Here is a 115,350-nt window from a genome sequence, read left to right as displayed (position 1 = left end):
CAATAAAAAGCCAAGTGCAGTGAGGCAGTGTTACGATAGTAATAATGCCTAGTAGTAATACACCCACGAAAGTTCATACAAACACTGTACAAGTTTTTCCCTTTGGCAAAATGTATTGTCAAATATCAGAAGTCAGCCATTGTACTTCCTGACTGTAATGTAGTTGACAACTATGAAGAAACTTTATTATCTGGCGTTTCATTGAAGATATTCTAGCTGCATTATCTCAGTGATCTTGACTGTGTGTCTCTCATTTCTCCCATGACCCAGAACCACTCAAGGTCAAACAAGGTCAAACGGTGACTCCATGTTGTCCCTAGTTGTGAGCATTGATACGTGCTCTGCAAGGACCTGCCGATCGGCTCAAGTGGCTGGGCAGCGCTCCAGCTACCACAAATAAACCACAGCTGATAATTCAATTTCACTTTCATCACAGCAACACCAGTTTTGGCACTGAAGGCATTTTCAGTGCGTGTCTGTCTGAGTTCAGACAATTTTAAGAGAATTAAATTGAACAACTTCCAATAACTTCAATCGGCTTTAGACAGGAAGTGACTGGAAATAAGTTCAGTGGAATGCAAAAACTGTACTGACAGCATCATTACTATATAATATACACATGTGGCTTACAGCTGAGTGCAGAGAAGATTTGAAGGAACTTACTGGGCGTGACGATGAAACCGCTGAGGTTGGTCCACTCCATCATTGTTGTCGATGGGTTTCAGGCTATTACCTGAGGAGCTGTGAAAGTACATAAGGCGGAATTAACATTTTAATAATTCATTTTTAATTAATTTGAATATTTCATTGGTAATTTAATGAATAGATAATGTATAAGTCCTTGGAAAGTGATTCCAGTGTTTCCATTCCCCTCTTCATTGGCTTTTTTTTTTTACTGTCAGGGTTATAAATATGTATATTTATAAACAAGTTATTGGTGTTACTCTTTGAGTTTTGATATATGATTGATGATCAATTGAGTTTGAGAATAACTCCAAAGAGTAAAGCAGCAAGTCGATGGAAGTGGAAGGAAGTGACATCAATGTCCTCTGGCTTGTGGTTTGCTATGAATTATTAAATGTTATTTTCTTCATGTTTGACTTCCCGCAAAGAAGAGTACGTGTCTTTTCATATTTATGATTTTGAATTCCAATGGCACATAATTGGCTTCCTTTTTCCATTTTGGACCGTTGTTTTCAAATGAATTCACCAGGAATATTACCAACACCAAAAGACAGATACTTACTAGATAACAAAGCGACTGTATAAAGTGGAGCGAAACCATACTGTACTTGGCCCACAGGTCAGGTATATAAGGTCATGAATATTACATTCAAAAACCTTCTTGGTGTATCAAACTTTCCCTTCCAGTTGCATTTTCAATTTCAAGATTATATGTAGAAATAAGCAGCATAATCTCTTTCAGTGACTTGTATCATACTTAGCCACGTCACTAGCCATAATGCTTTTTTTTTTTATTTAATGAATTTCACTTTAAATAGAATTTTATTTGATGGCAACTATATGGATATAAAGCTCTTATGGGCCACATAAAGTTACTCGGAGCTCTGGATTTTGCCTTGAGTTGAATGCGTCCCCTACAGTCCAGACACACCACATATGGAGCTGCTCCTATGACCATATCATTTTAATACATTAGAAATAGGGTTGGTCCGATCGATTGGTCACCGATCCTGAATGTCATGAGTGCACGATGGTTCCAAAATTCGGGTGTAATAAATATTAATGATCACTTTGTATTTCATCATAAACTTGAAACTGTCAATGAATATTGAGCTCAGAGTCCACAAAAATGCAGCCAACTAAATGAATAATTTTGGAGGGGAAACTGCGTTTTTCAAAAGGTTCTAATTCTCAACTTTGTTCGCCTCAGTGGACGGGCTGATGATTTTACTTGGCATCCATCTCGTTGGACGCCCTTCCAGTCTCAGCAGCCTCTAGTCTTGGAGAGACTGAAATATTGGAGGAAGCCCAAAAATAAACCTTTAATGCCATGTTTCAAATCTGAATCCGATGATTAACAGCGCAAGGTAGCAGCAGGGTCCCCTTGTTAATATTTAATAAATGATTTATATGGTTAGCTGCGGAGGTCTAATTATTATTCTTGACACTGTGACTTTAATTTCCACTTCCTCTGCGCTCTCTGCTGTCTCACCATCTGTCCCGTCGGCCGCTGCCAGCGCTGAGTCTGACTGTGTGTCTTCTTCTGTGTGCACAGCGATCAGCAGTCGCTTTCTGGCCTGTGAGCTTGAATCAGAGCACAGCACGGTTTCCCGGCCATGACCAGCAAGTGTCAGTGTGATGGACGGGATCATACAAGCAGCAGGTCAGGCTGGCCATGTGAGGCCTTTGACTTCCTCGCCCAGTGGCTTGGCTCATTCTGGGGCCACACTGTGCGGTCAGCTAAACCCATCTGGATGTCGGCAAACTTTTTATTTTAAGATGACAAGGGCAAATAAACAAAGAGTATGAACAGTATATCCTCTCTTCTCAGAAAAGAAACTAAAAAGTGACCAACAAAATTTCAATTCAACAAACAGGAAGAGGCTTATGAGAGCAGCCACCACAAAAATACACCAGCCAATGGCTTCAAATATGGTGCATTGGCTTCACAGCAAACACCTCAAAAGTCGTAGTCTGACTTTAAACTACATTACACATTTATTACATAGGAAGTACATATGCAAAAAATAGCACTCATTGCTCATATAAAATTTATTAAACATGATTTAGTTTCCCTCTTCAACCCTGTGAAGCTAGGATTAGCATTAGCAACCTGGGGAAGCTCATTTATTATGGATCAGTATCATGTAATTTTGAGATAGTGTTACATTGTTTTGTTATATTGTTAGAATATTTGGTGATAAGTGCTTGGAAAATTAATTAGAAGAGACACATTTGGTGGTGATGAACTTGACAGTTAAAGTGGCTTCAGATGGTTTGAAGTGTTTCTATTAATCTCTGGCCTTGGTTTCATCTTCATAATCTTCTGCTTCATCGCAGTGGAGTTGTGCTCGTGTTTTATGACAATAATGAGAAGTGTCAAGAAATAACATTATATGTTCTAAAAATAACACACAAAAAAATATGTATATATATATATATTAATAATTTAATTATATGGAAGAACCCAAGTGCAGTGAGGCAGTATTACAATAAACTAGTAATAATGTCAACAACAAAAGTATTGTGAAATACCATGATAAATATCGCAAAATAAATGTTGCAAAATATTGTGATAAAACAAGGATCATGACATGAAATGATATGGAACAGATCCAAAATACTTCTGCCCTGCTGGCACCTGTGGGCGTCTGTAGAAAACAACTCAGAGGAGGAATAACTTTCAGTTTCAGATGTTCACCAGAAGTTAAATAGTTGTTGCCTCCCAGGTCACTTGTTCCCATGGTAATTTGGCAGGTCAGAGTTAATTATATAAACTGCCTGTGTGGCTTATGATTATGGTATATTAACTTTTGTTACCACTTATTTCATCGCATTTGGGTTCAATAAGAACCAACACCTCAGTGGTTGTAATATATCAGTAGTCACAGGGCCACTAGAGCCCTGTGTGTTTTAAAAAGACATGTTACTTAAAAATAACTGAGTGTATTCCACAGGAATAATTGATGTGAAATTACAGAAACATCCTCATGTTCTCCATGACACCCATCTTTTAGCCTACAGTTCCATTATTGAGAGTCGTGTGAGCAGCACATAAAACGCAGCAGCGGTGGGAGCAGTTTATAAACCAAGATGTAACAGATACTTTGAGATAGTTCCAGCATGAAACATTATTCTCTAGATTTATTACATCAATTTAGTATAAATAAACATCTTACTATCAGGTTCCTTCACCTCACTGTCGGTGTGAGTCGGGCATGTTTGTTTTACCAACTCATGTAGCCTCCAAGATATTTTTCCCTCCAGTGCGTCGGAGAGTTTATCAACATGGATCAGTGTGATTTGTGTGTTTTTCCTCGGTCGCTCAAGGCGGCCCACATTTGCATAATGCAGTCAATTATATCAGTCTTTCGAGGCACAGAGTGACGTTTTTAGAATTCTGCTAATAAGTATTGATTGCTTTCATTCGAAGGAGCAGGTTTGTGTTTGATCACTGAAAACATGTTGGCGCACACACACACACATATTCCCAAAGGGGAAATGATGATGGCTTGTGAGCCTGAAAACTCTCACGCTACTGATGGGCTCCACACATTGGTGCGTCACTATGGCAGTTCCTTGTCTCTCACACCAAGCCAACATGGCAATTTTAAATAAATAATATTTAAAAAGAGCTGGCTTAAATCTCCATGCTGTCACTCTACTCAGAGTGATAAGAGCTGTATAACTAGAGGTGTGAACTTGTACTCAGAGAGTGAAGGGCAGAAGCTGCAGAATGGGGAGTACATGAAAGAAAGAAGGGCCAAATGTGGGGATGAAAGCGAAAGAATGCCCAGATGTAAAGAAAAATGTAAAGGTAAAGGAGACTGAAGGTCTGCACTCAGATGGAGAAGTCAGAAGGTGAGATGAATGGCAGAGGTGTGAGAGTGATGGGCCCTTCCGTCTTCATGACCTGCAGCAGTCTCATCTTTAACTTCAAAACCTATAACAAGTGAAGACGTGAGGCTTTTCAGAACACACGCACCAGTGTGCTGCAGGCCTTCATTTCCTCCCGCAGTTGTCATCTCCTTTAATCCACCGCGCATAAAGATGATAAACATTTACCCAGAATGTATGTTTATTGCCTCCTGAATCATCGGCGGACACAAGGTTTCACCGCGCATATTTGATGTATGACAGCAGCGCGAGCCAGGAACCACGTCAGAAGCTTGTTTTAATCCACAATGGTGTTCCGTCTTCTTTTCCGGCGGGTCAGAAGAAAGATGTAAATCAATGGCAGTTAAAAAAGGGACTGGTGCGTGAGGTCAAGTGTTTCACTGAGCACCGGCAGCAGGAACAATGGTGTGAAAGTGACGGCCGTGAATGGATGATGCCATTAGAACAATGACAGAGTGAGATTTAAAGAGGAAGTGTGATATAGCCGCAGCTGACAAATGCAATATTAATGTCTTTTATTATTACGCTAACACACATCAGTCATAATATATTACTCATAGAGGGAAAACATGACTAGCGAAATGTTTTGTGCCTGTTTTGATCTAAGTAATAAAAGTTCTGTGAAAAAAGATTGAAAAAGAAAAAACAATTCAATAAGAATGATATAAACTGATTTCCACTTATTAGCATAAGCACTTTTCTTTGTGCTAGGTATGATTTTTATTTTTGATTTGTTGTCAGTAATAAGTTGTTTTCAATCTTTGCAAATGACAAACTTTCCCCAGTCCATTTTGGACTTCAGAGTTTTTAGTACAGCCACTTCAACAATTCACATTTCGCATTTCAGGAACTCATTTCCTTCTACACTTTATTTTATTGTTGGAGAACCTCCCACAATATATAAAGAACTGGAAGAGCTTTAAAACAAGAGGCATCTAGTGTAAGTGAATATCACCCTCCATCCCCACTCACAGCCCTAGAAGTACGGAAATATACAGTCCAGGAGGACTGCAACTTTCCCACTTCGAATGTCATCACTTTCAATGTCATCACCGTGCATTTTTTTACATTTTAATTTGCCATCCAGGGAAGGGATTTTTTTGAAGTCTCAGGTGAGCGTGCGCTGCTGCTGTCCAGGGTCCTGAAAACTCATAACGTGTGGTGCTCTGGAGAGAAAAGGGGAGCCTTCCACTCTTGTGTGTGGTTTCTTTCTGTGAAAAGATTTGCAAGATTATATGTGTCTGTCTGTGGGAACTGAATAATGAAGGACTTATCTCAGGAGCGCCTATCAAAACATGTACAACTAAGTGTTTTGCTGTTTGAGTGCTGTTGGTTACATCACTTTATCAGATCACTTGTTCTTCGGTTCACTTTATGCTTTTATTGAGCTGCTGAGATGTTGCTTTACAATAACAAACTGAACATTTATTCTGCCATTTTAGTTGTCACACAAGGCTAATCCCTTTAACAGTCCTTGCTGCTGTGGCTACCATATTGTTAGGAATTTGTGTTGTAGGTATTTGTCTAAGAAATTAATATCGTGTCCAGGATTGAAATGTTTCGAACCCATGAAACAATGATGTTGCACTTCTGTTTACAGTGATAGCAATGTAAACTGCACCACAGAGCCACCTGTTGTCCTGGAGGTGTAACTGTGCAGCTGTAGTCACTTATGTTGTCAAACTAGTGGATGAAGAAACTACCAACGTAGAAGTATATGAGTAGTTTTTTTTTCCCGGTAATGGAATGTAGCTTACCTTTAAAAGAGCTGTCATAGGAAACATTTTTTTTGTAGACAATAAAGTTGACGTTTAGGTGTTCCATTGGAAATAAAACCAGAATAATAGACCATTAACTGACTATTCAGGCAAGCACCAATTTAAAAATGTATTTATTAAGGTTTTACTGAATTTCACTGAGGTGTAAAGAGAGCAGATGAAATGAACCGACGATGGATAGCCTGTGATAAAAGCCTTATTATTCTCACCAAGTTTGTCTGTCAAGTTTGTCTTGTGTTCATTTAAAAGTAGAGTTTCTCAAAATAATTAAAATTTTATATTTTTAATATTGACTCTTATAAAGATAATGTTAAGTTGGCAAGTGTGCTACTTCAGATGTCGGCCAGTCTCTAATAAAAATTTTTGAAAGCTAGTATTTTGCATTCGTGTTCATGAAAATGCAAATATTTCCCTCACCACAAGTCAATATTTTTAGACTGTCTGTGTGTGCATGTGTGTCTCAGCCCCTTCTGAGTCGCCCTACATACACACCGGTCCAGTCCAATGTTAACGCCAGCTGTTGTCGCTAACTCTAATTATAGCCTGTGCCGGGCAGGCTCCCACGGCACGGCTGGGGGTCAGGTTACTCCTTCCCAGTGCTCCTCCTCACACACATACCCATCCGCCCACTTCTTAAAACTAGGTCTCAGTTTGTGACAGGGCTTAAAACCCCTCTTGAGGCTGGACTAGATATTTATTCACTTATTTACTGTTGCTGTTGACCTCTCTTTGGTGAGGCGGGAACTTGCGAGAAGGAGTCGCCCCAGGGGGAGTGGCATGTCATAACAGGAAATTATCAGTCAGGGTGAAGAATTCTAACTCAATCTATTTAACTTTGCACTGGTATTTACAAGTACACGACACACTCCATAGAATATATATATCATCATTTTTTTAAAACTGATCATACAATTCTCTCTTTCTTCTTTTAATTTGTCCTTGCAGAAAAAAAATACTTCCATAACAACTCGCTGGCCATTGAAAAAGAAGTCGCTGTTTAAAAAAAACGTGGAAACGGACTGAATTATTATGGAAGTGATGAAACCACAAGATAAACAATGTGTATTTTATCATTTTAGTGAATATTTTTAACCGCTTGTTTGACATCTTTAGCATACAAATATACTTCAGTGTGCACGCTCAGGGTTTCAGAAAGTTGACCATATACTGTATTTAACTGTCTCATATGGAGTCTCCAAATAAACAGTGGAGTTTTCAAAAGGGTCGCCTCCGATCCTTCCCACCACGTCACTTGTATCTCTGACTTTATTTCAGTTCTTAACCCTCCGCCCGCCCACTGACTCTCAACTCCACCTAGCCCTCCTAAATTTAGACCAACAGAGAGGGCCGGTGTGGCTCCAAATGGGTGACCCTGTCTGCTCCTCGCTGAAACTCTGACTCTGGAATTTCTGGGAAACAAAAAATACTTTTTGACAGCCACTTGTCCAAGATCGATCACGGCACTCCAGCTATTAGAATCTTTCCTATCGGGCTTGTATTCATTGACACCGCTGTGATCCTGCTTTGTGCTTTTACAGAGCAATTTCTGCGTGTGGATTCTGGAGCTTCCCCTCTATCATCCTTTCTCACAACCAACAGGGGACAGAAAGGATTAAACAAAGGGGCTACATGCTTGTTTCTATGGTAACACTCCACTTCCAGCGTCTTTGAACAGCTGAAGGTTATCGCCGCACATCAAGCAAAGGTAGTGTTGAAATTATTTTTTTTTCCTGTGGCTGAACTTTAGAATAACGATCTTCTGTGATGTTCCGGCGGCAAGTTTAAACACGCCCCCGAACGCCTTCATTGTTCTGACCGTCATTAAAACAGTCATTAGATTTCTGCTGACAGTGAGGTGCCAGCAATTTACTGTACAGGTGGGAAAGAGCCATCGTGATAATGACTTTCTCTATTTTGAACTACAGTCGTCAGCTTCAAATTTCAGTTTGTTTTTTTTTTTTTTTTATACATGTCTAAGTTTATGTTGCTGTTTTGAGGCATTGATGTTCACTGAGCTACATATTTTGGGAAGAACAGGTGAACTCTTTCCCTGCGGCTATTAGAACGTTTACGCATTTCTTCGTCAATATTGAAGTTGAAGAGCTTGTGAGGGACCCTTTAATTGTTGATGGGCTCATGAGGCTTCATGATACAGTGTCCTCCTGACTGCAGCCCACTAGATGGCACTCTCTGCTTTAAAATTCAAGGACAAAGAATCCTTAGCTTTCAAGTAAACTTTGGAGGAAAATGTGAGTGTAGATTGCTGATAAATGTTTATCAATATACTTGCTCCTGCAGTGCGACTCATGTCTTTATCTTAATCTAACTTTGAGGGTCTTAAATGGAAGTGTTTGTTTCTGATTTACTGATAATAATACTGGAATAAACTGTCCTATATGGCTGTTGAATTTGTATTTGCGTAAAGATTTGAAAGATTCTCATATTTTCCATCCTATTTGAGTGCCACCAAATGTTTTATTGGCCATTAAGCGAAGGCGGACTGACAGTTTCTCAGTTATTGAACCTGTTATTGTGAAGTTTTCTCTAAAAACAAGAGTCTGCATGTAAAGTCTCGCTGTAATCTGAAATGAAATGATGTGTGTTTGTTAGTGTAAATGTGCTATCATGAGTTTGGCAGCAGCTGAGATGAAATGTCATCAGACTTTGAAATAGATCAGCCACACATCCATTTCGTTTCAGTCCTTTTGCTGCCCTCTGTCAGTATTTATCATCAGTATCAGTCGTTATCATGGGAAGTAGAGTGAAGTCAGAAGACAATTGCTCATGCAACATGACCACCTTCACCATAGCAACAATGGAATGGAGCAACAAAAAACTATAAAAAGAAAATAAAAAAATGTTGAAAACTAGTAAGATGCTTCAGGACAAACAAAACTAAATAAATTAATGTCCACAGAAAGATGCAGATGTTTTGCAGCAAAAATAAATATTCATGAGTGTCTAGATTTGTAACCTTTATCGAAGTTTGACAATAGCAATGAAAAAAAAATAAATAAATAAAAATACAGAATGGAACTACTTTCTCTTTTCCTCTAATATTTCTTGAAATCTTTATTTTGACCTGTGAAGGTCTGTTTGGTTGTGTCACTCAAATGAGTGTTTAATTGCTTCAAGAGATTGACAGTATATAAGGTCAAACAGTCTGACTCACACTCACACAGATTTGGTCAAAGATTTAGCCTTTGACGTCACCTTCTTATTCTTCTCCCACGTCCTTCTAATTCCATCCATTCCGTTGTTGTGGAGGAGGCTGGCAGCAGCTGCTCTGCGTGTGTGTGTGTGTGTGTGTGCGCGTGTGTGTGTGCGTCAGCTCAGCAGTTCTGAACAACAGGTGGGTTGGGTCATCTGCTTTTGAAAAGACGAACGCTGTCAGGAGAAAATGTGACAGTGACTCACACATTTAAAGGAATAGATCAGAATCACAGCTGTACAGTGTTCTGAGTCTGGTGGAAGGCCAATCATCATAACCCTTTTGTGCTCGGTTTGCTGGGAATCGTTTGAACTGAGTCACCCACCTCCTCTCATTGTAATGTCCTGACTGTTTTACCGGCTGTGGATCAATAATGGCTGTCGGCTGAACTTCACAAGAGCTGTGCTCTGCTTACATATGCTGCACACAGACAGGTTCCATTCACCGTCTCTAACAGACAACATTGCATTCTCAAAATTGGGTGCGTGTCTTCTGAATTCAGTAAATCATGAACAAGAATAAGGTGTTGATGATCTATCAATGAAAAGATTACATGGTCACATTCTTTCTATACACTATAGATCTATGTTGATGCATCAATTCATCCATCACTCTGCTGTGCTGTGCATTGAGCTCCTTCCTTAACACTCACAGCAAAGAAGCCGGTCAAATGCACAACTTCGAGTTGTTTTAAAAAGATCTGCCTGGTAATTCCCCAAACTAGAATAAAATAAATATTACTATCAAAACAGTAAATAAAAATAAATATATCATAATATATTTTGTCATGTTGCTCACCCTTTTCTGGAGACATTTACAACTAATGCTTTTTCTGCATTTGTTTCTGCAAATCACATGCTACAATAGCCAAGTGTCAGTAGTAACAATTATTCACAAATTCAAAGGGATTTCAATGAAGCACAATTGAGCTTTGCCCGAGGTTCCTTTGGAAGTGAGGCTCAAGTGCACCAACGAAGTGCACCATGACTGAGAAACAGTTGAAAAATACTGCCTAGAATCAGTTAAATCGCAGTTATTCATTCAATATAATGTATATTGTTAAGGTATTTGCACTACAAATAATTATGTATGAAGTTAGTTTGTTTTTTAAATAAAGGTATAGTATGAAACAAACAGAACTTGGGAGAACATAAACACCAAGAAACTTGTGGAAATCCCAGCTCACATTGGCAATGTCATTATTGTCTGACGCAGGTGTAGTTTTAGTCCTTTGAACCAGGACCTTTAATAAACACACCGTGTGTTACTCCCTCCTTAAACAGGCGAGTTATTTGCCAGCATTCATGAGTCTGTCCATTAGTCAGACAGCAAAGATCATATATTAAATATAGTTCCAGGAAATGTTGATATCTGGACTGGCAATATACGTTTAAATGCCAGTGGTGGTTTCCCTGCCCACTCTGTAGCACCATCTTGCTCGACTTTCTTGGTTGGATTTGATTTCAAAATACTAAAAAGCTGGTATCAAATTATGCAGAAAAAATACACGGTTTTTCATGATCTATCTCGACTCTGAATACATGGGATAGAATGTGGTTTCGAACAAAGGGATAAATCATGAGTCATTGAAAACAACCTGCAGCAGATCCTTACCCACAATTCCTCACTGAGGCACATGTCCACACTTTTGTGGCGCTTGCTATTTTACCCCAGTATTGTGAAGAACCCTGTTTATGTTTACGATCCGGCTGATAAACTGTACTTTTATCTGGTGTTGAATTACCTTCACAAGTTGAAAGCACACACACCTGGCAGCATAAATACCATTGGCAACATATTTTACTTTACATTTGCAGATAAACCATGTGAGGTCCAGGGCAAGGGAGAACAAATGACTAGAGGTCTCCCATCGCTTCGTAATGAACAGACTGCAACATAATCACGACACACCCTCCCGCCGCCGTACAACAATGACAACTTACTGCAGAGAACACATTTGTCTTCTCGGGGAGATTTTTCTAAGTGAGAGGGGATGTAATCTGCACATCACCTCAGGAAATCTACCGCCTGTCTCTTGCTCTGGCTCATCTCAGCTCCTCATGTCTCTTATTCTCACGGCGCCATGAACAAACGCGTGATTCACGACGACTATGTGCAACACACACAGTGGCTGTGTGTTTTAATCAAAGGACTGGCAACATGAATATCGGCTATCGTCGGGAGAGCAGAGCTTCATAACAAACGTGCCTTGCTCTAAGTTCAAACGTTATTAGATAGTGCCGCGTTCCAAAAAAAAAAAAAAAACCTAACCAAAGCTGGACTGAAAAGAAACATAGATTTTTTGAGGAGTTCGGTCATCCGGGAGGAGCTCGGGGTGGAGCCGCTGCTCCTCCACATCGAGAGGAACCAGCTGAGGTGGCTCGGGCATCTGATCCGGATGCCCCCTGGACGCCTCCCTGGAGAGGTGTTCCGGGCATGTCCTACCAGGAGGAGACCCCGGGGAAGACCCAGGACTCGCTGGAGAGATTATGTCTCCGGTCTGGCCTGGGAACGCCTCGGGATCCCCCGGGAGGAGCTGGAGGAGGTTTGTGCGGACCGGGAAGTTTGGGCTTCCCTGCTCCGAATGCTGCCTCCGCGACCCGACCCCGGATAAGCGGCAGAAGAAGGTGAAGGTGAAGATTTTTTGCAATATATAATATGGATATAGCGCTGGGTTATCACTGAAATTATGGAGGTGTCAGCATGAACAAAATTACCTACAGAATGTCACCTTCTAATCATGAAAGGAAAGCGGGAAAACAAACACACGATCGAAGCACAGACTTAAAGTTACAAGGATGAGATGTCAGAAAAGCGGGTAAGTAAGGTGTTAACCCACTACACTGCATCACTGTGACAAAAAGAGCCAGGAGGCAAAGCTCTCTGTTTAAGATTCAAGGATGTGAGATGTAAGTCGCTGGCATATCACGAAGAGATAAACTGCCGAGCTCAGCAATCTAGAAGAGACTTGGCAGCAAATTCAGGTAAAACAGAGCCCGCTGAGGCGGCTTGGGCACCGTTGGGTTTTCAACTGATTTCCTCTCTTTGAGACGCTAAGATCCTTCCTTAGAAATTAGAATGCACGGTGTGTGGTGTGGGTGAGGCTGGGCACTGCCCAAAATTGTCCTAAGAGGTGCCATAACATGATGGGAGACAGATGGAGGACTGCTAAAGTGACTTGTGGTCCAGATGTTCATGATGGATCGGGGGTGAAGAAGTGAAAACATAGCTGCGCTGGGCACCAGTCGAGTGGGAATATTTGACAGCTATTTAACTGCCTCTCATATTCAGTGGTTTATTCACCAGGTAGAAGTGGAATTTGATTCCGGAGATTCCTCTATCAAAGTTTGCATCTCACTTTTTGTTGTTCTGTCCTGCAGGTACTTTCACAGCAATGAGCAGCCAGAACAGCAGCAAAGGGGCAGCACCTCCGCCTCCATCCAGCCAGCGGACGTTCTTGGACGATGTCATCCTGACGTTCAGCTCGCCGATGGCATGGCTTTTGGTGCTTGCTCTGATCCTAACATGGTCTGGAGTGGCCATCGTTCTGTTTGACCTGCTAGACTACAAAACCCTCGCAGGTAAAACCAACGGTGCATCACATTGTATCATGAATATTCTGTATTTCGAATCTTAAAATTTGTCAGCATTACACTTTACTTCCCTCCCGCTCATTCATCTGATCATCCTCACACAGTCATATTTAATATCTTCATTCCAAGATCATTTTGAAGTTTCAAAAGTGGACATCCTTTCGCACAATCATTTTTCAAAAATGTCTGTCAAGTTTGAAGTCTCCTGCAAAGTTATTTATTTGAGACAAGATCTGGCCGTGTCAGAAGTCACACTCTTTCTACACTGTGAAACACAAGAACATGACTTTTACCTCACGGTTTTTGGTTAAAACTAAAGTCAGAGCAGCGTTTTGGGGTTTTTAAATTATTCGAGAACTTTTGTAATGGATTATAATTTTGAGATTAGGTTTTTCAAATTTTGATTTTAAGCAGTTATTTCATGATAAAAATTGCAAAAAGAAAGAAATATGGTGGCTCACTGTGATGAAAATAATTTTGGTTTACCAATATTGAAGCGCAGTGGAAGATAAATGGATACTAAAAATATATATAAATAAAAATAAACATTGAAACACGCTTTTTTTTTATTTTATTAAACATCTAGTAGTGACATAAAAAAAAATCAGACTTCGCTTGACAGACGTTTTGAAAATGATGCTGAGGAGAAAAGATGCGTTCACTGAGACCAGAACATTTTCATATAACGTTCGCTCACCATCTGATGATGCATGCAGCAGATGAAGTAGCACAGCTGCGTACATCAGGCGATTCCTCCTCATTTTACCTGGAATGGACTCACAGATTGAGAATTGATAGAAAGGCCACTGATGCCACCATGCGTATTGAAACAAACCAGAACTGGATTCAGACTAAAACACCTCAGAGTCAGAGTCCGACATCAGCAGAAGATCATTTAAAATCTATAGCTTCCTCCTAGAGACGTTTTCATCAGAAATATCTTTCAGCTCCTGATGAAATGGTCTCGAGTGATCAAATTACATTTTCCCAGATCACATTTTAATTACTCCATTGTCAAAAGATAACCAAGATTGGATTTTCATGAAACGGCAGCCACGTCGCGACTTAATTAAAGCAAATGGAGCCGTCTCTGAACACGCTGTGCGTTTATTCAAATATGATCGTGAAGAGAACAGCCTCGCCGGAAAATGACACCTGAGCTATATATATAATTTATATATTAAATACTTCATGTTTTAATACACAAATGAATGAAATTCAACTTATTAAGCTATTTCTTAAATTATTACACACAGAAAACACACACACATATATATATATATATATATATATATATATATATTTTTTTTTTTTTTTTTTTTTTTTTAAATAGCTGTGCACAAGACTTCAAAACAATAAAAAATAAAAAAAAATCAGATGGTTTGATATAAAATTTAAGGAACTGCCCTTCCTAATAAAACTAGGTTATAAATCTATATACACTGACAATACACAAGCAATATGGAGCAGATTTAAAACCAAAAATGTGGAGTGATTTCACTTACTATAAACGAATATTCAATAATATAACACTTTGCACACTGTAATTTCATATTAAAATATACAGTATGTGTCTCCTTTGCTCAGGTGTTAAGTTGTATGTGCAGTTTTCTTAACTGCACTCAGGGGTCTTTTTAAAGCATCGCCTCAGTACACATGATATTCTCATGTGACCTTTCTATCAGTTCCACAAACACCTATCCTGTCACTTCCACCATGATTGCCAACACACATCCTCACATCCTCCGACTAGCCCTGACTAGTTGGCTCTCATCCACATCTTTAACTCCTTCTCCTCCTCCTCCTCCTCCTCCACCCCCATCCCCTCACCTGTTCTCCATCCTCATGCTGTCACCTGCCATCTCATCTCAAGAGTACACATCATACTGTGACGACCCGGTTTGTTTATCACCCGGTAATACAGCAACAATAAATATTTGGACTGTTTTGGCTGCATGAACTAACCAGCAGTGACACTAGCGGCAGCGTGACTTCCAGTCACCTTGTTATCCTTCAATTCTGAGAGAGTACAGCGGAGACTCCACTAATAATAAGAGAATTAAAATGTTGAAAACAATGACAGACAGGTGGGAAAAGTAACTGAATATTTCAGACCTGTTGTGGTTTTATTGGCGCTCAGTGCTCTCCGAATACTTGTTCAGTCAGTTCAAGTCAGATTCCAGACGTTGAAGATGAAAAACACAACATAGCTCTTGAATGGATGAATATTTTTAACTAGTTTTACTTTTTAATCGTGACGAAAATATGATTACTTAATAGAAGGAAGACAAAAAACACATAGAGGAACTTAACACTTTGAACTACAAAGTCAACGCTTCAAAAAATGTCTCAAGGAATCCAGCAAGACTCCTCTGGCAATGTTCTCCAGCGAGACTCCTCTGGCGAAAACCCACTAAATATGGAGCATCCTAATCCCATTCTAAACCAAGGGCCAGAGATCGAGTCAAGACCAAGACCAAACTGAATGCAGAATATAGAAGCATAAATCAGTCTTACAGTAGCAGACAGTTGTTTCTTACTATGAAGGACAGGTCGTCATTTTTCAAAATAAATCATGAATTGACGCCTTCATTGAAACATGTATTTCTTGTATTTATTAAGTTCCTGCCATCGTTGGTCTTGGTCTCGACTACATTGCTATCAATGATAATAAAATAATAACAATGTGTTTGCTATTCATGAAAGCTAATACAGTCTCCTGCTCTTTCAGAATAAGAGTCTGCATTTCTAGTGGTAAAAAGTGTGTTTTTAAAAGCGCAGGATTTTGCTGTCTGTTAAAGTCAAACCTGATCTGAGTGAATGATGGTGACGCACAACTTTTGAAATTCAACTCACTTCCTGTGGAAATTGAACGGCTGGACTGAGAGGGAATCAGTCACGTAGCAATTGAATGTGTGGCACTCATCTTGTGAGTTGTTAAATGCAGAATATCAAAACTTTAAACACGTTCGACGCACGGTTGACTTCCTAGTTCCTGGATGAAAGAAATGAAACCAGGAAGAGGCCCTGTGGAACACCACATTTAATAGCCTTGCTTATTGAGATGAATGGGATGACATGAATGCGCCTCATAAACAGGATTTTCGCAAATGAACCTGAGGATATGTCATTTAAAATTCGCTGTTTTGCGAAACAGTCACCAACCTGGACCACTTCACTTCCACTTCAGCAGCCACCACTGGAGCACAGATCTTGTTAGGACACCTGAGAAATGATAGATCAGTTTTTATCACTATCTAAGAGCCATAGACTGTGAAGGAGAAAACATTTTTAGGAGAATAAAACCACTCGTGAGTGTCTAATTGCTCAACCTACCTTAAAACCTACATGTTCTTGACCGAAAAAAAAAAAAAAAATCACAATATGCAATTGCATTAAAAGCCAGTCCATCCAACGGTGCGTTCGCTGACTCATAACTGTAACACATGAGCTTGTTTGCCTTCAACATTAGATCATTTGTGACATCCTGTACGTTTACGATCTTGACATCGTCCTTGAGTGAGATTTATGGCTGTATTTTCCATTAGAAGGATCAATAAGAGGAGGAATCTGGTGCTGGGCTGCGTGGAGGGAGAATACCTGCCACCGTGCTGTGATGGAAATGCCGCATTTATAATCAGAACTCTTTTCTCCCACGATGACATTTCAATAAAAGCCAGTGTGCGAGTGCAGAGGAAGACTTTGGAGACAGTAACAAAGACTTCTTTATTTTCCCTGAGTGGAAATGTTGTGTGTGGGTGTGTGTATTTGGCGACACAAAAAGTGCCTGCACTTGGATGTACACTGTTTACAAAATAATTGACAGGAGATTCATAAGATCGCGAAGCAAGCTTCTACAGATGATCAAATATGTTTCCCGATATCATGCCTATGAGTCTATTCAGGTGATGAGAGGGATGAGAGATGTCGGAGGCAGCTTACATGCGCGCAATGCACAATGGATGTGAAAGCGTTGACAAATTCAGGGTAATAAGATGCTAAAATCACATGGAAATATTTGCACAAATTCATGCTTTAACACCTCAACAAGTGATAACTGTAGCTCTCTCCTCTCAGAGAGAAACACACACAGTGTTCTTCATGTTGGAAATGCTGTTTACCAATGTGTCCACCAGGGGGAGCAGCCCAGAGTCAAAAGCTTATCACAAGACAAACTCTAAAACCAACATGGCGACTGTGGAGCAAGTGTTGCTAAGGTGTCTCTTGCACAAAAGAAGAGGCAGTGTTGTAAAAGCTTTTTTTTTTACTTTTACCATAACTCCACAGTGGCCATTGACCTACTTTTTCTTAACATACTTGAGACACAGGGGAGGTCACTTTGGAGGTGCGGGAAACCAGCGACTACATTGGGTGCGAACCTTCACACCGACCTTCCCTCACTTCTGACCTTGAGATACTTAAACTCCTCTTCCCCCTGGGCGGAATCTCATCTCCAACCACAACCAGTCAATCCATTTCTGACTAAGAACCATGGTCATGGACGTAGAGGAGCTGATGCTCTCAGTTAAACCTGCGTGTTTGACTGTTAGATGTGCTATCCTCCAAAAAGATGATTTATTTCCAGGAAACATGTCAAGAAGGCGATGCCAAACACACGTAGCTGCAAGGAATGTTCACTTCCAAGCAGACAGACATATGCAAAACACCGGCTCCACTACGACGCGGCTACGATCACAGTTTGTTCAGCAGTGTACAAGAGCTGAGAAGCAGGTACTAGAGTAAAACTGGCATCTGGGCTGACAGAGTCAGCAAAACATTTGGCTCCTCATCAGCACCGGCTCTCATCCTTCATAGAGTCGACAGCTTCATATAAAATGGAAGCACTTTTGCGGCTGAATAATGAAAACCTCTGGGAGATTCAGCACCAGTTAGATACCCACGAAATTTGACCGATGCATCAAGGTATGAAGTGAAGGAGGGAATGTGCCAGTAGAATCCAAAGCAAATGGAAACAATTTACTTTCTACAGACAATTTTCTGGAAGTAGCTGCGGTAAGAGATATGAAATGGCAACATTGCCTCAGCTGCAGTGAATGGCTTTGGTTGTGGATTAAATCCAGCACAGGGGCCGAAACAACACAACAGTTTTCGGGAGTCCTTAAATAGCCAGGCAAGGACCCGCCATTACATTTCCCAGCAAATTTATAAAGACAAGCAATTCCTGAAGCAATTTTACAGGACATCCATCACTTGTCCTCAATTTATCCCGACACGTTTGTAGCTAATTGGATTTTGTTGCGTGAATGTATTGTCGGGGAATTTTGAATTGAGGCCCATGGCTGGGGATTTATATGACTGTAATTTGATTTTTTTTCATCAGAGTCAGAACCTTGAAAATATTGTCCGAATGGTTTCAGCCCGACATAATGAGGGCTGCTTCGAATCGGAAAGTATTAGTTGTATAACGTCAGACCTTCTGTATGAACCTGGAAAAAATATGTGAAGTTAATCGGAAAAAAGGGTGGAAAGAGAAATGATGTTTAGATGAATGGATGAAGAGATGAAGCTGCTTGTTAAGCTCACGATGAATGAATTAAATTGATGCATATGTTGCGTGAATATTTTTGTACGGATGGTGGATGATGAAACAGAATGGATTGGTTAAAATGAAGGATGAAAGTGATGGGTGAACAGTAGCAAGGTTGGGTCACTTGGATGGATGGATGTGTGATGTGACACCCAGATGGATGAGATGGTTGGATGAATGACTCCATGAAACCCACTGTAAACAGCAAGCATGATGGATTCTTTGCGTCGCATGTTTTGCTGTGTTTGCAACATAAATGAGTGTTTAACATGCTTTGAACTGACAGCATCTTAATAAACGCCTCTAGTGCGCTCAAGTGGGCGTCGTTGTTGCTCTTCTCCTCATCCTGCTCACATGCAGCTATACAGTGCAATTCAATCAAGCTGCCGGCATTAACATCTCCTCCCCCACCAGGTCTTCCTCCTCCTGCTGCGATCGCCAAGAGGGGACTGAAGCCTCGAGGCAAGCGCCAGAACAATGTCTCACTTTCTGTTTTTGCAGCTGAAGTAGTATGTTGTGAATAGAAATGCTCAGACTCCCGCTGTGACTCAACTTAACCTCACTGTCGACATAATTGAGGCACAGCAGAACGTTCATGCTAGTGTGCCGTTCAGCAGCAGCAGACACTGTTTGTTAAGAAGGCTAAACACAGATTTCAATAGCAGCTAAAACCAGCTTTCATTACACACCGACCACAACTGTAATTCACAAGCACAAACAAACCTGATCAGGAACTTTATTTTGCCTTTAGCTGCTGTCCGATCCATGAGGCAGAACCTTTCAGGCGCCAAGAGTGATGTCACAGCCCAGGACAGCACTGATTGGTTGGAGATGATTTGGGCCTTTGTTGCAAGTTTGGTGGCTCCTGAGGATGAGGAGGAAGGTATTCACCAGCTAACTGAATCCTTCACATGTAAGATAACAGCTTATCTCGCCAAACACCAGAAAACATGTGTATGACCTCTGTAAAAATGTCTGCTTCTGTTTCCTGTTGTGAATGAGACTCCAGCAGGTTTGTGAGTCCCGCATAGGCAAGTCAGAAACTATGCTTGTGATTGAGTTTTATATTAATTTGCAGGGATACGCAGCTTGGTTTGGCAACGACCCCTGGTAACTTCTGAATTCTTCGAGTGAAGAGTAAAGGTGGTCTAATTCTTGAGTTTTCTGAGTATGTCACCCCTATCAGAGTGACTCAAACAACGCAAGTTGGTGACCAAAGCAAGTCAGAGAGACCTTCAGAAACACTGAAAGTTGTTGTATCAAAGAGTGCTTTCCCGTTGCTCAGAGGTGAAATTCTGCATTGACACACAATGGCGGCAAAAAGGTTTGCTGTAAACACACAAGGCTGAACAGGAAAGACTCTGTAGACTTCATTAGCTGAAATCCTGACATCGAGCCAAAGGGAGTCTTAGGTCCGATTGATGAAGCGAAGTGGGTCAAAGTCTTCAATAAAGAAGTTTTTCACTCATTGTCTGCAATGGTAGCTATGCCATGGTTGTTTATGTCGCCACACTAAACCGAGACAATTGATAGTGTCCTTGAGTGCATTCTACTTACGCTGATGTTTATTGCTGCATATATTTCTCAGATTGATCTCCTGCTGGGATTCATTAGCACCTTGTTTTCTACTCTTTCCGACAGCTTTTCACTCGGAGGAGCTCTGAGGGAAGGTGGGTGGAGAGGATGGCGATAAGGAGGATGAGAGGGAGAGGGAGCGAGCGCTCCGTGTGGGGGAAGAGAAGAAGAAAGGAGACGTGAGAGGAGGATGTACAGTAAATCACAGCAGCTGTTGCTACCCAGAACTGATGATTAAAAGCCACAAACCAAACCCCCAAAATAGGTCTTTGTGTGTCCATGTTTATAATTTCAAGTATTGTAACCATAGTAACAGAGGTCACGAAACCCATTTAAAGCTTTTTGTGCTGGCCATTTTCCGAAAATTAAAGCTTTGCAGTGAATAATATTCATTGTGTTTGTGTTTTTGTTCCTCATAAGTGAGAGCTAAAGTGCACAACAACTTAGGCAGCTGTGGGAGTGGAGGAGAATGGTAACAGCAGTATAAATACTGAGATTTACATCAAAAGGAAAGACCTGGTATCGTGCTATATATGACTTTAGTGATCATATCATAGGATAAATAAACACATTCCTCAAAGAGCATAAATCTACAAACACTTGACTTTCCAAAATAGTTCATCCTAAATCATGGTCTAATACAAAAGTCAAGTTTCAAGGGTGGACTCCAACTTCGAGGTATGGACCAGGGGTGGGCAATTAAATCTCTTATAATGTACTGCGCAAATGTGAGGTACCAAAAGGTTAAAAAAAAATCATATTAAATGGCATTTAAATGGCATTTCTAAACATGGCGAGGAAGTGTATTTAAACACTTAATTAGGTATTTTGTTTTTTTTTTTAAAGATTATTTGTTTTTTAAACATATTTTATGTGTTTTTTTTTGCAGGAAAAGACACTGTTGTGATGAGCATTGTGTTGCGCACCCGGATCGTCACCAGGGCGTTGTAGTGTTTAAATGAATGTCCCTGCAATACGGAACAAACACAGACAAAGCCAGGTGCAGCCACTTCGCTCGCATTTTTTTAATCTGGCAAGGATTGGCTCAAAGCCGCCCACACCGTCGCCTCCCCACTGTGGCAGACCTGTGCACTTGCAACTCACTGCCTTGTCCCTGTATGTTCCCCTGACCCACAATGCTGCTGTTCTAGCTAATCCATGAAATCGAGTGCATTAACAAACACCACAGTAAAAAAAACATGTATGCACATATGAATACATGTACATACACATACATGCCCATATAGGGAGGTGACCTTTAAACAGCGAATATCTCTACAATTGCTTTAAACAATTTGAATTTAAAAAATAACAAAGAGGAGGGGAAAATAAAATACTGCAAGAATGTAAAAGTTGTATTTAGAATTAATTTCATGAAGGCCACATAGGTACAGGCAAAGGGCCTCTTGTGGCCTCCAGGCCGCACGTTGCCCACCACTGACAACAGTGGGTGCAGTTGACGTAAAACTGTGATCGCAAATGCCAATGTGTTTTGTTTCTTCCAGCAACTAGTTTAAGATCGAGTCATTCTCTCTCAGGTAATCATATGTTTAAGATTCATGGAAGCTTATGGTATCGAATCCAATAACAATAAATCATCCTCTCTTTCTCCAGCAGCTCAAGAGCACATTAATTCAACACCAGTATTCAGTTTGCAACATGTATTTTCATGTCAATATTGTTGTGGAATTAACTCCAATAAACAGGTCGCAGATTAAACATCAAAAGAATTATAATAATGATTCATTCGCGAGTAACGTATCTGTCCACATTGTTTGTTTTTCTAAGACAATTATTGTTCCCTGCAATGAAAGCATTTATGTCGCATGACCACATGCTAATCAGCAGAGTTAATATTTCATTCTCAGGGGTTGGATTTAATAAACGTTGTGGGTAAATAAGCGTAATGGCATTATCCTGGAATTAAAATGACAATAATGGATTTCTGACGTTTTTATTGCTTGAATGGAGTCTAATCACATTGTGTGGTGTTGCATAACATCTCATGGATGAGCGTGTGTGGAATTCAAACGATTCTCTGGCGACAAACAGCAGTGCATCTTATGACTGCTTTTGTCCGGACTAAACTGTCCTGGAGGTGACGATTGAACATAGAGGCTGCACTCATTCATAGATGCAAACACAAAACCTTTGGGAGGAAGCAAAGTTTTGAAGCGAGTTATGTTTAAGTTTTCATCATGTGGGAAGATATTATGTTGCCATGTTACATGAAGGAGATCATGTGTCCAAAATGGGGTACAGTGGTACCTTGGTTTTCGAATGTCTCAGACATCGAACAAATCCGAGTTCGTACAAAAATTTCGCGATTTTTTGAAAACCAAAATCCAGAACTCGAACGCCCCCAAAAAAAGCCGGAAAAAACATAATGTGCGCGGACCAATCAGCTGACCCACGATGCGCTTTGTTATTGTTTATAATGCAGCCTCTGTATGGAGACATGTTCCGTTAGCTACATTTACTGACTGTTTTTCTTCATATTGAGGTGTAAATCCTTTCCCGTCTCTGCACTGGACCGTGGTACAGTGTCACAGGGGAGGTGCCCCTCGTCTCGAGGGTTTGATGTCCTGTTGTGGGCTGGAGCTGGGACAGGGATGAGGCGAGTCTCGGACAGAGCGTGACTTGGTTTATGACTTTTTTCACAGCCAAACTGCACAGAACCCCACATTCAGAGCTGGACAAGCACCGGGAACGCATTATTTCTTTTTCCATTAATTGTGATGGAAAAATCGATTCAGATTTCGAACAAATCGCTTCTCGAACGGCCGTCTGGAACAGATTGTGGTCGAGAACCGAGGTAGCACTGTATTTTATTTGTATATTTGTGGATTTTATTCTGGTCGGAATAGCAATATTGTTCGCAATATTGGCCAGAACAAAAGTCACATAGAATAAACCCTACCACATGAGTTGAAATTCTAACTCTCAAGCACAAATGTAATGCTCTCTTAATACAATAATGAATGTATTAGATTAAAAAAAAAAAAGAAAAGAAAATGCAACAAGAGGCCTGAAAGCTCGGCTGTGGAAAGTTGGTGTTGGGACAGGTGACCATAAGGAGATGTAAAATAAATAATATAAGACAAAACATTCATTCAGTTGCTTAATTCTCTGAAGGCTCGGAGTCCTCCGGGTGGTTCCACCTCTTCCCCTTCATCTTGTGTCACCCATTTTTTCTTCTATTGTAGTCTTGTTCACTTGTTCACACCTGTCTCCTGTCCAGTCATTTCACACAGCCCCCCCCATCTTATCTTGTTGCTATCCTGCCAGCAGCTTTACTACCGTATGTGATAAAAGGTGAACAAGGCAACATCAGAGTTTGAGAGCGACAGCGATGAGATTTTTTCTCCCCCAATGCTTCATTTATCAGCCTGAAAACCAAGGTTTTATACCCACATTAGTGATTTCAAGATTCGCTACACACGAGCATAAATGCTATTCATTTTCATCAACAAATAAATGTGATGGAAACGGCACTGTTTCAGCGGTTTATCTTTGAATAATTGACAAAAACACACTCCAGCAAAAAACATGAATAATGTATCTCTGATACCTCCAGCTTCAGGGAGAAGCTTTTAAACATAATTTGTTGCTTTAATTTATTTACAAAACCCAGCAACCTCTACCCCCGGGCTAGGTGAGCGAGCCGGCGCACGCATGGACGCACACTCACACACATTAATGACATGTATCGTTATGTTTTCTGCAAATTTAATTCGAAAGATAAATACGTGCGATTACACATTCATGAAGAAAGTTGTGAAAAATTCAGTGAAGGTGTTGCTGGAACAGATGTGGCAGGCAGCTGGCGGTCTCCCGCAGGAACCTGCATTGCCAAAAATGAAAGTTTTATATGTTATAATTCAAGTCTAGCGTCATGTTTTTGGCTCAATATTTAATATATATATATATATATATATATATATATATATATATATAGCTTCTCTTCCGCAGCAGCCGTGTTAGCCAAAGCAGGGAAACTGAATCAAGTTGCACCTGAAATTATAACAACTTTTGAGTATTTTCTGATACAACACTGAACAACTTCCTCGCCATGTTTTACATTTACAAGGATTTGAGTGCCAGCAGGTCCACCAAGCCATCACGGCGCTCTTCACTGGTGATGATGCCAAACGTCCGGTGTGTTTGCAGACGGTGTTGACAACACTGTGGATCATCACCCATGCTGATTTCTTATCCACAATAAGCCGCTTACGGCCCATGTGTCCTCATATTGCCGGCAACTTATGAGACCAATATTTACACACACTCATGCTGGCGTAGACGTGCTGAATTTGAAATTTGGGGAATCAGTGGGAATATTTTAGAAACACAACCATGACTCAGTTGAGTTATGCACACACACTAGGTGTAAGACTATACATTCACACTTGAATTGTTCCTTTTCATCCTTAATTGATGCTCCCTCTACTGAACATTATGACCTTCTATTCGACCTGAAATATTGACTACACAAAAGGACTTTCAATGCTTGCTCTCATGTATAATACAGTACAAGAAACATGATTCTGTCTGCTTTCCTGCTGTCTGAGTTGGGTCATAGGTTGCTGCAAATTGTCGACATTGAAGTTAGATTTCCTGCTATAACCAGTATATGGGCTCCAATGTCACTGGTGACAGCCAAATTATTCACCTACGTATTGAATCAGCCGTCCAACACTGACAGACTTATCACAGACAGAGTGAAGAATTACTGAGCTCCTCACCAGTAGATCATGTCTCAAGATCAGGTACCAACCTTTGCTTCCCCCTTCTTGTTCTGAAGATGGTTTTGTTTGTCATTTTGTTTTAGTTGGCACCATTTTACTTTGTTCTGACTGTGTGTTTGTTTTCTGACAAGTGCAAGTCAAATGTCATATGTTTTCTGTTTGGTTTATTCCCTTCATCACCCCGGCCATGTTGCACACCTCTCTTCCCCTGGTTATTGAACTGAGTTGCTTCTATAAATTGTATATTTAAAAAATTCCATTGTACGCAGGGTGTGTTACCATTACTTACTTACGTTACTGTTACTGCTACTATGACTAAACTAATGTTTGTCCATCAAGACATTTTGCGGGTTTTGCGCCCCTTTTTGGTCGAGTTTGTCGCCTCCTTCCTGAAATAAAACATTAAATAATTTCTCATTTCAATGCTGTTGTAGCTGTGATAAGCAGTGATAGGCTGGTGAGGCTTCATGAAACAGTGTCCTCCTTTCTCGTGCCAAACTCTCTGCTGAATGCTAGTGTAGGATTTGAACGACTATTTAAATTAAACCTCACATCACTTTTAAAACAAGAGCACCACCAACTGAGCTCTGAAAATGTAGACACTGTTTCATGAAGCCTCATGAGTCCATCACATGTGCTTAACATGGGTGTGATCAATCAGACATCTGCACAGGTATTATGGTGGTTCGGGTTATTCCTATAATTGTCCAAAGTAAATTCATTTCTATTACTTCCGGCCATGTGACTGGCTAACAAAAATGCGCTGTCTACTTCTAGTCATTAATCTTAAAGCTAGGTTATTGGCTTGTGGCTTAGTGCTTCAATTTAACGCATTTTACCGTGAGCCAAGTTTTTAGTCATGAAATTTGTTTTTTATTTGTATGTTTAAATACATGAAGTCTATTAATGTATATTGACACCTGGTTGGACGGCACTAATCTACAAAATTTTTCTCCAAAGAAACTCCATGTTTTACCTGGCTCTTCGAATAGTCTCTTTGCAAAATACAATAAGGTGTAATTAACAAGAAAATGTATAGTTTTCTATAAGATTTTAAGAAGGGAGGATAAAAACTTTGCTTCAGAACAAAGGGCACTCTTCTAATACAGGGAAAGGTGCTGGTGCTTGTACATCACAAAGGATCTTTCTGGTGAAAAATACAACAAACTCTCCTGGCTTTTATCTGACTCTTTGCTAATTTTCAGTTTTTTCTATTTCCTCCATTTTGTCAACCAGCAGATCCCTGGAGCTCCATGTGTTGATGATCTCATTTAAAAATGATGAGCAACACTATGAGTGTTCAACATCAAACGCCAGCGATTCGGTGGAATCTGACAAACTGGAAGAAATGTAGTTCTGCAGAGGAAGCCTTGAGGATTTAAAGTGATGTATGCCCACGCTGAGTTCCAACCTGATTCTTCTTCATGATCTAAGTCCTACTGCGAGTTTAACATGCAACAAATCCCCGTTTTTTTTTTTAATGAATTGAAACATTTATATACCACTTGATCTTGACATTACGTTGAAGCATATTGAAGCACTAAAAGTGGATTATCCCAAAAACAGATTTGAAGCGTCACAGACAGACGTCCCAGTGACCCGGCAAAAAGGCAGTTGATACACATCTTTCTAATCTAATAAGAAACCAAACCACCACTGACACCCATGATCAAGCCTAAAAATGAATGGATCATAAACATGTCACGATAACTGTACATGCTTATTTCAATGGAATCTTTTTGTGTAAGTTTGTCTTTTTCAGTCACAGTTGTGAGAAGTAATCTAGCTTCTCCATGCTGCTGCGATCAAAGAAAATGCAATTCCATCTCCATCACACACACACACACCACAAGAGATTCACAACAAACCACAGGGTGCTTTCTGACATGCGTGCAGACGCACCAACAAATGGGTCACTCACACGCACATTGTACACAGTTACAATACACACACCCAGAGTTTTCTCTGAGAAGATCGGCACCTGCTGAGAACATGGCACAGAATGTGGACCAACAGATTTTTGTGTGATGTAAGTTAGAAAGCATTTGTTTCTTTTATATTTATTTTACAAACTCAGTGCTCATTTAGCTGAACATCTTTGAGGTTGCAATGTGGTCTTTTCTCTTTACAGAAATAGAGTGTGTGTATCACAGAGGAGACCCAAGACCCTCATGAGGGACTATATTTCTAATCTGACCCAGTAAAATGATTGGGAGTTGCTGAGGAAAGTCGTCTCGATTCAGTGACTCCAAATAATTGTTTAATTCGAATTAATCTAGATATTTTTAAAACTAGAAAAGACTTAGAGAGCGCAAACCTCCACCACAGTCTTCCAGTGACAAAGTATCCTTTAAAAAGATAGCGTTCCAGATCACTCTTGCTTATTTCTTGTCACATTTCACATATCTCCTCAACTTAAAATAACTTTCCAAGTTGTTTTGAACACAGACAAACCAATACCATTGAAAACATAACCTCCTCAGGGGAGTTAACCGATTGATGCCTCTTAAAAACACAGTGAAGTATAATTGGACCCCTTAAAACACAATTTCCTACGGTTTTATGTACATAGCAATAACTATGGTAATAAAATCAATCCTTTTTCCATTGTTTAATCAATGGAGAATGTTTTTATTTGTATAAATACTCATCATTTCCCTGGTACTCCAGCGTCTGGCCTGCTCCTGTGATTTGGCAAGACGTCACATATGGACGTAAACACACCCAGGGACACTCCCGAGGCCTCAATTAACCTCTGTGTGTTTGCGGACTGGAGTGCCAGAAGGAAACCCACACAAGCCAGGAAGGAGAACTCACACAAAGACAGGAACCAGGTTCGCCTCAAGCCCGATTTGAACCTGAGACCTTATTGAGGCTCTGACTCTCCATCACGACTCCCCCAATTATCATGAGTTTTTCTGATTTGTTTTCACTGAGATGGAACCTGAAGTGAAATCCAGTGGTGTGTTTCTGACCTAATCTCAATCTCTCAAAACGGCCTTTTCCTCCTCTCTTTTTTTTAATCTCCACTGAAGCTATATTATAAGGTTTTGCAGCCTCTGGACTCAAACTGTGATGGGTTTGTGATTATAGCCAAATAAAAATCGGATCATGAGGCAAACTTGTGTTTTTTGCAAAGTTACCCACACATCGGAGTCAACAGACAGACAGCTTCAGTGCTGCATGTTTGTTCTGATGGGTTTATGTTATAGTTAAACAGCTTTCAGGGCAACATGACACACATTTGCTGCAGCAGGTTTGCAGTCCACTGATCAGCCATCCTCCCCTCCCTCACGTGGATTCTCACCAGCCCTCTTTTCATGCCCTTATGCTCATCCCTCCTGCAACATCCCTGCTGGATTGACTCCCAATGCACTCCTTGCTCCCTTACATGCAGCCCTCTCCTCACACACACACGTGCTGCAGTGCCCACTCTGGCTCCACCGAGCTGCGCAGAATACCAAACTCTGTCGTTCAACCCTCCAGGATGCAGTCTAGTGGCGCACGTCTGACTGTGATCTGCATTCTGTCGCAAGCTGCCACTTAGCTTTGCTCTCCCTGCGGCAGCCTGGTTATCGCCTCCCCTCCACCCTCTTCCACCGCCCTCTCTTTCCTTCAAACCTGCAAGAACTTCCCCTCCATCACCGCAACAAGAACATTCAAGCAGTCTTAAACATAAAAGTATGAAACCAAGCCCAGAGAAAAAAAACATCACCAGACAGTTCCTTCTCAGCAATTTGAGGTCACCAATACCCACTTTTTTATTATTTATTTTTTTCATTTTTTTTTCACAGAGGGAAAAATATTGCTCTGCCGTAGTCTACTCAGAGCTGGAGATTTTGCTTTGTTTTTTCAAGTATACTTAACATATAAATGAGAAGGTCTTCAGTACAGCAGTAGCTGCTGCTTGGTGGCTGATGGGGACCTGAATTATAGGATGATGAGTCACCAGTGAATGAGCATTCAAACCAGGAAGCGCAGGGAGTGATGCTCACATTGACCAACAGCTGGTTGCGGCTTCACCGATGCAACCACAAATGTGGAACACTGAGACTGACTGGGAATGCTGTGTCGACATTGATGACCAAGCATGACACTGGTGATGAAAGTATACAGAAGAGGAAGCACAGGAAGTCATGAATAAACATAGGAGGGAGTCTGTACTATTGCGAGGAATTAGAAAAGGAGTTTCAATCTAAGAATGACCAGGAATACACTGATCTGGCCAGTGAAGATGGTCACTTCAGTAACTCGACAATTTTTCCTGAAGTGCAGAATGAAGCTCAGAACAAAAACATACTTAAGCATGTTGAAATACATTCAGTTTCATTGACCTTTTTGTTGACCAAAAGATGAGGTGGGAAGCTGAGCCGGACAGTGGGATAATAAAACAAACTCCCTCAATCTTTAGATGCAGATTTGTACACTTAAATATGTATAAAAGGAGGAGGTTAAAAAAGTTTACTTCGCAAGAAAATTACAGAGGGAGCAAAATTGCAAAACCTGAATTGAAAATTAGTCCTTGTTCCTTTCCTTTGAAAGAGAAATGGTGCAGACTTCCAGCTTAGTTTTTTTTTTTTTTTTTTTCCTTCTAAATCACTGGTGATGGGCCTTAAAATAGTCTGAGTAATGTCACAAAAGCCATCCTTTTTCAGCGAACAGTGCCGCCTTCTAAGAAGCAGAAAGCCTTGCAGCATAAATTGAAGAGTGGAAACAAGGTCCTGCTCTGTTTTCGGCTAATACATAATAATAAATTAAAGAGGTAGTGCAATAATTCAGAGGAATTCTGCCAATCTGGCTTTCTAATAAAGCTGTCACATTTGCATCCGCTGACTTACACCCACGATCGTTTTGAATTAATTCCTGTCACTTCCCTTTCTGATTCATGACTGCCGAGTAACGGGGGGAGGCGTCTGTCACTGCGAGGAAAGTGTGTGTACAGCCCTGACTTTTAGTCTAACAAGTCGTCTAAATGAGGTGTAATCTCATTCAGTAATAACACAGCGTGTTGAGAGGATGAAGGAAGGAGGCAACACGAGTCACATCATTATCTTTTCGCTGCAGATTGCTTTGTTTTCAGTTCGTGCTGTAATTTAAATGCATCCAGAGTTATGATCTCTGCGTCGTCACACTGTGTCACGTCTTGTGATTTCCCCTGTTAGGGCACCAGTGTTGGTGCACAGTTATCACAAAAATAATCATTTTCTGCTGTGTTGTGGAAGAAATTACAATGTAATCTGTTATTTGCGTAAGTGCAGTGAGGGCAGAATCTTTATTCAGAGCTCAAGTTTTGATGATCACTGCGATTCCTTCACGTTATCTCAAACAATGACATGCATAAAACATTCTGCTCAATCTGCATGTTTGTCTTGTTTGTGCTGATTTAATGAACAAGAAATCGATTTTTATTTTAACTGCTGTTTTTTCTCCATTCCTGGGACTCCTACCTTCTGAGACGTGTCGAATGTAGACAGCTTTTTCTTAGTAAAATGTGATCTTGTTTGCTGTTTCAATAGTCATGTACATCAAAACAAATATAGAGTATACCATTATGAATTACTTCGTAAACTAAAAGAACCATCTATCTGTTTGTTTATTCACTCTAAAACATTTTAATTTGACTCTGTCAGGTTTCACTGGTTATAGATGCTGTAGTAAAGTGAGTCGGATTGGATTCAACAAATCCATTCATTTATTTTTATTCACTTTTCCAGCAAAGCGAATGGTTGCACGTTTTCTGTACTTTTAAGTCATCTGACTCTGTCCAGCCTTAAACAGTAAAATGTTTAAATGTTTACATATACTTTTACTTTTAAACATTATTAAACCGTCAACAAACCACGAAATGATGTAATGATTGGTGCAAACACCCTCAAGTTCACTCCAACCAGACATGGATTTTTCTATTTAGAGAGTCTTTTAACAATCTATGTCTGTGGGGTTGGTTTTCTCCACGGTTATTGTAAGAGTGGTATTGCGACGTTGTCCACGGGGACAGCAGTTAAACAGAGCTGAAAGGAGTTGCCCGATAAATGTGATTCGTTATTGAGCACTGCCCCCTACTGCTTCTTCGGTGCTGGTGACAGGTGACATTTTTATAACGCTATGTTATAAATCACAAAGTGATTTTTTTCTCTTATGGCTGTCCTTTATTGTTGAAGTTATTGTTTATCTTGTACGGTAAAATACTTAACATGACTTAGCATAACGTACCAAACAAGTCTCTGGACTTTTAAACACTAATATATATATATATATATATATATATATATATATATATATATATATATATATATATATATATATATATATATATATATATATATATATATATATATATATATATATATATATATATATATATATATATATATATATATATATATATCGCTTTTTTCGTTACTTGAGGTGATTATTTCTCAGTTTTCATGGAATTAATTTAGTGAGCTTGATTTTAATGCAACTACTCATTGAATGTAGCATTTTTTTTTCTCGTCGAGTTGTATTAAATACGTGCTTAGATATTTCATATATGCATTTAACGTGCACTGCAGCTTTTATTTTGAAAATGGAACTTCACACTTGAAAGTATATCATAGCCGGAAGTGACGCTCTGTTTACAAACTGTGACTTCCGTTCGGCATTCTTCCGAAGGGACGAGTGTAAACAAATGCTGTTTTTTGTATTTCTGCTTGATTAGACTTCAAGCAACGCATGTGTCGTCTTACTTTGTACAAAGGGAAATTCACAATTTTCGTTTTTTTTCCATCATGCGATGTATTGTTCAGCTAACTCGTAGGTAGACGAACGGACTCATCATGGTTGAGTCATTTCCACAGGTGTTTACACTCAGGTTCAAGGCTCGCATGTATCAGCATAGTGCGCGTCTCACACATGTTTAAGAATACGTGAGGCTTATTTAAGTGTCATGCGCCTCAGTCGTGCTTTATTGGGGTTAAGCTCAGCGTGTGCAAAAAGTTTCACAGGTCAACTTGCTGTTTATCGCCCGCAAATCCAATGTGCCACTTTCGTTCGGGACTATAATCTGCTAAAGTCATCATCACATCAAGTCCAACATCAGGTAAATGGATTAATGTTTGTATTTACATTGGGCTCTGCATGCAAATATAATGTATTCAGTGTCTGACTTCCAATATTTTGCTGCATAACTTGTGCTGTCATACTGTTCTTTTGCAGACAAACGGACTTTCTTGTCTGTCCTATTTAGCTGGAAGTGCGATGGAATCTGCAAATGTGTCTATTGCATTAAATAATAATGATGAAGATGATGAGGGTGATGGTCTCACGAGTGAGAATGTGGGAAAGTGTGACACAACGACTACGCAAGCAATGGATACAGTCCTCAAAGCAATAATGCATGAAGAGACCAACGATTCTAAGATTAGTAAGTGAAATACCCGAGATCTTTTGTGTGTGTCTGTGTGTTTTTAGTACGTGTTGGAAGTTGTAGAAATGGTTGGGACCATGTTATTTTAAATGCAGCATTAGTAACAAATCTCCATGTAGTCATGTCAATATTGAATATGTTTGGATGTGTCTCCAACCCTCCCTGTTTGTATACGTATTAATCGTGTAATTTTCTTAAACTCTGCCAGAAACAAATCAGAAAGCTGCAACGAGGAAGATGAAGCAGCAGAAGAGGAAGATGATTAAGAAGAAGGAAATGTCAGATAAGTCATTTGAAGATTTGAATGCAGAGCTTCCGTTTGCTCTCACAAGCCCCACGTCATGGTCTAAGTTGGGATGTACGAAACATATTCACTCTTCCTGTATCTTCTAAATAGATACTAAACACTGTTACTCAATATAGGCAGCAACTAGCAATGTATTCATCATGGCTCGTACAATTACATACAAGTATGTTCCTGATAGCTTTTGTATTTACTTTAAGAAATCATTTGAGGTAAAATAATAGAATGAACACTATCAGTCAGTCAATGAAAACCCCCTCATATCTGCCACTTCTTATTTTGCTTCCGCTATCTGTCAGACCTTTGTTTCAAATGTTTCAAATTCTTTCAACCCATTATTCACTGTATTTTTATATGATCTTTGTTTTAAGTCTAAAATTATTTTCTCACCCATCTGTATTGCTATTGAAGGAAATATTAAATCATGAGAAATATATATATCAAATCATGGATACGCCTGCTGTACTGTCTCATTCTCTGATTGTCTTAACTCCTCCAAAGTTCCCGATCAAATTTCAACTGAGAAGAAACGAAAACGAAAGAGAGGAGAGAGTGGAGCACGGGTGGACAGTGAGGAAGATCGAGAAATGAAGAAGAAAAAGGAGATTCAGCGTCCAAACTATTTTGTCTCCATCCCTATCATCAATCCACAGGTGACGTTCTTTACCAATGTAACTATTAATACGATGCTATGTAATACCTAAATACATTCTGAAATAATTCATCTCTAAAAGCAGACTTTAATTAAAACAGAATTTTTTTTTTTGATGTAGTTGCTTCATTCATTTGGTGTCAACATCATGCCGTTCATGATGACCTTAAATTTTACGCAGGAAAGATAAGTTGCCCGACACTGACGTCAGCTCTTAAGATGTGGTACGATCTACAAACCACGGAGCGTCATGTGCTGCTCAAAACCAATATTGCTTTCACCACAGTCATTGTTGCTGCAGATAGTTTCTATTGACACTGTTTTCTCACGTTTGATATCTTTTTCAGATCACTAGTTTATTTATTTCATTTCAGGATATCTTTTTTCGATCATTTTTTACACACATGAATAGTGTGCAACACGTTTGCAATATTTTAGTATTTAGTAAACAATTTCTGACGTTAACATTTGCTATACTTAGCCAAATACATTAAGAACTCTGCAAATTAATAACATTAATGTAGATACCTTCAAATTTTTTACAAAAGAAGAAGACATACATTTATTTAATGACTTGTGAACAAGAGTATATGTGATCTGTGATTGATATGAACATTTAATCTAGCGATAAATAAAAACAAGACAATGACATATATATAATTAAAATTACTGTAACTCCTCTGACATAATATTAATCGCAAAAATGTGTAATTTTTTTAAATTGCTGTTTTCGCCACAGACATTAAATTTTGGAAGAGTAAACAGTTGTTGCTCTCTTTTTATAGAGATTTAATTTCATAGAATTTCGATATTTGAAACAAAGGGTTAAGTTATCGAAAAAAAAAAACTTTTTCTCGCTCGCCAGCAGCAGATGGGCCATATTTTATGAGTTAGAAAAAGCACACAATACACTGATATTATAGTTAAATGAAGTGATTTAAAACATTTGGAAGTGGTCGGCAGTGTTTTGTATTTTCAGCTGGAATACTCAGGTGACAATATACAGCTTTAAGTGCCCAGTCAAAGTTAAAGATTCCACTGTCTCATGCGTCTTTAGTCACCCCCAATGAACTCCAACTTTATTTACCTCTTGTGCACTCCAGCTAATCTGCTTCAGTCTCATCACTTATCACAGGGTAAAAGCACATTTGTCTCATCACAGATCAAATCAACCGTGACGGAAGTGCAGGAGGCGATGCTTCAGCTAGAGCCCCGATTGGTCAAAGCCATGATTCCTGTCCCGACTCTGCACATCACTCTTTTAGTAACTCATCTGTCCAATCAGGAGCAAGTGGAGCGGTGAGTGACTGACAACCTTGACACGCCTGTCTGTATATATATATATATATATATATATATATATATATATATATATATATATATATATATATATATATATATATATATATATATATATTCTGGAAACATCAATCAATGAAAATGGATTTTGGAGTCAGTATTACATTGTGAATATGTCGCAATATTGATTCAAGTAATTTCCGTTTCTGCCCACTTGCAGACAAATATGCTTTCATATCTCTCTATGGTCTATAGTCACTGTGGAGTTCAGTGTTTGTGAATGTTTAGCTGACTATTAAGACACAACATACAAAAAAACAATTTTGCTACTGAAATTGACAGCTTTTGCATTTCGCATGTCATGTTTTTCCACTATGTATTATTTTTATTGATACTGCGTTGCCCTCTGGGATTTCAGACAACGGGTCCAATGAAGTCTGTTCACTCGTTGCTCTTGCTAATGCACTGGTTAGCATGCTGCGTCCATCTAATTCACTACTAAAGGAAATGATAGATCACTAGTGAGCAGTTCAGCTGCTGGTTCACCAGTAGCTTTCAGGAGCTCTTGAGTGAATAGTTTTTCTCATGTGAAATCAGGCACAGCTACCTGATAGCATGACATTAGTGACAAAAATAACAATGTAAACTTGAAGGAAATTTATTACATGTACCACAATGACAGACCGACAACTATTACTGCCAAAAATGAGTGGTAACGCCTCCTATTTCATGTCAATATTTTAGTCCACTTTAAAGTGGCCACAAATTGTTTTTGTGTAGCGAATACACAGCGAACATCAATTACATTTGTGGTGTGCCGGATGATTCCCACAGCCAACGTTGCGTTGTTCATCGTGTATATTTGACATTAATTGAAAAGCCATTGCAGCATTGCAACTCAAAAACCCAGCTCTGGGATATAATTCCATCCACGTCGCGTGACGCCAGATGACCTTGTGACCACTGGAGTGGAAGATTTGGACATTAGTAATCACTAGATTCTGTCATTATGTAATATGAGAGGGAGAAAAAGAGAGGATTAAGTTGTTAGTGTGTGTGTGTGTGTGCTTGCGCGCATATTTATGTTTGTTTTCCCTCCGCCAGGGCAGCCAGCGTGTTGGCTGAAATCGAGCCCTCATTGGTGGAGCTGCTGGGTGGGCGGGATCTAGTGCTGCCCTTCTCTGGCATCAGTCATTTCAGGAAGGAGGTGGTGTTTGTTGGCCTGGCCCCGGGACAGCACAGACACACTCTGGACAGCCTGGCAGGTCAGTGATGTTCATCAGCTCGTATTGATTTGTCTTTGGAGTGCGATTGTTACACCTAGAAACTGGACTTTTCAAAACGCTGTGGGACTTTGTGATGGCTATTGGAACAGCTGGATGCTCGTCGTCTTTCTCCAGATGTGGTATAACTTTACCATAAGGCGTTAGAATAAAGGGTGTGTCTCTTATTATATTTATATATACATTAATGTATTGCTGGTTTATGGTACTCAAGCTAATTTGAGCTATGGTTAAATAAAGTGTCTGACTGCAGCGATTTATTAATCATACTAACCTATGTTGATGCATCCAAGTGCATCAACATAGGTTAGTTAGTTTATTCTGTATTCTATGAATACAGAATAAATGACATAATATCTGATTTTTACTATATATATATATATATATATATATATATATATAATTTTTTTCCTTACAGTTTTATTTCTGATTATGACTTTGTGCCTTAGGCATCGACACTTAAGCCAGTGTTTGTAAGCAGATTCTGTAATACAGTGGTTTTGCAACATACGCACGCGGAAGCAGAAAATAAGCTCATTCATTTAATGTCCACTCTGGTATCACTCCAAAATTAGTTCCATCTGAAAGATGGACTCTTTGCCTCTACACAGTGGAAGTCCTGGCCCAGCACATGAGTCAGAGCTGTGGAGTAGTTGGAGAAAGATGTGTTTAGTTTATAATGGTCAATGAAAGAAATGAAAGTCTTTATTGTGGTTTGATAAATGTATTATAATTTAATCGAGCACTTCACTGTTCTCCATCCCCTGCATTGCTGTGTTATTTAGAGCAATTCCACACCTTATAGATTTTAATGATGTGATTACATAAAAGAAGCAGAGAGGTTAATGCTGGAACCTCTCAGTGGGAGCCAGCCTGGAGCCATTCTGAATCACAGCCCAAAAAGCACACATCATTTTTTTGTGTATTTTGTCTCCTGTGATATTCTGCTGCCGCGTACTCTTAACAACACACAATAATGTTTTTACATTTTTTGTTTCTTCATTCGTTCTTCATTCATCATTTTCAGGAGAAAATGATATCTATTTATATAATTTTTCTATATTTTTTATATATATTTATATATATACCCACTGCTACTATATGTGGCTGCTTTGCACTACCCTATAATTCTCAGTAATATAGCTGTAAAAATGCTTGCTTCACCAATGAAAAAAAAAGGATGCTTAATGATCCTAACTGGAAATCCTTGGCGATGATTCAAATCTCTAAATCTTTGGATTTGGCTCGTCCTCTCAACAGTTAGTTTGGACCGAAGAAGGTAGCACTATTGTGCGTCTGCTGGATGATGCGGCACAAATCCCCCTTGTCAGTCATCATGAAAACATTCACATTTTTTTCATGAATCCTAAAATAACATTCATTTCAATGGAAGGCAACATCCAAGATCTATTTGATCTGGAGGAGCGTGTTTCCTAGAATTGGTTTTTTTTATTTGAGCAATAATCTTAATATCAGAGCACAGTCTCCATCGAACTATATTACTACATTAAAAATTCAAATGTCATCGTTTTAAAGACAAACTATTGTATTTGTGTCATATCAACTGGAAACCCTCTGAAGTGGCACAAGTTGATGTGGTCCAGTTGCTGACGTTTACATGATTGGAGGAGAAAACTCAATAAAATGAGCCACACAAACATGTTCTTTAACAGCCTCATTTGGAGGCAACAAGGACAGAATGTTTTTTGTGTTGCTCATAAACATGCACAGAAATTATTCATAGCCTTCCTGGTAGGTCGTGCAGTTTCACTTAAGTAGCATTGATGCCTTCATTTAAATGTCATTTAAAGAAGGAGCAGTGACGACTGTGCTGGACTTCAAATTCTATAAATTAAAAAAAAAAAGCCTGACTGAACCTAAGACTGTCCTGTGCAGTGAACCTGTGTCCTTCCTGTTTGTATCTTCTCCCAAGTCACTCTGATTTCCTCCCATTTGGAAAAAGCATGCAGAGGTGAATTTGAGGTTGAAGACTCCTCGGTCTTTGTGGGTTGACTGGTTGTCTGCCTTCCTTTGCTCTGTGGCGGACTGGAAACATTTTTCGGGATGTCCCATGTCTTAGATCCCAAACTGATGGGATAAATATACATTTTTAATAATTCATTTACACACTAAAAATGTGTCAGATTTTGAGAGTACAAACTGAATATTCAACTGAATATTTTTTTGTCTTGTTTTGTCTTGTTTTTGGCGCAACTGAGTCAGAAACCACATCCGTTTTGCCATCTTATCAAAATTAAAAATGCCTGGTGGATTTGTTTTTAATTATCATCTGAATGTTGAAGGAAATGGTATAAGTCAGTTGTGTAAAATCAACTGTGTTCATGTACAGCAGCGAAGATGTCTTTGCACATCATTGAACCCTTCAGCAGCACTCAGACGGGAAGCTTGCCTCTTCTGTCCTCATGTCTGCTCTCTACACCTCTTTCATCGATTATATACTCGCCTTTCTCTCTCAGCCGATCTCCTGCTCTAAAAATACCCCAGTTGTTTCCCTCTTTAACCTCTTCAGTTCTTGTTATTTCTTAATGTCCTTGCTGTCTGTCTTGTCTTGGTCCATGCGTCTAATCATCTGTCTCCATCACAAATGGTTCATTCTATATGTGTTGAGAAAACTGAAGCTATTATTAATGAGTTTTTAATGTTTTTTTTTTCGTACATAAGGATACATGCATGTTTAAATCCAGGACTGAGTGACTCTATGTACAAGAGATTGATGATGATTGTTGCATCATCTGACAAGTTCTTGGTCTAAATGATGAATTGTTTTGGCTTAATATAGCATGGTATTCTGAGATAATTGTATCATGATATTACAACAAAAGTTCTCCATGTAAACTAAGAAGGAATTTAAGGAAGCGCATTCAGTTTTTGCTAGTCCATTTCTCATCTTCCATACAACCTCTTTTGGACACCGGAGCTCGAGGAAGCCCTCTGATATTGCCTGCTTTAGTGACTGGTCGATGTTGCGGCCTTGGTTGGAATGAATTGAGCGCGTGTTAGAGGCATTTAGTTAAAAATTGAGGTGATGACGGAGAAGCAGAAAATAGTCTAACCTGTACTCAGCAATGATTGAAGAAGAATTTCAAGAGACTCTCAATCAACATCAGCTACCTTGCCATAAGGCTCACCGTGCTCTTCACTGAAATGCTGAGGGGAAGAAGTGGCAGTTGGTGATGATTTTAGTTGAGCCTGCATGTCCTAAATGTCCTCCGCTCTTTATTTTTTTAAACATGATGTGCAGGGTTCTCATGTCTCACTCGTGAGTCTAGCTTATTATGTTGGTGTTTCAGGTTTGCTGCGCAGCAGTTTCGAACATCACGGCCTTCTGCGGGGGGATGAACGCGGGTTCGAACCTCACCTCACCATTATGAAGCTCTCCAGAGCCTCCAAGCTCAAATCTCAGGTAACAACACTGAACAACAATTTTGTGTTGAAAAATACAAGTTGTAATCTGGGATGCAGTTATTTTTAACTGAAGATGACAACAATTGCAGGGGAAAATGTGTTTTTCATGACACCTGATGACTTCTTTTCCTCCCTGGTGCCTCCTAGACGACATTCTTTGTCTGCTTATCTGTTTGTTTGCCACTGTACTGACAGCTTTTGTTCACATAGGGACTGAAGCGTGTGGATCCTGCCCTTTACTCCAACTACACAAACCGGTATGAACTTTAATGTCAACATTGATGAATAATTAGTCATTATAGTTGTAGGATTGTTTGATTCTTTATGTCATGTATCTTTAATATTTGCTAGTTTTTTTGGTGATCAAACCGTGGAGAGGTTGGATCTTTGTTCCATGTTGAAGAAGAAGCAGCCGGATGGATACTACCATACTGAGACGTCGCTGCCTCTCGGTAAGTGCTTTCATACAATGCTCATATTACACCTATTGAATGAGTTACTGGTATTAGATTTCACATAGAATTCGGTTTAAATCTTGCCACATGCACTTGACCTCTCACACACACTTTTTTACCTAAAATGTGATGCCATTCTTTGTGCAATAAAGCACAATGTTGTCGCGGAAGTTACTCGTCTTTCATACGTCCATGCAATGCACCAAACTTGCCACCAGAGTGTGCTGTTCTCTTACAAACAGCTCGACGTGTGATAGGGTCTGAGCTTGAGTCCTTCATTGGTACAATGCATGTCTATTTATTCAGTTATTTTCTTCTCCTCATTCCTGTATTGGTGTCACGGGACACTGGATCTGGATCATATCCCAGCTATTTCAGGTGAGAGAAAAGAAAAGATGGAACAGAGTGTATCACTGTGACCCATAGGTAGAACCCAAGTGTGTGTAAATGAAGCACTCTTGTGGTTAAAGTATCTTTACAGAACTGCCCTTCTTTTTGTGCTGATCCTGAGCACACACATGGTTGAAAGTCTGAAGAGCCCTTGTCCCAGAGTCACCCCACCAGACCTTTTCCCAAATGCGGTAATGAAACGGATGAGAAATATTTTCACCGAACTATCTGCTGATGTGCCGCTGTAATAGCGTTTCCATTGAAAATTTGATGAGCAGCTATTTCTCTGCTTTCACTCGCAGCACAGAGGGACAGGGTATCATCCTTTTTGGAATTGATTTGTAATGAACAGCCGGCAGTTTATAATCTATACAACTGATCTTGATGAATGAAACGGAGATCAGGTGTGGAATATTAAGTTCGTATTGATCCTGTAAAAAGCCTTTTATGCATAGTTTTTTCCCCCCTGTGTGCTGCAGACCATTAACTCTGTTTCCTACCACAGGACTTGAACCGCTGCCAGAAAAGCATAATCTGCATAATATAAAGTGAAAGCTTGAGGCTCTTAACAGTCTACCAAGAGGATTTATCTCTGAGAAAACAGCATTTTAGTGCTGTGTTTGTTGAATTTGATGTTCCCACGATTAAAACTTCTTGTGAAGATTTAATGGCACTTCCACACTAGAGCGAAGTCCTTGGTGTTTACAGACCACACAGGGATCAGAGGAGGCTGATTTATTTGCTCACTTCCTCAGTTCTGTGTTGGTAATTATGCTGTAAAGACACTATTTTGTTTTCAATTTCAGACAAACCGTGTTTTAAAAGAGCCTTAGAGGTTGAGAGTCGCTTTCTGGCCAGCAGATCTATACATGCTTTGTTTGTAGAGTCTCATTTAGGGAAGCCAATTTCACAGCACTTTGTCGTGAGTTGTATTTTTTACAAGTTTATTTGGTGTCATGGACAGCGTTTTTTGTTGTTTTATGTTGTGCTCTGTGAAGATGTCATGATGAATATATGCAGCTTTAATAAACACACTATCGGAGGGTTGCTGCCATGCACCCCAGTTGACAACTTATAGAACTCGTTCAAATGGGATCTCTGGTGAAAAACTCCATTGAATCATATGTGGCACTTTGCGTCAACCATTTAGCATCCTCTGTAAATTTTGTTAAGCTGCCAATCTGTCCATTTCAATACCATTTTCTAGAACAGTGGTTTTTAAATGGGGGTGCATAGAAATAGGGGCACACTTAGGGTGCAGAACGGTGCCAGACCGGTGAGAAGGTTTTTAAAGATGGAATGCAGACTGTAAATGGGGCACTTTGACTTCTGTTTCCAAATAATGTCACCAAACTCCTTCACTGGATGATCAATGTTGTGATGTCCGAAAAGACGCCTTCTTAGTTATGAGGATATGCCTGTAATGTTTATTGGTTAGGGCACAACTCATGGCCCGGGGGCCAAATTAGGCCCAGCAGGTCATTTCTGCTCTTCCAAGCAGAGGTCTGAAATGTTGAACTTACTCGAACAACTTCCAAAAATGGACATATTGATGCTAATGAATGGGGAATATTTCATGATAGTTGTTTACATTTGTCGGAGAAAAATGGGTTCTGGTTCCAGGTGATGGGTGATAGGCTGCTCCATTAATTTTGTGTTGTTTCATTGGACATGTTGTGCCCTTGTGTGTTTGAGGTGACAGTATTTATGTGATGATCGGTGCTGCAGTCTGCCTGAGAGCTGAGCACATACAAATTAATCCACAGCCTGGGAAACAGTGTTCAATTTTACAGATTATTTTTGATTAATAAGGGAACATCTTTAGGAGAGACCCAATTTTCGGGGACTACTACTCAAGCTGTGGCGGTGAAGTGACTGTGGATGAATGATGATTCTGTCTAAGGATGCGCTAGAGAGGGAGAGAGAGACCTCATTGGTGCTCCGTTCTTGTGATCAATCGTTGGTCAATTTTGGCTTAATGTGTTGCCTACATTCCCCCAAATCATAGTTTGCTCATGTCAGTGTTCAGTCTTCAGGCGCACTTCCACATGTTGACATAGACTTGATAGATTGGGAGTCCTAAAATCCCACTTGTGTGCTGCCCCACTAATTACTGTGTGTGTTGCCAGTATGTGTCTCCTGTCACCATGTTTTTGTAGATCACTGTGACGGGCAGAACTTCCCCTGAGAAGTAACATTTTCAGGTTGTTTTTGACAGCGTAACGCTCCATGTGTCTCAATAATGTGAAACATTGAATGTTCAATATTGAATTACTGATTTCATCTGAAGCTTTTGCCTCTAAATAGAACTTAATCTACACAACAAGAAGGGGAGGATATTTATATCAGAGGCTTTTGAGAGGAGAGCATTTTTCCCTGTGCAGACTGATGAATATTAAGCAGCCACATGGAGATTCATCAACATGAAAAACACTGTTGCTGTAAAACCAGCCAGAACACAGAAGCCATAAATCTGAATAGATTCTGTTGTTGTGAGTAATGGTTAGTTGGCAGCAAATCTTTTCCCAGAGGATCCTAATTATTGTGCCCACACACTGTAGTATATCGGTCACCACTGCAGAGCAGGGCAATTCATCCTCCCAAGGAGGTACTTGAAGACGTGGTATGATGGCAGAGGGGAGATATGTATAATCTTAAAAAAGGTTAGTGAAGCGATCATAAGAAAGTAGGTAGACAAGCGGAAAGAGCAATATTATAATTTGATAAATACATTGAAATTTGTACAACATTATAACATATTTATATATTGTAGCACCAGGTAATTTAAAAAAGACACTATGGTGTATTGGTAAATATAAATGGGAGCGATAAAACTGTATTTTCTTATCAGTCTTATCATTTATGTCTCTAGTCTTATTATTATCATCACTATCATTATAAATATTTCAGGGGTGATGGTCAATTTTTTCCACCATTAAAAAAAGATTGGAAGCTTGCGTGTGTCCTCGTGTGTTCTGGATCAGTGCAACGAGTGCTGCCTCAGTGCATGATCCCAGACGCACTGTACAAACATCAGCCGATAATGTATGTAAACTTCCTGTTTCCAGCCTGTTCAGATAATCTCAAGTTTCTCTGGCTACTATCTGGCTCCATAGACAGTACATGGTAATCCTATAAATCCACAGGACAATGTAATCCCAGCCATTCCCATGAGTTTGGTGTGTTTATATCTTTGTGAGAACCGTTTTTTAATTAAAATCGTGAAGACATTTTTATGGAACATATACAAATATAATTAATATGTAATTAGAATTCATCCTCCGTCTATAAAATTATATATACATTTTACTCTTCTTACTGTTTTCCTCCCTCGCCTCTAGTTCTGTCTCCATTTTTACAGCTGCACTGTTAATCACCGCTAATCTTGAATGTGCCTGGGGCAGTTGTAAAGAGGATTATTTTTTTTTATCTGTTTATTTTCTGCCACTTTTTCGTGGTTGTGGAGGGGTGAGGCTATCTCAGCCAGTGGAGGCGACGGGTGGGGGACACTCTGGACTGGTGGCCATTTCACCACAAAGTGCATAGGGTATCGGCCCAGCTCTCCAGTTTCATCCCATGAGGATTTATTCACTAGTGTTAAGTCTTCAGTGTAACCAGTAATGTGATGGAATAATTCATCAAAAAGCCCCTCCCACTTTGTCGAAGGAAGCTTTGAAACAAGGCGGGTGTCTTTATCTACAAAGAGCCGCCTGTTAACATTTACATTTTCCAATCTTGGCTAACCTGCGTCTTTCTTTTCTGAAGTGACTATGTATTATTCATGTAGATGTGTACTATATTGCTCCCATGAAATTGCCTGGAAGTGGCTGTGATTAAAAAATTCATGATATTTGTGCCGTTTCAGCGTGAGTACAAATAAACATTTGGTCTTTTAATTGTACTTTGATATATGTGTAGTTCTAAATGTCACACGAACATGACTCACAAAAACATCTCAAAAGCATGCTGCAACAAAAAGACAGAGAAGACCATAACCATGTTCAGTAAATGCTTTGAGCTTGCTTTGTAGATACCATGAAGAAAGCTCCTCACAAATGTATTGAGACGTGCATGTTAGTCCGATTCATCTCGATCTTGCCGCATGCTGTGATGTTTAAAGTTAGGAAGACACTCATCAATGCTGTATGAGTATTCAGTCGGATCCACTTCCACCTACTGAACCACACTTTATCATACATTCATACATAAATATAGCTCATCCATATGGACCATGCTTGAAGGAGGCTGGTGTCTCTTTGTTATTTTGGAGCTGAAAAATGTGGTCTAAGCCAGCGCTTGGTACTTGCCAGGGACAATTGCCAGATGATTAATTTGGTTATTTGTATGCACGTTAGATAATTTCTCTCTTTGAGATGTAATTGCTTCGGGAATTTTTACACCCCATCAAAGACCTGCCAGTGCTGCAATGTGGAACAATGTAAAAATACAGTTAATTGCTCCTTTTGCTGTGGCTGTTTTCTGAGATTGGATCGAGGTATTAGATTCAGTTTGTCAGGTTTAGTATGCCTCAGTACGTCAGTTAAAATACTGTTGATGGAAGGATCTGGTGTGTGTTGTGGCGACTCAAGATCAGCAGGAAGGGAGGCAGACAGTGTAAATAAAGTAGGTGAGTCTTATGGTGTTCAATGTTGGGCACGGTGTGATAAAATAAAATAAAAAAAACATTATTCATAACTAAAATACTTGTCTGAAGTATTACATCTGGAAGGTACCTCAATGCCTGAGGCACCTTTTAGATTTAAAAAAAGAAAGCATGAAGTATTAATCTTCGCTTCTCGTGTGATTTAGATTTCACTAGTCCCATTATTCAGTCAGCTGTGTATAGTCTTGCTGGCCTCATTTTTCAGTGATGAATAGGTCTGGATGTACACAAGAACACAAATTAATCTGCACACAAGCGCACAAAACGGAAGAAAGAAATGAAGGAGAGGATGATGAATTGTGTGTTTGCAGGAACAGTGCAGCCAGTCCCTGGTGCTTCTTTCATGGGGCACCTATGAACCTCATCTAGGTCAAGGTCACCAGCTCAGTCAGATTAGTCACAATCTGATCTGTTGAGTTTCGTTGTTGCGTATGCTTAGTAACACCTTTGTTTAGTTGGTAGACATGCCTAGTGAACACCAATAGAAAGTGCCATCATAGATTCATTACAGTAAAGAGAAGTACTGCATTTCAAGCCAGACCTGCGACTGAGCAGAAGCACATATAGATCAATAATCATCTGTGAATGAAGCACAAAGATGTCTGCAAAAATAACATCACAGAAGTAGAAAAAATAGGATCAGATATTATTATTAGAATCGTTGTTAATATTGTATCATCATTTTAAATGACAAGACATTGACTACATAAAAAATATGTAGTGAATTTCTACTTTACATCAGATTTTTATTTCCTTCTCCATGGGCTGCCAGCAGCACCGTTCAACAATGTGGCCACAGATGTCATATCCATTGTGTTTTCCATGCCAGCATTCTCTAGTGAAGTGATGAATGCTGGCACTAACACAGCAGCCATAATCATGGTTTCTGGGATTGGCAGTGAAGCGAGAAGTTGTTCTGTCCCCATCTGCCTACGAGATGTCCTTAACGTCCATCATACATCACATTTCTTGTCAATGTTTTTACTTGGAAATGTATTTATTGGGAGAGAATCTAAGCAAAGTCTTTGTCTGTATGTAAAATGAGCCTTTAGACTTGTGGAATAGGTTCAGATTTAAGAAAAGTGTAAATGTTACAGAAATGCTGTACCTGTGAAGGTGCTTTTCTTTGTTCCACTACTGCACACAGACTGAGAGCCAGTTTGTTGCTCAGCCTGTCATTGTGTGTTCAGTGCATTGCAGTCTTTCACACTTCCACACCCCTTAGGGAAAAAACATCCTCTTCACACACAGGTCTGTTCTGTCCGGAACACAGCGTTACATTTCCACCATAACAGGAATTCTCCTCTTCCTGCCATATCTTTTCTGAGGCTTCTGAAAGGGGTCAGCCCTTAAGGCAGTCATTCATGCAGTATGGGGAACATTGGGGGTCCTATGGTCTCCCTGTTACGGATAACACATTCTAGTTGAGAGACCATTCCAATGACTTGTGTGAAAGAAACATGTTGCCCACCGCTCCCAATTTATGGGTCCCGGTCTACTAACACCCATGGTCACAATCTCAGTGTGGTGAAGAAAAAAAGATACAAGCACCAAAATTGATTTTGTCTATGGGATAGATAGAAGCTCCACCAACTGGAAGGTTGAAGTAGAACTGCTTACCTTCTTTCTGGTGAGTCTACGGGTAGGAGGTTCCAGCACAGACACAACACCTGATGGAGAGATAATAGCTCTTGCTAAACAGATGAGCATCCCCTCAAATAGTTGTCAGATGTTTTCTTGGAACAGGCAAGTCCAGGTTTCTTTTCTTCCACTGTTTTTGTGCTATATATATATATATATATAGTCCTAATGGTGCTGACCTCCACAACTGCTCACAGATATGATTTTTTATATTATTGATCTGATTGTGTGCTATGTTTCAGTAACGCCTTGTGAAATGAGTGGTCGCAGCGTTTTTCTAGTTAGTCACAGCACATAGAAGCATGCCACCTTATGACCATAGAAAAAGACCACTGTGACAGGCCTGTTCACCGACAATAGGCAGAACAAACGGTGTGGACGAGTAAATAAAATGCACACAGCTCATCCATTATCATCCCAGTAACAACGTGTGCATTTATTGAAGCGAGGAAGAAAATCGCTGACACAGCTAGTAGACGTGATGACAAAAAAAGGAGCTCTGTTTCTGGTTGAACTAATCGATTGTGTACAATAAACCACAATGTGTGCTGGTGGGTTCAACTCTTATACTCATTCAAATAGTGAGACACTTTAAATTCTCACTCTATTAATTTGCATTCAAGCCTGAGAAACTGCACTTTTACAACTAACATGAGCAAAACGACTTTTATGATGTTTCCTGGAGTCCTATTTTGGAGTCCTATTTCAACTTTTTATGTATTTTTTCTTTTAATAATGGAAGTAATGAACATAAAAAATATAAAAAAAATATGTATGGAAAGCAATAGCTTGAGTACTTCAGTGTATATATATATATATATATATATATATATATATATAATCCTAATGCCGCAGGTGAGCCTTGCTGACCTCCACAACTGCTCACCGATATGTAGGGGATGGAGGATGATGTCTGCCTCGCTGGAAGTCTACAATCATCTCTTTTGTTTTCCTAACAATGATGCACAGGTTTTTTTTTCCTCTGCACCAGCACACCCGATGTGCCACCTACTCTCTCTATTCAGAATCATTGTTGTTGATCCATCCCATCACTGCTGTGTCATCTCCAATCAGTGACAGCTGGAGTTCTTTCCGTAGAGGTTGCGTGCCAGCAGGGTGAACTGGAGGGGGCTCCGCTCACAACTGAGGAGAGCAAGTACCAGGGGTGATGGCAAAGGTTGCTACATTGTCATCTCTGATCACCTCTTTAGACTTGATGCAAGATTTCCTCATAAAACTTAAACAAGTGCCAGAGCATTTCTGATTCTGATAGCAAATTTAAAGTAAGGGCAACAGATCCCCTTGAAAAGAGCCTGTGTTGTAACTGCTTTGATCTTTTCTTGGTTGCTCTTTGGTAGCACACCATAGTAACAACTGTCATGAAGATGAATCTTAGGGGCTGAAGTGAGAATTAGCAGTCTGCAGAAAAAGCAGAGAGGCTTTGGCTCAATATATGGACGTGGAGCATAGAAGTCTGGCCAGAAAGAAAGTGGAAGGACATGTGGAGGAGAGACTGAGAGGATAATGTAAAGGGCGCAGCAGATAAACAATGTTAAATGAATATGGAAAGAGGAATAAATGAGGGGGAAGGAGAGTGGCCTAGCTCAGGCAGAAGTAATAAATAGAGGAGATGGAGAGGATCAGCAGAGCAGACAGGATTGCCAGACGGATGACGAGGGAAAATTGAGTCTGAGTGAAGGTGGCATTAAACAGTGAAGAGAGTCAAAGATTGATTGGGGGTAGGGGTGTTTAGTGGCTTACATCCAGACGATGGCAGAAGGGATAAAAGAACACAGTGGCCAGTAGAGGAAGATTGGATTTGACCTTTGAAAATGGAAGGTAGCGTGTGTTCTGTGTCCGAAATTACGCAAAGCCAACTGAGGCTAAAGTCTTTTGTTTTTAGTTAAGGTGCTCATTATTTAGCTTTGCATAAATATATTCAGAACACTGCTATTTTGACTACCAAGAGGGAGGATTACTGAGTATGTGATGTCTTTGGAGCATCAAACTCAAGGTGGCATAATCGTCCTCTCTCCATTGAGAGGAGTCCGTTGAGATGGTCTCATCTCATGAGGATGCCTCCTGGACGTCTCCCTTTGGTGGTGTTTCAGGCACGGCCGGCTGAGAGGGGTCTTGAGGGGTCGACCCAGGACCAGGTGGAGGGATTCAATCTCTACACTGGCCTGGGAGTGTCTCGGGATCCCCCAGTTGGAGCTGGTGGATGTTTGCCGAGGCCTTCTGAAGCTGCTGCCCCCGCGACCCGGCAACTGATAAACAGATGAGGATGGATGGTTGAGAAGGTACTCAGGGTTCTTCCAGTGCTAACGTTTGGGGCTGAATTTGTCAACATGCTGTCAAGAGTGCTTTTTAAGGTAGAACCATTTAGGATGTACAATAGTCACCATTACGTTCCCCATCTCCCTCCCCCGGTGTAGAGTCAGGGAAGCTAGAACTCCACTGGCTTTTTATAGAATTTCTGGATAGATGTAAATGAGGAAGAGTAGAAGTCATTCGATTTTGTTGGCATTTCCTAATTCCATCTGTATTTAAATAAGTTTTCAGTGTTTTTTCCTTCAAGTTCTTGCTAAACACCGAACCGCTAGACATTACAGCCGACAATGGAGTTACTAAACTTAGACCTGGTTCCTGTTCAAGTAGTGGTTTAGACACTGTGCTTTCATACAGGTATGAGTTTGAATCCCAGCAAGGAATTTCTTATTTGTCGCAAGCCAACGCAATTCTTGTGGCTTGGAAGTTGTTTTATTGATCTGATTGTGTGCTATGTTTCAGTAATGAGTGGTCACAGCGTTTTTCTAGTTACAGTCACAGCACATAGAAGCATGCCACCTTATGACCATAGAAAGAGACCACTGTGACAGGCCTGTTCGCCGGCAATAGGCAGAACAAACGGTGTGGACGAGTAAATAAAATGCACACAGCTCGTCCATTATCATCCCAGTAACAACGTGTGCATTTATTGAAGCGAGGAAGAAAATCGCTGACACAGCTAGTACACGTGATGACAAAAAAAGGAGCTCTGTTTCTTGTTCATCTAATCGATTGTGTACAATAAACCACAATGTGTGCTGGTGGGTTGAACTCTTATGCTCATTCAATTAATGTGACGCATTAAATCCTCACTCTATTCATTTGCATTCAAGCCTGAGAAACTGCACTTTTACAACTAACATGAGCAAAACGACTTTTATGATGTTTCCTGGAGTCCTATTTTGGAGTCCTATTTCAACTTTTTCATGTATTTTTTTATTTTAATAATGGAAGTAATGAAAGGTATTGTGTATAACATAAAAAAATATGTATGGAAAGCAATAGCTTGAGTACTTTAGTGCGTGCAGAAGAGCAGTTCCTGGTGGCATTTCAAGAGAATAATTGCATATCCAGGGGTTTCATAAGTGCTGCTGGTTTAAAATAAATAAACATGACATTTAGCATGTGTGGTAGAGGTGAGCTTATATAAAGGATGAGTATTCCATTTAAATATCAAAGGTAGTAGGGGAATGACCTGCGAATTCACAAGTCTGCTTGTGTGTCATGTGGGTCGAGATGTGTCACTAGCTGTAAAAGCTTTCATCATTGTGTGCCATGTGTTTTTCATAAACCATTAAAGAAGGGAACTCGTATTTTCTCATCTTACCTTGTCTTATTTAAACATACGTTTGGCGCACCCAAAGCTCTAGTCTTGGCTCTGGCTTATCTCTCCCAGTCCAGTCAAACAGAAGCACAATCCTGGCTGGTTCAATGTATACACCAATGAAACAAAGAACACGGTTCCCTTCTGAATCACAGTCATGGCTTTGCAAAGCAGATGAATGCCAGGATTCAGCAGTACAAACTACTAATGACCCATTCCGGCTGTGTGTAGTCAGGGCAGCAATTCACCGTGCAATGCTGGCTCTAGTGCTGCCACCTTTGACCTGGATGTGCATTAACTCAGTGTCTGTAAACACAACGTTTACTCAAAATGGAACAAAACATGAGGGAGAAAAACACCCATTTTCTGCCTATTTATCACTTTTATTCATACGGGCTTATTGCTTTTGGAATGAACATTCATCGATTTTCGTTGCCTAGGCAACCAGTCAGTATGTGTTTGTTTGGAAGAAAATGTGCGAGACTCATTTCAATTATATTTTTTATGAATGAACTTTTTCCTGGACTAAGAATGATACATGTTAATCTATTGTCAACAATAGATGAACATTTAGACCTTTCCTCTACTTCTATTATTATTATAGTCAAATTAAGGTTGTAACTTTTGCCTTCTTTCATCCCACCTTGCTCAGTTGTCTCCAACATTTTCCAACTCCATAATGGGAAGCTAGAGGAAGATAATTACTCATGTATAAGTACAGCGCCAATCGATTCACAGGTGTCTAAAATAAACAGATACAAAGGAGGAGTGTGCAGTTTCAGCACGTGAGCTTGTCCTCTGTCTTTGTGTGCACGTGTGTGTGTCTCTTATCTTGAGACCTGAGGCACAATTAGCTGACCTCCAGCTCCGCAGAGTCCACACTGTTAATGCTTGCTGTCACTTCTCCCGTTTTCAGCGCTTTCCCAAAGGCGCGGCGCTTAGTCAAAGTGACTTGATTCTGTCCCTCCTCATAGATGTAGCCATAGCGACGTTTTTTGCTTATGCCAAAGTCATCAATTTAATGTGTTATTTCAAATCTGTAGCCACAAACTGCTTATTGGGCTTTAAGCTGATGCTTGTGGCTCCCAAGACATCCCAATTCCAACTGTTCTTAGGGATTCAATTGAGTATAATATGAGAGCCTACCTCCTCAACAGCCCCAAATGTTGGGATTCTCTTTACCCAATATTATTGCCCTAAGCTTGTTTTAACAAGATTGATTTGGGGCTTTTGCGATATCTTTATAGTAATAGTCAAATTCCAATGAACCTAAAAAGGTAGTAGGTGGCAGTCATGTTGCCAACACAACACAAAGCAAGTCGAAAAATAAGCTTTAAAAATGGTTGTTCACCTCCAACAAACAGTTGGTGTGGAAGAGCTGTTATCATTCTATTTGAATGCAAATGAGGCTTCAAATCTCATCTGTGCCATCAAAGACAACGTGTGGGTGTTCATCTCCACATGTGGGCTTTATCCAGTTCAACTCAAGCTCGACAAGGATTTGAGTCTCACTTAACAACCAGAAATAGTTGTCATTACAGCTGTGCACCCTTGTGCATGTGTGAAGAGACAGCTGGAAGCCGAATGCCTCTCTTAGAGGTAGTCCTGTTGCAGATGAGCTTGTCGTACTATTGTGATCCGTGGTTGCGACTATTTATATTGACATACTGGTGCCCTCTTCACGGAGGTGTCACCTACCTGTCATTTTAGATCTTAAGAGTGTTTGAAGCTACGTCTGCGGGGAAGCGTTCGTGCTGCCTCTGGAAATGTTTATGGTTTTGTGTGAGACTCGTTGTTTGAGTGAAGGACTCGTCTGTGGGCTGTGGAGTGGCCTCAGAGCGAGGCGTTCTGATGGAGAAGCAGGTCAGCTATTATCACCTCACCTGCTCTTCTCATCAACACCTTTATCCCAGCTGGAATTTAAAGACAGTTGATTGTGTAATAAATGTTACATTACTTCGCCATATTGTCTGTGCAGAAAGTGACATATTTGAACCAGTTTTGACGCAGTGTGAGAGTATAAAACAGATGAAGTACTATTCCATGTTAATATCAAGTCACTAGTGTTGCTCTTGATACTAACCTTTTATGTGTCATATTTTTTCATTGTTTTTCATGCAGCTGTAAAAGCTAACATTTATCACAGCGTTGGTTATTGGCAAGGCTAGATAATTCAATAACTCTGAGCTTAGTCTGTTTTTCAAATTTAAACGCTAATAACTCAGTTTGTGTCACACTTATGTAATAGTTGTCATCACACTGGGATCTATGATTGTTGTCTCCATAACATCATGTAGATGCCATCTGTAAAAAACTCCTTCATCAAAACTGCTTTGAGCTCACTGCTTTGCTCTCTCTTTGTTCCTGACAGTTTTCTGCCGCTGCTGCCAAATGATCTGAGAATCCAGCCAAAAACACTTTTTAGGTAATTGATGCCGTCGCAAACATTTCTTTGAACTCGGAGTTCAGGAAATCAAAGCTCTTTTATTGACAACACCCATGTTAGTTATTACGTAGGAGGAGCGGCTTTGGCAGGAGATCTCTAGAGGAAATTGTTCATCTAGGTATTGTTTTGAAACATGTTGCACATTTTCAAGCAGCATTCGTTTTAGAGTTGGTGTAATATAAGTCCAAAAATGTCTCTTGAGAGTACCGATGAGGAAAAGTGTGTGTAGTTTCACTGTGGTTACTGCATGAAGTATGAAATGTACATTGCATCATATTGGGTTTTTTTTCTTTTGCTGTGGTTGCACTGTTTCCAAGATGGTTTTTTTTAGGCAGAACATAACAATAGACACCAATTTCTTTGCCCTAAAAATAGAGGCTGAAAATCATGAATAATGTAAATGCAGATGTGAAGAAGAGATGCAATTTACTTGGTGAATTAGATATTAGTAGTTAACTCAGCATTGTGGTTGTTTTTGGGAGTCAACTTACAGCTTGTGATGTAACACTCGGAACAGCTCCCTCACTCTTTTGAATAGCAATGCCTTTTGCAATGTCCGCTCCGGTTTTGTGGGAAATTGTTTTGGTATTTGATATTGTAATGACTCTTGAGGCTGGAATGACACATCAGTTCACTGTCGAAGTATAATTATGGTGGACCATTTTGTAATGAGCAGAGCAATAAAAAAGGTCGACGCCATCGAGCCATCTATTGCAGAGCTTCCCAAAATATTGATAAATGCTATCCAAGTCAGTCACTGCTAATTTGTGTTTAAGGATGACAAGATCTTGGTACTCTTAAGTGATTTAGAAAATGTAGAAACTTATATTCAGTCATCTGTGTCCCAAATGTACTGCAGTAAAACTCCAGCCTGATTTATAGTCCATTGTGAAAATAACAATGACTCGAGATGTATAGATATTACTGTAATAAATTGTATTTACTTTGCCATAATAATATCTAATCTTTTTCATTTTATTATTTTATTTGAATAAAAGCTAATAAATTCAGAATTATTTTTAAAGCAGGCAAGTCCATTGTTTTGTGCCTCAGTTAACAGGTCAACAGTCTTGGTCGTCTTCGTTTCTTTGTGAGCCCACAGGTTTACATGAAATGGAATGTGCTTTTATCTTGCCATGTTAGAATGCTATGTCAGTGGTGGTGTCTTCTTGCAGGTGCTCTAGTTAGTGTCCGGCTTCATCTCATATAGTACTAAAATGAATTGTTTTTCTGTAACCTTATTGTCCAGATTCAGATCATTTCCTTACACATCTGAAACAGCATTTTGTCTGAAGCCTTTAAAACGCCCCACCACTTTTGTTAAGTGTTTTTGCAATACAGCACATTTTCCTGAGGTTTTTCAATGAAAGCCCAGGGAAGGGAAAATGAAAAATAAGATGAGTAATGAAAAAGATACCCCTGTGAGGTGCTCAATCAGCAGCCATGGCGAAGGCGCAGGAACAGTTATTCTTGCTGGAAAATTGCGCAGATTAAAATGTGAATTGAGTTTTCTTCCCTTTTGGGATGTCTGTCCGCCGCAACAACGGCATCTCATCACTCATAAATTACACTTCGAATCCGGACACAGCTGCCATTCAACCATTATTTAAGCCACAGTAAAGAGGGAAGGTAGAGTCTGTGCCCACCACACACACGTTTCTATGTTGCTCATTTCCCTCCCTGTCACACTTGGAGCATCCTTGAGGATTCCCTCTTTCTTTATAATCCTCACTTCAAGTGTGCAATAATTGCACCCCTGCTTCCTCTCCATTCACGCATTATTACGTACATCGAATACATTGAAAACACATTGTTTGTTTTCTTGTTTCAAGTGCACACACTCTTCCATTCTCCCTCTCTCTCTGTCTCTCTCTCTCTCCGTGATACACAGACGCACACTCCCCTCCTCCCTGTGCCAGTGCAAAGTAGAGCGAGAGCAAGGAGCTCATTTTTTTCCACCATCCGCTGCCTTACTCTGGCTTTTTTGGAAAGCACAAGAGGAAAGGGAGGGCATTTTCTTCTTTTTTTTTTAGCCTCCATCCTCACCATTCTGTCCTTTTAAAGGAGGAAGGAGTGTCAAAACGGGGGCAGCGGAACTCTCGCCTCCATCTATCTGTCTGGGTTTCAGAGAGAAAAGAGGGGACAGCAGGGCAAGGGGAGCGAGAGGAGAAGGGTCAGGAGGCGCCATGGGCCAACTGTGCTGCTTCCCTTTCTCCCAAGCTGAGGAGAAAATCAGTAAGTGTGTCCTGCCGCTGTGTGCGTGCGTGGGTGTGTGTTGTTGGAGAGAACAGCCACACTGATTTGGTGTCGTGAGGGATCGCATGAATGTTGTGATTCTACATTGTGCACGTTGTGTCCACTAACCACGACGTGTCCTGCAGATGGACGAGAACTTGTCTCAGAAACAGACGGCATGTCGCGTCTATTGTGCGTGTCTCGTGGCAACGATGCTGAGGTCAGCCCATTTCCAAGGCTGCGAGCACTTGGTGCCGATGATTTACTGACCTCCTTGCTAAGACACAATGGTTTATTCTGTGACTTGGAACACCTCTTCTTTCTACTTGATTTAGTTGGATGAATATGCCATGCTTATCAGAGGAAGTGGCCATGAACTCAAACGGTGTTGTCCAGGCTGAAATAAAATGCCTTGTTTTAACTTGAGTCAATTTAAGTCAACAAGGTGGACTGTATGTACACATGGGTCTGTCTTTCCATTGGAAATGGTTAATTCCCATTTAACTTGAAGAATGTAATCTAGCTGTTTGTCTGCTCTCTTGTCTCAACTGCTCAAGAATCTCTGGGGAAAAGGCGGATTTATTGATAATGACAAATCAATGGGACTATATGTTTGTGGTTGACAGTGACTCAAACTGACAGAGCATGCTGAGGAATTCCCATTGACAAAAGGAGACGGATGAAGAAAGAAGTGACCTATATGTGTCAAACGTCACAAGTCTGATGTTGTCATGTCAAGTGTGGTGGCGTGCGAGTCCACTTGCTTCCAATCCGACACCTCCTGCTGAACACTGATCAACAGTCATGGAGGAAACTGTGTTCACTACACTGTTGAGTCTTCAATACTATTGAGACTGAACGATATTTGTTCCAGATATTGATACAGTTTGACCACGGGTTTCATGAAAACTGGTGATGGGATATATATATATATCTGCTCAGTCATCAGGATTCAGTACCGATGCCAGTGCAACAGACACACACTAATCCCTGCTATGCACATCTGTGATGGATGTAATGTATGTAAACACCTATGTTTCTCACTTATTAGAGATGTGTCTGACACAAATGTCTTGCGATAGTCGCACAGCCTCAGCTCATCTTGGAGGACACAGACACCAGTCTGTAGGTCACTTGTGCTGTGTGACTGGAGTAACTGGTTTCTGCCAGATGTGAAGACAGATGTCCACTAATCGTGTTTAAAAAAGATGGACGATCATTTAAACATTGTTTGTCACCACAATACAAAGTCATCGAAGTCAAAGGGTCCATCTTTTACTGTCGTCTGTGTCTTGACATTTGAATGACCCTTAATCAAATATTTACTGGGAGTTTTTGAACCAAATAGCTGCCCGCTAAAATGGTCAGAGTGAGAGTGAAATGACCCGTGCGGTTTCTGACCGCCCCGGCAGATGACCACTGTTCTTGCTATTTGACCGCTATCACAAGATCTGGGCAGCCGGCAAGTCTTTTAGTCAGGGCTATCAGTGGACAGAGAATTAGAGTCGATGAATCACATAAACCAGATGGCAGCGGTGCGACTCTGCTTTGCTGCATCTTATTAAGAAGCAGATAATTACAGCCGTCATGTGGTTAGATTCCAGCGATTTACTCAGATGACTGTCTTGTGGTTTTGTGACTGATGATGTTGTGACATGACATCTTGGCGTATGAGACCGTCATTACGGTCATTACATGTTTGGTTACTCACAGGAAGTAGAAGAATGTAAAAGTAATAACTGATACATCTTTTATATATATATATATATATATATATATATATATATATATATATATGCCCACCCACCCTGAACACACTGTGTGTTTACCCCTCGTGTATGTGCTAGTATTAACTACCAGTGACAGAGCGAAATAGGTTTGACAACTAGTTTGTAATGATATGATATAAATATTGTTTTTTCAAGTTAAAGCCATGCACATCCTTTGGAATTCATGAATGAATTTTAAATATCAACTAGGTGGCTTGGCTCCCTGCTATTTATTAGGTACTTCTTAAATTGTTGCTTCAGTTTTATCTCAATTTTAGATGCAGCATGTTTTAACAGAAAATGAATATCGTATTGGCTACATTATGTATTTTATTGGTAGTGTTGATTGGAATTTAAATTTTGTGCTGTTACTTTTGTTATCTCGTAATTCTAAACATCCTGCTATTATCTGTGTATTATAATTAGAAATATCATAATATCACAATAGATGCCAAAGAAGATAATAGATTTAACTCTGTATCTCTGTATAAGTGTTTGTACGGTGGGAGGAAACCAGAGTGCCAAGAGGAAACGCACACAAGCATATGAATAACTGTGACTTGGAGCATTTACTATGCCCTCTGCTGCCTGCCAAAGTCAGTTTTCATCATTAAATGTTAAGTATTTAATTCTGTAAACATTCAAATTAGATTTTTCATTTTTCTTTAGAGTGTAGCTTAAAAATACGATCAGAAACATATTTTCCTGGTGTCTGATTTTTAAACCAATGTTCCTAACAGGAGCATTCATTATTCATGTTGCATTTATTATTCATTTTAAGTGGGTTTAACATGCGTGCTGGTGCATTAAAAGAAGTTGGCAAACTGGTTATCTAAAATTTTGTTGTTGTGAATCAAAGGGTTTTTTTTTTTAGACTGCAGGGGGAGACATTCAATGGGACTTCTGAAGTGTCTGTCTATTAGAGAGTCACCTGATGAAAAATACAGGCCACAGCAACAAATTAAAAGCAGTGTGTGAGAGATGTTGCAATGTCATATGACACATCTCAGGCTCTACTCTATTGTAACTAGGTCAGAGAGACTTTGTGGTCCTGCTGCCTGCTTTCGAAGAGTGTGATTCGGATTAACCTTGTGAATGAGGTTTTTTTTTTTCTTTTTTTAAATCAGAGGAGAATTAACTTCAATTTGTTTGTCCCAGTTCAAACCAGTAAGATGCATTTCTCTTTTCCAAGGAAGATTATATGGCGTTTATGAGACTCTCGACATCAAAGTGTGTATATGCAGTATTCATTTGCATTATTTGGATTTATAGAAACGGATATAGTGTTGTGTAACCCCCTGCAAACAAACATGGCATCCACCACATGAAGCTACATCACTATACATCCCAAAATCAAAGTACTCGATTTAAAATGTGTTTTTATATTTAAGATATTAACTTTTTTTTTTTAAATTAAATTGGACTAGTGGTACTCTTTCTCATCAAACCCTATAATAAGCTGGCAAAGAGTGTGATACAAATATGGTTAGCTTGTTGGTGAGTGTGCTGTCTATGTTACTGTTATTGCTATTTTTACCATTTCTACTGTTCAATAATTCCAATTAGAATACAAGGTTTCTTTTACCAGTGTTAAAATAAAAATACAGCACATTTACATGTTAAAATTCAAGTCGCTTGACAAGCACATTACTCCTACTATACTGTAGATCATTTTTTACTGTTTGAATTCCCGATTCCCCTGCTTTGCCATGTTTAGCCTCTGGCGCTTGTCAGATTTATATACACTATCATCTAGAGGATGGTGAAACAGACATATGTGCCCTTTCACTGAGCGCAGTCTGAAATGTCAATGTGTAGCACAAAACATTTTTGTGTAAAACCACTACATCGAAACAAGTTTGTAAACACTGATCAATTGTAATCCAGTGTATTATCTGTTGTTTCCAGCCCTGCCATTTGGAGGAAAAAACATAAATCCATATCAACCCATTGAGTTCAACAATATGCTTGCTGATTCATTTATGATCTCAGTTTGGCAAATGCTGCCTGAGTTGGTTGCGCTACCTCAATTGTGCAGCAGTTTGTTTATTGAAAATGAAAATCACAGCACCCTGAGCAGCCTTTCTATGCCTCCCTTCCATTCGTCTTGTCGTGTGTTGTGTCCCTGCCTCTCTCCCTGCTCGCAGCTGCATAGCTATAAACAGTCGAGCCACTGTGCCCTACTTCTGAGAGGGGAGCGGTGGAGGGAGAAGGGGAAAGAGGGATGCACGGCATGAAGACTAATGAGGAGAAAACCAGCGAAGGGGCTTAAAGAGAAAGGCTGATATTGAGACAAAGGCAGGCTGAGCCAGGCATGTGTGTGTAGGTCAACTGCCACTCCTGTGATGTGGCCACCGACGTCCTCGTGACCACAGCTAGAGACGTGTGTGTATGCTTTTAAGCTGTCTGTGTGTACTCGCCCATAACCGATGTGAGGAGGTGTCAACACAGCCGTGTGTTAGGGGCCGCTGCCACTGAAATACACACACACACACACAGCCGGAGGTTCTTTCACATCACTGCTCCCGACATGCAGCCCCATAGACGTACTGGATTTAGTAATGACAGTGTCGATGCTACTGTTGCGACTACTGTAAGAAGTCATTCTTTAAGGTTTTGTCTGTCTAAAGTGAAGCAAATGTTAAGAATATTAATAAATATTATTGTGTGAAGAAACATGCACAATATATTTAATGTACAATTGAGGAATTATTCTTTATTAAAGAACAATAAAGTAAAAAAAAAACCACGCATACCTCTGCTGACAAGCTTGTTTCACATGGTTAAAAAAATAAAATATAATATAATCAATTAAACAACTTTAATGATTCAAGGCTTGTGTTGGGGAGCAGTAAAGAGCAGCGTCTTAATGGGGGATCAAACTAGTGTCTTAAACACTTGGCCGCCGGGACATTAGGCTGGAAATTCCTGAAAACTCTTGCGATCGAACACAAGTTCGGCATCTTTCAGCTAAATGTATGGGTAGATATAAAAGGGTGTTTCCACCACCAAAAGAACATATTTTGGTGTGGTCTAGTTGGCACCTGTGACATGCCCAAGAAATTCTGAGTTGATTTTCGATTTGATTTTCGGCACTTGTGAGTGTTCAACTGTGAAAACATAGATGGAATTGGAAGCATTTGTCGCTTTCATCAGAGAGAATAATAAAGAGTTAGGTCTTGTACATAGAGTCGCACTTGAGACTTGAGGACTCATTTCATGTTTGTGTGTGGGTTGATGCGGACTGACAGTCCGTCAAATATTGAGGTGTGAATGAATACCAAAACCTTCTTTGTCTTGTCAGTCTCTTGGTCGACTCAGTAGACTACAGAACATCATCTGTATCAAAATTAAAAGCAAATATGTTCAAGTCAAATGAAGCAAATCCCGCATTGTCAGATATTATTAGCTTAGTCACTTTCGAAAAAACCACTCACAACACACCTCTACCACAGCTCCCTTCCTATTTCATCTGAGTTGGCTCTCTTCCTTGTGCTGTCCATCCTCAATTCAACACTGGAGCCCCCTTTTGGTGTTGCTAGACACTGAATATAGCAGTATGATTTTGCCTTCTGTCAGTTCATACTATTTTTACAAGTTGCTTTACTCACTCAGGTTGAATGACTCAAGCTGCGACTGGCTTTTTATAGCTGAAAACCAGCAGGCAGCTACTCTGTCAAACACATCTCTTCTTGGTGCAATATTATTGCTACTTGTAGCGAATCCTAGTCTTGCAGTTTCCAGCGTTGTCGCCCTAGATTTGCTTAGTTTATCAAGGTTGAACTAGTGTTGCAAGTGACGACGAACCCACTTCAGAAATGCAAAAATGTTGAATCCAAAATGTTCTGCCTGAATGAAGCAGCATTCTCGAGTACCCAAGCACACGCTGACAAATACTACAAGGTTAAACCTTCAATAAGAAAATAGATGTGAAAAAGTGTTTTAGAAACTGCACTTGCTGGAACATGATAAAATCTCTGTATAATCTGCTCAAAAGGTGACGTAAGAGTGCTTTGTTGAGTGTTGAATATGCATGTCCCTCACCCTGTCCATTTACTCGTTTATCTTTGTAAATATGCAGTTTCTGCTGTTTTTGACCTCATTTTCAGACGCGGCAGTGAGTGTGAAGCTAACCAGGGACAGGATAGACTGGACAGAATCCTTTTTTTACCATTGAACAGAGATGCAACATTGTTCAGGAGTCTTCTGTGAATCAAGAATTCCAACAAATGTCATGGTCTTGTGCTGGTATTTGGTGTCGTAGCTGTCTGACAGGTTGTTCCTCTCCAGAACATCTGTAGAAAGACGCCAGATGGTTGACAGGTTCACCTTCCTCGCTGACCTTAATAAGCACAGAAGCTGCTGTGCCTTTTTCACATCCCATGTGAGGTTCTGAGAAATGGCCACTGGCGCTTTGATTGGACAAAGATCCACACTGCTCTTTCTGATTTATGGACCTGCCAGGTCAATGAGGGAACACCAGTCAGTGAGAACCTCAATTCTGTTCGTCTTACCATTGGTGTTGCACCGAGGTGAAGCTAATAGTCTTTACAGGGCACTTAAGGGACATCCCAAAACATTTTAATAACAAAGGAGGGAGTTGTGTAACAACTGGAATAAAAATGAAGCTGAGTATTAAGGTTTATATTGACTGCAGTATTTGTTTCAGAAGATAGCTTTGCATCATTGTTATATATATGATGGCAAGATGCTGCGGCCCTGAAGAGACTTGGAGATGTTTGTAGTCATGATTTGTTTGTGAAGAGGAGATCGAATCTTACTGAGAAACAGGGCAGTGTTGTTCAGAGCCAGAAATGAATCACTACTTGAGACTATAGAAAGGCTGTTTGGGCTCTCATTGGAGGCGAACTGAATGCTTGAACCACCTGGTTCCACCATGATCATATTGATTTGTTAGTCTGTCTCGTAGCACAAGGACACAGATACTTTGGTCGAGGGAAATTTCTGTTTGCTAAAATTGATCTTGGAATTTATATTCTGCTCTTTCATTTGAAGCTTCACAGGCGACTCCCCTGGAGTTTACAGCCCTTGACCAATACTGTACTAATGATAACTGCATAAGCTATGCACATATTGATTGTTGTCAGTGGCACTCTGCGCTTTCTAGTTTTTCTGTTGATGCTGGAATAACTGTGTCAACTCACCCCAGTGACACCATATTTTCAGCACTTGAGGGAAATATGTGCACAAAGGGGGTTTTGTGCCAAGGACACTGACATCTGAAGGCAACAGGCTTTATTTCACTCTCATCGTGACATTTTTATGTGGTTTTCTTTGTTACGATTGAACTGTGTGAACGTGCAGAATATCAGTCTCCTGCTCTCCTAAATAGTGTTTCAAGTTTGGGGCTGCTTCCCTTGTATGGTCACAGGTACGGCACAAGTTTACTTGAGTGTAACAGGGTGTCCTCTGTTACTCTTTCAAGGTGGCTCATTTGATATGCTCTCTCTGACCAAAGGAGACTTTCGGTTCCGGCAGTTGGCCACAGTCTGACAGCTGATTTGTGAACTCTAGCTCCTCTCTCATGGCAGTTTCCTCAGACAAAGGGCTTGGTTTTATGATTAATATACTCTGCTCAGTGGAAGGAAGGTGGAAGGATTCTACAGAGATGAACAATCTTGAGACAAAAGAGCAAGTATTTTATCAAGAACATAAATATTCACTGGATTCCTGTGATCCTCAGGAGAGCGTAGTCCTCATGAGTAACTTGACAAATGGGAAATCTTAATTTACGAAACATAAACATTTATTTTTTATCTATAATGGTGCAAACATTTTTATACACTATCTTGTTCTAGCGTAGCATTTTCCCTCCTTTTATTCTGAACAGAGCTTTTTCTTTTTGTTTTGCATCTCATCAAAAACAATTTTTATTTATTTAATATGTTTAACAGTTTTTATCTTTCCCAGCGGGGGAATGCGTTGTTCACCTCTCCGTCTCTGATGTATCTCAACACATGCCCTCGGCTGGTCCTGGGTCTGCAGACCCAGCCAGGAACTTAAGGGCTCTGTAACCCACGCTACCGTTTCTTCAGGCTGATCTCTTCACCCTTTACCTAAGAGAGACAGCAGCCATCCACCCAAAGAACTTGTCTTAGTAGAAGAGCAACCAAATGGTTTCTCATGGTTGTCTTTAATACACTCTTGTCTACCCCTCCACCTCACAACTGCTCATTACACTTTACATTTGTCTTGGATTCACAAGTAAAGAGGAGGTGGCTCACTTGAAAAAAAAGTGTGTGTGTGCTGAAAAAGAAACAGCAAGGGAGCTGCAGAAGCTGAGCGTACCTAATTTATTCTTTTTGAAAATTCCCATTCAGCTGTTTTGCCCAGGTTTTCAGCCTCCCTGGTGCCTCCTCTCTGTGCGTTAACTCCTTCCCTCCTGCCATTCAACACAGACGTCCTTCTTAAGTCAGTGCTCCTCATCGATAAATTTCCCTGTCGTTTTTATTGGTCCGCATGTTGGTCCCAAATTGTCATGAGACAACAGCAGGTGATGGATATGAAGATCAAACTGCAACACACTTTGTTCCCTTAAAAAGTAGGTATGTTGATGCATAACATGTAATTTAACATTGACAATGGAGCTTATAATGTGTGATGTGTGAACAACAGGTCTCATCAGGTTATCCATTTTTATCTTTCCTTCAATAGTCCAGAGAGAGGAGAGAGACTATAATAGATATACACTGCATGTCTGAGTCTAACAGTCGATGACAGCTGGGAGAGTTGGGTCACTGAGCAGGAAAAGCCACCTCTGAATATGGCTGACTGCGTTCGCCTGGAGTCAGAACAGAGAGCCACATCTGGGCTCAGATTTCCCCATGCACCCTACCAGTGGCGTAGCAGGCTATCATTTTGTTGAGCAAATAGACATTAGAAGCACTTGTTTTCGTTTAGTGTCGCACTGGCCAGAAGATCATCTTGTTCATGGATGGATCGCCTCCCTGGTGTTAAGTTTAGATAACTGCCTGGAACTGTTATTCTATTAGAGCCCGTGATCCGCTGAGATGACCACAACTGAGCTAGAGAGAGGTATGCTGGGAGGAGAAACACATGACTCCCTCCCTGTGCTGTTACCAGAGGTCAAAGAAGAAAAATACTGTGGATGTCAGAGTGAGAACAATAAGAGATGAAATGTCTTTGCAGTGTTTCAATGGAAATGAAAAGCCATGTCTCAACTTTCTGTTGAATTATCTGTCGAGGTATCTGTCTGAAATCTATGCAGAAAGTTCATGATCCCTGTGTGGTAGCTGTGATCAGCAGGTAGCTGTGATCAGAGCCTCCACCTAGCTCTTGGAGCTCCATACCATCCAAGGATGGTATGGAGCTACTTTGGACTACTTTCAACAACTCATTTATCATCCTCTACAATCCTCCTCTTCTATCCTCTGTTGGTTCCTTGTTACTCCTCCATTCCTGCTGTCTTATTAAGTCAAACATCCATCTGAAAATCCCCTTTGCTCCGCAAATCTACTTAAGTCCCCATGCTAAATGATTTTGCGTTGTCTCCAGAGTCAATCGTATCCGTCTCTTCTCTTATTGTTTCCATTCTTCTTCTGCCTTTTTACTGTTTACCGAGCTGCTTGAATGCCCTCTGAGTGATTCAGGAAATTGATTTGTTCAGAGTAAAAGCTACTGGATGAGAAAGGAACATGCTGCTGCATTGTGCTGAAACGGGACTGTTAAGAGCCCTTAAAAACTTAAAGGAGCCATAGCACCTGGTGAGGACCTCACTGTAGCAGCACGGTCCTGTACTTTAGCGCCCTTGCAGTCGTCCCGATCTCTAACAAAATATGGCCTCATAAATATTACTCTTCCTACGTTGCCGGTTTCCAAATAAGTGTCCCAATGTTGGGCACTTTTAGAACAAAAGGATAAGGATCACATGCATCAGTGCTTCAGGCCCTTTGCCTCTTGAATCCTACCTTTCGTTTAAGCACTCTGAGCTGGCACTGCAGAGCACTGCAGGTTGAAGTGTTCAGAATCTTGTGCTTATTTCATTGGGAGAGCTGGCCCTCCCGAGTGATGGTTGAAAATAGTCGAAGGCACACAACCCACTGTGCTTCATAGTGCTTCATGATTTAAAGCTGGAACTCATGAGCTTAATTTTAATTGGATTTAATGTATCCTTTCCTACGGAAGAGGATTAGGGCCAGAATTCTGACTTTAAAGTCATAATTCTGAGATTAAAGTCAGAATTCTCACTTTAAAGTGAAATTGATTTATTTTATTTTGGTACTGACTCCATACTTCAGTCAATAACATTCTGTTAGAGACTGGAATGTTGAGTTTGCTGCGCACATGTTTATGTCAGAAGGCAATATAAGTCAGGGCAGAGCAGAGCCAGGCACAGTCCTAACTCTGGGAATGAAATGAACGAATGAAGCGAAGGCAGTTAATGTCAGTGGACACTGAGCAGCCGCACATCTTTCTGACAGTGTTGAGGTTTGAACACAAGCAGAATGTACAAACAAGCTGTGTTGGGCGTCTGCTCTAAAAGACACATGAGGGAGGAATGTAAACCCCATATTATATTAATGTGTCATTTAGCTCACTTGTGTTCTACAGTGTTTTCATACCAACTGGAGCAGAGTCCAACACTGAACGGACAAATGAGCACAAGGAGAAAACATGACTTGGTTGCTCATGAAGACAGCTGGGACAGAGGGCTGCGTTATGAATGTGATGTTGAGCCGACATGCATGAAATGATAGGTGGAATCATTTGCTATCATTAGGTACCATCTGCCGTGTCTTGGCAAATGTCTTTCTGTCCATGCCGTGTCTCAACATTATATTATCATGAGATGATTGATAGAGATCTGTAGCGTTCGTCTGCATCTAGAAGCTGTTGATAAACTGCTTCCCTGCAATGAACCAAGTAATGAACTTATGAATATGTTAATATTTCTCATGCATTTTTTTAAATTTTTATTTCTTTTACAGTTGTCACCATTTGTAAACAGGATTCCCATCTTTTACTGCCATATTTGTGACATTCCAAGTGAAGGATGCAGTTCATTTATCCATTCCCACCGCAGTATGACACTTTTAAGTCTTTTTGTGACAAAGAAAATGTATTTATCTGAGTTAAATATCTGCTGTTTGACTCGACAGACTAGATGCACTGTTTTTATGTATGTTTTAGTCGGATTGAACCCAGAAATGGTCGTGTATAGGTATTTTTTAACATTATTGTATAGGTTACTCTTCAATGGTGGCCAAGTTTGAAGTTGGCTTTATTATATGTACCTGTCGTACTTGTGGTATTTCTTTTGCTTCTTTGGCTTTTTTGAGCGGTTGACAACTAAGTTTTGCAATAATGTCTTCAATTCAGTCTGAATCCTGAAGCGGTGAGGTGAAGAGTAGATAGTGGTTTCATAATGACCACCTACATTTAACTCTGCTAGTTACTTAAGATCCATTGCACTGGCAGTATTTACACGTCTGCAGTAACAGAGTCAAATCCCCCGTGTAGACCTGAGCAGAGAGCCAGTTGTTTAGTACTGGCTGGACTCGAGTCATTTCCACTGCTGATTTTTACAAGAGCATAATTGGCTCGGTTTGCAGCATATGGGCCGCAAGAGCGTGTGTGGCATGAATAAACATCACGCTGAACGCTGCACAGATGCCTCCTGCCAAGGGAAAAGCACTGAGTATAAAAACTTTGTAATTTGTCCAATATGTTTTTGTCATTCATCCAAACAAAGGCGTTGAAAAGAAAGGATGAACTCAAAAAAGGTGAAGCACACAGTGAGCAGAAAGACAGTTGTGAAATGTGAAGCACATTTCATAGATGAGCGAGTGAAAAGATTGACTTTAGAGCCAACAATTTTTTTAAGGTTCTTCTCCTGTCACCATGACAACACCAGCTGACAAAAAACGGTGGAGGAAGTAGATGAAGAGTAACATAGGGAGAATTCGAGGTGTCTGAGGCTGAGGCGTGGGGAGGGGTTGTGTGTGTGTGCAGCGAGATAAGAAGAAGATGCAGAAACAAGGTGAAGGGAAAGAGGATGTGAGGCTGCGAGACAGACAGGGTGAGGTGGCTGTCATGCACAGGTGCGTGTGTGACACGTGTGCGACTTTACAGCCCTTATAAAAGTGTGAGTTTTCTGATAGAACAGTTGGTTCTCACAACCTGCTGTTAAACATTTACTTGGCTTGTCACTGTGACTGTGAGATGATGTGTTTAGATGCCACCTTGGAATGAAGACTGTTCTGCAGATGTCGGTTTTCTATGCTTTTGACTTGTGATTATGGACTCAGGATATCTGCTTTTTCTTTTTTAACATAATGTAGTGTTTTTAATTTATATTTTAGGATGTTTTTATCGTGCTTTTACTAAGTAGTAACTAGTCACTACTAGATTTTACTGACTTTTTTTTGCCATTATTTGCCATAACATGTATGTGTGTGTTTATGGCGGGTTTATCATGTCGGTTTTTCAATCTTTGTCATTTTCTAATGTACCATTCATACCATTCATTCAGTCAGCCCGTTTAAATTGGAAATCACATTGAGAACTCACTTATAAACATGATTTGCTGGAGAGTGGAAGTGATTTATGATGTCACCGATGACTTGCCTTCCTCAATCGGCTCATATGGTGCACTTTTCTGTTTAAATACAACTTTGGCTGTGAAACACCTGCTGCAGAAACAGGAAGCTTTAATGCAGCGCTAGTTCTCAGGGGCACTGAAGGTCAAGAGAAGTTGATTTACTTTACTGTGTTGCTCGTATGGTTCAACATGATTGAACCCAGTGATTGTATAAATGAGTTAGTGCTAGTACTTACGTAAATGAAGGAGCCTGCAATATTTAGCAATGATTAAAACATAGACACTTCAATCACTTCAGCTTTACAGCTGTGGCTCTTCTCTGAGTCTCATGCAGATGACAGGTGTAATTTTAATTGAGATCATACAGAATGGTCGTGCCCTTTTGTCGAGTCTATAATTTTGGACTTGTGGGGAGAAACCAGGAAGGAACATCGGTTTCCTCCAAAAAAGTCGAAGCCCAAATGTCATCCTATTAAAATCATAGTGATGTTGCCTATTTTTCATGTATTGCTTGTATAACATTTAACAATTACTTGTAAATATTATATATATATTCCTTATATAAGAGCAAATAAACACTGCAGGCGTGGGGGATCATTTTTGTGAGGGTGGTGAAACAATAACCAAAGTAACAAGCACAGTTACCCAGCAAAGGAAACCATTTTGAGATACAAATGGAGAAAGAGAATCAACCATGAATAAAGGCTGTGCACTGGCTCCCCTGATGAATCACTCCCCGAGCCCTTCATCACTGTTCACCATGAGAATCTAATACTGTGTCAACTCTGATGTTAACCAGTCTAATTTTGGAACGGCTTTTTATCACCGTTTTGGTTGTTCTTCTCCGTCCATGACTCACTTTCTCCTCTGCCACTGTTCAAGTGCCTTCAGGTTTAGTATTTCCTATCAGCGTCCAGTTGTCTGCAGCTGCTTCCTTTACATGCCGACATTTCCCCCGCCACAAGAGAGGACCCTGGGCCCGGATTCCGCCTCTAAACTCTTGACTTCTTAATAATACAAGCCGTCATCAATATTACATACAGCATCCTTCAATAATAGAATGGGATCTGCTATGGTTTTATGCTGAAGATTGAAAAGGAAAAACAACAAAGATATGGTTCTCAACCTATAGAACCTGGAGAATGGATTTTAAATTCTGATTCAAGATTTGTTTCTACTCTGGTGGTGGAATCAGCCTTATAATGGAGAAAGTTTTAGTAGTATTTCTGTGTTTTAGTTAAAGCTACACTGTGATGTCGCCTATGGTGACACAGCCGCATGGTGACTCACACTTTCCCCCAAACTCTTAAATATTTAGAGACCACTGGCCTGATGTGCCGGAAAACACGTACAAACAGAAAAATGGACTTCTCTACCAGAAGCTCACTGCTTCTACAGACCTAGCTCCACACATGAATATATCTTGAGGAATGATAGTAATAATATTCTTCATGAAGAAGAGCAGAAAATGGAGAGTAAGAAGAAATTTGAAATTTCCACATTTTTAAGAAAAAAGCAGAAGTTTTCTTGAAGTAGCTTCTCGAAGAACTAGTCTTTTTTTCTCGAAAGACTTCTTGAGAAAGGTGAAGAAGGAAAAAGTAGAAGAACGACAAGATGTTTTTTTCTTGGGTTTCTCAAAGACAACTTCACGGGAAAGAACAACACGACAATTTCTCAAAAGAGTTCTCGACGATTGCAAATTATAGCTCTTGTAGTGAGGTGCTTATAAGGGTTCATGAAACAGTGTCCTCATATTCAGAGCTCAGTAGAGGGCGCTCTCAGTATAAAGATGACATGACGTTTCATTGGAATGGTTCTTCCAATCCAAGGCTTTTACAGCTGAGACTGCCATCTAGTGGACTCCGAAAGTGAGGACACTGTTTCATGAAGCCCCCCGCTAAGATCTTAACTTGTTTTACCTCCATTGGGGTGATGACTGACAACCAAAACAATTGTCTGAAGATGCTGTCAATAGTGATGAAGTATTACTAATTCATTGGTAGGTGGCAGCAGCTTTCAAGTGTGACATCCACGCCTCTTCATACACAAGAGAATGAAAAAAACAAAACTCTCTTAGTTGCTTTCAGTCAGATCATGGAATCTTTCCGTCCTATTTCTGCGAGCGCTTCAACAACAAATCCAGTATGTTATTCAGGAGCAGGGTGTGGGCACAGGCAGTCGCTGGGCGCCCCCCAGTCTGCCAGTTGGAATATCCCACAGACGAACCACTGCACTCAATAGTAATTCAGGAGCCATTCAGGATTAATCTGATTATGATGAGAGATTACGCCACCGAGGGATATTTAAGCCACGTTAATGAGGAGAGATTTGTTTTCCATTCATGTTCACCGCTCCTATTATCGGAACACGATGCCCGGATTTAAAGCAGTTACGCCAGGAAACACAAACATTTCAGGGAGAGCAGCAGAGCTAGAAATGTATTTGTTTGGAGGCGTGGGAGCCAATGGAGGTTCTGGTTACAATGGAAGCCGACTTTTCAGATGCGTGAGGTCACGCCAATTCAAGCCGAAAACAGTTTTCTTCTCAATGAGGGTCATTTCATTTGACAATGACCTTCGGAAACCAACACCAGCTCTCCCTCCGTCTCTCCCTGCTGCGCCATGTGACTCTGTTTAGCCAAGGCTCGAGAGCAGCAAACAAGGATTTAATAAAGCGTGACCCGCACGGCCAGCAGTGACACAGCGACACGCAGGACTCAGATCGTTTCATGTGAAACTAGATGTGGAGTGACTGTGAGCTCATGGTGACCATGACGACACCGGCCCAGAGCCTCCATATGTCCCCTGTGGTTACTAATCTCCCTCTCTGTTCGCCCTGCTGCTAGCAGCCTGGAATATTGACACAGAGAGCGAGAGGACTTGATGTCTGCAGCCAGAACTTCAAGCTGCCAAAAACACAAGAGATGGAGCCTTGTTGTCCTTCACTTCAGGTTCTCCTGTTCTCCACGGATATAAGAAGAAGAAAATTCATTAGCATTGGTCGATCTGATGGAGTTTAGACCCGCCCCCTGCCAGACTGACATACTGACATATGACAGACAGGAAGTTGCTTTTGTCTCTGGAAAACCGCTCAGATGCGAGCGGTGCGTCAAGTGCCATCAAATAGCCTTTGATGTGAACAACAGATTAAAAGTCTCCCTGTAAAACGACGCTACAGTTAGTATCAGAGTCGTGGCTCATATCTGCTGCAAAGCCTAATAACCTTTCCCTGCCGAAAACAAAGCAAACAGAGATACAAAACGTGAGAGATTATCCAGTATACTCGGATGATGGTGGAATAATGGGCAGTCTGTTGTTGTGTGGCAACCACTGATGTGGCTTTAAACACACAGTCTATTAAACTGATGCTGCTGATATGAGCAACATTCTCTGTTTCCCTGATGACAAACGTCTCCAGTGCTCATTCAGATTTGGCTAATCTCTGTTCAGTTTGTGCCTGATGTTGTGGAGCGTTGTTAAATGGCCTGAGATGTTCAACATTGTAGCGATGATTTTTCCTTCTTTGCACCTAAAACGTTACGATTCGACTGGAAGCGTTTGAGCTGTAAGTTACGGACCGTCGTGTGGTTTGTTGTCTGGTCACCGATCATGTGGATGGGAGTGGGCGTGGTCGCGTTTAGAGGGAAGGTCGGGAAACCATCTGCTTCAAATATGATGGAAGTAAAGAGTGAGTTTGAAAAGAAGCGACTCTGGTGATGGCAGTGAAGGTGCGGAGGGTCGTGAGGCTCACTCTCAGTGTTGGGAGAGCAGAGTCTGTCATGCTGCCCCAAATCTCTTTCTCTCTCTATGTAGCGTTTATCGACTGACTGTCCATTTCACTTTCCCTGCCCAGCTTGTTGTGCCTCCAAGCTCCACGTCAGTCTTGCTTTCACCTGTCGCAGGTCTGGAATTATGATGTGGCTAATGCCTTGTCAATCACTCCGTCTGTGTGCGTGCGTTCAGGATTACTGTGCAGAGCTTAGCAGAAGTCGCTGTGGATTTGATGTCTGTGGCTGATCGTGATCTTGGATTCAGTCTTGAAAGCTCCGCTGGTTCATCGTGAGCCAGAGTTTGAAGGTTTTAAGAAGCTAGCTGCTGTGATGCTTCCGCATCATACTGATGTCTGGTTTGTTTACAGGTGGGCGTCGCCGGCGTGAGCCCGATGAGGCGGAGCTACTAAAGATCAGCAGACGACTGGTTGAAGATGCCGTCAATCGAGCCGTGCAACAGTACAAACAGGAAACACTCCAGAACGGGGGCGGACCTAATGCAACATCCGCAACAAAGCCCCCCGGAACCACGGACGAAACAAAGACTACGCTTAACAACACCAGTGATAACAGGAAGTGACATCACCCGATCGGAATGCAGGGACTGAATCACCAGCCGAGCCGGTGGAGTTTGTCCGCCGGGCCCGGCAGGGAACGCCTGAACCAGCCAACCAGTCAGCTGTTGAGCTAGCGCCGCGTGCTAGACATGCTAGCTCCCGGCCCACGCTAGTCAACTAGATCACATTGCTGGACGACCGTCCAAGCCGGCCGACAAGCCCGAGTGGCCGAAGACACTCCCTGACACGGGGACGTAATGGCACACGTCGCTCACTGCCCTTTTCCAAAATGTCTTTTGTAACATTTATTCATCGTCCGTTCGTCTCCACCGGGGCGTGAAGTCGTCTTATTTTGACTGGTTGGATTCTTCAGTGGTGGTTCGACGCGTCGGTTTTAGTGGCTTTTGACATGATATCTGTGTGTTCCACGTGTTTTATTTACAAGCTCCTAAACTTGTTTCCTGTCGAGGCAGCAGCGAGACAATCGTGTGATGGAGCTGAAGTTTCTCTGCTCACCAAATTCTATTGTTAATGCTCATGATTTGCCACATGATTTTTGATGATGTCACATGACACTAAAAGAATCTTTGGCTCTTGTTTGTTTTTTAAAGTCAGATTTTTTTTTTTCGCTCGAAAGCATTATTCTGTATCATGGAGTGGGTCATGACTGTGGGTCATGACTAGGTTTTCACTCACACTACATTATGTTCAGCACAGTTATCGTGGCTTCAGAGGACATGGCGGAGCCTGAGAAAGCATCCTGAGTTGGATCGCGCTCCTCAAACTCAATAGCGTTTGTTTCCCTTGCTGCCTCCCTCTCAAACACCGCGGAACTGAGTTTTTGGTTCCCAGCTGCGAACAAATTGATTTCCGTGTTCATGAAGTGGCGGCAGCGTGCGCGCCCCATGCGGCGAGTCGATGGTGTGAACACGTCCGAGCTGGCAAATGTAATTCATCCCTGTGAAATGGACTCCGCTTCCCCCCCCCCCGCAGTGGATCCACCCGACCCTCAGCGAGGAGCCGAATTCTGTCTTAAAGGATTTTCCTTCTCTTCCTTTTTACCGTCACCAGATCCTTAATCTATGCCTAATCCCCTTTAATACACACACCCTGTTGGTTTATATGGGTTTCTACGTGCGTGTGTGCACAAGGGGAGCTCATGTGCGTCTCTTTTGTTTGTCTCTCCATGTCGACCGTGTCCTGTGTGCCGTGCCGTGGGTCTTGTTTTGCCATATTAGAACAATAAAACAGGATATGAGATTCAAAACCAATATCCTTCAGTAGTGACTTCATTTGATGGAGTGGTTGTGTAGCTAGACATCTCTTCCTTGAATCTAAGAGAAGCCCTGCCCCTGGAAAAGCCTTTTAACTCTGATTTGGTCCCTTTATACTCAACCTCAAACCTCGTTGCAGCGTCTCCTATATCAGCTGCTGTGGCTCCTCAAAACTGTATGTACCTTGTCACTGAGGTTTACTTGTCAGTCCTAGTTTGATTGACCTGCCATTGTGCAGGTAAAGATGTTTAAACCATGTTGAAACTCCTCTTTAAAATACAAAATGTCCCCTCCTTCACTTCACCTTGAAACAAAAACATTTATTTCTGCATTTTCCCGAGTAAATATTGACAAATATTTAAGGAAAAAAAATGAAATGACCTTGAGTTTAGCACAGTGCAAGTCGAACCTCTAAATTGTGGACGCTCCAGGTCAGTCACTTTCTGAAATGTTGACTTTACTTCTGAAGCTTCTTCTGACTGGATGTTTTCTTTTCAACTTCAAAAGTTGCCGATCAAAGTGTGACGTCAGTAGCTGTGACACACGATTGTCTGGGTCAAACAAAGTCTGCAAATGTCAAATCCATTTGTTAAAAGCAGGAGGCTTCAATCGGGCCGTTTGAGACACTGCAACATCGATGATTCGTGTTCTTGTTTCTGATGGAGTTTGTGACGCCTTTAAAAGGCCAGCGGCCAGCTTCCTGTTAGGAGGTGAGTAGCGTGTGGCCGGAAAGGACGAGGCAAAAAACAGAAACATTTTGTAGCCTCAGGTTTTACTCTTAATGCGCTGTGTTGTTTGGTTTTTGACCTGAGTTGATGCGACGCTCACTTGTATTAAAATTGCCTGCAAAGCTCAAAACCTTGTGATTCGATGGCGGAATAAACCGAACAGTTTGGCAGTTAGCAATATCCTCCTTTTCAGAGCTCAGTAGGGGGCGCTCTTGGTATAAAAATGATGTGAGGGTTCTTTGAAACGGTCGTTCAAATCAAGATTTTAGAGCAGGGAGCGCCATCTAGTGGCCTCTGAAAATGAGGACACTGTTTCGTGAAATAAACACGTGTCACTACAAGCCGATTATTAAAGTGAAAAACTGAGCATCAGTTAGCGACAAGACTATTGAAGAAAAAAAGACAACGCGACAAAACATCACAAAGTAACATATGACGTGTTAAACAGTTCTTCATTGTTGGCCCAGATGGCCGCCGTTTGTCCAGCTGAATAAGTGACTCACCACTGGAATGGACCTCAAACGTCATGAGTTAGAAGCAACACTTTAGCTAGGAGGTCACGAGATTCATTCATAAGCTAATGACAAGCTTATTCACTCTTAACATTCAGTCATTACGGTGTTAGAGCAGTGATTCTTAACCATAGGGCCGAGGCCCATGGTTCGCCCGTGAGTTGTAACACATTAGCCACATATGGTGGCAGTAGTGAGTCACTGAATTGACTTGACAGCTGCAAATCTGTGATAGTATGCTATGTACTATGTAGAAGTTCTTGAAAAGAAAAAAAACAATATAAAAAGTGATGGCGCCCCCAACAGTAAAATCTGTTCATGAAAGCACCTGTTGGAAGAGGTTTTACTTTCATTTACACTTCACTTATCTTCTTTAGAGTTTCATGAAAAAGAAAGCCTTTGTGGATATTTACGTTGACATTTTACAACATTTATTTTATTCAGCATTGTATTCTTGACGTACAGTTTTTTTCAACAGTTTGAGTGAAGTGTATTTTTTGTCCTTTTTACTTTTAGTAAATCTGATGAACATGACATGCACCTGGTTCTGCTGCTGGTTGGACTTTTCGATGACAACAAAACGAAGACTAGATGAGGAACTTTTGTAGCTCAATAGGTGGAAGCGTGGTGCGGCAGGGGTCGCACGACACAACTCATCTACCAGGCGGCGTGTGTGTGTGTGTGGTCATGAGTCAGTGTGTGTGACAGTGTGTTCACACTTCAGCTTGACGTGTCGCACGTAGCGCCGTAAACACATACGTTGATGTGTTGCTCAATACTGTCGTAGCACAAATGACACCGGAGAATATCAGCGCTTTTGTTTCCCTCCTTCATATGAAGAGAATCATCGTGTTCCTGCAGGGGGAGAAAAAAAACATCGTGGCAGCGTAGTTTTCCACTTAAATACGGAAGAGGATTAGGGCCAGTGAAGAAAAAAAAATTATTGGCACCATTCTGACTTTATAGTCAGTCAGAATTCTGACTTTTTTTCTCTCAAAATTATGACTTTATAGTGAGAATTCTGACTTTTTTCTCAGAATTCTGACTTTTTTCTCAAAATTATGACTTTATAGTGAGAATTCTGACTTTTTTCTCAGAATTCTGACTTTTCTTCTCAAAATTATGAATGATAAAGTGAGAATTCTCACCTTAAAGTCAGAATTCTGCCTTTTTTTTTTCTTCACTGGCCCTAATCCTCTTCCGTACTTTTAAACATTTTAAAACACCAAGGACCTAGTTTCAATATGTAACAAAATAAACTTTCTTTTCTCTGCCATCGTTCATTGCCTATTAATACTTCCATTAACAAGATGTCAAAGGGTTTAGAAAGTTAGATGAGCAGTGATGAGTCATGTGCGTATTGACCTGGTGTGTCGATTCTGTGCTCGCTCTCTGAAGGAAAACCATATCTGTGCTTTCTCACACGGCCGCCCACTACAACAGATTCCATGTTGCATTCACAGTTTTCTACTTTGCCTCTCGGATCGATTGCTCCACGGTCAGGAGAGAAACAATGCTGGCAAAAAAATAAAAATTAAAAAAATCGTCATATTTTAGTCCAATAATACTTTAATATTTATCGCAGTGACTCGGTTGTATTTGATGTTTTATTAAGTCAAAATGTCTGATTTATGCACGTTTTCATCGTAGCGGCTCACGTGACCGGATATTGCTTTCGTCCCAATGAAAACCAACAGGGAGGATGTTTACAACGTTAGTTCATGCAAACACCTGTGAAATCGAATCACTTTGGACTTAGTCTGGTTTGCTGATGTCAGTTGGTCTTTTCTGTAGTGATTCTGTTTGAAATAGAGCCCAAAGATGTGACTGAAGCAGACGTATACACACTCGTTCGCAGACATCGATGAAAGTGAGGTAGAGAAATAGCTTCACGTGGGAGAGGTTTCCTCCTCCAGCAGAGTCTGGCTGAGTGAAGGAGAAAGACTTCTGGTCTCCAAGAGTCCCGGAGGAGCGTCTGTGGGACGATTGAAGGGCGGGAGATTAGAGCTCCTGGAGTGGCGTGTCTGCCACGTTGTTTCCAGCTTCTGCTCACAGCGCCACCAGGAGCCATGAAGGAAGCATCTCAGCATGTTTTCATGATCATAGTTGGCCTAGTTTCGTCTATTAAGTCCAGATCTGACCTTATTTCTGGAAGAGTGCAGTTGCAGCTTCACAAACAAAAACAAAACAGACAGCAGACTATCATCTTCACCTTCCGCCAATCGAGCAGCCATCTTTAAAACACTGCTCAGACAGTACAAATCAAAACAGCCGCCTGAAAGCAGCCGGTCACTATGGCAACCATTGATCAGAATGTGGACTGCACTGTGGGTTTGTGCTCACAAACCTTTCCCTTCATAGTTAGCTCAGCAGTGAACAGTCTCACGGAATATTTCTTTCTCTCTGTCAATAACTTTTCGGTTACACTTTTTTTTTTTCCTTTCTGTCCCAGACTTAACCACCACCAATTTTGTCACCAGTTGGATTTGAAGGAACCACAGAGTCTGACCCACATATTGGAGTCAGATCATGTGGTGACTCCAGCACAAGAAAGAACTGATGGCCTGCAGCCCACTGTGAACTCCTCTCTTGAGGTTGAGAGTTCAAGTCCCACCTGCTCTTATATTTATTCAATTGTTTAAGCAGAAAAATAGGAAGAAAAAAGCATGGACACATATCTCCTGGTGTGGCTGTACAGCTGGGATACATGCATGTGAAGCTGGTTCATGGATGTTGCAGGTGACTGGTTTGATTCCAAATTGAGTTTTTATCTCATCGAGCTGAATGTTCAGCATAAATGTGGCAGCGGTCGAGTGGTTAAAGCGAAAGTCCCTGTTCATGTTGCGTGAAAGTCTCCTAAGAGAGAGTTCAGATCCCACTCTTCCACCAAAGGGAACATGAACTTCAAACTATCAGAATGTGTTAAATGAGTTGCGTAAAGTCTTGGGGCTGAGTGAGGATGGTGGTGGCAAAAACAAAGGTGGTGGTGCTTGATCCCAAAGAGGTTGTGGTCAAAGCGCTAAAATAGCTCTTCTTTTTTATGGTATTTTGAGCTAATTTCCTTGCAAAATAATGACATGTCTCCCACTTTTCTTTTGGTGAGTCCCACCTCTCAGACTCACTCTGCCGTCATCCACCACAACAACAACAACCTTAAACTCACATTCCCTTCAGTGGGATTCGAACTCATACTCAGACCAGAGGTTTTCACTCTTAAGCAGGGACTTTTGCAAACACTGATTTTCAGAGCTGTGCGCATAGAGCGCCATCTAGTGGGCTCTGAAAATGATTGTGATGACTGGATGCTGGAGATAAGTAGGTGGCGCTCTAGTTTAAAAACGCTCTGAGGTGTTTGCAATGGTTGACTGCCATCTAGTGGCCACTGAAAGTGAGGGCACTGTTTCATGAGAGGCTCATGGCAAGTCCTGTTATAGCTGGGACTGAACCCGTGGACTCTGTGGAATATGGTGGATGAAAATAACAACTCCTTTAAAAAGATGACAAATCTTTTTAATTAGAGAATAAAACATAGAAAAGAAAAGTACTAAACAAGTGAGTCACGCAGCAACGCTCAGAGGCGTCTTCATGGCCACCAGCCTGAGGGCGACACATGAGCAAGAGATTCTGAAGAGGTTTTAGCTTTGTGTTGTGGTGATGTGAGCGGAGGAAGGCGACGCGGCGGCGCTCGTGGTGGACACGGCGACAGGCGCCAGCGAGGCAGAGGCGGTGGACTGCGGGGTGGAAGAGGCGCCGGTGGGTGTGGAGATGTTGGAGGCGGCCGACGAGGTCTCTGTCAGGCTGCTGTGTGTGATGAAGCGCAGGCGGAGCTTCATGGCCGGCCGCAGCGTCATGATGATCTTCTCCACCTTGGCACAGATCAGACGTTAGTCACCTCTGTAGATCTTCCAATAGAGGCTCTCCTTCATCTCTCGTCTTAAAAAAATGACTTAAACGTCCTTCACTTTCCCCCTCATGGCTGGCACTGACATCGCCAGCGTTCCTTGGCTTCTGCTCACAGACCTTCTAAACTTCCCCCGAGTCATCATTGTTCTGCTGATAAAAGCTTCACAACTTTGAAGAGTTTGAGGTCACAGTCTCACAATCTTTCTTCTTCCTTTAAACGTCTATCATTTAACTTCTTAACTTCGTAAAGTATTTTTTATCATTATTAGTTTACTTTTTCTCACTGTAGTTCTGTTTTATTCGCCAAGTGGCACTTCGCCCTCTGGTGGTATATATATATATATATATATATACACACATATCACAAGGTCACGGTTTACCTGCTCCTTCACGCTGTCGCCGGTGTACATGTATTTGATGTGGTAGAGGAAGTCACAGATTGGATCCATGAAGCTCAGGTGGCTGCTGTGTTGGTCCACCGCCTGCAACATCTCGTAGAAGGCCACCCCGATCTGAAACACGCACAAACCACGTGGTAAGAATCTGTTCGATGGAAGAGTTCAGGCAGGAAGCAAGACCTCACCTCCAGCATGCAGCGCGTCCGCTCCTGCTGGAAGCGCTGCAGGAAGGGCCCCACCAAGTGGTACACGTACAGCAACTGGAACTCAGTCTTCACTATGGGCTTCAGCGTCTCGGACAGGAACCTGAACACACAGGGCGGTGACACACGGCGCTGCCTTCAAGGGAGTCAGTGGACCACATGCTCACTTGGGAATCAAAGATAGCTGCCCGATGGACGAGTGGTGCCAGACGGCGTGCGCTAACGCTAGCACGTAGCTGCAGTTCATTTCGCTGTAGCTCTGGTGGCAGGCGGTGAAGTCCAGCAGGGCGAAAGGATTGCCGGCCCACTCCGACTCCGAGGTCAGCACTGGAGAGCTGAGCACGGACACGATGCGGTCGTGGAGCACGATCCAGTAGGGCTCCTGGGGGGGGAGGCCTATTAGGACCAGTCAAAGCCGACAGCTGAGTGTGGGCTGCCACTTACAGGCAGCGCTGTGATCACCAGGCCGATGGCATTCATCCAGGCGGTGATGTTCTCTCTGGGAACCAGAGGTTGGCTAGGACGACAAGGACACCACCATGAGATGGAGCATGCAGAAACAGCGGCGCTTCTCAGGCGGCTCCTCCGTCGCTCACCTCTTCAGCACGACGTTGAGCAGAGCGTTGCCCACGTCCTTCCCCGGCACGGCTAAGGCCATCAGCTCCACGCAGGTGACGTGCAGCGCGTGGGCCGCGGGGTTGGGGAACTCATTGAAGCGCCAGTCGCAGTTGGGAAAGGGACCTGGCGACTTCCCCGCCATGGGTGAGGCAGAGTTAAGGAGCCAGGGCAGGTGACGCCGAGTCAACAACTTCACACCACAATGTTGTGCATCTAAAAGAGGATATTGTCCACCAGGCGACCAATCAGCTTGCAGTAGTAAATGTCCTCTGGGATCCACACGTTGTCCTCCCTGGCGTTCATGCCGAACTTCAGGTAGGTCTCACTCAGGCACCAGCCGGGGGTCCTGTTGTCCTGTCAGAAGGAAGTGGTGAAAACACGTTTGGAACATGGGAATACTGAACATATTTGAACATGGGAAGGCATCTTACCTTCAGAGAGGACATGATGGCATGGACCAGCTTCCTCTTCAAGTTGGTTCTGTCCCGCAGGTGTCGCTCGTAATAATGGAGCGTGTTGTACAGGTAGGTGACCGGACGGTCTGAAGACACAAGTCAGACTGAGATCAACGATACAGCAGAGGGCAGCAGAGAAGGCCAGGCCAGATCCCCATCAACAGGTTTATCGGTTTTTATCGTGAATTAACCTTGTTTTGCTGCGCGCCATTTTGTTTACATTTTCGCACACAACTCCAAAAGCTTTTGCCATAGAGACACGATTCAAAAGCCTTCTTCTCAGACCTAGATGCCAGAATTCCTGAGATATTCCAGGTTTTGTGACCAATTTTTCCCATTGAAAATGAATGGGAAGAGGTTCACACCTTCAGAAATTTGCCTCTACTTCAATGGCTTGCAGCTCCCCCAAACTTTGGCCTAGAAACTCAGCGAAAAGCTCAAAATGCAGTCAAATTCGTCCTCTGTACCCCTAAAAAAAGATCAGAGCCAAATGGTATCGTTTGCCCACAAAACGGCCTCAAAGGAAGAATCTGAGATTTGGCAAAAATTGAAATGTTTGAGTGGGCAATCAAGCTGGTTAGAGTGGAGCAGAGCAGTCGAACTCTGGTCATGTTCGAGTTTCTAAACTGCGATCGTTAGTTAACTTACTTACACAAGCTGTTTATTCAGAAACAGCAGTGTCTAGTTACCATTTGATTTCACTCCATTTACTCATTTGAATTTTGCATGCGCGAACACACTCACGATCGAAGGGAAAACTACTTACCTCATAAACACATTTCATGTTTGAAAAAACAGTCCAACATCTAACTAACTAACTTTACCATGAAACTTGTAGAGGCCTCCCAGATGATCCAGCAGCGTCTCCAGAGACTTGGAGACCGGGATGAGCTCCAGGAAGCGGTGGATGACGATATCAAAGACGGGCAGGAAGCGCAGGCACACGTTGCCGAAGTAGATTGGCAGGTACTGATGCTGGAGGTGCATGGGTGGGTTGACCTGGTCGGCGAGGCCCTCGAAGTACAGCTTCTCTGGATATTTCTGAGGCAGAAACAGAGAGTGAGTGACACGCAGGGACAGATGGACAAGTCCTGCGGCTGCACCTTGTGGTAGCTCATGTGCTTGTTGTGCCAGTCGCTCTGCAGCCAGTGCTCAGGAGTGTTCTCCTTGACAAAGTCGTTGACTCTGTTCCTGAAGTCATTTGGCTTCAGCAGGAGCAGCTGGATGATGAAGTAGCAGACTTGGGCTTCGTTGCCTTCGTGGCTTCTCATGGCCTGGATGGGAGACGGCGATAGGTTCAGGAGGGGTTTGCCACAGAGAGCCGAGACCTACTGCTCACCAGGCACAGGATGAGCCTGTCCAGAGTCACGATGTTGTACTTCCAAACCATGTCGTTGAGGATTTCGATGCACTTGTTCAGCTGCTGCCCGCCAGGGGACGTTGAGAACTCGTAGACGAGAAAGTCTGCAAACGTGCGCACGTGAGCCACAAGAGCTCGAGCGCCGATTCGCTCGAGGACTCTGGAACAGACGAAAGACATCACCTGCTGAAATCTGCTCACACGCCATAAAGCCAAGCTTCAAATCTCAGGCATATTGAGCTGCAGCGGACGCGTCACCTCACCTGAATCCTATCTGGTTAATATGGTCAGTTTCCAGCAGCATCTTCCAAAGCAGACAGAGGAAGAGCGGCGGCGAGCCCTGCATGGAGAAGTGGGTGATGATGTCATTCTCGTTGGCCATAGACTTCCACTTCCTGTACTCCTCCTCCACGTTCTTCTTCAGGTTGAAGCGAGACTCTTGAGGGACGTTGTTCTGCTTGAAGAAAGCCTGAAGAGCAGGAGACCTGATGTTAAAGAGGATGATTTAAAGAAGGCGTCATTTGCTACAAAGCGACCTGGAGGGGAGCAGGGAAGCAGGAGAGGGTGTGAGACGCCCAGTTGTGAGGCGTGAAGTTCATGATGGCGAGCAGGATCTCTTTACACCAGGTTCCGTGGATGGAATCGGATCCTGTGAAGAAGTCTGTGAAGATAGCGGGGGTCAGGTTTGTGGATCAGTAGCCCTCATAGAAGAGAGCCAGACGGAGAGTGGAAGATACCGGTGACGTGCGTGGCTCTGGCTAGAGTCAGGATCAGGGCTCGGTTGAGCTCCTCAGACTCTGCTGACAGAACGGTCTTGGGGTCGTTGAGGAAGCGGGTGAACTGAGGCTGCACCTCTGAACTTCCCAGCGCTGTGATCAAGCGCAACGCTGTGCTTTCCACACTACAGAGACAGAACATATAGGTCACCTCAAGGTGTCAGTAGAGAGCATCTTGGGAAAAAGCACAAGCATATTTTTGGGCTGCAAAGTAGGAGGAAATGCAGATGTAAAGGGGCTCACCAAAGATGCAGCTGGTTCTGGTTGGTCTGGGGAAGACCAGCGAGGCTGTGCAGATGACTCAGCAACTGGACTCTGTAGTGTGGCTGGATGTGGTGCATCCTGTAGCTGAACATCTCCAGCAGAGTATGAAGGATCCCCCAGGCGTGCGACTTGAAGACGTTGGGGAGCAGTTGGCCTGAAGACGGTGGAGAGACACCGCTGAAAACCCACCAATGCAACTGTAAAAGCCTCTGCTAACTCACTGATGAATCCTTTAATCCCCAACGACTCGATCTCCATGTAGACCAGCAGCCGGCTGTAGGTCTCCACCAGCGCCGGAGCCAGAGCCAGGCTGGACTTGGCGCTCGCCAGCTTGATAACCTTGGTGGCGATGCTGTGGATCAGGCTGGACGGACGTGAAGAGCAGCGTTACTCAGTGGACTTGGATTTCAGATCCATCTCTGTGTACCTCATCTTTGCATGGACAGTGACTGAATCCAGCAGGTTCATGGGCAGCGGGGTGACGGACCCCGAGGCGAAACAGTTTGTGCCTGGCAGGTTGATCTTCATAGATCCGTTACCGTAGATGGCCTCCACCAAGGCGCCCATGGGCAGGGTGAAGTACTCGGAGTTGGTGCTGTAGGCGTTACAAAGGAGGGCGATCTTGTAGTCGGTCATGCCCAGGGTCTTTATACGCAACGACTGCTGGAGAAATCTAAGACGAGAGAAAGTGTTGGATTAGAAGAAAAAAAATTGAAATTATGGGGGAAAACATCATGAAAAATGTTCCTTCATAGTGAAAAGCACAGAAACACTAAAATGTGAGGACACAATTCAAAGACTTAAGAAATAACTGCTGAAATGCAACGTACTCGTGGTGCAGCTTGAGAGAATGTGGAATTGGAATCTGCAGTTTGGAGTTGTCGTTTTGAGCTTTGCGGTTCAGATGGATCCAGATGCAGGTCATTGCAAAGGAGTGTGTGGACTGGGGTTTGTTAATGTCCGGGACCGGAATGCACTGCAGCAGAAAGGAACACATGAGCGCCTGCCGTCTTCATTCAGACCAACTGATTTCATGCTGGTTTCGCCTCCTACAAGCCAAATATTTGTGTTTGCGCTAAGGCTGAACGTGACGGCACACTGGTGTCAAACGAAACTTCATAACTGTCCAAGTGAAATACCTCCTTTTCTGGATAAAGCAGGTCAAACAGCTTCATGACCGGCAGAAAGTCAGCCAGCGCATTCTTCTGAATGCTTCCTGATATGAACTGCAGCAGGACCCACATCAGGTGATCTCTGCCTTTGATAAGACCGCGACCTGCAAGCTGAAGAGAAGACGGAGTTGAGAAACAACACCTAACGAAAGAGCTCTCATAATGTGGAGATGTTAAATTGGTTTGACAGTCTACAGGGCAACAACTATACACACATGCAAAGTGCAACTCATAATAGCAGAACGTGACATTATGTCACCAACAGCAGCTTGGCGACGAGTTTAACTTGACAGAACATTCACCAGCTTCTTAATAGCTCCGATTTCCCACGATGGAGTCGGATTGTCTCAACTTCTTTTGTTAAGTCCAGTGTTGACCACACATTTATCTGTTATTCTGTTAAACAGTTTAACAGTATTAAGGCTGCAAATTGAGGCACTTGAGAGTTTCAGAAATATTGCTAACAAAAGCCATTTAGATTCCTGTTCACTTTGACATGCGTTTAAAAGATCGTGTCATTAGGAAAGTGTTTTTTTTAACCTAACAAAATATCATTTACTGAGACTGATTCATAGCCCACCATTCAACACCAAAAAAAAAAAAAGCATCTACCTTCTGGTGCAATGACAGCACCATGTGTGGGAAGCTTGCAAACTGGAATAAGACAAAGAAGATGAGTTGCGAGGACAGATGTTGCCACAGCAGCTGGCTGGTTCCTCCGACGTCTGCGTCAAAGTGCTCCTCGGTCTCGGATCGCTCCATGGCGTACACCACCAGGTCCACCAGCTGCTCCTCAAGCACCGGGCAGCGCTGCTTTTGCTAGGAGGGTAATGATGATGAACACATGGGGGGAGAAAGACACAGGGAAAAGAACAAATTGAAAACAGGTGTAAATAATCGAGAACATGTTAAATAAACAGGGAACTCAGAAGAGAGAGGAGACGGACAGCAGCAGGAGATGAAGGGAGACAGGTTCTGATCATTTCCCAGACAGAATCCAAAAAGAAACCATTTTCCCCATTCTGTTTGTCATTTATCAGTATTGTGATGACTTACTATAGTTCTCAAAATAAAAAGAGTGGAGGTAAAGATGATTATTAAAATTTAATTTTCTGTTTACAACCTGTAGAAAAAAAAACAAAAACAGAAATATACATTGGTCAAGCTGCTGAGGGACATCACTGGCAACCGGAGGACGAAGTTCCCTCCCCTTGCTTTTGAGTGAGGCACAGGTCCCTTTTTGGTACTGAATCCAGTGGAGGACATTTTACTTGTAAATACACAACATTTCAATGACGTTTAGAATGGGAAAACAGTCCGTTCAAATACGCAATTGGTTGTTTCTGCAATCTGTGTTGGACCGGTCCGACCGCTGTTAAAGAGTAACAGCGCAGAACTGCACAGCGAAGTAGCATCAAACAAGAGAAGCACACACAAACATGCACAACAGCAGGGTGAAGACGCACACACATGCCAGTGAAGAGAAAGGAGGGGAGAAAGACTGAGAAGAACAGAGGAGGAAGGGAGCCTGGATTGCTTCTGTCATCGTGTTGTTGTTCACTCAAAACCAAAACTAGACCAACAGCTTTGGTGCAGAACCATTGCAGCCAACCAGTACAGGTGGTCCTTCATGAAGTGATTCAGACTTGAATATTATTAATTTCATATGTCTTCTGACCACACCCAGACAACACATTGGTGGTTTGTTGATACAAAGGTCATCCAATTACAAAGTTCACTCATCCAGTCAGGGAACAGCCGACTTGGCAAAAAACCCTCCCCTTAGATCCTGGGAAAACACCATGCTGATGAATCAGTAATCGACCCACTGGCATTTCCTTGTACTGGAAGCACAGTCCTGCACGATCATCTTCTAAGCAACTGAGCTACTCTCGAGTTAGGCGGCCTCATATTTACTACCTTTCATGCCAAGCTGGTCAATGTGTGTGGAGTCAGACTGACTATTCTCCACCTGACTATAACTCCACCTAAGGGAAGTATAAAAAGAGTCAGAACATGAAAAGAAGCAACTTGTTCGGCACAAATTTCACGCCGACTGAAAGAACTGTATCATTTCCATCCTTGATCTGCAGCAGTTCGGCTGAGGTCTAGACATCAGGAAGCAGCAGCAGCAGCAGCAGGAGATCGGACACAAGAGGACCCGGCTCACAACAGGCACGGACCACACTACATCCACACATGCAGTGCAACAGGACTTGAAATGTCAACAGCAGGGTTTACAGTTATTAACAGCTGAAGCAACCTTAGAGTGAAAGAAACATTTGAGGATGAGAAAAAAAATAGTAAAATTATTCATTCAGAACTATAGTCGACTATCAAATTCATAGTTGTTTATACTGTCGTCACCTAATGACGTTACGATCGCTCATCTATCTGTTTTGCTGTGAAGAACGCAGCTCGTGTGTGGTGCTGCTGCTCTGCAGTGGTCAGAACTAAAGTGACCAAAAGAACAACTGAAGAGAGTCAACCATTAGAGGGCGACGCTCGCTAGCATGCCACAATCCAAACTGGATCAGTAAGCAATAGAAAAAGGCGGGCTTGTTGAGCTAAGTATAGCCTCCCTTTGGAGCATGAGTCAAACTTTGGTCTTATCAGGACGCACCTTCACTTAGCAATTCTTTTCAAAACAAGCCTGTGTTTGCTCCCAGCATGCAACAATGAAGCTCTCAGCCCATTTAGCGGCACCATACTTGCATCAAAGTTGACAGCCACTGACCACTGCAGGACTAAATGAAATAAAGGTGATGTATTTAGCCAAGTAAAGCTCATGTTTTCAGCTTCTCAAAAGCCCTGCTGCATCGATCTCAAGCTCTGTGCAGTTTCGCAACCTCAAGTACGTTTTGTCCAGTTTCCCATGTCTCAGACGGTCGTGATAAGCGTGCCTATATGGTCTAAAAGCGTCCAGTGGGCTGGTTAGTTGGCAGGTCAGTTGACCGGGGAGACGAACAACGACATACCTGAGCAATGTTCAGAGTCTAGAGAGTGCATGTCAAAGAGACAAACACAACACACAACCAGAGGACAAAAGAAGGAGGAGAGAGAGAAACAAGGGGGCATAAAACAGAGAGAGGGAGAGAGAAAGAGGTAACTAAGGGAGCTAGGTCTTTCACTGTCCGTTCAGCACAGTTAATGACAGACATTACACGTTTGTTAGGAAATATAATATGAAGGAGATCTTTCTTTTGAGTTACTGAACGCTAAATGTGCTGCAGAAACTGACTGAACAGAGCTCACTAACATCATCCAAGAGCTTTTGCTCTGTTCTGTAAATAGCTTCAAGGTGGAAGGGTCAAAGGTGCATAAAGCAGGAACAGGGCATAGTCAAAGAAAGGGACTAACTACTGTGAGTAAAGTGTAAAAAAATAAATAAAAATAGACACAGCTAAAAGAAGGAAGTTAACAAGAAGGATTATTTCAAGACAGCAAGCAAAGTGCTAATCTAGTTACTGATTGTTATAGTGAGACGAGACAGAGAGAAGTGGATGCAGGAGGAAAAGAGAGATGCACCTGCTTGTTGAGTCCGAGCATGTTGCACACCATCTCTCTGGAGTACGGCTGCTCCAGCACGTATCGTAGCAAGCCTGTCTGCGGCTCGAAAAGGTCCTAAAATCATGAATAATTATTAGATTTCAGAGTGTAATAAGAAAGGCTGGCCGGGAATAGTAGCTCAACAAGCATGTCCAGAAGTAATAACATTAGTATAAATGTATAATACACACTTAAACACACAGAAACCTTACCTTGTCAAATGGCAGCATGCCTTTCAAAGGGAAGCGAAGAGTGGTGGGGTCCAACTTCCAGGAGTTACATATGGCCCCGCTGTTATTCACTACCGGTAACAGACTGCATCGTCCTGAATTCAGAACAAGTCAGTTATGATCTATTAGCCTGATACATTGTTTAGCATTTCAGTGTTCAGTGTTACCACAAATTGAGTTAATCCTGGCCGTGGGTCTGAAGCTGTCAACAAAATCTGAGATCAAGCTACCCAGGAGCTATAAACAAGAGTAGAAAGAGAGCATTACTTTTGTGTTACAGCAATAATATATATATATATATATATATATATATATATATATATATATATATATATATATATATATAAATGTATAAATAAACATATAACATATATAAATAAACAATGTCTTGTTCACCATGTTACTCACCCAGTGAGACAACTGTCCCTCTGGATAAAGTTTTCTGATCTCTGTAACAGCCAAGTAAGCCGGCATGAGACAGGCATTTCTGTCCAACATGTACTCCACTACCTGAAACCCATAGAGATGGAAAGTTACGCATATTGATGAGGGAAACCGTGAACACTCAAACCCATCTTCCATGTTACACGAGTTGCTTTCGAGTCCTGCAGGAACACTTGAAGAGGATATAAAGACATTAAAATCATCACTTGAAGTTTGATTTGAATAACAGAGGACAAACAAAAACAATTTACTGAGCACTTACTGCGTGGAGTTATAAATCTAAAAGAGCACAAATATAAAAGGATGGTCAACTCATTACCTCTCTTGCTGCTAGCAGCTGTTGGACAATAGCTGAGCTGACTGTGACCGGAACTGTCTGAATTTTGTCCAGCACAGATTTCAATAAGTCACGAACACCCTGGCACACAAATATGGCTTTGTCAGAATTATTGAACAACACACAAGTACATTATTCAAATTCAAACGGTAGTCACTGAGCACTCATTTTGCTGTGGAAGACCATGAATGTGGGGGCACTGACCTTGTAGTCAACACCTCCAATGATCTTGCGAATCAGTTTAAAAGTTAAGGCCCACAGTCGAGTCCTCTCCCACTCCAAATAGTCAGAGTTAATTAGTGAAACACAAACCATCCTAAGCACAAGCAAATACACAAAAAAACAGAATATATTAATTACTTTTTTATATAAAATGAACCAGGAAAAACAGTAGCCTTTAGACATCCATCTGCTGACTCAACGGTGACGTCAGTTCTGTGTCTACCTGGGAGTCAACAAGCTCATCTCCACTGCCATGGCCAGACAGTCATACAAAAAGGAGATTCTTTTGGGGCTGTGCTGGCTGTGTGTGAAGCGAACTATCCACTGCACACACTGCTCATGGGATTCCTGCACAACGACAATAAAATTGATCAGTAAGATCTGAAATGATTTTGGTTTAAATGGGTCAGGTTGAAGTAACTATTACAACTGTATGTTTTGTGTTTTTACCTTTGGTAGAGTTCCCCAATATTGTCTGAATGCGGCAAGACAACTGATCAGCTTGGTCCTCTCATCCTCTAACGTGTCCATACACATTCTTCCAAAACGAACACAATCATTTCCAGTAATATTAGAACACAGAAAGCAGCAAAAAGAAAAAATGCTGAGCAAAATTATAAGCAACTCACCCAGCAAAGGCCTCCTCGATCATTTCAGTTTTCTGAGAAATCAAAGTACATGAAACAGAGGTTGTTACAATGACTGGACATAATATACAACAATTGCTTTATAAGAAAATGTTATTGTGACTTTGTATGTGTTCCAATGTATTTCTGCGTCTGTCGAGAGCAACACAATGACAGATGGAGACAAGACGTCAATTCATGACTTCAGCATTTTCAAGGCGAAACAAAATGTTAAGGACAAGCCGTGTTATTGCGAAGTATTTGGTCAAGCAAATGTAAATTAGGCAAACGCAAATATTCATGCATAGATATATTCCACTGGTACTGTGATAAGTAATTATAATATTAACACGAGTCAACGCAAAACAATAATACGAAATCTTATAAGCGACTGTCGCTGAATGTGTTGCCCTCCTGTGATTGAATTAGGAAGAAAACGTGTGTTATGATAAAATTAGAATTACCACGACATCTTCAAATATGCTTTGGAGCTGCGTTTCCATTGAAAGCGCCATGGTTGCAGCGAATAGGAACCGGAGACCATCACAGGGCTCCGCAGAGTTTCTGCAGAGGATGCTAACAATAAACACAACGCTAACGGAGAAGCAGCGTCAAGGCTGGCCTGCGCAACCGTTAAAGGAGTCCTGGGAAACAAACACAGGACCAAGTGGTTCCGCGGGATGAACGTTTTACCCTAAACTCTCATGACGTTGGGAAATGTCTTCTGACGAGTTGAAAGAAGAGAAATAACAAAATAATTTAACATCAAATGAGGATTACATCAATTTAGGGAGGAGGACGCAAGGGAAGACGCTTTAAAAAAAAGTCATATCATATGACTAATGTTCGTTGAAAGCGATTATTTATTTTCTTTTTTATAGTTATATTGGTGACGACGACATGGCTCGTTGGTCTAGGGGTATGATTCTCGCTTCGGGTGCGAGAGGTCCCGGGTTCAAATCCCGGACGAGCCCATATTTGTGCATCTTTGCGAGGCAACTAAGGACCAAGCCTGTGACTACCACTCTTACTTCCTTATGTTGATCAACAAAGAGCAAAGGTCATTGCTGTTAATGTACATGTGATTTGTTATACTATCTTTACACATGCAACTTTTTAAACACACTTTTACAGATTTAAATGCGGATTCTTCTCATCCTCAGGAATGATGATCCCAATAACAAGATAATAACCACCTTTGTGCGCTCGAATCATCTTTTGAAGCGCCGCATGATGACTTACAAACGTCACATAAGCTAATGAAATTATTATTGGGTTCGCCTTGTTGTGCAGGTTTGTTTGGACAATAAATTCAGGACACAACACAACAATTCAATTCTAAGTGCTACTGAACTAGAAGCACCAACAGAGCCAGTTGATGACCTTTAACCATAGTATTCCAGCTTTGCCCTTCAAGGTGGAAACAAGTGGGGAATATAAATATCCAGCATTAAGCAGTGACAATGGAATTTGATGGGAAAGTTGATGAGAACAGAACTGGACTGCCTCTTATGTTGTGAGTCTGGAGATGTGACTATGCTAAAGACAGCTTTTACACACCTTTTTTTTTGCTCCATCAATTACAGATTGTTTATTTCATTAACAAAAACATACAGTATTTGGTTCAGCCCACCACTTGGACGTTAGAGTTTGACCCCTTGACTCCTTGATTTAGTTCGACGCCCCCTGGTGTCACTGCATGTAACTTCAGTAGACGAGAAAACAGAAGAAACACTTGCTTATGTACGTACTGGCTTCCCGTTGACTCACAGTTCATTGACAGACTAATAATAATTTGAAAGTGTTACCATCACTCCTCACAACACACTTGTATTTCTATCCTTGTGAGGAGATTGTGAGGTTTCTCATGAACATACAGTAACCCTTTCCCCAGCCTCTCCCCCTAAACCTAACCATCCAAAACACATGGCTAACCTTAACCAGGGCTCTGAACCAAACTGAAACTCAAGTATAATGACCCAGTTATTTTGAAGTTGAGGCTTAACCTTGTGGGCTCCGGGCAAATGTCCCCACATTCGGTCCTCATAAGGATAGTTTTTGTCAACACACACCTGAGTAAAAACAAGAGGGATCACATTCCTTCCTCATACCCGGAAGCTCCTGCAGCCAGTTAATAAGTGAAGAGTTTTACCTGTGGGCGGCCAACAATACCGAAGCCAAACCCTCATGTGTGTCTTCGACACGTGAGATCACTTTCCAGTTGATCTCTCCCAGATCGGTCCTCTCAGATTTAGCATCCAGCAGGTGGAATGAAGCAGAGGAAGGAAGCGAGGCAATGGCTGGATTTAACACAGACCACCTTCTGTTGAGAACATGAGCACTGGGAACAGAGATGTGGATCTTTTTGCTGTTCCTGAAACTCGGAGTAATTTACCCAGCAGGTGAACTCATTTTAAAATTCCGCAATTGCAGCATATGAAGAATTTGTTTGTTGTGGTCAGTGCATCCATATAGCAGGTTAGTAATAAATAGACATCAGTTATTAGTTCATCTGAGTGCTGACCGGTGCAGATAAATCACACAGTTCCTGTTTACTTCAGTATTAAAGCACATTACATTTAAATAGTCAATGCGTTTATCCCATTTCTTCATGTCAAATGTGTAACATATTTCTGGCTTAAAAGAGTGTTTTTCTTTCTGCTTCAACTTCTAACAATACTCTATCTCAGTCTCTGCCACTACAGCTGCTCCCTCCAATGTTCACTTCTCTTCTATCAACCTGAGGAATGTCCTGCACTGGCTCCCAGGAAACGGCACCACAGAGGATGCGCACTTCACAGTGCAGTATGCAATGTGAGCAAATGTTTACGCAGCGCTGAACAATAGTCACTTCATCAGATTCAAACACCTCATGAATCACTCGCGTCAAAATATCGCTGTTCTATTAATATAAAACAGGAATGTTTATTGAAAACTAGCAGCAGGATTCAAATACCAATGTAACCTGTTGACATACACTTAAACATCAGGGTGAATCTAGGAGTGAAATAACAATGTGCTTCTATCTGAACGTTTTTTGTATAACTCGAATTTTCCATCTGTCAGCGCTCTCTCCTTTCGTCTCCTTCACTGTGAGTGTTTTGATGATGACATCATATTTTGTAATGCGGTGAGTCTGGAATTAATGGGCTTAAAATGTTCCCAGGGAAAGAAAGTTTATACACAATCAGTCTGCGTTGTTTATATTGTGTTCCCTGTAATTCATTCCTCAAAAATGAATCTCTTCCCAGTCCCAGGCTTAGAGTTAAACATTTACAATTTAATTTTCTTCTCTTGAAAATAACATAAATCTGTCATTTATTCATTTATTTTTTGTTCACAAGTGTAAACATTATCTTGACTATTGATATTTCATTTTATGATGTGACATGTTCCTGCTTTGCAGTTTACTTATTGGTTTAAAGAGGAAGTTGTTCTATAAAATATTTAATGTTGTTATTTTTTTCTTTCCTTTTATAACGTTTAAAATTGATTTAGTTTAATTAAAAATAAAATTAAAATAGGCAGCCAGCGCTCCCTAATATCGAAATAAAAGGGGTTTCCTCTTTGCTTTTGTTTTAATGATTGCCACAAAATTTATCAGAATCAAAACATCAGAGGTATAGAACTCCAAAATGTTACAAAAGGTTCGCGTAACTGCCATTTTCTTCCTGTATAGATACAAAAGGATTTGAAAGCAGGCCGAGAAGCCTGCTCTCTTGCTTGTTACCAGATCTCTAGGCAAACAATCAGATGGTGTAACATGAAGTTCTTTACTTTTTGGGGGTGGAGGGGATGGTCACGAAGGTGTTGTATCATTTCTCAGTTCTGCTCTCTTTGTGTTCTCCCCAGCTACGGAGACAGCGTGGAGAGCAGCAGAGGACGGCGGGTTAACTGGAGGGCAGTCCGTCATTGCACAGAAATCTTGCAGAACTGGTGCGATCTGAGCAATGAGACCTGGGATCTGGATCACTGGTACCATGCCAGAGTGCGCGTCAAGACCAGGGCATCGACCTCAAAGTGGGCTACCACTTGGAGGAGATTTGATCCAAAGCTGGACAGTAAGTTGGAGATTTATTTTTATTTTTCAGGCAAATAAAAAAAATGTTTGTTGATCTCTGAAGCTGTTTTTGGACCCCCATCCATCACCGTGGAGCTACAGAACAACAGCGCAATCATCACTCTGAAGGGACCAATGCGATACCAACCCAATAACGACACGGATTTGGTCCCAATGGCATCACTCTATTCACGCATGAAATACGAACTGTCAATCAACAACCCTCATCAAAACAAAAATGTGAGCAAGGCAGCTTCGATTTCCTTTCAGTGACACAACATGACTCCTTTTTTCCCCCCATTTAGGATGTGTTCCACGCTGTATCCAGCCCTCACAAGTACCAGCAAATGGAAGCCAACACAAAGTTTTGCTTCTCTGCCAAAGCCTCCTTCCTGTCATTGCCGGTTGTTTGTCAAGCATCCCCTTGGCACTGTGTCACCACCCCCCCAGGTACAACATTACAGCAGCACTTCTTGCCTTGCAGCTGAAAAGGAATGTGCCCCAACAACTTAGAACCGTAACAACTGTGACTCATTTGGACAAGTGTTTTCAAGGAGTTCAGTTTCATTTCTGAAACATTTATTATAACACAATAAAACATAATAATAAAATAATAAATAATATAATAAAATACAATAATATATGTAGCGCAGATGACAAAAAAAACCTCACTATTATTGTATTCCATTCATTTTATATTTTCTATTGAACAGAGTTCAGGGGGTCAGTGGCCTTCCGGAGGTTGTCCACCGCACTAAACAACTATATCTGGCCAATAACTGAATCGTGTCTGATGCGAATGCTTTATTGGTTTGGATTAGGTGCGAGACCCGATTAAAAAAATAATGTAATTTAAATGTTATAGTTATAACAGCTTTTATCCTGAAGATTTTACTTCCGCCCATCAACGCAATCTCACCATGGCGTTGTGCTGCTCTTGGAATTGATTCATCAAAATTAAATGCCCAGCCCTAGTTTAAATGTTTTTTTTTATTTTGTTAATAAATCAGTTGTTTTTATTTAAGCCATTTGAGTATGTGTGCATTTATGCATGGGACAATAACTGCACACATGTCTGTGGTATTAACCCAGTAACTTCCTCTAGTCTCTCTTTTCTTTTAGCGCTTTTTTTTAAACTGAATTACTGTATTTAAACAGCACTACTGTCCACTTTTTCATTAGTTCATTGTTATAATACCATCGTAATTTACTTAACTTCACATTCAAATGCAGAGCAGCAGGAGAATTTTTGCAATATTGGCCTTTTTTTTCTGCGAACACAAGTGGCGATTACAACTGGGAACTTTCCATTGACAGTCTCTTGTGTAATGCTGCTAGACTACATTCCTGGCACAATGGCATTTGTTGTGTGCCTTTCACTAAATATAAAGCTTGATATTGTAAGCCATAAATTCTGTCAAATCATAGCACTTGTGGTGGCATTTGTTGTGTTGTGTTTAGCGTATCCCAGAGCGCCAAAATTACTAGATGAAACTACATTAATACATTGTTTGTGTCTGTCTTTGAAATGCATTAAGAGCCTCGGGTCTTCTCTGTCCAGATCCAGCAATGGAACTGCTGAAGATGGTGGTTGTTGGCTTTATCGTGGCGACTTTGTCTTTGTGTTTCCTGATCGTGCTTGGGTTCTTTCTTGTCCGATACTTGATGGGAAAAGGACAAAAGAGCCCACCTATACTGGTAATGTATACGACTCAAAGTATTACGTTTCAATGCTTACAACTGCAGACTTTCCGAGCGATTTACTGCTCAAATTCAAATAAAAATAATGAAGAGTCTAAAATTCAAGTTAGCTAGTTAGATTGACAAGATGTTTTCCAATTGTTGTGATAGTCTTTCGCTTCAATAAGGGTGTTTCAAATCAGAATTTTTCCAAGGCTTTGTGTAAAGAAATTTGACCTCATTGCAAAGTGTTTAACATGACACGCTGGTGACTCAAAACTGAACACACCTGCTCGAGCTCGAATTTCATCTGATCACAATCACCATAAGAAAACAATAGGCTTCTTCACCTCTTGTTACGCAAGACAAAAATCTGATAAGTGTAAACACAAAATGTTCATGTTCTAGCCATCTAGTCTTATGTAACATTAGAATATTTACAGCAATGTTGATACGGTTTTGTAATAGTGGATCTGTAACGCTCACCTATTACATTACGATAGTAGTAAAACCACAACTATTTTTGGAGGTATAGTGACCACTATTGAACATCGTTGAACCCCTGGAAAATATGTCTAAATCTACATGTAAATCAATTGCATAAGTTAAGACTCAATATAAATCTATGCAAGTTTTGGACAAGCTTGTTAAAAGAAAATGATTTCTCCCTTCTTTAAAAAAAACTTCATGGTTTTCTTTTTTAAATTCCACTGATGAATTTTGAGTAAAATGAAGATGTCTCACTTGTAAAATTGCAAATACAACTCTCTGAATCATAACTGAAATTTGGCGATACTAAGGAAGGCCAAAACAATCTGCTGTAGATATATTGCTCACTAGTATTGCAGCCCCATGTGATGGAAAGAACCAACAATGCAACCCAGGACACCATGTGTAACGCATGGGTCTGAGCCAGAAGAGGTTTAGAATGTGGATTTCTATAGAAACTAACATCATTGAAATTCAACAAATCCGTTCTAAATAATCACTTCCTGATCTCCAGAATGATCCATTATTGGACCACCCACCTTGGACCTTCCTGCCTGACAAGCCCAACATCCTCCTCATCACCATCATCAAAGACAAGCTTCCTTCTTTCATCTCCAGAGGCTACCAAGCACAATTAACCGACAGCTCAGGGAGCGGAGAAACACTCGATGACGATGATCTGTCTGTGGACTACGGCGCTGTTGTTGCGGTTCCCAGACATGCCCCGGAGATAGCGAGAGACTTTGCTGACAGTGGTAGAATAGGTCCACAATTGCTTGACAACAAGATGGACAGCAGGCTTCCAAATGATCATCAGGCTGCTAGTGCTGCATCCAGGATGATGTCTTACTTCTCTCAACAGTCAAAACAAATACACACACCGATTTACTCAAGACAAACCATGAGCACACTAGTACAAGCCCAGCCATTTGATCCAGAGTTACAGAATGGAAACCAGGCTTGGGGACTACATTCTCAGAGAGCTGAGGTAGAAAAGGAAGACATTTTGGCCCCAATCCACCCTCAGTTAGAGGCATTTGCCAGTGTTGCTGCAGAAAAAACAGGTGAGGAAAGAGAGCCTTTTCTATCAGGTTATGCCTCTCAAAGCTGCTTCCCATCGAATCAGTCCGATTGCTCAAATGACTATGGGTTTGTGATGAGTCCAAGCAGAGAGCCACAGGGCGAGGAAATGGGTTCCATCATCGATTGGGATCCTGAAACAAGGAGACTGACGTTGCCAGTGCCGGAGAACGGTCTTGACCTTGGTGAAGGGTTAGAGAAGGCAGACACTGGAAGTGAGAACCTCATGAAGTTGGACAGTGTTTTTGTCAGACAGAACTCAGGTGAGAAGGAAGCACAGGGAGAGTGGGAGGAGGATATCATGGTGACCAAATGGAACGTGGTAATATCCATGGATGGATAGATGAAACTATAACGGCACTGATCCACCGGAACTCAGTGTTAAATACACGCATTATAATGAATCACGTGGCACATGGCACGCTTAATAACCATACAACTTCAGTCATTTAAAACTGTATTTTGAATATATCTTGGATGTCAATGTATAGCTGAACTAGCAAAGTGAGGTTGTCTTTGGTATACTGTTATTAAGTCAGCAGGATGGACTGCAAACCAATATCTGTGTTGTTTCACTGATGGATATTTGATAATCTTCTCATTTTCATAGTGACAAATTGGATGTTAGTCCACAAGCAGGATGTGTGTCTGCCAGACGACCACACTCGCACTTTACAGTCTTACCTCCCAAACACATGCACTTGTCTACATGGATGCCTGAAATGCTGTAAATGAAAGTAGAAGGGCGGCCAGTATGGAATTATCAATGAAGGAAACTATTTGTGAAAGCTAGTGTGACTATATATATATATATATATATATATATTAACCCTCTTGTAGCTGGTAACCAGTATATTTGAAAGTATAGAGGTTCAGCTCAAGGGACTACTGTAGTCAATTTTACTAATGTACTGTACAAGCACTGTTATTTCTCTGATCATTCTCATGAAATGAAGTGACCCAAACAATAGTATGAATGTATCCATGTCATTTAATGATGAAATAAATGTGACGAGCGCTTATTGTTGGTGTCTTCTTCGGCCACAAATTAAATTAAACATTATTTATTTAGACAAAATTAAATGAACAAATGATGTTCCGATGACCATGATTTTTAAAATAATGTGATTTTTAAAACGCCGTTGTAATTATGACTTTATTTATCCACAAGGGGACGCTATGAGCTAATAAACCTCAGAGGTGAATCATTCCATTTAAATGAATTTAATAGTTAATAGACTCATAGAATAAACTGATACTAGTTCTGATACGAGAATGTATTCACAATTTAAAATTTGGGTGGTTTTTTCACTTTCAATTCTTCTGGGTTTTGTTGTCCCTCCTAATATAGTTGAACAACTTGACAGTGAGTAATATGGAATAAGAAATACGACTGATTTTATTGTCTTTCCTTCAGCTAAGTTCGCCTTCGCCTTCGCCACATCCATCATGGCGTCGGACGTGCGGGTTTCCCTACAGCATCAGTCGGCGGCTTCAGTACATCCAACATGGCATCCACCGCGTCGGCTTCCCTCAACCATCAATGGGCGGTACCGAGGCGCGTCATTTTGCCAGTCGTTGGGCACTTCCGCCGGGCTCGGGTTTCCTTTGACTCGGTATTTAAATTGAGCTGCAGAACCTGAGCTGCTGCTACATCCAGCTCTGCACTGTCATAGAAATTGCTTTCCTTTTTCGAGGACATATTTGGACATTTATGCTGTCACGCTATGATGATCGTTTAGAGGACAAGTTTGTTGTTCCGGGGATCAGCAGGACAATAAGGGTGTTGCGCTCTGATAGCAGCTCGGTGCATCCTTTTGGAGGAAGCCTCCTCTCGATTTTGGGCGGATCTGGACAGCGGTAACGTGCTATACATGTGTAATTTCTCACGAAATATTTGGTAGTCAGAACAAACGGTGGCTAATTGTGTTATTGACCCATGACCGTTACTGGCCTGGATCTGGGTTACAGATGATGAGAATACAAACAAAGCATCTTGTGTAGCTTACTGCATTGTATAATTCCTTTGGAGAATATATATATATAGCTTGGATATATATGTATATATCTTTTGAAAAATAACAACAGAGGATATCATCGATTAATTTCTTCATCTTTGCTGTATGTAAATGGGTTTATGTATTATTAAATTAGATTTAAGTTTAAATACTAGTATTTTTTTTAATTCAATACACTTAATATTTACTCGTAATACGTTTATTTATGTTATGTGTCTTATCCATATTTGCACTTTTTAACAACAAGTGTTTACCTTACATCTCAGCTAGAGACTGGCCAGCTGATCACAAAAGAGCTTTTTAAAGTTTTTGCGACTGGAAGAAAGTCACTCTCCATCGGCGAGGATGTTCAGCTGGCTCGGAACAGATGACAGGAGGAAGAAGGAGCCAGAAGTCTTCCAGACAGTCAGCGATGGACTGAAAAAGCTCTACAAAACTAAACTGCTACCACTGGAGGAGAGCTACAAGTTCCATGAGTTTCACTCTCCGGCTCTGGAAGATGCTGACTTTGACAACAAGCCCATGGTCTTGTTGGTGGGGCAGTACTCCACTGGCAAGACCAGCTTCATACGGTAAGAATGGCCTTTTAGCTGCTGAGATATAAGCGGTCACGACACAGGCAGAGATAGACAGATCCAGTGAGGGACACTCCCAAACTGACAGCCAATGTTGTGACTCAAAAGTTTTAAAAAAGAGCCTCCATTAAACATTAAAATGACACGTACAATGTGTCGCCTAAAATGTTTCTCACCATTATACCTGACAGTCACCACAACCTAGGGATTACTTGCATGTAAATGTTCTTTTATAAACTCTTTTTTAACTGTTAAGTGATGAGATGGAGTCGTAAATTGCTTCTGCTCAGGTGACTGTCGTTGCACGTACAGCTTTATGCTGCAGCTCTGAAGGATGAAGTCATTCCTCCAGTCCATCAGAGTTTAATAAAGTGGGGAATTTCTGGTCTTGGCGCGTGCGCTGCTGTCTGTGTGAAGTGAGATGCTAACAGCTGGGTGTCAGGCGTCTTTTGAACTGCGTGTCTGCTTCTAATGACTCGTGCTTCTGACACACACATACACACACTAGCGCACTATAAATGAGGTCCGCTGAAGAGGATGCTCTTTGTGACTTCCTGCTCTCAAAAAGAAGCGTCCGCACATCCCAGATCTTCCTGCTGTTTCTCCATCTTTCTTTGCACCCTGTGCTCCTCTGATGACAACATGCCCGAGTCAGCAAAATGACCCACCCTCAACACCACCCTGTGGAATGCTCAACACTTCCCAACTCACAACCCTTGATGTCACCTTGTACATACATACATTTAGTGAGCAGTTTTCTCTTTTCAGAGGCGACTAGAGTGGCAGACTCTGTGATGAGTCGCCGTACATAATAATGAATGAATGCACGGGCTTCTAACTGAAACGCTTTAGGAACGATGGTTAGAAGAGAACCAGACACAAATCATTCCTTTTCTGGATCAATGGGATTCAACATGTGGATGTTTCATGGCAGAATTATGTTTTAATGAAAATAATGAAGCTGTCAATTAATAAAAAAAAAAAAGAAAAAGAAAATAAATAATGAATTAGAAACATCAGAAGATCCTGCTTTTTTCATGGCACTACTGTGATGCAAATGTTCCTCAGGGTTTACATGACTGACAAACTCCCCTGCCCAGCTTACTATCTAACGTTTTGACATCAGGAACATGGTGGTGCATATGTATTACATAAGCTAACTAGACAGCCGTGCAGATAGAAGAACTCCCACCACTCCGACGTATGTGTAGAGACAGCTCCACCAGGCACTGCCCGCTCCCCAAAATATGTGTGGAGATGTATAAGAAGAGACTGATCCTTGCATCTGTTAAGTGTTAACATGTTCACAGGCATCTTCCCTCTGGCTTTAAATTTATGGTTCTTTCAGTGGTAAACCTGCTTTATTGTCCGTGGCTGCATAGTTTTGATGACAGGTCAACGCAAACCATGTTATTGGCTGATTCCTCATCACATTTTAAGCATCAAGTATTACCTTTCTAATATGTTGTGACTTGCAAATGCATCTCTCCAAATGCGTTGAGGTTTAGGCTCCAGACTGAGTCTATCTATAATGGATCTTTAATTCAGGATTAGTCCATTGCACCTTGACAGACCCTTATTTACGCTCAGTTATCCTACACATCTTATCTCATATTTTGTTTAACGCCATGTCTTCGACTGCAGCTACCTGTTGGAGCAGGATTTTCCAGGTATGCGGATCGGCCCCGAACCCACCACAGATTCCTTCATAGCGGTGATGCACGGTGACACTGAAGGAGTGGTGCCCGGCAATGCCCTCGTGGTTGACCCCAAGAAGCCCTTCAGGAAACTCAATGCTTTTGGAAACGCATTCCTGAACAGGTAGCGATAGTTATCATCATGTTTATGAGTATATGGTGAATGAAGTAGGATCATATTTGGGGTTTAAAGGGCAGAAAGTGTTGAAGCAGAATGGGAGACTGTAGAGTGTGAGAGTGAGAATGCGCAGTTCTGCTCTACATTCCTGTGTGATTGAATTTCCCTCTGCTCCCTGGTCAGGCTCTCCTCTGTCCGTGCTTGTGTGTGAGAGCAAGACACATCTCTGCAGTCATCTCGGGCCCACATGTACACACTAACAAGTTTTTTTTCCACTGATATTCAGCCCTTTTATTTTCCTACACCTCAAAATAATAGAAGTCTCTTGCAAGGGTGAAGATGATTGAGGCAGTTATTGATGTTTTATGATTAAAAAAAGCTGTGTTTTTTTAACAAGTCCTAGCTTTTATATTCAATATATATATTGAATTACTTAGTAATTGGAAATATTTCACCCATCACCCCAAAATCTATCAAATATTTATTTATTACCAATATTATTGCCCTACATTTATTTTGCCTTCATCTTCCGATACCCTTTTTAGCATATGAAATATTGTTGTTTTCAGTGATCTGAATAAGGCAGCAGGTGGCAGTAGTGTTCTGAAACACACATAGAACACTGCAGCATAGGGTGGTGAATCTATAAATAATTTGTGGCTGTCCACATACAAATTCCTGATAACAATGATCAATAATTCTCTGTGTAAATGCAGTCTTCTTCTGTATTGAATTCTCAGTGCCTCCCACCAAGAGGCAAATTCACAAAGACCTGTAGCAGAAGGGCAGACAGAAGAAACGCTGAGTGACTGTCAGTGGGGATTAAAGAGCCGACACTTATATATTTATACAGCTGCTAGAAGGGAGATGGAGGTCTGATGTGGGATCATGTTTGTTGTTTAAACAGTTTACACTTCTGTCCTGATCCTGTCCTCTGGTGTGTGTGTGTGAATGTCCAGGTTTGTTTGTGCCCAGCTGCCTAACCCAGTGCTGGAGAGCATCAGCGTGATAGACACTCCGGGTATCCTCTCCGGGGAGAAACAGAGGATCAGTCGAGGTAACACTCACCATAATGGCACCCTCACTTTGGCGTTCAGTGAGCCCCACTCACTCCCAGCCCACAGTGAACACTCAGCATTTCTCTGTGTTTATTTTAGCTCGCAGCCATCAGGAGGATTATGCTTCATTCATTTCAAAGAAGCGGAAGCTGCAGCAGAAAGATAGGAGTCAGTGTGCGCTTTCTGAAACACTGACGCTAGTCAGGGTGTGTTGGCAACCAAAGGCTCATTTAGCTGGACACATTATTGTGGGTTTCTTATTATGCATTCTTTTCACCATGAATTAAAACAGTCCACTTGCTTGTGGATCCTTCCAACTCGAATGTAAACAAACCTGGCAGCCACTAGTAAGATCCTACATGGAAGATTCTTCAATACAGATTTACAATTTTACACTTCCGTGTTTTACAAATTGGTTATTTATCACCATTTTAATGTATTCCATACAGAAACTTTAAGTTAATTTGAAGTTTTTGACCCAAAATCTGTGAATTATTAGTTTCCTTTTCGAGTCTTGAATGTATGGAAGCATACAGAGCAGAACCGAAGGGCGACTGGTGAACAGGCAGCAGGCAGACTTGAACAACAAGACTCCCTGTTTATTAATCGAGAAATATGCACATAATGAGAGACAGAACGAAGAACCGAGGACGTCACTGAAGTGGGCGAGATACACACAAATGGATTCAAGAGATAGAATCCATTTGTCCAGAGCAAAAACACACAGGAAACAAAAAGCTAAAGTAAACACACACTTGTGTAAAATACAATACTCACAAACACACAGCAGTTAGCGCACTCACACCTGTCAAATAATCATTGTAACCATGAGAAATAAGAGCAGAAACTATCGCTTGAAATAATACAACAGGAAGTTGACGTCCAAAATAAAAGCAGCATAGAAGCATGTCACGACTTTAAAAGAGCTTCACCTACCAAAAGAAATGTTCACAGACAAACTGAACAAGATCCATTCATGAAAACCTACCAAGGCTTTATGGAAAAAAATAGGTTTCACCAGGTGACCTCAAAAACCTCATTGCTCATGAGAGTAGTTTCAGACTTTATACTGACTGAATTTATTTGGAATTGGCTGTGACCCTTTGTCTACCGTTGTGGTTTAGCTAATTCACCTTAACTCTGACTAATGAAAATACGATTGAAAACTTATTTAAATCACCAGAATATTTTCTACCTCACAGGAAAGTTAATTCACATTCATCCGCCCAACACGCTGAGCTCAGTTTGGAAAACATGCAAGTGTAGTAGGAGAATATTTACGAGTAAAAAAAAAACAAGCTGGAATTCTTTCCGGCTTTTGTTCCAGGGTCGTGTGTGTCTTAACAACTGGCATTCTTAAAGTTAAGGTTTGGCATCACCATAGCAACAGCTGACACAAACAAATGAAGTGGAATAATTCGAAAGTTTTCCATCACTGGCACTTTCCCACATTTCTTTTCCCTCTCACCAACAGTTGACGCAGATTCAGATGTGTGTCACTTTATATGAATTAACATTGACTTCAGCTCGACATGCTGATCAGCTTCATCCCACCATCCATATGTTTTTGGGCGATGCTTTAAATGCCTTCCATAATGAAGTGTGACATCATGGTGCCAACATAACTTTAGCGTTCCCACGCCCTGGTTTTAACTCAGTACATGTCTTCACAGAAGGGAAGGGGCTGGTCGCAGGGTAATAAGCATGAGAGCGTGTGTTCTGTCATCACCACTTTACGTTCAGATATTGTTGAATCTAAACACATCAGCTGCTTTCTGCTCGGCTTCTTCGGTCCACATGGCCTTTGACTGTGTTGTCAAACCAAATAAACAGCCCAGCAAGGTGTGATCTTGCCGCCGTCGCTTAGATTCGTAAAAATTTGACTTCAACCAGCGCAGCTGTGTTTTCACTAATGTTAGGTTATGTTTTCTCTCATCATATGCTCATGTTTATTTGCCATCCTTTATTTTTTTCTGTTTGTCATTCACACCATTGTTTTCTCTGCTGTTATATTCATGTGTGTGTGTGCAGATGAGGAGTTGTCAGGCTATAGCTGCCTACGTAGATGTCCTTACGGAGGTACTGTGGAGCACAAACATCAGTGCCAAGCAGCTGCACAAATAAAGTGATATCTTGACAGTAAAGAATTTGTGGACTTCACAGTGGTTGCATCACATGGTCTGGAGGGAAATTTCAGTGATTTGGGAGGAAGCAACTGAACAACTGGAACATGAATTTCATTTACAAACATGGTTGTTCTGCTAAACTGGTGGCTTTGTCATATTTTAAAAAAATATATGTAGGACAGCATAATGTTTTTAAACATTAAAGTGTAAACTCAGATTAATACAATGTAACACACCTGAATTAATGACCAGACAGAGCAAATAAATCTGATGAAATTGAGCGACCTTTGAGCAGAAGACCTTCATTTGAAGAGCTTTAACTGATGTCGTCTGCTGTCTGCGATGTCACCGACAATTATAGGATGGTCATACATCATTTATTTTAGATAAGAAACTGTATTTTTATTACTTATTTATTGATGAAATAAGTGGAAATTAAGTTTTTTGAATGAGAATTTTAGGGAATTGTTCCGGACACGGTGATGTATGGATCACTTTAGTGAACAGTTATGATCATTAAATGCTTTATTTTAAATACATACTGATTCAGTTTTATACTCATAAAATTAATCTCAGCCCCAGTCCGATACTGTATATGTAATTTAATGCCATCTTCACCCATTAAATGCAATGCATCATCGGCCCCGGCCATCTCTTTGCTCTTTTTTCCTCTGTATATTAAGTTAGCAGTGCGTACATCAAAACCACATGATGACATTAACATCTACATGTGTCCCAGACTTAGCAGCTGCAGGAACAAGTTAGGGTTTATTTTCACCAGCGCCATGTGAAGCGAGGACGTGAAGATAAATTCCACCTGATTCTTTTTACTTCTTTTCTAAGTAACAAGGTATCGCTAACCGACGGAGTGTGTGTGTTAACCCTCTGATGGCTGTGATGCTACTGACCAAAGTGCAACTTTTACATACTTGATTCTTCTGTTGCTGGGCGCCCTGTTTTTTTTTTTTTTTTTTTTGAACACATGAGCAGCACCATCGTGAAGAGGTGCTGCTCATTTCTCCCTGTAGTGGGAGCCGCCGCACAGCCTCAGTCACAAGCATGTAAAAAGGGTGATTTTTGTCACAGATATATTTAAAATATTATAATGGAAACAATATGATTTTAATCTCTCAGACCACTGGGGGAAGACTTGTACTTGCTAAGGTGGGAAGCTGCAGACAAAGCTAAGATGCTGCACGCAGCAGGACCTAGAAATAAGGGCTTATAATATCAAGTGTGTGGTTTCATCGTATAATGAAAACAAAAAGCCTAATAGGGGTCCTGCACACACATTCTCTGCTGACATGTGACTTAAATGCCCTCCACTTGTCGTCTCATAATAACAGCTCACGCTCATGTTTGCCTTTAACATGTCCTGACCTCTGTTCTCAGTACACGGTTCTTTTTTTTTCCTTTTAAGCTGTGGAATCTCTCCAGGTAAAGACGGCGTCCTTCAGGTGCTGGGAAGGTTAAAGGATTTAATGACCGACTGCTGCCACGATTACATTTTTATGTGACACTGAAGGGCAGGTCAGACAAGGAGTCGTGAAGTTAAAATGATAGAAGAGGTTGTTTTAAAGGAAAAGTCGAGTAACAAGATGAACTCAAAAACTGGCCTCTGTTCTCACCCCCCTGTAATATTTGACATCGTCTTCCCAGGCTACGACTTTGCCGCAGTCTTGGAGTGGTTCGCTGAGCGCGTGGACCGGATCATCCTGCTCTTTGATGCCCACAAACTGGACATTTCCGATGAGTTCTCGGAGGTGATAAAAGCCCTGAAGAACCATGAAGACAAGATCAGGTGGAGTACATACATGAGTGCGTAATAGCGACACCAATAACATTCATTCATTTCCCCGCTGCAGGGTGGTGCTGAACAAGGCTGACCAGATTGAAACACAGCAGCTGATGAGAGTCTACGGAGCCTTGATGTGGTCTCTTGGGAAGATCGTCAACACTCCCGAGGTATAAACGCTGGTTAGAGAATTTGGTTTATTATTTTGGATTACTGTTGTACGCAACTCTATGGTGGTGTCAAAACAGGATCATCACAAAGCCATCGAAGAGCCTTTTATTCAGAGTCAAATAGCAATTTTTATTGTACAGGAAGGCCATTAAGAGCTTAAATAGTTAAGAGGCTTTTAACCTTGTTACAAAAAAAGGTTGTGTGTGAAAATGTGTCGGATTCCTCTCTCTCTTGTTTTTCATTTTTCAATCCACATGTCAGATGGTCGATCTGAATTCCACTCTTATCTGTGTCTCAGGTGATCCGCGTCTACATCGGCTCCTTCTGGTCGCACCCTCTGTTGATTCCTGACAACAGGAAGCTGTTCGAGGCCGAGGAGCAGGACTTATTCAAAGATATTCAGTCCTTACCTCGCAACGCAGCTCTGCGGAAACTCAACGATCTGATCAAGCGGGCGAGGCTTGCTAAGGTGAATTCATGTCACATTGAACAGGAAGTTATGAATCAATGAAATGCACAAGAAATGCACATATGCAATATAGAAAGTATACTGTCAAACTTTCCTCCCACGACTCAATGACCTACTATTCTACGTCAGGTATCAGTCTGTACAGTTACTGTTGACAGTACTGTATTGAGGACTAGGATCCGTGCAGAGTGTGACATCATCAACAAGTGACAGATATATTTTCAAGGCTGTATTCATTCAACTTTTTGTGAATAGGAATATTCCATGCTTTTAAAATGTCATTTCATAGTGAAAACTAGGGAAAGAAATGGTTCAAAATTTCTTATTGTTTACGTCACCAAAAGGTGGCAGCGTGTAAACTTCGGATCACGAGTTAAGTATCCAGCGAAAGGTTGACTCCCTTGGCGTCTGCCCTCTTAAATGTTCCACTGGGGGTAAAAGCTAATGGTTTTAACTGGACTTTTCCTTACAAAATAATACTATTACTAATACTATTCAACAGTTTACAATTGAAGTGTCAACGGTGTTGTGCAGGTCCACGCCTACATCATCAGCTCGCTGAAGAAAGAGATGCCTTCTGTGTTTGGGAAGGAGAACAAGAAGAAGGAACTGATCGGCACTTTGGGGGATATCTACAAGCGGATCGAGAGGGAACATCAGATATCCCCTGGCGACTTCCCAAACCTGAAGAAGATGCAGGTATTGAGATCCTGCAGAAGATTAGTCGATGAAACATGAGATCGGATGATTGTTGATTCTTGTGGTGTTGTTGCAGGACCTACTCCAATCTCAGGATCTCACCAAGTTCCAGCCTCTCAAGCCCAAACTCCTGGAAGCGGTGGATGACATGCTGGCCAACGACATCGCCAGCTTGATGGTTCTGGTTCGCCAAGAAGAAACGCAGCGACCCAACGCGGTGGTCAAGGGCGGCGCCTTCGACGGGACGCTGAACGGCCCTTTCGGTCACGGCTACGGCGAAGGCGCAGGCGAGGGCATCGACGAGGCGGAGTGGGTGGTGGCGCGCGACAAACCCGCCTACGATGAGATTTTCTACACGCTCTCGCCGGTCAACGGGAAGGTGACCGGAGCAAATGCCAAGAGGGAGATGGTGAAGTCAAAGCTTCCCAACACGGTGCTGGGAAAGATCTGGAAGCTGGCGGACATTGACAAGGACGGGATGCTGGATGATGAGGAGTTTGCCTTGGCAAATCACCTTATCAAAGTCAAACTGGAGGGACATGAACTCCCGTCGGACCTGCCAGCGCACCTGCTGCCTCCATCCAAGAGGAAAGTCATCGAGTAAACGCTCGCTCAGGTTCTGCTTTTGAAGTCTCCGTTTGAAAAGTAAGCGCAGTCGTAACATCCATGGAAAGAATGTCGCTGGAGTGTTTCCCGCTTAAAGCTTTTTGGAATTATTTCCCTTCCATAACGTGTGTTGGAATAAAGCAGCCAGAAATACTCAAACGCGCCTCTTAACAAGTGGCTTTCTGTAGCAGCGTTTGTAACTCATGAAAACAGATCCAGAGATGCAAAACATTATCCACAAATATATATATAGATATGCAGTTTTAATCTGAGAAATAAGTGTTTTGAATGGATTTAAAGGACATTTTTAGAGCAGAGTAAACCCTTATGACGTCCAAGAAATGCATAAAATTGCAAAAAAAATCAGCCATAATGTGATTTAGAAATACATATTTTGCTTGAATAACAAGAAGCACATTCAGGCACTAAATTGGAAAGTTGTTAGTATGTTTAATATAGGGTTAGAAAGTTAAAAAAAAAGAAAACTATGAGCTGAGCGGGTTCAGATTTAAAAATCCTTCACATAAAGGTGACAGGAAAATATACTACTAGTATTCTTAAGCACAAACTGTACTTGTGTTATATAAACATATTTACTTATTGTCGCGCATCTCACAGAGTATGTTTCAGATCATTCTAAGACCATTTATGAAATGTCTATTAGCGCAACACGCCAGTGTCTGCTGTATAGAAACATCACTTTTCATTCAGTTTGGTGTCACATATGATGGGGTTGTCTTCTCTGTGTGCATGTACATATATATGACATCAGAACATACTCACGCACCTGTGATTCACACTCTTGATGTGTCGTTTCATCGCGTCTCAAACACTGAATTCTGTTAAGTATTTTGTGAATGTGTGTTGATACGGTGGGGACAGTGTAGTGTGTGAAGTCAGTACCTGCTCTGTCACCACAGGATTCAGACCAAGAGGATAATAAAGATGAATTCAACTGGTTTGCTTGTAAATGGTGTCCATTTTCTCACTGTCAGGCACTCTGCTTTCCTCCCATGTTTCGAGAGCATTACACGTTACTGCTGTCTGAGGGTGATTCTCTCCCTCGATTGCATCTTCAGCTGTGGTAAACCTGGCTTCAATTGTAATTTTTATTTCCATATTATCTTCCATTTATTTCCTCTTTTCTGGAATTATTACAAAATTACTTCCTGCTTTGAGCTTTGTGGAAACTCATCGTATCTGGTGCTGCATTTTGGTTGGGTTTGTTTTTTTAATTAACTAAAATGAAATTGTGTATATATATATATATATATATATATATATATATATATATATATATATATATATATATAATTGATAAATTGCCACTCAACACAGTTTCAGAGCCAGTTACAAACAATAAAAAAAAAAAAATCACATTTAATATATACATAAAAAACAGAAACATTTATGCTGCTACCTACTACCCAACATTAAACTCTGTAAATACACATGCATTTTCATATCTCAATTTGGAGAGACTGTGATGTCAAATACATTTGGATTTTTTTTTTTTTTTTTTTTATCATGGAGTCACTGACTCAGTGCAGCTGTTTGGAAGCCTAAACTCTCGTGAAGACCCTGGGAACACGGTTCATGGCACAGAGGAGGTTAAAGAATGACTTTTGGAGACTATGAATGTTCCACTCGCTCGTTCCTGTGGGACCCTGAGGATTTCTAGACATTTGGAGAGATGTATTGTGTTTGAAGTGAGAGAGATAGAAAGAGGCTGAAGGAAACACAAGACTGATGGATCCACTCGCCCTCGCGGGAAGTTCTTCTCTTGTCTGCCATTTCCTGGTTGTCCGGCCTTTACCCTGAAGTATAGAGAAAACAAAGATGCCGCTGGATGAAGAGAGAAATCAGAAATGTTTATAGCCTCTGGACAAGTGACTCACACATCAGTGCAGGATAATAGGCTGGAAAGGTGGACCTCCACCAAGCAGCTCGTGAAGTCATTTTCATTCAGTATCCGACATTTGTGTCAAATAAACAACAATGAACGTGTCAACAAATATTGGGCTAGAACAGGGACAGCTTACATTGGCATTGGAAATATTATTTATAATATTGGCTGAAAAAATAATACAGAAATATATTCTTATTTTTTATTTTAATACTGTTCTAGTTTTCAACCTCAATACAAAAATGTTTCAGACAATATTTCAGTTTTCAATACCTATATTCTGTTTTTCATCCAATTTCTTTTTCAATGCCAATATAAGCTCTCCCTGTTCTAGCCTCATGGTTTTTTTTAACTAATGGCGTCTTTAAAAAAACCAAAAAAAAGTGTTTTAATTCATGCTCGGCACTTTAAATTGTAATCTTGTCCAATCCTACATGCCAGAAATAGGTCTTTTCTTGGCACTTTTTCCCCAGTTCGACTTAATATATTCCGATTGGAGTTGAATTCATGGATCAAATGATCTTTCCTTGGCCCATAAATGACTCACAATTTGCCCGATAACATGTACACTACCATGTTGTTGTTGTTTCCTTGTCAATCTCAGGCCTTCAGAGACAAAGATAAATGCGGAAAACACATGAAAAGTATTTTAAGAATGAGTTTTTCCAGGAAATGGAGTAAAAATAGGGTGACAGGAAGAGACCAGACGCTGGGGAGGCTGCAGACCCATGGACAGGATAGAGAGAGAAGTCTGAGGAAACATGTGAAATCTGTTAGCTTCTGCTCTCTTATCACCTCACAAGGAAAACCTCTAATCCTGAACTGGTTTATCCCTGATAATAAATGTGAGCCGTCAAGCAGCGATCCGGTGCTTTTGTGGGAATGTGCTTGTGATGGATGTGTGTGTGAGCACAAGCACGTCATGAGGGAGATGGTGCTTCATCAGAGGGAGTGATGCTCCCCAACACTCTTCTCAGGGCAGGCACCGTGACATAACACACTCTGCTGACCCTTCCCCTGACCTCACCCTCATAGCAGCCCCCGCCTCTGCTCTGACATGCTACAATTTACAACCCTGACTTAAGGATGACATCACAGCAGAGACAACACAGGCGTCGGTTTGGAAAATAAAATCACTTTTTCTCCAAATTCACATTTTTATGTTTTTTAGGAGGACGTTTTCATTTCTATTTGTCTCCTCACGCGACTGCAAAACATCCCATGAGGAAGCTTGGGCTGACACTCGTGTCCCAGTGTCATAAGTGAAGCGACCAATAGGTGACACACGCTTGCAAATTGTCTTGTGTTGCCATGGAGACGACTGCAGATACATGTTCTGATGACATGGAGTCGTGCTATTGCTGTTGGGGTCTCACGGTGGGAATGATTCTGTCTCGCTGGCATCCTGTAACTCAACTTACTTGGAGTTAGAGGACGATCCCTGGACCTTTTTCCGGACCATAACCAGGACACGGAGCGTGACTCACTCACACACACACAGTCCATGTTATTAATTGTGCTACAACCATGCAGCCGTTACATAAGCAGCATATTTTGTTTTTGATAGTGTCTCAAAACAAAACTTCTGACCCTTTACAATCGCTCTCAGATTGTTATGTAACTGCTGGGATGGAGATAATTGAGGAGACAGAAGACAATTTTTGGAACTTATCAGCTGTGTTCTTCCCTTGACTGGGAGTGGTCCGTTAGATTAACATGAGACGTTTGGTATTTGAAAAGGAAAAAATCCCAGACCCAGTAAAGCATGCGTCTATATATATTTATTTTCACTAAATTCTTACACATATTTTCACAAATACACCCTAGTGACCACAAGGGGGCACCATTTTAAACTTCACTTTTTACTATCTACAATTGTGTTTATAGACCGTTTGTTGACCGTTTGTCGACGATGTTGCTCACTCACCCTTTCATCTCTGATTTTGAAATACAGATGGACATTATATGAAGTAAAATACTCTTATATTTTCCAGAGATTTGAGGATTTTTGCTGTTCAAGTTTCATTCACAATATGGTGTTGTAGCATGATCCCATTTATAACTCTTTTTTTCTCTCTTTTCTTAGATATTATTTTGTTTCTCAAATATGAGAGATTGAGATATTTATTTTACTCATTTCCCATGGTCAAACAGACAAAGTGTTTTCAGCACAATGGTGGTGAAAGCAGATCATACTCCAGTTGTCCTGGGCATCAGCTCACCTACACCTGATCTGCATGTGCAGGTCAAGAGTCCAGCTCATGGGAAACTAGCTCAGCACCTCCGAGGCTCAGTTTTGGTCCAAAGACACTCAGTCAAAAGAAGACTGTCGAGTCTTTGCCTGCTCATCGACCTTGCACACACCAGCACCATGCTATAGGTGGTCTTTCCACCTATAGCATCACACCTGCCTTCAATGACCCATGCCACACCCACAGCTACAAATGGAGCCCAAACACACAAACAAAAATTATAAGAAACAATATATATATATATTTAAAACTATTATTCCGACCGGAATAAGGTGGTTTGCTCTCTCGGTGGAGAGTTCTTGCCCCAAGTAGTGGAGTTTATGTATCTCGGGGTCTTGTTCTCGAGTAACGGAAAAGGGGAGCGTGAGATTGATAGACAGGTTTGTGCAGCGGCAGCAGTGATGCAGTCGCTGTATCGGGCCGTCGTGGTGAAAAGGGAGCTGAGTCACAAGGCGAAGGTCTCGATTTACCGATCGATCTACGTTCCCACTCTCACCTATGGTCATGAGCTTTGGGTAATGACCGAAAGGATGAGATCGCGGATACAAGCAGCTGAGATGAGTTTCCTCCGCAGGGTGGCTGGGCACACACTTAGAGACAGGGTGAGGAGTTTGGTCATCCAGGAGGAGCTCAGCCTGGAGCCGCTGCTCCTCCACATCGAGAGGAGCCAGCTGAGGTGGCTCGGGCATCTGATCCCCCGCCCCCTGGACGCCTCCCTGGAGAGGTGTTCTGGGCATGTCCTACCGGGAGGAGACCCCGGGGAAGACCCAGGACTCGCTGGAGAGATGATGTCTCCGGTCTGGCCTGGGAACGCCTCGGGATCCCCTGGTAAGAGCTGGAGGAGGTTTGTGCGGATCGGGAAGTTTGGGCTTCCTTGCTCCGAATCTGCCTCCGCGACCCGACCCCGGATAAGCGGCAGGAGAAGGTGAAGGTGAAGGTGAAGGTGAAGGTAAAAGTATTATTATTATTATTATTATTATTATTATTATGTATAAGTAAATAATAGTATGCAATGTGTGTTTATACCTACTGACATCCATCTACACAGTGACCATGCTGGTTAATGTCAACAAACATAGCATGCAACGGTCAGCATTAAGTGTGTTTAGAAGACGAGTCACAATTTGGAGGTCGATTTGGTGAGAGCTCCTCTCCTGAACCTCCAATTTCAGATCCACCCATAATCAAGACAAAGAAGTGTCCATGCATGACAACTATTCCAGGGCGCAGATATGCTATCAAAGCGCATTGTTTTTGGAGGGAGGAAGAGGATCTATATATTAAGCCGAGGCCATCGACTGTCAGCTCAGGAGTCATCACTCAAAGGCTACGGTTCCTTTTTAAATCCTCAATTCAAACTTTTTTATAGAGAATTTCACAAATAACATGAGAGCGGTGATGATATATCGACTTGATTTCCGCCTTTGGCTTATTCATTTATCTATTTTTAGGGAGAATCTTATGAAGCCAGTTCTGTGAACTTGTCAAGAGCCCGGAATAAAAGGAGGATGTGAACAGAAAGATAGTGGATGTTGTTCGTTAAACATTTCCTCCCAAACTTACTAACAGGATGTGTTCCTCTACCACTTCAATATGTAAACACACATGCAGCCGATGAATCAACCGTCAATTTATGATGGATATTTTTATATGTTTGCCCTTTATACAAGGGTCATGAAATATAAACAATGTTATTTGATGCCCAAATAGAATGTGCTTTACATGAAGGCAGTCACACATGAGCCTGTATATTTCAGTTAAATGTTCTCTGAATATTCTCCCATAATCTTGTTGCAAACAATGCCTCAAAATAAGATTTTTTTTTTGTCTTCTCTCTGCAGTGACTTCGTTTCCCCACTAGATGTCCCACTATAAACACGATCATTTCGCCTGTAAGACATCAGCAGACCAAAGCAAAACGGTAACGGCAATATAACATTTTACCTTAGTGATGTTCTGGTTGGTTTTGTATGCTCTTTTAGAGTCTTCCAAAAACAATGTGGTTTATCATTAAATTAAGTGCATTTTTTTCCCCACCTGCCTGAGGTGTTTAAAGTGCGCTCTCTCTATTCTGATCAGTCTCATTCTCACCCCTGTTCCATAAAATCTGGGTCACAAAACCACCAAAACAAGTGTCCTACTTCAGGTAGCTAAAGGTCTCACGGAGACGCTTCTTCTCAGACAGCGTGGAAAGATCACATCTCCACTCTGGAAGTGGAACGTGTCGGGAACCCCCCGGTGAGACTTGAAGCAACAGGACTGAGAAGAAGGAGCTGCAACCCGATGTGAAAAATAAAAGGCTACATATAAATAAATGAACAAATAAAATGTAATGTAAAAATGTAATGTAAAATGTAAAAAAAAAAAAAAAGAATAATTTAAAACATGGTGACATCTAGCGGTCAGTCGTGGATATTTCAAACGTTAAATTTGGATCACGTTTTACAGGGACTGCTTTATAATCACCTTCATCTAAGTCAGAGTTTCCTGACCATTTTTATAACTTAAAAATCCCGCATCGTTGCGCATTATAGCTGGTAAAATGCTGAGTAAGAGACCGCGTGTTCATCAGCAATTTTTACCTGCATAATAACCATCCTGTCATGAGACATGAGAACAAGCAGAAAACTAAACCACAAAAAAACAGACTGTTCAGCAATAAAGTTAAGGCACAAGAACAGATATAAAATAAATTACTTTTAATTTCTCATTTGAATGATCACAAAACGAGTGGTTCTTTGCTTTCAATAAACTAATAAAACAAATATATTATATAACATATTCCAAAATAAGTCGTTTTCATTTTTTAGGTGTGCGAATATTTTATTTAAAATTTGAATTGTTTCTGTTATTATTGTTTTTGAAATCTTGACATGAAAAGAAGGGGCAGAATTTCAAGTTTTGCTAGTGCCATTTACTGAAGCACATTTCAAACAGGAAATGGCAACTGCAGTGTTTTGATCTGTCATATGCACAGATCCGATCGACATGAACCAGAGTCTGCTGTATGTGGCATCGGTTTTGTAGCTTGCCAGCTCTGTCCAAATGAAAATACAGAACAAGACTAAAATCATAAAGAAAATGAAAAGATTTTGATTGAATTTCACATCATGTATAACCTTCTTCCGTCTGTCTTGTGAGGAAATAAACATGATCCGATTTGTTTTCATCTTGACTGGCTTAATACATATGAATTCTGAATATCCATTTGTTTAAAGAAGTATTTTTTTTTCATTATTATTATTTCTACTTTATTATTTTATGATCTATCCACCTGCGGTGGGAGGCAGAAAGGAAATAGGGAGGACAGGATGTTGATATGGACTGGAAGTAATAATGAAAGTGTGAGATGAAATGTGTCCAAAGTCATGAAGTTACAGAAGGAATTTGCTGTTATCAGTTTCTCTGCAGGACATCAATGAATTGTGTTACCTTTGTTCTAAGCTTTGAGACGCCAGAGCCTCAAAGGGTCTGATGAACATTTCTTGCTTTGCTTAAACTCATCCAGGTTTCAGTTATTGTAGTTTTGCCACCACAAGTGAAAAATGGAATCTTGAAGATTCTAAATAACACACTTGATCATGTTGTCCCAGCTACTGAGGGCGAGAGGGGCGGGACCCCCCGAACAGGTCGCCAGTCTCTTGCAGGGCATGTATAGACCAACATCCAGAGGCTTCATGAAACAGCGTCCTCATTTTCAGAGCTCAGTAGGTGGCACTCTCAGTTGAAAAATGATGTGAGCTTTTATTGAAATGGTTGTTCAAATGCAATGTCATGACGCCTCATCACTCCACAGGCATGGCATGAAACTTCAGCTGAACTAACATCGAAACCGGAACTCTCTGATGGCACTATTTTATTACTTTAAAATAGACTTCAAACTCTGAACCAATATGAAACCATGTTCTAAATATT

The 115,350-nt window shown here is 41.3% G+C and overlaps 4 protein-coding genes and 1 non-coding gene across 11 annotated transcripts; 4 read left to right on the top strand and 1 right to left on the bottom strand.

Annotated features, from left to right (window-relative positions):
- Window positions 1-31,670: 31,670 nt before the first annotated feature.
- Window positions 31,671-72,836, top strand: LOC128772163 (A-kinase anchor protein 7-like). Of its 4 annotated transcripts, none has more exons than XM_053888298.1 (10): window positions 31,671-32,115; window positions 32,263-32,439; window positions 32,651-32,800; window positions 33,248-33,399; window positions 34,561-34,697; window positions 35,802-35,962; window positions 39,292-39,404; window positions 39,617-39,663; window positions 39,758-39,858; window positions 71,377-72,836. In XM_053888298.1, exons 2-10 carry the CDS (start codon window positions 32,274-32,276, stop codon window positions 71,586-71,588), a joined length of 1,239 nt encoding a protein of 412 aa, XP_053744273.1. In that variant the 5' UTR covers window positions 31,671-32,115; window positions 32,263-32,273; the 3' UTR covers window positions 71,589-72,836. The 4 variants fall into 4 exon arrangements, with proteins under 4 accessions (XP_053744273.1, XP_053744270.1, XP_053744272.1 ...); XM_053888295.1 differs by having other exon boundaries at window positions 32,232-32,439; XM_053888297.1 differs by lacking the exon at window positions 71,377-72,836 and adding an exon at window positions 52,579-52,904 and having other exon boundaries at window positions 32,232-32,439.
- Window positions 72,837-77,567: 4,731 nt separating this feature from the next.
- On the bottom strand, window positions 77,568-89,269 carry med23 (mediator complex subunit 23). Of its 2 annotated transcripts, XM_053843577.1 has the most exons (31): window positions 89,101-89,269; window positions 88,640-88,671; window positions 88,461-88,548; window positions 88,234-88,358; window positions 87,993-88,104; window positions 87,771-87,869; window positions 87,416-87,517; window positions 87,175-87,244; window positions 86,990-87,102; window positions 86,757-86,852; window positions 86,207-86,224; window positions 83,841-84,047; window positions 83,196-83,339; window positions 82,887-83,032; window positions 82,484-82,729; window positions 82,278-82,420; window positions 82,036-82,210; window positions 81,754-81,917; window positions 81,553-81,677; window positions 81,280-81,485; window positions 80,996-81,176; window positions 80,760-80,930; window positions 80,481-80,697; window positions 79,633-79,742; window positions 79,429-79,555; window positions 79,180-79,345; window positions 79,028-79,100; window positions 78,751-78,965; window positions 78,566-78,686; window positions 78,363-78,494; window positions 77,568-77,945 (listed from the first exon to the last, which is right to left on the bottom strand). In XM_053843577.1, the coding sequence occupies exons 1-31, from the start codon at window positions 89,149-89,151 to the stop codon at window positions 77,715-77,717; spliced, it is 4,206 nt and encodes a 1,401-aa protein (XP_053699552.1). In that variant the 5' UTR covers window positions 89,152-89,269; the 3' UTR covers window positions 77,568-77,714. The 2 variants fall into 2 exon arrangements, with proteins under 2 accessions (XP_053699552.1, XP_053699553.1); XM_053843578.1 differs by lacking the exon at window positions 86,207-86,224.
- Window positions 89,270-89,538: 269 nt separating this feature from the next.
- On the top strand, window positions 89,539-89,610 carry trnap-cgg (transfer RNA proline (anticodon CGG)). The gene has a single exon. It is a non-coding gene; the product is annotated as a tRNA-Pro (tRNA).
- A 1,243-nt stretch (window positions 89,611-90,853) lies between these two features.
- Window positions 90,854-96,956, top strand: LOC128772134 (interleukin-20 receptor subunit alpha-like). 2 transcript variants are annotated; one of them, XM_053888235.1, is made up of 7 exons: window positions 90,854-91,038; window positions 91,327-91,450; window positions 92,489-92,697; window positions 92,761-92,936; window positions 93,002-93,146; window positions 94,258-94,394; window positions 95,380-96,956. In XM_053888235.1, exons 1-7 carry the CDS (start codon window positions 90,990-90,992, stop codon window positions 96,286-96,288), a joined length of 1,749 nt encoding a protein of 582 aa, XP_053744210.1. In that variant the 5' UTR covers window positions 90,854-90,989; the 3' UTR covers window positions 96,289-96,956. The 2 variants fall into 2 exon arrangements, with proteins under 2 accessions (XP_053744210.1, XP_053744211.1); XM_053888236.1 differs by lacking the exon at window positions 91,327-91,450.
- A 581-nt stretch (window positions 96,957-97,537) lies between these two features.
- On the top strand, window positions 97,538-108,236 carry ehd3 (EH-domain containing 3). 2 transcript variants are annotated; one of them, XM_053888316.1, is made up of 9 exons: window positions 97,538-97,805; window positions 98,234-98,535; window positions 100,183-100,359; window positions 101,313-101,410; window positions 105,197-105,338; window positions 105,403-105,502; window positions 105,802-105,972; window positions 106,507-106,671; window positions 106,748-108,236. In XM_053888316.1, the coding sequence occupies exons 2-9, from the start codon at window positions 98,309-98,311 to the stop codon at window positions 107,273-107,275; spliced, it is 1,608 nt and encodes a 535-aa protein (XP_053744291.1). In that variant the 5' UTR covers window positions 97,538-97,805; window positions 98,234-98,308; the 3' UTR covers window positions 107,276-108,236. The 2 variants fall into 2 exon arrangements, with proteins under 2 accessions (XP_053744291.1, XP_053744290.1); XM_053888315.1 differs by having other exon boundaries at window positions 98,230-98,535.
- Window positions 108,237-115,350: the final 7,114 nt, after the last annotated feature.

This window comes from Synchiropus splendidus, chromosome 15, assembly GCF_027744825.2.
Source record: "Synchiropus splendidus isolate RoL2022-P1 chromosome 15, RoL_Sspl_1.0, whole genome shotgun sequence".
In the NCBI taxonomy this organism is placed as follows: domain Eukaryota; kingdom Metazoa; phylum Chordata; class Actinopteri; order Syngnathiformes; family Callionymidae; genus Synchiropus; species Synchiropus splendidus.
Note: the sequence above shows the minus strand (reverse complement) of the source record. Positions and strands in the feature narration are given on the sequence as shown.

Excerpts from the sequence above, each read along its gene's own strand:
- LOC128772163 (XM_053888295.1), top strand. The coding sequence starts at position 31,963 with ATGCGCCTCAGTCGTGCTTTATTGGGGTTAAGCTCAGCGTGTGCAAAA. Across the intron at positions 32,440-32,650 it reads GACCAACGATTCTAAGATTA|AAACAAATCAGAAAGCTGCA; the intron begins GTAAGTGAAATA and ends AAACTCTGCCAG. Across the intron at positions 39,405-39,616 it reads CCTCCAAGCTCAAATCTCAG|GGACTGAAGCGTGTGGATCC; the intron begins GTAACAACACTG and ends TTGTTCACATAG.
- med23 (XM_053843577.1), bottom strand. The coding sequence starts at position 89,151 with ATGGCGCTTTCAATGGAAACGCAGCTCCAAAGCATATTTGAAGATGTC. Across the intron at positions 87,870-87,992 it reads TTGGAGGTGTTGACTACAAG|GGTGTTCGTGACTTATTGAA; the intron begins GTCAGTGCCCCC and ends TTTGTGTGCCAG. Across the intron at positions 82,211-82,277 it reads GGGGATTAAAGGATTCATCA|GCCAACTGCTCCCCAACGTC; the intron begins GTGAGTTAGCAG and ends CACCGTCTTCAG.
- LOC128772134 (XM_053888235.1), top strand. The coding sequence starts at position 90,990 with ATGTGGATCTTTTTGCTGTTCCTGAAACTCGGAGTAATTTACCCAGCA. Across the intron at positions 92,698-92,760 it reads ATTTGATCCAAAGCTGGACA|CTGTTTTTGGACCCCCATCC; the intron begins GTAAGTTGGAGA and ends TGATCTCTGAAG. Across the intron at positions 94,395-95,379 it reads AAAAGAGCCCACCTATACTG|AATGATCCATTATTGGACCA; the intron begins GTAATGTATACG and ends CCTGATCTCCAG.
- ehd3 (XM_053888316.1), top strand. The coding sequence starts at position 98,309 with ATGTTCAGCTGGCTCGGAACAGATGACAGGAGGAAGAAGGAGCCAGAA. Across the intron at positions 101,411-105,196 it reads GAAACAGAGGATCAGTCGAG|GCTACGACTTTGCCGCAGTC; the intron begins GTAACACTCACC and ends TCGTCTTCCCAG. Across the intron at positions 105,339-105,402 it reads AACCATGAAGACAAGATCAG|GGTGGTGCTGAACAAGGCTG; the intron begins GTGGAGTACATA and ends TCCCCGCTGCAG.